Source organism: Leiobunum rupestre, chromosome 4 (genome assembly GCF_980474605.1).
Source record: "Leiobunum rupestre chromosome 4, qqLeiRupe1.1.hap1, whole genome shotgun sequence".
In the NCBI taxonomy this organism is placed as follows: Eukaryota; Metazoa; Arthropoda; class Arachnida; order Opiliones; family Sclerosomatidae; genus Leiobunum; species Leiobunum rupestre.
In genome coordinates this window covers 33,238,064-33,373,387 of record NC_143387.1, presented here as the reverse complement: position 1 = coordinate 33,373,387, position 135,324 = coordinate 33,238,064, and the positions used below count along the sequence as shown (strand labels likewise).

The window sequence follows — 135,324 nt, the reverse complement described above, 5'->3', positions numbered from 1 at the left end:
TTATAATCATATTGTGAGTATAAAAAATATATAACAAAATAACAATGTTCTAAATTATTATTTGAAATAATGGTCAAATCTTTTTTCATGGAAATTTAAATGACTGATTAAAAGAGATTACTGTTATTAAAAAACAATGAAACTGGAGAAGATCACACGGTGTAAATTTATTATTCGGAGACGTTTCGAGCCGTGGCCCTTTATCAATCCATTTTTTTAATCCTATTAATATAAAGTTAAAAAAAACGAGATTTTAAAGCATGTCGCGTGAGGCGCATGCGAGGGGCTAACCACTCTCAGAAAGTCTGTACACCGGATTATGCTTAGATTAGCACTGCCAAAGGCAGGGAATTCAAAGATTACGCGTAATCCCATTAGTACAGTCAAAGATACGGCTCTGTATACCGATTACGCGGAGTGATCAGCCCCTCGGGCGCATGTATGACAAAAAAAAGAAAGAACGTGAAACAAAACAGATACCAAATGGAATAAATGCTACAATAAAAATATAATTTTAAACATTAAGTAGACCCCAGTTAGTTATTTCTGAACAGCCTCTATCTAAATTTAAAGTACCCTTTTTTCGAATAAATATGCTTCGCAATACCATTTGTCAAATCACAGTTCTTTATACAAATTTTATGTTCTTTAATTCTATCGGTAATTGAACGTTTGGTTTCTCCAATGTATACATTAGAACACGAGCAGGGAATTTCATAAATTACACCTCGTAAATTTTCTTCGGAAATTTTTGGTTTTAATTTTGAAAGTTGTTTTCCTAATGTGATAGTGGTTTTCGAAACTAGGTTTATACCAAATGGTTTTAAAATACGTTTTAATTTTTCCGTCGTGTTCTTCATGTATGGGAGAACCAATGTTTTTAATTTTTCAGAATCAACTGGTTTTAAATTTTGAACTATATTTTGGTTCAGAATAGAAGTCACCAAATTTTTAGGATAGTCCGAGCTTGTTCATTGATTAGTTATAATTTGTTTATCTAAAATGGGATTATCAGATATTTTCTCAATGTGGCTTTTTAGACCCTTTATCACTGATGTTTTCACCTGGTGAGGATGATTGGAATTGAAATTTAGAAACGTTTTTGAATGAGTTGGTTTTTGGTACATCGTGAAACATAAGCCATTTTGTTTTTTCTCAATATTAATATCTAAAAACGATAATCAACCAGAGTTTTCTAATTCTAAAGTAAATTTAATTTTCGAATTAATATTATTAATAGATTGGTGAAAAGTGTCTAAATTTTGTCAATTGCCTGACCACACAAAGATAATATCGTCCATAAAACGTCTTCCGAATTCTCAACAAATAAATTGGCAATGATCGGGGATGATTATCGGGGTGATTATCAGATTGAGATATGAAATAAGTTGATATGGGACACAGGGCCGTGCAGACGGGGGGAAAGTGGGAGGGGGGGGGGAAATCCGCATTGTCCCGTTGAAAAGGGCCCATGAGGGGGCCCGCAAGCTGAAGGTGCCAACGGGAAAAGTTCAAGGGGGGGAGTGCAAATCGAAGCCCCACGAAAGCTCGGCACGGCCCTGATGTGACAAGATTTAATCTTAAATTACAAATAATAATTAATGATAATTTTCAAGTATAGGTAATTTATCAATTGAACTCGGGTGATGTTATTTCACCAGTACATATTTAAATAAGTTTTCCTATGTTTTACATGCGAAACTTTTACTGAGAGCTAGATACGAGAGACTTTATAATCGACTTCGGTGACGTTTTGCGTCTGCTCGTTATCGTGTCTAGCGGGGCGATTTTCGTGCCATGATGACGTCACTCTGTGATTAGCTCTTACGAGACGTTAGTAAAATATTTTCCAAAGCGATATACTTATTGAAAAATATTATAGACGTATGATATTTATAATACCTGAGTTTCAAATATATAACTAGATATAGCCATAGGTGCCATAACTACAATAAGTAGGACACTTTCTATTGCTTTAATTCTAATTTCCTTACAGAACCTTTTTGCGACAAAGATACTCTCTTGAAGTTACCGTCCTTGGTGAATAATTTTCTTTAAGAATATAATCCTAATATCGGTGAGCCCGTTCTGGAGTCGTGAGGAACTTTGCTTTTGTTTTGAAACCCGCGTGCGAATCACGCGTGCGAAAAAACATATTTGGGCTCGTGCCGCCGAATTTTATTTTTTATTTTATCAATTAAGTGTAATATTCCGCCGATCTATCGGAAACCAGATATTTTGGCTTAGGCGGAAGTCTCGCGTGTTTTAGACACTAGGGGGCTCTGTTCTGATAAAACATCTGGATTACGCAATAGCTATGAAAATCAGTTCCGTTGTAAATCTCGTTAATTGTCACACTTACTGTTATTATGTTACTTATGATATGGCCTATTGAATCTTTCCTTATTTCCGTTAATTATAGTCCTTTTTTCATCATTTATTTGAAATCAACACGCTTTCTCCTATTCACTTCCGCAAGAGAGCTTTACAATGAAAACAAACTTCACCATTGAGTTGAGAATAATAATTAGCATTTCCGTACCCAAAAAACTACTATTCGAAGTTATGGGAATTCGAAGTTATGGGAATCCGAAGTTATGGGAATCCGAAGTTATGGGAATTTTGTATTCGGGGTTTTGGTTCGAAGATATGAGAATTCTACGTAATGGGAATTCTGAGTTATGGGAATTCGGAGAAATGGGAATTCGGTGATATGGGAATTTATGGGAATTTTGTATTCGGAGTTGTGAATTGCGAAATTATGAGTCGTTCCCGTTTTAAAAGTGGGCCCTGGTAGTCCGTTTTTAATATTTTTACTTTAAGTGTAACGGCCGATGTAAATGCGACGTAAAGCTGTCCGTGTGCAAAAACTGGTTCTAGCAAAAGAAACGACGACTCTGTTAAGGGTTTGACCCTGTGCCCAGGGCCAGCGTTAGGGGGGGGGGGGTAAGCGGGGCAAAAGTACCCCGGGCCTAACTAAAACTATCTGACTATTTCCAAAAAAAAAACAAATTTTGGAGTAAAAATTACCTGGGGCCCGAAAATCCTAGCGGCAGCCCTGCCTGTGCCTTATTTATTGCAATGGTAAATGCAAGTCTAGCCGGAAACTGCCGACGTTTCAAAATAAATGGCATATTTGAATCTCGCCCTTGTCTTACATTTTTGTAACGGTGTTTCTACACAATTAAGCTATGCAGGCTTCACGAACAGTTTTGTATCTACTAAATAAATACAAAATTGGACTACTTCTGAAAGGATACGTTTATACGATTTCGGGTAGCACTGTAGAAGTGAAATGGGTTATCTTGATATTTGAAAATGGATCGACCTCATAAAGCTGGACCACGTGGCGACTAATTTCAAATAGGGCAATTAGCCTTTTCAGTTTACATATGGCGTTTTCCATTGGAGTCCTCTGAGCGCTCCTGGAGCGCTCCTAAATATAAAACGTGTTCCATTGGGACAAAAAGGGCAACTCCAAAAAGGAGGCACGTCTTCCATTGGCACTGTTGCTCCCTCGCAGATTGATTTAATCCTATTAATATAAAGTTAAAAAAAACGAGATTTTAAAGCATGTCGCGTGAGGCGCATGCGAGGGGCTAACCACTCTCAGAAAGTCTGTACACCGGATTATGCTTAGATTAGCACTGCCAAAGGCAGGGAATTCAAAGATTACGCGTAATCCCATTAGTACAGTCAAAGATACGGCTCTGTATACCGATTACGCGGAGTGATCAGCCCCTCGGGCGCATGTATGACAAAAAAAAGAAAGAACGTGAAACAAAACAGATACCAAATGGAATAAATGCTACAATAAAAATATAATTTTAAACATTAAGTAGACCCCAGTTAGTTATTTCTGAACAGCCTCTATCTAAATTTAAAGTACCCTTTTTTCGAATAAATATGCTTCGCAATACCATTTGTCAAATCACAGTTCTTTATACAAATTTTATGTTCTTTAATTCTATCGGTAATTGAACGTTTGGTTTCTCCAATGTATACATTAGAACACGAGCAGGGAATTTCATAAATTACACCTCGTAAATTTTCTTCGGAAATTTTTGGTTTTAATTTTGAAAGTTGTTTTCCTAATGTGATAGTGGTTTTCGAAACTAGGTTTATACCAAATGGTTTTAAAATACGTTTTAATTTTTCCGTCGTGTTCTTCATGTATGGGAGAACCAATGTTTTTAATTTTTCAGAATCAACTGGTTTTAAATTTTGAACTATATTTTGGTTCAGAATAGAAGTCACCAAATTTTTAGGATAGTCCGAGCTTGTTCATTGATTAGTTATAATTTGTTTATCTAAAATGGGATTATCAGATATTTTCTCAATGTGGCTTTTTAGACCCTTTATCACTGATGTTTTCACCTGGTGAGGATGATTGGAATTGAAATTTAGAAACGTTTTTGAATGAGTTGGTTTTTGGTACATCGTGAAACATAAGCCATTTTGTTTTTTCTCAATATTAATATCTAAAAACGATAATCAACCAGAGTTTTCTAATTCTAAAGTAAATTTAATTTTCGAATTAATATTATTAATAGATTGGTGAAAAGCGTCTAAATTTTGTCAATTGCCTGACCACACAAAGATAATATCGTCCATAAAACGTCTTCCGAATTCTCAACAAATAAATTGGCAATGATCGGGGATGATTATCGGGGTGATTATCAGATTGAGATATGAAATAAGTTGATATGGGACACAGGGCCGTGCAGACGGGGGGAAAGTGGGAGGGGGGGGGGGAAATCCGCATTGTCCCGTTGAAAAGGGCCCATGAGGGACTGTTAGTGGGCCCGCAAGCTGAAGGTGCCAACGGGAAAAGTTCAAGGGGGGGAGTGCAAATCGAAGCCCCACGAAAGCTCGGCACGGCCCTGATGTGACAAGATTTAATCTTAAATTACAAATAATAATTAATGATAATTTTCAAGTATAGGTAATTTATCAATTGAACTCGGGTGATGTTATTTCACCAGTACATATTTAAATAAGTTTTCCTATGTTTTACATGCGAAACTTTTACTGAGAGCTAGATACGAGAGACTTTATAATCGACTTCGGTGACGTTTTGCGTCTGCTCGTTATCGTGTCTAGCGGGGCGATTTTCGTGCCATGATGACGTCACTCTGTGATTAGCTCTTACGAGACGTTAGTAAAATATTTTCCAAAGCGATATACTTATTGAAAAATATTATAGACGTATGATATTTATAATACCTGAGTTTCAAATATATAACTAGATATAGCCATAGGTGCCATAACTACAATAAGTAGGACACTTTCTATTGCTTTAATTCTAATTTCCTTACAGAACCTTTTTGCGACAAAGATACTCTCTTGAAGTTACCGTCCTTGGTGAATAATTTTCTTTAAGAATATAATCCTAATATCGGAGAGCCCGTTCTGGAGTCGTGAGGAACTTTGCTTTTGTTTTGAAACCCGCGTGCGAATCACGCGTGCGAAAAAACATATTTGGGCTCGTGCCGCCGAATTTTATTTTTTATTTTATCAATTAAGTGTAATATTCCGCCGATCTATCGGAAACCAGATATTTTGGCTTAGGCGGAAGTCTCGCGTGTTTTAGACACTAGGGGGCTCTGTTCTGATAAAACATCTGGATTACGCAATAGCTATGAAAATCAGTTCCGTTGTAAATCTCGTTAATTGTCACACTTACTGTTATTATGTTACTTATGATATGGCCTATTGAATCTTTCCTTATTTCCGTTAATTATAGTCCTTTTTTCATCATTTATTTGAAATCAACACGCTTTCTCCTATTCACTTCCGCAAGAGAGCTTTACAATGAAAACAAACTTCACCATTGAGTTGAGAATAATAATTAGCATTTCCGTACCCAAAAAACTACTATTCGAAGTTATGGGAATTCGAAGTTATGGGAATCCGAAGTTATGGGAATCCGAAGTTATGGGAATTTTGTATTCGGGGTTTTGGTTCGAAGATATGAGAATTCTACGTAATGGGAATTCTGAGTTATGGGAATTCGGAGAAATGGGAATTCGGTGATATGGGAATTTATGGGAATTTTGTATTCGGAGTTGTGAATTGCGAAATTATGAGTCGTTCCCGTTTTAAAAGTGGGCCCTGGTAGTCCGTTTTTAATATTTTTACTTTAAGTGTAACGGCCGATGTAAATGCGACGTAAAGCTGTCCGTGTGCAAAAACTGGTTCTAGCAAAAGAAACGACGACTCTGTTAAGGGTTTGACCCTGTGCCCAGGGCCAGCGTTAGGGGGGGGGGTAAGCGGGGCAAAAGTACCCCGGGCCTAACTAAAACTATCTGACTATTTCCAAAAAAAAAACAAATTTTGGAGTAAAAATTACCTGGGGCCCGAAAATCCTAGCGGCAGCCCTGCCTGTGCCTTATTTATTGCAATGGTAAATGCAAGTCTAGCCGGAAACTGCCGACGTTTCAAAATAAATGGCATATTTGAATCTCGCCCTTGTCTTACATTTTTGTAACGGTGTTTCTACACAATTAAGCTATGCAGGCTTCACGAACAGTTTTGTATCTACTAAATAAATACAAAATTGGACTACTTCTGAAAGGATACGTTTATACGATTTCGGGTAGCACTGTAGAAGTGAAATGGGTTATCTTGATATTTGAAAATGGATCGACCTCATAAAGCTGGACCACGTGGCGACTAATTTCAAATAGGGCAATTAGCCTTTTCAGTTTACATATGGCGTTTTCCATTGGAGTCCTCTGAGCGCTCCTAAATATAAAACGTGTTCCATTGGGACAAAAAGGGCAACTCCAAAAAGGAGGCACGTCTTCCATTGGCACTGTTGCTCCCTCGCAGATTGATCGAAGCTGCCCCAACTCGAGGGACGGGGCAACCAAAAAAAGAGCAATTTTTAAGCAAAGTGACTCCGAGAAAAATTCGTATTCCATTGGGAGGGCTGGAAGTCTAGTCCTCCGAGCACCTAGCGGAGTTCTCCGTGGTAGAGCGATGACGTAGAAGGCCAATCCGGATAACGCTCGGAGCAGTCCCAATGGAAAACGCCAATAGAGCCACGTAGTGGCCAATGCAAGAAGCTCATAAACTGCTGGATTTTCGTCTGCTAAGCAGACGCTTTATTGAAAAATCGGCTGCTTAGCAGACGAAAATATAGCAGTTCACGAGCTTCTCGCATTTGCCACTACGTGGCTCTATGTAAACTGAAAAGGCTAATTGTGACTCCAAAGTTTGCTTTTTCTAGGCAGATGACGTTATTGGTGTTCCTCATCAGCCCAAATCGATGCTCCTTATGAAGATAGCTTTACAAAAGTCTCTAGAAATTTTAAAAGGAAGTTCGAATATGACCTTACCAGCCAGATCGCTAAAATCCCAAAGTGTTTTAAGGATGTTTTATCTGATAAAATTTCAAACCAAAAGTCCAAATTACTAAAATTGTGTAGCACATTTTCCATGTATTTTATTATTTGGATTTTGGAAGTTCTATTATTTCAACAATATCTAAAATATTGTTCAGTTATTACGACAATTAGTATTAGCCCTAGGAGGTCATTCATATTCCTAGATTAGCCTAGCTGATTATTATTATTTTTATCAGTTTATTTTCAAAATATAATAAAAACTGCTATTTTAATTTTGTATGGTAATTTTTAAGAGTATTGGTTTAGATTAATTAGACAGTCATGGACCAGATGTATGAGAAGCCATAAACTCCTTTTCTTACATAATGTAGGAATATCGTTGGAAGGTTTTTGCGTGGATTCCGAAGTATATAAATAACTTTTAGCAAGAAGTATTAATTTTCCTATAGTGCTAATATTATTCGCTTGAATAACTGTATGAGTTGAGCGCCCCTTGCGGAGTAATATTTTTAGAATAGTTTTTGCATTGAAGCCGCCAATATGAAAAACTGTATGAGTTCAGCGCCATGCTTGCTATAGGTGGTTCACAGAAAGTAACAGAATTTCGGCGAATGGGTTGGCCGCTATAGCACGAGATCAAAGCTGGCCGTGCTTTGAGAAAGCTAATTTCCTTTATTAGTAAAAAGGCGAATACTAGCCTCTTGTCCTACCCGCCGAGCAGCTTACGGCCAATTTTGAGCTGAAATAGTTGCTTCGATTCAATCGATTGAGGTTCGGAACTACACCTTTACTAACCTTCAGTCACAACAAAAGTGTAGCTCGGAAAATGATTTTATAAACAGCTACGAGGCAGGGCAAAAGTATTCGCCTAATGAAAAACGTTGGTAGTGGTGTGATTGCGCATAGTTCACCTGGTTCAGTCCAAAAAGGACCTATATCTTTTCTTTTTTACGCAACCTATAGTTGAGCACCATTTTTGCACTCGCACTGTCCCACTCTGGAATCAGCTCCCACAGTCAACAGTGTCTCTCAAATCTAAACCACTCTTCCTTAACAACCTTCGCACCCTCTGGCGGCTTTGGTGTATATAATATAGAAGAAGAAGAAGGATCTGGTGTTCAGCACACGTGGCAGTTCCAAGAAACGAGACGGCCGATCATCTCGCCTCGGTCACTGGGCTCCAGTGCCCTTCTAGAGTGGATTTCCTCCTCCCGTCTACTCTTGTAGAAATAAAGAGTGCGTGCTGGGCTCTCTCAGCTGAATGCAGTACGGAATGGCAGACCAGTAGGCTAGTGCGGCCTCTTCGTGAGGCAAAACCTTTTCCCGGCTCTAGTGCTATACTTCATTTGAAACTCTCGTGCAAGGACGATACTCTTCTCTCGCGACTAGGTTGTGGTCGGCTTCCCACAAATGCGACCCTACACCGGTGCAACCTCAGTGCGACGGCCGCTTGCACTCACTGTGGAGCTATGGACGATGCGTACCACGTCTTATTCACCTGCCTCTATCACACTGGGCGTCGACCAGCGCTGGTTTCAGCGCTCCAGGAGCGCAATCGTCCGAACACACTCTCGTGGGGGTTCTTAAAGCGGTACATGAAGGTCATATGGATATCATTATCACCACTGTTGCTATTCTACGACGTGCGGTGCATTGACATTCGGATCGGTTTATTTATTTTGTTATACTTTGTGTTTGGTGTAATTCTACCATTTGTACAGTATTCTTCGTTTTTTTTTTATTTTGTCATATGTTCATTTTCAAATGGCGCGCCTGGACTGGTGTGAAGGCCGCCGCTATATACACCATTGAGTTTGGAATAAATAGAGGTACAATTGAAATCTGGTAGTCGCGCGACAAAAATTTTGCTTCAAATCTGAAACGTTATCACTCGACGATGTTGCCATCTATCTCTAGCTGTGGGAATCATTAAAACCTGAAAGGAAAATCCACGTATATCATTCTGATTTCTGTATTTAGTTACGTTTTAGGCGACGTTGTTTCGCGCGAAATTGACGAAAAATTTTAAACGGAGAATTAGGCTTAGCAAACTAAACGAGTCTCTTAGTTACAGTCTTAGTGCCTGCACGATTTTACGAACCTTGAGTTACAGTGATTTATTAGACCAAAGTAAATTAACGTAAAAAGATTGTTTTTAATAGGTTATTGTAATTGTTTAATAAGCTATTGTAATTGTTTAATAAGCACCATAATGGGTCGAAACGTTTTAGTTAAAAGTTTGAGTTAATACCGGTAGAAACCAAAATGTTTAATGTATAAGTAAGTGTATTATAAGAATTAAAGAATAGAAGGGATTTATCTGAGCAATGATTTAATATTTAGATTCCCAATTAAAAGACCGACTTTAGTAAAGAAAGGGCTTGAGGCTATAAGGCAACTTAACAGAAAGACGCGATTTACGGGGTTCATTTTGATCAGTCTGCTTATCGTGACAACGCGAAAATAAGAGTACTCTCAGGTAAAACGCAGTGCCAACTTTGAAATTTTATTTATTTAATGTTAAGACGTTCCCGGCTTGTGTACAAACATACTAAAAAATATAACATAATAATACATTCATAAATGAGATCAAACTGAAAGAAAAATAAAGTTGTATGAAAATTGCTACAAAAAGTGCAATGTAGATTTTGAAAAATAGTAAAGCACGGGGCAAAGTAATCCACAAATACCATAGATATAGGAAATGTATATAAAGGTCTAGATAAAATATTTCAAAGGGAGTTAATACGGGGGTAACAGCTAGCAGAAACGCGTAATTTCTGCAGGCTATCCTTATAAGGCGCTATCTATCGGTAAGAAAGCTCGTGCTATCGTCGCGAGAGCCATTGTCTCCGGCTTAAAAACTATACTAAAAGTCACCAACAGATGGTGTCTAAAGACTACGGCCTGCGGTACTAAAATGCTAAGAGAGCTCGCGCTCTTGGTCACGTGCCTTCCTCTGTGTCTGCTAGGTGTCAATTCCGTATTTTATGTTAGGTTTAGACGCCCCGAAATTTATCTAGACCTTTATATACATTTGTTATATCTATGACAAATACAATTGAAATATAAAACAAATTACAAAACCTGGGAAAAATTAAAATAAAATCAAATGGAAAATTTCTAAATTAAACTTAAATTTAAGGATATACTTTGGTTATTGGTAATGTTGCTTGAGCTGGTGTAGGAAGAAGGGATAAATATCAACCACATGGTTATTGCTTAACATCGTAACGCTTAATAATCCTACGGAATCATGAAGGGTTAATTTATCCATCTGCATGAGAGTGTTGTTAAAATTCTTCAAATAAAGGAAAAATGCATAAGAAGCATTAATCTGGAAAATCAAGGGGCCTCAAATAAACGCCTTACCTTAAAAATTGAGTTGCTGGTTCGAAGGTGCTTTAACCATGATCATATTTGACCGTGATGAAACACTTCTCTCAGATTCGAATGTTCACATGGTTGACCAAGAGGTGGGTTTGAACTATATCATTTAAATTTCCCCGTCCCTAAAGTAATTAACTTTTAAACCGACTTAAGACTCAGTAAAATAGCGAAGAATATTAATGAGAAGGTGCATTAGGAAAATACTAAATTGATATTGTTCAAAGGCCAAAAGTTATGTTTGGAGTTATGTTAGAATAATACAATATTTACTTTTTATTATAATCAGAATATTAAAAGTTATTTTGAGTTTTTTCCCAGTAATTTAAATATCTAAATTCAAATTACCACTAACATACACGTGAGCACGTGCAAAAAAGTATATAAGCAGACGATATTTGCAAAAATATAGTTTTTTGGAAAAGATAGAAGGCGCCCCCGCCGAATGATAAAGTTTACGGGCTGTGAAGAATTTGTCCTGCGAAACCCCGATTTCTGAAGCCGTAATTGTGTCTCTAGTTATATATTCCCAACTCAATGATATACACCAAAAACTTGAAGTTGTAAACCTTTATTTCGACCCCCACCAAAAACTTGTAATTTGTAAATTGTAAACCTTTATTTCGACCCCACATGATACCCTTTGAGGATACTCTCCAGTTTCAGTTAAAGGCTTAGTAATCAATGACATCATAGATGCCATTTAGATGGTGTAATCACTCAATTATATTAGAATAGTCGCTCGCGCTTGATATTCAAATTAAATAATAATTACTGATATTTGTAAAAATATATATTTTTTCGTATATTCAGATAATTTATTAACAAAATGGAAGCAGTGAATCAGAATGGAGAGATAACGAAGGATAGCAGCAATGACTCTCCAAATATAATTAATGAAACTGATGAAAAGTTGCCAACACTCTCTGCGGAAACCTTAGTGAATGGATGTAAAACAGAGTCAGAAAAAGAATCTAAACTAGTGGTCGATTCATGTAGCATGAAATTTAATGCAACAGAAAGAATTGTAAACAATGATTTAGATTTAAGAAAAGGTGGGTGCCAACATAATTAATTTTCCTTATTTCAGTTGTTATGTCTAGACATTTCGGATGCCATGTCTTATAAAACTCTCCATATGTCAGATGGGTGGGTAAAGTAGGATTCAGCTGCTTTATGATAGAGCATGCTCTGCAGTTTTAATAAATGAGCTTTACTCTTAGATCTAGCATTTCTGCTCTAACACTGGCGAAAAAAGTTATTAGACTTTTCATTCATAATAAACACATGATCAACCCTAAGCATGAATTTGCTTTGGTTATTTTCCTTGACAATGCTACCATGGTATTTTTGAAACTTACATTTTATTGTGAACTGTGTAATGATTAACCTTTTGTTTTTTAGGTGTCAGATTTTAGTTCTGATCCATCAGTGATTGAAAAGGAATTGAAAGAAATAACTGAAACCATTCCATGTACTTCTTTTGATATAAACAGTCTCTTTAAGCTCATGTATGTTAAAAATAATGAAACTAAAATATTTTAACGTTATTTAAACAAAAAAATTTTCTTTTTAGAAATGATAAGGGAATACCAAATAATAACCCAAATCCACCATATATAATTCGTACTATTTTCATATATGGGCGTTCTAATATTGTTCCCAACTTTAATGAAAATGATACATTACAATTGGAATTAAAACAATCTAAATATTTCTTTTTTGATGTGCTGTTCATTCACGATAATGCATCGGAGGAAAATAAGTGTGAAGTAAACAAAATTCCAAAGTTTATTAATATATGTATTATTAATAATATATTTTATCTCAGGAAATCTTTCAGCATTTTTTGGATTTTGATACGCGTTGCATGAATTACGTATTAGATGTTGTTTCGAATGTAACTAGAATGCATAGTTGCATGGCTAAGCTATTGGGACACCCTTTACAACGTGTCCCGCAACAAGAATCTGATTTTAAATTGCATAGTGATTTAGATTAATAAATTTTGTACATTTCTTAAAGTTTTTAATAATGCAATTTATTAATGAACATTAAAACAATGGGTTTTAATGAGGACAGCCATATTCATATTTTTTCTTCCCCAATACTTATGGGGCAGCCAGAGATCTAACTAGTTACAACATTATTAGAAAGTTAGATTCAAATTCTATTTACAGCGTATTTACAAAAAATGTACATATTCCAGGACACAATTAGTAAAAATCCTCCTTATTTAGAAAAATGCAGGAGATTCAACACATACACTTACTTCGTAATTCAACAACTACAATCGTGTAAAAAGAAAACGATATGAAATTTGTCTAATATTTAAATGCGAATAATTATTGGATAATATCAAGTTTAAGAATATTACCTCTATGTGTTTGACAAAAACTACAGTGTAAAAATTAATAAGACTGAGATGCTTATTAATAAAAGTTTATACAGTGATCATATTTTACCAAAAAAAACTAAAGAGCTTGTATACCTTATCGCTCAGCAAACTAAAAAAAAAGTAGTTGTAAGAGAAATTACTAGGAAATCATAACCATAAATGGTAAAAATGATTCAAATACTAGCATTTTTAAGTTAAAACTGTAATGTTCACAGTTAAAAAGACTATCTTCGTATTAAAGCTTTCTCACGATCACCACATGCTGTAGTCCATATCATCATTGTCAAAAGCAATGAAAAAACCAAGTATCGTCAGAAAAACTACTACATTTCCTGATAAAACTAGGGAACAAGCGCCCCAAAGTATCTGAAATATTACATAAAGCAAAGTAGTTAAGTGGGTATAACTGTTATGATATAAATAAGAGTATATTCTTACTGTTTGAACTCTGGCCAAAACAATAGGAAGCCCAAATGCGGACACAACTATACCAGTTGTTATAAATATAGCCAGTTCATGGCTCGCACTGCTTGTACCCATATCATCTCTAAATCGACGAGATACCAAAATGGGAAGGGGCACTAATGCGTAGAATATTAAAACAAAAAAAGGCCACCAATTGCTGTATCACACAAACCATTATTAGAAAGTACGCAAAAATGGTATAAGAAATAAACTGCAACTTACTATAGAGGTAATGCGCAACCCAACACTAATAACGTCATTCCTATCGAGCCAGAAAATGCTAAACCAATTAACCTAAAATTTCAATTGATTAAAAAGTGAGCAGAATATTAATATAATTTCTCATTTTAGATTAACTCACGCTAAAGTTTCCGTGAAGAAAGCATAAGAAAGGTTCACATTATTTCAGTACATGATAATAAACTTAATATTACTTTTAAGCCTTTGCTAATGTCAAGTTAAATTAACCCTTTTTCTTTATAGATTTCCCTCGGTTCCCTTATTATTACAAAATTACATACCTTTAATTCCTGCCATATTTAATGTGTTCTAATATTATCAGTGGAAACTTTCATAAAATTACAGAAAACGTAAAAAAAAATTAAGACGAAAAATTATAGTGAAATCCTAGTTAAAAAAAAAGCAGTGTTACCAGAAATTTACAACAAAAAATTACCGAAACTTCCGAAGCTATTATTTTTAGACTAGTTCCAATTATAATTAAATAAAATTGTACTAAATATAGTTATTTATGGTTATTTAATCATTACTAATAAAGATCAGAAGGTTAAGATGGTATTAGTGATATTGTGGTTAGAACATTTTCATGATTCATCTCTCCTTTCTACTTCTAGCTCCTTCGAAATATTTCAATGATGGAAACATTTATTTAGTTAGTTAATCCATGATGGAAACAATATTTAACAATTCACATTGCTTTAAAGAAATATTTTTGGCAAAAATTCTAGATGGCAGATTAAGTAAATATTTGAACACATTTGGATTCTAAAGAGTAATAGGATTTTAACAATACCAAAATGTATTGAGGATTACAGGGGCGCCGATCCTGTGGGGGCCACCCCCCCCCCCCCCTGGGAACCATCCTGGAGGGACAGAGCCCCCCTGGGAAATGGGATAATTTATTTTTTTCAGGGAAGATACAACTTTTAATGTATGAACCTTTTATAAACTCCGGTGACGGACAGTCGAAGCCAGTCTATCGCATATTTAGTCGACGCTTGTTAAAAGCTTTTATTTAGAAATATAACCCCAAACCTCCGACTTCTATGCTGAATTCAGGGATATTCGGGCACATCCTAGGTAGCATAAAAATGGATAACAAACTAGAACGATTTTTGAAATTTGGTCGCGGGTTCCGATTAGAACTTTTAAAAAACCCTGCCTTTGGCCCATGCTTTTCTTTTGGCTGGCAACGAAAGTTACGCCATCGGTGCCAAACTGGTGAACTAACACTCTATTTCGCCTTAAATTAAATGGCCGACTTTAGCTCGACGCTAACGCGGTTTTTTTTAAATCTTTAAAGTAACTTATGTTTAATTAAAGTTGAAGAATGGCTCAAAACTGCGTAATCAAATCGTGCAAGAGTACATACTCAAAAGAAAACATATCTTTTCACAGGTTAGTGTTAGAAATAGTTTTCTTTTTACCATAATTTCCAATCGCTAAGAACGTACTAGAAAACGCGTTTCTTTCAAATCATAGAAAGCTAGTTTTTTTTTAATAAAAAATGAAGAATGGTTCAAAATTCCACAATTAAATATTTTAGGAGTAATTACTCAAACAAAAACATATCTTTTCAGAGGTTACTGTTAGAAATAGTTGTTTTACGAGCAATGGTTATGGGGGAAACCGGTGCACAGTAATGGTTTATCGCGAATATCTACGTTAGTATTGTATGTACGGCTATAAACCCGATTATGAACATTAGGGTCCGGCTATTTCCCACAAAAAATGTGCTATGAACATTTCGCATGCGAGCAATCGTTGTGTCGTATTCGCGGTTTTAACGTTGTACCCGAAACGCGTCTTACAATTTTGCGCCTTCGTTGACTTAAAACGCATCCGCGTTTAAAATTTACCACCCAGCTAACTCTTGTTATTTTTGCAATAAATCGCTTGAAAATGAAGCTATTGTGAAGGTTGTGTGAGACAAAATGATAGGAAAGTCGGAATAATGGGTCACTTCAATTTAAGTTCATATTGATTGCCGTAAAGAATAAATCCAAAAGACCAGTATCAATGCTTTGAAAAGAAAACACGACACCGATGAGACTGTTCGACCTTGGATTAATAATAGAACGCGAGCGAATCAACCTACCAAATGATATAAGAAATATTCAACATAATAATTTTCCCGTTTATATGAACTTAAATGTAATATAAAATCGTCTTGAAAAATCGTTTATTGCTTTATAACATTCAAAAATAATATTTTTAATGCGCCATGTAGATAATCAAACATCTGCTCGTCTAGGTAAAGTTTGCGTTGTCAACGCGCGTATTAGAAAGCAAAATGAGATTTTAGAAAGTAGGTTGTAATTCGGAACGATATTAATACTTTTCGCGAATTAGGTCATCAGTGAATTATAAATATAACTTTAAATAAGTTTCAAGGTTTATTTAAAAGCAGTTTCATAACTTTTCATCCATTGGTTCGTTCAGAATTATTCTTTAAAGTAGACGAAAATTTTAAGGCGGTGAATCTTTCCCAGTCTTAAGCCTCGGTTTAATCTACTGCGTATTTTGAAACGGAAAAACCTGATTACTATCGTTAAATCTTGGATTAATAATATGATATTTTTAATACGAAACAAATAACGAAATACGTGGAATTTTTGGCATTAAATAAGCTTAAGAACGTATTTCGTTATTTGTTTCTTATTACAGGGAGCGTTCGCCATCATTTAACCATAGACGAAGAACTCGTCTATGATTTAACCAAGATTTAACGATAGTAATCGGGTTTTTCCGTTTCAAAATACGGGATGCAAACTATGTATTACATAGTTTGCATCCCTACGTCATCAATGACGCAGTTCCAAGTATAGATATAAGAACCAAGAATAAATATTTAATTTGAGCAAGAATGAACGATTCTATGCCGCCATTTTGCGGGTGTAGATTTCTTAGTAAAACGGGAGGGTTAACAGTTTCAATCGTCTGTTTGCGGATTTTAATTATTTTCAAATGATTAAGAAATTAGTTTCACGTTAAAAATGGTTATCTGCCTGGTTAAAAATTGTTCGAGTAGTTCAATTACCAAGGGAGAGCGAAAATTGTTTATTTTATTCGATAGCGAAGGTAATTGTAAAAAGGATGACCGCAAAGGCCTAACTTTGATAAGCTTTGTCAACTTCTTTTCGTAGATATTTCTGTCGTAATTTGATATTTTATTTAAATAACCCGGCCTTAGAATCTTATCTGACTTTGTTTAGGGCCCATTTAAAATTTTTAAGCATAAATCTAATTAGTTTTGTAGCTTTGACGAGATTACCAACAAAATGGCTACCTATTTAGTAGCTACGCGCGAAATGGTTTGAATTTTTGATCGCCCTCCCAGTTTCCTTGGAGACCATAGGCCCCTCCCTTCGGTGCAAACTATGTATAGAGTCTGTACCTTTATCAGTGTTGAGTACGCGTCATCAGTGTACAGGCCATCTGACCGTGGTTAGCCCGCAGGGTTGGCAAAATCCTTGTTTTTTTCAAAAAGAACAAAAACAATGTTTTTCATTGTTTTAAACAAGATTCATTGTTTTTAACTGTTTTTAAATCAAACAATAAAAAACACATAATAAACATTAAAAATCTATGTTTAAAACACGTTTTAAACTATTCATTATACTTATGAATCAGACTCACGAGTAAACTCATGTAAAGAAATATTACGTATCATTAAACGTATTATCATAAGTGGCATAATTACCCTAAGTGTGTCAATAAGATGCATTTTTCAATGATACCTTGTTTAACGAAAGTGACGTAAATGACGTCATTTTTTCCAGTGACGAAATTTACGTAATGTGTTTGCGAAGCGGCGTCTGCGGCGCGAGCGTTAAAAATACCATATAGGGTACTTGAACGGAATTCGCGAGTCCTACGTTTCTTTGGTCTGTTTAGAACAAGCTCTAATTGAAGATTTTCTGTGGGAAAGGCTCCTATTGGCACACTTAGGGTAATTAATAATTATAAATAAACTCACAGGGAGAAGAACCAAAGAGTACACGCTTATTTAAACGAGCCAAGAATTTCGCTAAGCGTTGTTGACCAACCATTGACGGCCTTAGGGTTTTCGATGCCCCATGCAAATACTACCTAACCTGTAGTAGGGTTTTTAATATAGCTATCATCCTGGAATTTTCGGTCGCATAGTACTAAGAAAAGGGAAAATAGCTAGTTATCCACACATTGTTTTTAGTTTTGGTTTATTGAAATGTGCACGTCTGCAAACATAAATCATCACAAATAAACAATGTTATAAAAAATAAGAAATTAATTAGATACCTCTATAATCTTAAGACTTCCATCACATCATAAAATTTCAAAAAAATCGACCGAAATCCCTTAATTTTTATCTAGGAGTGCCGCCTAGTCGGTTTTAACCCGATCTGTCCAGACCGACTAAACAGCAACCCTACTTTTATCTCGCGCATAGGTAGGGTCCCAAATAGATGTATATTGGCAGCTATATACATTCTATTTAAACAAAAAGACAAAATTCAATGCGTTCGTAGGATTTTTGCACTGGTATTAAATTTACAAATCATATCGAGCCCTTTCAGTCGTTCTTTTCAGAGAATCTTAAAATCCAACTACCCGTTATCAATACAATTTACCTTTCTTAGAGCCTTGGAATGGTTTTTTCTACCTTTTCCCTCATATTGAATAACCAAAATCTTACAAAAAAAAACAATGAAAATTTACCGTATAAAAAACATGTTTAAAACAGATTGTTTAAAACGTTTAAAACAAATTGGTGTTTGCTTAAAATATTTGTTTTAAACGTGTTTTAAATACTTGTTTTAAACATTTTGTTTAAAACTTGCCAACCCTGGTTAGCCCCTCGGTTTCGTTAGCGACATAGCGTTAGTGAGTTGTGGGTGCTAGAAATCGAAAGTTAATTTTTGTCTAATAAAATTAAAATATACTCTTGTGGGTGTTAATATTTATTTTGAAAGATTTAATTAATCTAATTGTGATTAGATTCTCTGAAAACGCTGATTCCAGAGCTGACAAAACTATTAAACATTTTATTAACTATACTATGCGAGGGCTATAAGTCGCTATCGACTTGGCCCTCAACCACAAAATGTATATATCAAAAAAAAAACAAAAAAAAACAATAAACAAATTGAATTGAATTGAAAAAATTGAATTGAATTGAATTGCTCTGCCACGGCGGAAAGATCATTCAGTGCCTTAAAAAGGATAAAAACGGTTTTAAGAAATACTATTGGCCAAGAAAGACTGAACGATTTAGCTATCCTACACATATATACAGAAAACATTGATTTGGATAGCGCTGTTAATTCATTTATTGATAAATGTGATACCAGAAAAATATTTTCTACTATAAATAGAATGTTCAAAAACATTTTTCTATTAAAGCTGTCTTAGTTAATATCAATATTGTAATTTCAATGTTTTCATATTAATTTCATATTTGTGGTATCAGGGCCCCCCTGGGAAAAATTTTGATCGGCGCCCCTGGAGGATTAAACTCTAATCATGTGCTAACATTTCATTAAAAATTTCATTTACAAAATAATCGGGATGCAAAACGATGCAATACCATTTCGCCAAAATAAAAAATAGTTCAAAACATTATCAGGACTGACTTGGCCAATGGAACTATTGGACAAATCCTAGCACTTTCGATAATTCAATTCAGTAATTTACTCGCCATTCAGAATTTTGCATAAAACATCGGGGTGTATTATACAGGGTGTCCACTAAAAAACGATCCAGGGCGAATATCTCAGAAACTGTTTTCTCTAGGAATTTAATTTTTTTTGTTAATTAGCACGTGCAGGGGACCAAAGAAGAATGATAACCGCGATGACCTTGAACCCTGTCTTCAAGGTCATTCAAAAACTATCTCGAGAAGCGTAAGTGTTAGAAGGTTGGTTCCAATTAGAAAAGTGTTCCCCGTCACGTTTTATGCCTACATAGCGTGAACATGATCGAATTCGACCAATAGTAAGTCGAGAAAATGTTTACCAAAATCACAAAGGTCGTAAAAAGGAAAATTGCAAGACAGTGCTAATAACTCCAAAACAGTGCTACAATATCGAAATTTGCTAAACAATCGCATCATGGTAGGATATTTTAATATTTGGAAAATTGTATGACCTTGAACCATGTCTTCAAGGTCATACTAAAATTATCTCGAGAACCATTAGGTTTAAATCAAAAATTCCAATTAGAAATTATAATTTAAAGTTATTAATACATAAAATGTGACGAAGAACAACTTTCTAATTGGAAATTTTGATCTAAACCTAATGGTTCTCGAGATAATTTTTTTTTTGACCTTGAAGACATGGTTCAAGGTCATACAATTTTCCAAATATTAAAATATCCTACCATGATGCGATTGTCTAGCAAATTTCGATAATGTAGCACGACTTGTTTTGGAGTTATTAGCGCTGTCTTGCAATTTTCCCTTTTACGACCTTTGTGATTTTGGTAAAAATATTTTACGACCTTTGTGATTTTGGTAAAAATATTTTACGACCTTTGTGATTTTGGTAAAAATTTTCTAGACTTACTATAGGTCGAATTCGATCATGTTCACGCTATGTAGGCAAAAAACTTGACGGGGAACACTTTTCTAATTGGAACCAACTTTCTAACACTTACGGTTCTCGAGATAGTTTTTGAATGACCTTGAAGACATGGTTCAAGGTCATCGAGGTTATCATTCTTCTTTGGCCCCCTGCACGTGCTACGTAACATAAAAAATTTAAATTCCTAGAGAAAACGGTTTCTGAGATATTCGCCCTGGATCGTTTTTTAGTGGACACCCTGTATTGTCACCCGATTAAAGTATTTTTCTTGGAACTGTCTGGGTGACCCAATCACTGGTAGTGGAAGAATAGGAGATCAGAATCTGATGTGTTCAGGATTTTTTACATAATTAGTAAACCAATTATTGGCGACGATTGACTAAAATAAGTGAATAAAGACTAGCTATGATTTGGTCCTGGCAAGAAATCTTAAAGCTAAAATAACTTTTGATATACGAGCCTGGTTCCCCGAGTACAATCGAACAACATAGAGGACTATGGTACGTCGGTCGTCGTCGTACATCCGAGCTTTCTGGAATGTTTGCTTAGCCTGTCATGAAGCCAAAGGCGGGGCGACGAAGAGAAAGACAGCGCGGGACGGCGAGAGAAGCTGCAGCCTTTCGCTTCGTTAGTGGCGCAACTATAGCCTTTTTTGTGTTTTTTCTTAGTCAGTAAGGGTACCAAAGGCGGGGCGGCGACCCGGGCGAAGAGCCGAAGACACAGGCGGCACGGGACAGAGAGAAACCGGGACTGCATTTTGCTTTGTTAGTGGTGGTGATTCGACTAGCCTATTAGGCAGAGATAGCGAGGCGCCAGCGACGTCCCCCCCCCCCCCCCAAATGCTTCAGCGGAATAGAAGGAAACCGTGCAAGGTTTGTAGAGACCGTGATTGTCTTTCGCTTCGTTAGTTTTGTGGTTCGACTCAGTGGTGTAGTCGGGCCAGGGCGGGCCAGGGCGCCGCCCCGCCTTGGTTTTTCCATTTTGCCAGGGCGCGCCCTGCCTCTTTTTTTCAACTTGCCAGGGCGCGCCTTGCTTCTATTTCATTAAATGAAAAGAGACTTAAAACGGTTTTAAAATTAACAATTTATTTATTTAAAAAATCCAACGTTTCGGAGGAACTCTTCCTCCTTCTTCAGGGATTTTTACAAGTCTGACAGTATAATGGTAAAACTTTGGGACGAAAAACTATTTATGCGCTTTATACATATAGCGGCTACTGTTCTATAGCCGCGAGCGTTTTTTCTCGAAGGCGAGTCGACCGTCGAAGGGTTATATGAGCAACGGGCTCGATATCCTCATTCGCGCGCGAGGCTACTATTGTCAATCTCTTCACCAAACCCCCACAAATGCTACCATAGATTGTCTTAAGTTCAAATTAATTACTTCCAAATTATATTCCGATTGTGAAATTTCGGATTATATTAGTTTAATACGTTTATGTGTAAATAACACTTGTTTCTCATTTCAAAATGAGTATTATAAACAAATCGATGGCATGGCCATGGGTTCACCTTTAAGCCCATTATTATGTAATTCCTTTATGGAAAATTTTTAATTACTTGCCCTCAGTTCTGTCCCCAAAAAACCTAAATGTTTTTTCCGATTTTATGACGATACCTTTTTCGTTTGGCCCCATAGCTTAGCTTGTCTTTCTGAATTCCACAATCATTTAAACTTAATCAATCCAGCCATTCAATTTACCATAGAAACTGAACAAGACAGCGAACTGCCCTTCCTTGACATTCTTATACATAACAACCAGACCACCCTCCAATTTGAAACATCAGTTTATCGTAAGCCTTGCAATGCCTTATCTTATTTACACGCGAAATCATGCCACCATCCTTCCCAAAAAATAAGTGCTCTATCAACATTAATTCACCGCGCTTTCACCATTTCCTCAAATTCTTCCTTCCTCTCCTCCGAATTAAAATTAGTTAAATCCACAGCTTTATATCATTCTTTTTCGGAATCCCAAATAGATCACATAATAATGAAAATATCAAAAAAATTCTCTAATACCGTCTGTTTCCAAACAACTCTAGCTCCTGTAGTTTCAGAACGTAAAAAATCTTTCATCCCAGCATGTAACCCCTTTTATCCTGGCTTCTCTCAAAAACTAGCCAAAAATCTTAAATCAGTAGGTCTCGATCGTATTTATCTCCCACCACCCAAATTGTCAGCTTTATTATGTAATAACAAAGAACCAACTGCCCCCTCGACAAGGCCATTATTTATAAAATCTCCTGTGAATGTGGTGATTATTACATTGGGCAATGCCGTCGCCCATTTCATCAAAGGCTTAAAGAACACAAAAATATACACAACCCGTACAATAATTCTCCCCTTAGCGAACACCTTCGTGTTTTTGGCCATAATGCTAGGTGGGACTCAATAGACATACTAGCTCAACCAAAATTTCATAAAACCCATTTTAATGTACGCGAATCCAGCGAAATTTAAAAAAATAAATCTGCGCAATGTTTAAACCGTGACGATGGTCCCTTTAACTTATCCACGTTATCTCCACGTTTTAAATGTTTTTAAGGTCCTCACCCTCTGCCACACAACAAACCAATTCCTCCTCTCGCAGAATCCCCCATTCCGACAATAGTAGCCTCGCGCGCGAACGAAGATATCGAGCCCGTTGCTCCTATAACCCTTCGACGGTCGACTCGCCTTCGAGAAAAAACGTTCGCGGCTATAGAACAGTAGCCACTATATGTATAAAGCGCATAAATATTTTTTCGTCCCAAAGTCTTACCATTATACTGTCAGACTTGTAAAAATCCCTGAATAAGGAGAAACAGTTCCTCCGAAACGTTGGATTTTTTAAATAAATAAATTGTGAATTTTAAAACCGTTTTAAGTCTCTTTTCATTTAGTTTTTCACAATGTGCTTCTCTTCACTTCTATCTATTTCATTAATCATTTTTCTCGAATAAAAGGGTGTGTGGATTTATTATATATTTTGCCCGCAGGAAAATACCATAACAATTTCAAATAGTTACCTACGTACGGTCAGCTTCGATCACGCTAAAAATCGAAGTTGGACGTACATTTATAGCGACCGGTACAGCCAACTTCGATTACGCGCGAAATCGAAATTGGCCGTACCCAGGTATCGCCCCGGTTCTTTTTGTTTTAGGACTACACCACTGGTTCGACTATAAACAGCGCGGGGCAGAGGGGAATCGGGGCTCAGGGACGAGCGTTTTTGTTTCTGTTCGTCATGAGGGGAGAGCGAATCTGCCATTGGAACTTAAATAGAATTTTAATTTTACAAAAAAGGGTAATTAGAAATATTTTTAATGTTAATTGGATACATCCGTCTGCTGAGCTCTTTAAAAAATGCTCAATTATGAAAATAACAGAAATTATAGACTTCTGTAATATAAAATTTATTTATAGTAACTTACAAAAAGAAAAAAATCCATTGTTTGAAAAAAATCAAATTAAAAAAATTACTTGTTCTGAGCATTTCCTTAAAACACCTTTCTGTTTAAATACTAAAAAGATTAACTCTATATTTTACAAAGGTGTAAAAAAATTTAATATTATATATGAACACCTAAAAGAGTGCCAGACATATCATTCCATAAAAAGAAAGATAAAGAATTGTATAAAGCTAAACCTTGTTTAATTTTTTTTTAAATGATTTATGTATTTTTTTATATTGTTATTTATAATTATTGTTAAAATAATTAATTAATTAAAATGTTTAAAACTAGATGTAACAATTATCTGAGGGCTATAAGTCGCTATCGACTTGGCCCTCAACCACCAAATGTAAACAAAAATAAATAAACCAAAATTGAATTGAATTGAATTGGAGAAAAGGGGGAGGCTGCCTTACTGGGGGGAGGGGGGTTTGGGACGAGAGAGAAAGGCGAGTTCTTTAAGTTATTTTTGCGAGGGAAAAAGGGGGTGGTTCGACTATGGGGGAAAGGGTACCACAGAAATTATCGCATGGGAAAAAGGGGGGAGGTGTCGCACGGGCGGGGGGGGGGGAGGTTTGGACGAGAGAGAAAGACGAGTTTTTATGTTATTTTTGCGGGGTGAAAAGGGTACCCCGGTAATTCTGGCATGGGGAAAAGGGGCAGGGGGGCCTTACAGGGGTGGAGTGCCTCGAAACACACAACTAGCTGAGGGCCCGAAGGAAGTGAATGCTAAGAGGGGGGTCCAGAAGGGGTGGAAATTTTTAGCTTTTAATACATTTTAGTTTTGTATCAAATGTAACACTAATTAAGTTCTACACTATTTTGTATGAATTACAACTATACAGGGTTTTTTTGGGCAAGTAATTTTTAGGACATTGATTGGTGATATTTCATCATTTTCTTTAAATATTTTGACACTTATAGAAAAATTATTTTTTCACCACTAGGTGCTAGATCAATTTTGTCATTTGCGAACTTGTAGAGCATCATCTAAAACCTACGAATACCTTGGGTTCGATGGAAAAAGACTTATTTTTCACTGGAAAACGTGACTTGAAAACTTGACAAGTTGGGCAAGCCAAAATAAACTTTGATCCGGGAAAAAGATGGCAAAGATTTGCACTCATTCACGTATCATGGGAATCGAGGGAAACCTCCAATTAAGGAATACCTGTACTAGTTTTAATAAAACGTAAAAATCACACACGCAGAATAGTTTGCACGTTCAGAAAAATTATTCAAGTTTTATTAAATACAATAATTGTTTACAAACACGCTAAATAATTGTTTACAAAGGGGTTCAATTATACCCCCCATCGGCTGCAACCCAAGCTTGAGCTCGGACAATTATATCATCACATGCACGATCTATCATTCCTGGTGTTGCTTCTTGACAAAGCAATTTCAATTCTCCGGCGAAGTTCAGCTCTCGTTTCAAGCGGAGTTGCGTAAACCCTTTCTTTGATAAATCCCCACAGAAAAAAAGCGGTGTCAGATCGGGAGACCTTGCAGACCAAAGAACTGGACCATTTCTTCCGATGTATCTGTGCGGAATTTCGTGGTCCGGGAATTGAGCTACCTCTTTGTGATAATATGGTCATCGGTTGCATCTGCAAATAGTTCTGGCCGTTGAGATTTTGAGGCAAGAACACTGGACCAATCAAACGATTTCCTAACATTTAAGCCCTGGACGGGAACTTGGTGATGAAGTTCGAATCCCCAGTGAGGGTTTTCGTCCTGCTATAGGTGATAATATTGATGATTGATAGGACCATCTGTAGAAAAAGAACATTCGTCGGTATAGAGAACATGGCGCCCAAATTGGGGTCCGTCGTTCACCGCAATGAGCAGCCAGTGGCGGAAGTCGTAACGTCTTTGAAAATCCTCATCAATCAGTCCTTCCCGAAGAATAGCTCTGTATGGATGGTACATAAATTTGCGTAAAATTTCCAAACACGGTTTTACTGCAACCTAAATCGGCACTCGCGGACACGCAATTTCTTCGAGGGTATGCGGCCAATAACTTGCAGAGTTTAACGGTAATAGCGAGAGACATAACGCAAAATAAGCCTTAATAAGCCTAAGTCCTAATTAAACCGTTTATTTTAAAAATATAAATATTATATTTCTATAAATTCTGCTGTTTCTCAATTCTATTAAATATTGTACCATACAATTTCTTTCAGTCATTTCCAATTCGTGGAAACCCATTAACCTACCTGGACACTGGTGCCCGAGTGACAGTTGATGGGTCTTCCCCCTTGTTTAATCCCCATAATTCGAAAGATTGACGAACCATAATTCGAAAGATTGACGAACCCTAATTCGAATGACAAAATTGATCTAGCACTTACAATTGTTAGTGGTGAAAAAATAATTTTTCTGAAAGTGTGAAAACATTTTCAGAAAATATGAAATTTCACCAATCAATGTCCCTGGGTTTATTTATTTACAAATAAAAATTTCAAATGTCTACCTTAATTAGTTTTCGTCAGTGTTGGGCCTTTTCGTCAAAGAGCCACTCAGTTCACTCACCGCTCGCACTCGCTAGCTTAATATCCGCTCACGTTCACGCATTTTTGAGCGGTAAAATTTGGAAATATATATATCACGGGTTTGCCCCCCCCCCCTCCAAAATATGAACCTTCCTCCGCCACTGATTTTCAACCCGATTGCTCCTCAGGCCCTGCGGGACCGTTATTGCAACAATTATATAGTTCCCCCTTCCGTTGATGCCGAAAGCCAGACCTGACATCAACGCATCGCTTTAGGAGTGTGAGGATGATAACCAGTTTGACACAGTGGACGTTATACGACAGGAAACCATTATTGTAAGTTTGAAACATAAGAATTAATATGAAATATGAGCTCCTCATGAACAGTTGTTAGAGAAAGACTTATTTTATTTTACGAGTGATATGAAGTATCAAAGGTTAAATAGTTAAGCTACCTTCGATGTCTTACGACGTGCAATAATAATCAAACATAATTAATTTACAATGTCGAAAAATATTCCTATTATAACATATCGAAAGAAATTATCTAATTCAAACATACCGCCAATTATAATCCTCTTCTAGCATATCGAAAGAAATTGTCTAATTCAAACTTCCCGCCACCCGCCAATTATAATCCTTTTCTAGCATATCGAAAGAAATTGTCTAATTCAAACTTCCAGCCACCCGCCAATTATAATCCTATTCTAGCAAAATCCAAAGAAATTGTCTAATTCAAACTTCCCGCCAAACTAATCCTATTACATTTTTCTTTTAATTATTTTTTATTAATTTCAAACTTCCCACCAAACTAATCCTATTACATTTTTCTTTTAATTATTTTTTATTAATTTCAAACTTCCCACCAGAAAGACTATATAACGATTCGTAAAGCGTATTAATTCTTTATCTTTTAATTATTTTTATTAATTTTAAACTTCCCACCAGAAAGACTATATAACGATTCGTAAAGAGTTATTTCAAACTTCCCGCCAAAGCTCGGCGTGTATCTTGCTTTCCACGCCAAACAAACAACACTTAACGACATTCCGTCCATAGCAATAGTGTCACTTCGAATATATATATATTCGATGTGAAACTAAAAAGGAAATAGATGTTTAGCTAGAGTAGCGGAACAAATTTTTGGAGGCAACAAAGGCAGTCATGTACGTAGCGAGTGGAAAAATCATCCGTGGTAGGATTGTAGACTAGGAGATTATCGGGATTTGAGCTGTTGATTTCTCTCAAGGCCCTTAGACATTTATAGCGTTTTCCATTTGACTGCTCTCGAGCGCTCTGATCAACATTTTTGTTCCATTTGCGTGCTCGGATCTGCTCCGATCAAGTTTCGCGTGTTCTATTTCCTGCTCACGGGTGCTCGGAGATCGGCCAAAAACCGATCTGCCGATTTCGACAGACCAACGGATGGAGATCGAGATCGGAGCAAATTTTTACGTGTTCCTTTAGGATTTTTTGGCAAATTTTCAATCCAAGACGCGGTGAAAATTCAAATTACTAGCAAAAGAAACATCAAACGCGAATATGTTCGTGGAATGTTCCATTTGCGGTTTTACTCTAGACCTCTAGGCGATCGGGGCGAGCTCAGAGACGGATTGGGAGATAATCTCAAGCAATCAAATGGAAAACGCTATTCAATACACCTTTTTTAAAAATTAAAATAAATCTTTAACATTTTGTAAACCTCTACAAATATTAAAACGAATATTTTTAGCAGCTTGTTTAATTTTTGGAATGAGATGTAAATGCACTGTTTAAATTTACAACAGCATAAAAAAATACAAATAATTATGTTATTGTTTACTGTACAACATAGTTTTTTGACAGTCTTTTTTGTTGTTGTTGAGATACACCAATAATACACCGAAGTACACTTAACTTTGGTCCATTATTTACCTTTTTGTGGGGGTAAAAGTGCCGATAATAAATTAGGCACAACGGTTAAAAAGTTTTAAGATTTGTTTTTCTTTTTAATGAATCATTCTTTCTTCCGCACTTTCGCAAGACCAAAATTCCGTTCAGAAGACTTTTTATTTTACTTATCACGGACGAATGTTAATTAATAATAGCAGACCGTTGCAGTCTTGAGGGAGATATAATATATTGGCTGTAGGAACTTTTTTATTTTGATGAAAAAAGGTTACATTTTCACCCGCAATATATCTCTCTGATTCTGATTTAAGAATTTTGGAATTTCAAACAAATGAGAAACTAAGAGTCTTTAAGTAAACTATGCCTTGTTGTTAAAGGTTTAGAAAAGTAGGCGTTTTATATACGGGAGTGTTATAAAAACCATTTGGAACAAAATAAAATTTTAAATTTGACGAATTAAAAAATAAATAACGCTATGTCCAGTTTACATTGAAAATATCGGATCTATACAGTTTTTTACACATCCTAGCTGAACACGAAGAAATGTCTTAAAATCGTATAAGTTGCCAAAACATAAATCGAAAAATGGACTTGGGCATTTCACTTAAGCGATATAGAGTTCTCTTTAAAATAGAGAGTAACGCTTTCAAAATTTTTGACCGAAGAATTTTATCAAAACATCTTAAAATCTTCAATGGAAGACATGATGATATGCCACACGTTTAAGAAAGTATTAAGGTTCAGCGTTTACTTAACAGAAATGAAATAATTTAGAAATATTATATTCCTCGCTAATAACAATTTTGAGAAGTTTTAATAATTTAGCTTCCTTGGAAAGAAAATTAAAAATTTCGGAATTTCCCACGATATTGTACCATCTTACGGTACCAACGTTTCAGATTCTACATGAACAAACGTCGCGCAAATCAAAATTACAGTAATTACGCTCGTACAAACTCAAGAACAAAAATACCCTAAGCTCATTCTGTCTAGTCTTATAAAACATTAATTCCTTAAAAAGTTTTTGAGCTTTTTAAATTCCTTTCTTACTACGAGTTTTTCCGTAGCAAATGTGTTTTGTGTTTGCAGGCACACGACTTAAATTCGCGTTTGCTTTTAACATAACTCGCAACGAGTCGTCCTCAATTAGCACACGCGCGCGCTGGACCGATAATTAGAGACATCTAAGCTCAAAAGGTTTTTCGTTGATTTCTTAAAATTCATTTAGCGGAAAACACATTATGCGGGAAATTACCATAAAAATGACCAGTTTAAACGATATAAGGCAAGATCAATAAAACTTTCTTTTCTCGTGCGCTTAAATTTCTTCAATAATACTTTAAAAAAGAGAGTCTTTCGTGAAACGAGGCGCGAATATTGTGTTAGAACTTGGAATGTCTTTGGGCGTCAAAGTATGACTCCAGAAGCGCCCGTTTCGTTTTTGAGGAACTTAAAATAAAAATCCAGCTAACGACTGCCCGTTTTTGGAAGTTAGATGTCCCGTACAGTACCTATTATTATAGGGACTCATGGCGGAGAGACGTTTGCTGGCGGAACGCCCGTTCGACTTACCGGTAACTTTGGGAGTGCATAGCTTCAATGCGCATAATGATCAAAGGATCCGAGATACTCTAACGCTGCATTGTAGCAAAACTGATACTGGTCCTATTTATAATAAGATTTCGAAGAAAACATTTCAGAGGATGTTTTTCGTTTCAAATTTCCGACGAGTCTTACCTCCGTTTGAACCATTCCGGGCCTTTGCGTACGTAACGTTCTGACCGTTTGGAACATGTCTACTACACCCTCGTATTGCATGCGTTCCAGCACTATGCTCAAGGTTATGAAAACGCCCGTTCGACCAACACCAGCGCTAAACATACAAATGATTTACGGGTAAGTCGTTATTCGCCGCCTTTAAGTTGTACGGCTAGATCATTCCTACCTGCAATGAACCGATATGGGACCCTCTTGACCGAACTGTTCCTTCGTCTTATGGACTTGACCTATAAAGTCGATAAAACCGTCTCCTGGTTTAGGAACACCCTGCTCAGGCCAGTCAACGTAATGAAACTGTCGTATCGTCCTCGATTGACCATCCTGGGACCGCGAGGAAATTCCATTTAGATTTAGTAATTGTTAAGCTACGCCATAAACGTTTAAGACGTACCCGCGCATCCGTCACTTTGAACTCCCGTAAAATATATTGAGGCATATTGTACTCCGTTATTGGGTCCACAACGAAATATAAATATCTTTGAGATCTTTCATTTGGCCAATATTGATGACATTTTTCCTATAATGAATGAATAGCGTTTTGATCAATGACTAGAATGTTTCGCCGGGCTATGGAACGTCGAAACATACCCTGCCCATTTCCTTGAGGTTAGTTAGCATTACAACAATGTTACAGTTATGTTCCCATAACATCCTCCAAAAGTCCTCCGTAGTATCGCCAATAGGACCTTGAGTCGCTATGTACGCGCTTCGATACCTGTAGCCCTGTTTGGATTTAAAAGGTTTCATCTCAGTTTAACGTGGACGTTTGCCTATTGCCTAAACGTTGTTAGCGACAAAACCGATTCAACACTTACATCTATATAACTCGCATTTATGTAGTCCGAGCCTTCGACTCCTCGTATGGGTTGCAAGCACACCCGAGTTGCTTCATCTTTGACGAAAAGATTCAATTATAAGACGCCATTCATTAGAGAAAATTCTAATTTTAGGTTTAAAACTTACAAGGCAAAATGTTCATGAGTCTGTTTTTCAATTTGTTTACTGGCAAATTCGCAGTGATAAATTTGTTGGGTGTTGTTTTCATGGACGATAATTTCTGTTTCAATACGGAGGCGTAAATATCGAATAGCGGATTAAAATTCGTTTTAATGAGTAATTACTTTAAATTCTAACTCTATTCCAGTGCAATTTTCGTCTGGAACAACTTGCATGAGAGCTTGAATGTGAGCGTATAGATTACAGGCGGCGATTTCCGTGTTTCCGGCAATGACCGCTTCCAGAACAGCGTCGTGAATAAAAATATACTGGTCTTCCGTTTGGACCATGTAATTTCGTTGCGCCCTAAGGCAAGTCACGTGACCATAAATGTCTATCGTGTCTTTATGTTTTATCCTTTCCAGCATGGAGTCGATGACCACGAAGCATCCTGTCCGACCAACTCCGGCGCTAAGTGGTAACGAAGGTTTCTTATTGAGAAAATGAAGACTTAAAACGAATCGAGGTTTCACAGAGAACCTACCTGCAGTGAACTATCATGGGCCCCGCATCCGGAGGATTCATATTCCTAACTCTTCTAAGGAAAACTAAAAACGGAGTTGGGTGATCTGGAACGCCGTGATCGGGCCACGCCGTAAACTGGAATTGTTTTATATCTCGTTGCTCAATTCCGGCACTCTGTTCGATAATGACAAATAGGAGAATAAGCATATTTCTTTTAAAAATTCTATTCAAAAAACGATCGTACCCTCTTAATTTGAAAAGTCCTAATACAATAAGTGGCTAATTCTTGTACGTCCACTAACGAAACGTGAATGCTCCCAAAAACTTCGGTACCCCTATTGGGCCAATACTGATCGCACTGTAACGGCACGAAAAATAGGGTTATATACGCTGAACTACATTAGAAGGTAAAATTCTTTAAGAGCCTACTTTTGTCCTGGCCCGCTCCTCGAGCTTCGTCATCATAAGAATCGTGGCACTGCGTTGCTCCCAAACCATCCTCCAAAAATCACCAAACGTTTCCGGAAGCGGACCTTGGGTGGCGATATAAGCGTTCTGTTTACGATATCCATCGCAATAGTTCGCGTTGACGTAATCGGACCCCGAAACACCCTCCAGCGTTTGCAGCACCACGCGACTGTGATCGTAAGCGATCACGTTAGCGTAGCGATTTTTGGGTTTATTGGCCTCCAAATTGGAGTTTTCCCACGTAAATTGTTGACCAGGCTCTATGGACTGGATAACCGGAAGTTAGACGGTGCAATTTGATGGAATAACTAACGTTCTTACCTCATACTCCTGGGAAAATAACAAATTGTCGTTCGATTTCAACCGTTCGATGTGATTCGCTAGTTCCGTAACGGGAATCGGTGGATGGCTGATCATGGCCGGTGTTTGGTAATTGAGGCGCCTCGATTCGACAGGATCAGACGGATGAATGGTTATTTCGCGCTCGTTCGAGTTGATATTTAGCAATTTCATCGTCGTGTCGCCAGCGGGGGATTTATAAGTATCTCTTCTCCTACTAACAATATTAAAGCTTGTTACGTCGCCAATCAATGCGTTGTCGTAATACGAGCGTCTTACTTTTTAACGAACCACAATCCAATCAAACAGACAACCATCACGAGAATGATGATGACGGGACCAATGATCCACAATAAGTCGGCTTTATTGACGCTATTTTCAATTCGGTCCATGTCTGGATTGTCCACTTTATCCTTGCCGTCGGAAATGTTCGGTATATCGACGGCGGAAGGCAAGGCCGACGCCATATCCAAACTCAAAACTTCCGAGAAAGGACTGCTCGTATACAAACTCTAAATGCGCAAGATCAAATTTACAGTCTAGCCTACGCGTCATTAAATCTCGATGTTTCCTACGAATTACCTTGTGCGACGTGTCTACGACCGCCCTGACAAATATCCTGTACTTTTCGCTCCTCAATAGTCGTCGATTTAAGAAATCCGAGTAATATTTGTTGTCTCCCAATTCGAATTTCGAAGGGTGGGATCTGCGGTGAAACTTCGCCGCGATGTAAGGCCCTCGTTCGTTATCGGGTGTTGACATTAACTATAGGATACGTTAGATTATACGTTTAAGAGGATTTATGTACGTTGATAAGAAATCTCTAGACGCACCTCATCTATGGTATAGGAATCGGTTTCTTTGTTAGCGAACTCTTCAGGGACGACAACTAGATAGTAGTGACTAATTGGCCCATATTCTTCCGAAGCTTGAGGTAAAATGACGGTTATATGATTTTCGTTGACACTTATAAAATCGGGCTTAACCATGGGTGTTGGGGCTAGAAATATAAACATCATATTTTAAGACCAAATACTACGATGTAAGTAACGACTGTCTCGGCTTACCAGCCATCGCTGTAGTCACTGTAATTTTCGCTGCGGGACGGAAATTTTCGTCCGGCGGAACTGCCGTTATATTCACTTGGTAACTTGTGAAGGGCATCAAATGCCCGATTGTGTAACTAGTGTTTTCGGCGGACAAAAACACTTTTTGGAATGGAATGTTCAGTACGTGAACTTTGCCTTGACTATCGTAGAATTCTTTGTGCGCCCCGTAAGATATCTAACGATTGATCAATTGGTAATTTATGCAGAAACAACGCTTTATATAGCGATAAGAGAAAAAAACCTACCATGTATTTAATGGGGTCTAAATGCACCGGAGGTTTCCAAGACAAATCCATGCTGTGCGTTGTAACGCCATGCGCTCGTAAGCCGATGGGCACGTCTTCAAACGAAATCTAGTTAGTCACGGTTGAGGTAGAAAAGTAAAATAAAACAGGTCGTACCTATTGGCTTAACTTTAATAGTTACGAGCTCGGAAAGTCTACCAAGACCAATTTTCGTTAAAGCCGCGACTCTGACGGCGTACATCGTGTTGGACTCCAGTCCATTTACTTCGGCGGACCAGGTTAAAGGAACGTTTTTACTTTTCCATTGATCTAAGTCTTCCTCCGGTGTTTGAATGTACAAAATCTTCAAAGGAAAAATGTTTTAGCCGATTAGCGTTTACTACCGAAGTACGTGATATGTCGAATAGATACTTGATAGCCTAGAATATCTTTGAAGTACGGAACTTCGTCCCACCACACTTCGACGGACTGTTCCGAAGTAGCCATGGCTTGGACGCTTGAGGGAGCCGGTGGCACGTCACCCGGTGTCTGTATCGCGACCTTATCGCTAAATGGTCCTCCACCCATGCTAGTGTACGCTCGTACTTGGAAGAAGTACTCAGTGTTCTCATCCAATAAGCTGGAACAAACAACGCCTCAGTTAACGTTTGATGTAAAACCCTAGCTTTTGGCGATATTGTCCGCGATCATACCTAATGACTATCCTATTGGACGTGGTGTTTTTATCTGAGGGATAGACGTCCGAAGTCTTTTGGAAAAGGTATCCGTAAAGAATAACGTGTCCGTTGGTTTTTTGCGGCGGAGGTGGTTCCCAACTGACGACCAAAGTGGTTGGACTTTGCAGGCGATGTTTCACATTCAACGGAGCAGCCTTAGGAACTTTCGGGAAATAAAAAGAAATTAATACGATGCTACGCTAAAAAGTGGGGGACAAAAATTTATTCGCTACCCACTTCCTTCCGGTGTATCTATGTATTCAATGGCGTCTTGACCCCATCCCACGTTATTTTTACCGGCTAAATGAACTTCGTATCTAGCTCCACGGTCTATTAGTGTAAACATAGAGGAGCGTAGATTAAGTTTCACAACCATTTAATGCCGTTTAATAAAAAGTCAATTGAGATGAAGTTTCTAACCTAAATCATCTAATGTAATGTGATTTTCCATGGGCGCAATTTCTACTTCTTGGAATTCGATGGAATCGTTGCGTTTGTATTTCAAGCGATATCCCTGCAAAGCGCCATACGTGTGCGACGGTTTATGCCAGCGAACTTCAACGGTTAAATGCGGCTCTTCGTCGATTATATGCACCGTCATGTCTGGTCTGGTCGGTACTGAAACCCCAGGGAAAATTAACATCATCGACATATATTACAGAAAAAAGGCTCGTCTATTACCTCCGCCGAGAGTTCGAACGCTTTTCGGGTAACTTCGGGTTCCGTCGCCTTTCCGCGTGAAAGCGGCTACTTGAACCGAATACTCCGTGTCCGGTTGGAGGCCGGTGACGTTGAAATCGTCGGCTTCTTCGTCGGAGACGTCGAAGCGTAGAGGCTCGTTGACCATGTCGCCTCCTTTCAGCAACTCGTGGACGTGGATTTGATAGCCACGAATGAGCCCGTTGCGGTCTCGGTTGCTCGGCGGTTTCCATCGGACATTGATGGCGGTACTGTTCAAAGCTACGACTTTGATTGAACGAGGTTCCCCAGGGACTAATTACGGAACAAAGACAATTTTAAGCCCTCGAGACAGAACGCGTCGTAAGATTGACGGGTTGAAGCGTAAATGATCAATAAAACCCTTTTAATTGTAGGATACGGTTGCCAGCTTCCTCTGGTGAACATGCAACACTAAACATGCTTTACAATTAGATATTTCTAACGAGAGGAAGGGTTATAGGATTCTGGTTGTGTAGAATATTAAGAAACAAATGAATGCGTACCATCTTCGTCAGTTTTCAATACTATGCCACGAGAGAGGGGTCCATCTCCGACGGAGGTGCCCGCCAGAACCCAAACTCGGTACTCGGTCCACTTCTCCAGGCCCGTCATGACGTACGACTTCTCGTTGGCTTTGACTTCGATTTGCGTGGCTTTGCCGGGATCCGTGCCGAGTTCCGCTTTCTGGTATTTGATTTTATAGTAGGTGATGATGCCATTTTGTTTCTCTCGGGGTGGAGGCTCCCAGGATATTTTCAAGGATCGGGAGTCTACACTGGTGCCGTCTACGTTTTGGGGTGGGGCGCTCGGTACTGTGAGTGTGCAGGTCAAGGTGGTGGCAAAGGGTGACCACAGAGAGAGTAAAAAGCACCAAAAAATGGGAAAGAGATAACAAAAGGTGAGGCAAAAATCCAAATAAAAATTTCGGGCTCTTAACAGGTTTTTGTAAAATGTATAAAAAACTACGTGCTTTTTGTCATTCAATAAACTGTAAAAAATTGCAAAACAAAAAAGCTTTGTGAAAAATGCATTTGATGTTAAAAATGAATACGCTTATTTGCGCCCCCAACCCCCTCGGTTGAGACTGAGCAAACTGAACGTATCAAAATGGATATGAAACAAAGATTTATGAGAACCCTTCAGCCGCTCAATCTCCCCGACCTTGGCTAGTCTGTAACAGAGATCATTTAACACTCGATTTGGCCTGAAGACGTTTTCGAAAATAATCAACTGTAGCGTTTACGGCTTAGAACCTCAACGATCTAAACGTATTCGTTTATGTTTAGGGTCGGCAGAAATACACACATTTATGTATTTTAAAAAGGTCGCGCGTGTTAAGGGAACACGGTCATATTATTTGGAGGCACTCGGAAATACACTGATAAAAGAGACGAAAAGGGCCGAGTGAGAGTAGCATATCGTGCACATTGAACTAGAATCGAATGTGCTCAAAAGTGACGTGACCATAATACGGAAAAAGTCAAATCTAAGAGAGAATGAGAGAGAAATTTCAAAGTGATTTGTTTTCATGCCAGAAAAGATCAAGAGACGGATGGGACCAATCGGTATATAGTCGAGAAAAATTTTAATAGAGAGAGAGAAGAGTCGATCCAAAAGCAAAAACTTTTAAAAAGGGAAAAATTTATAGATCGGACTTGAATGTGTATAAAAGCGAATAACGGGGTGACGTGGGAGTGAACAGGGAGAGAGAGAGAGAGAGAGATACTATAGCCGAATGAATAGCTGGCAACCTTCGGACCATTTATTTTGGATCATGTCATGCACCACTTAACCTTTCGACATAAGGTTTCTTCTTCCAGGTAGTCCTCAAACCCAAACCACATACTACCATATCTCGATCGGGTGTTAATTGTATTATCTTTTTGCGTATTGTTGGTAAAAGAAAACGCGACTAAATTCAAACGTGTACCGTCCGTTTTTCTCCAATAATCAACTTGAGAAAATGACTATAGCTATAGGAGTAAGATAGCGTCTGGGCAAATGCAATCACTGCAGACTCACCGTACTGTTCCGTCCTGGCCGCGATGGGAGTAGTAGCGGCTCCTTCTCCTTGGATCGATTTGGCGGAGACCCAAATGTAATAGACGGTATCCGGATACAGGTCGGTCAGCGTGTAGGACTCGACGTCGGGAATGGGTTTGTGATAAGAACTTTGGGTGAAAGTGTCGTTCCAGTAGATTTCGTAGCCGATTATGTTATCGGTGCTAGCGTCCGACGGCTTCGACCACGAGACTTGGATGGTGGACGAAGATGTCGGAACTACCCGGATATTGTTCGGTTGACTAGGAACTGCGTTAAAATAGTTCGTAAGTTCGTTAGCTCTTCACGGCTTAAAATTGGTTCACGTACCTCCTTGTTGAGTTTTGACTTGAACTGGCGCCGATAACGGCCCAAAACCGCGACTGGTAAAAGCGCGAACTCTGATGGTGTAGATGGCGTGCGTGGTTAATCCGCTTATGGTCATGAGATTTCCATTGCCTAACGTTTCTACCGTCCACGCGTCGATGGGGAGCGTCGGTTGCGTCGTGTAATACAATTTATAACCCTAAAAGAAACGGCCGAGTTGATACGAGTATAAGTCAGAATGGTACGTTCAATAAAATTGGAACGCGTCGCGTTAATGGGCCTCTTGATTTAATAGAAAAGGAAACGTACCGTAACTTGTCCATTTGGTTCCTTCGGCGGGTCCCACTTGACGACAATCGTACTAGAACTAATTGGACGAGCGGCGACGTTACGCGGAGCGCTACCAGGTCCTGCGAAACAAAACAAGTACCGATAAGACTTCGGCACGATGTTAGAAGACGGGTTATTCCATCATTCGTGAGTCTCACTGCGGAGAAATTCCTTAGATCGAAACATAGCACATTCTCAAGAAAAGTTACACACAGCAAGCGTCTTTCGAGAAGTTTGGTTGGGAAGTGAAAGTTGTAAATAGAGGAAAGAGTGTCACCCGGTTGCTCTCTACCATACCAACAGTGATTCTACTTAGGAATCCTACCATTCCACTAACACGAAATTTAGGATTTCTACTTCTATAAACTACCGGTTTAGTTTAAGATTACGGGTTTGCGCGAGTTTATTAGGAATCGTTTTAAGAAAAACGTTTTACGTCTTTGACAACTTCGCCTCTACCTAAAAAACTAAGAGCTTATAGAAGTGAAAACATCATCAAAAGCGTTAAACGTTTATAATGGCGATTTTACAAAAGTCAATTAGATTCTTGGTTGTTCTATTTGATAGACGTTTTTATTTTCAGAGAAACGGGAGATTCAAAGATTTCAGAGAGAGATAGACTATTTAAAATGAAATGCTTTAAGGCGAAGAAGTGTTTCATATATTTAGAGACAAGCAAGTTACATGCCATTCGAAGAGTTAATGGCCGAAGTGTAAAAAATAGTGGAGGAAAAAAAGTGATTTTCATGCAGAGAAAAAAATTGAGACCGCGGTCAAAATATATTTGCAAAAAGGAATTATAAAAAAGGTCAAAATGTGTAAAGAATTGTCCCTTGCGAAAGTGATTCTAATTGGTGCTAATATAAACTATAGGTCAGCGGTGCGGATGAGAACTTACGGATAAATCCTGATGGGTCCACTTAAATTTTAGTCGTGAAAGCAAAACAGTGAACAGTGATATATTAATCCAATTATTTTCAAAAAAACAACCTTTATCCGTTTATATTCGTATTATTATAATTAAATATCAATTAATACAAGTGCTTGATATCAAAACGTGTGATACGCACTGTGCCGTTATTAACGAATAATGATAATAATAAGGACTTACGCGTTTCTCCCGTGGTTACTACTCCAGGATTACTGGGAGAACCTCGACCAAGAGCGTTGACCGCTATGACGTAAAATTCGTATTCCGTGTACGGGCTCAAATCTCGAATGGTGGTGAAAGTGTCCTTGATGCCGCTGATTTCGCTGTGATCTTGCATCCCGTGTTTAGGCTTGAACTGAATGACGTAATACTGAATGTCGTCCGAAGCCGGCTCGTAAGACCACGATATCCGGATGGAAGTCGGGGTCACGTCCGATATCTGGACATCTTTCGGTGGTCGAGGTAGAGCTGATCAATATTACGTTAAATTATTTAATTATTAGTCTCCGTCAAAACAACATATTCAAGATATTCTAAATTCTGCTAAATATATTATATTTTTCTCGAGTTTATGAATTTGCTCATTAGAGTTAATACTTCTTCAAAACGTCAAAATTTAACCAACCGATACAATAATAAAGCGCGCGTTTGTAGTAATTTAAGCAATTACTCGAGTAATTGATAAGAGTGGGGAGGTTTAATTAGGTTTTAATTTAATTAGTTTTAAAATGGCAAACCGTCTGTTTAACCGTCAGACGAAAATCCAGCAGCTAAGGACTAAGTAAGCTGATTAGGCGAACTATATTTTAAAATGCAACGAGCCATGTATTTTAAAACTGCTTAAAACCAACGGTAGTTTTAATCCTCTTTTTAGAATATAATGTATTTTTTTACGCAGGAAGGTACACTAAAGAATGTAAAAGTCGAAACTAGCTTAAAAATTTAAAAAAAGGAATATACTAAACCCTTTACACATCAAATTAAGTTATTTATTTAGAGTAGTGTCAAACGTTTAAACGAAGTTTCAATGTCACACGTCACGACATCACTATATTAAAATAAAGGGGTCGTGACGGAAGAATAGATATGTCCCTAAAAGTTGGTCGTTAACTCAACAAACTTTGCATTTCATTCTCAAACTAGAAAATTCCCCAGAGGAAAATTCCTTCACTCGTGTGTTTATTGAGAAAAAATAAACACCACTCTGTAGTTTTTTTAGCCTTAATATATTTGAATTCCAAAACAATTGAGGAACACACGCCTCGTGTGCCGCGTAAATATTTCAACCCCACCAAAAACACAGAAAAGGAGGTGTTGAAACAGAAACAAAGAAAAATGGTCACGTTTGTAGCCCCCGAAAACCGAAATGACCATTAGCACCAGCGCGATAAAAAATAATTAAAAAGAGGTAAAAACGTTATTAACGAAATTGCGTGAATATGCGCGGTTATAAATCAAACTTCTCAAGGCTATTTAAACAGATGCGCTCACATTCCGCCACGACCTCAAAGAAATTAGGAGATTAACGGTGTATCAAATAACAAAGACCACTAATAACACCTAAGGGCCGCTTCCACACACCCTAACACACTTCGTAGTATAAATTTAGTTTTTCAATTGACCCAGTTCTGGAAAAGTTAAATTAGCAGTAATAGATGGGCAATTTCTACAATTTCAAATGAAAGCGACTTCCATTTTTGGAGCAGTTTTGGAAGAAAAACTTTCGATTGAAAATAGGCCAGCAAGTTTTACATGATCCCATTTTACTTTAAACGAGGAATAAGAAATATACTTATATATTTTTTTATCGACAATACATAAAAGTTTCTATGCCAATTTCACAGACTGAATGCAAGTTTCCGACTGATCGACCAATCCCGCAACGGAATTGAATAAAAAATATAATTTTGTCCGTACATTGGTTTGTCAAATAGGTCAGGGAAAATGAAGGAGTGAATTTAACGAAATATATCTCACCTTGCACAATAACTTGGGCCGTAGCCTCGGTTCGTCCAACATTGGACGAGGCGACGCAAGTGTAGTTTCCACTGTCTCGGATATTTTCGAGCTTCAAAATACTCTTGCCAACCGGAGGTGGGTCTTCGGGGGTAAAATCTTGGGAGCCCTTGTGCCACTTGATGAAAGGTAACGGCGAACCGGCAGCCACGCAGGTGATATTCAAGTTGCTCCCTGGAACCACTTCGTAGAGTGGTTCTGGTTCGATGGAAAAGTACGGTGGCACACGACGAACTGTTTCGAAATAATTTCAAGTATCAACTACCACGAACAATTAAGAAAGGGTGCGTCAATTCTTGGTCTGTAGTTTAGGCCCACCTCTAACGTAAACGTTGGAGTTGGCAGAAACAGCGGTTCCCACGGTATTTTCGGCCAAACATTCGTACTGCCCTTGGTCTTCGAGTTGAGCATCTGTTATCTGAAGAGTTGCTGTAAGAATATAAATATCAATATTATAATTATGAAAAAAGTTTATTAGTAAAATTTAAAAAGAAACAATCAACGCACCACTAAACACAATTTTCCATTGAATAAATGGTAAACCTCTATTTGATTTAAGCTATTTTAAAAATTAATCTTTTATCATATTGCTTTGATTCAATATTGAAAAAAATTTGCATTTTGTGATCAGATGGCAATATAACCTTACATATTAACCATAAAAATACTTATATTTGCAAGTTTATAAAGACTTTCATTGAAGCTGATGTTCCCAAGCAAATTTTAAATGTCCATTTAATAAACATTTTATACGTCATTTTCATTACATGTAACTAAGCCAAAGTATTACAACTTGATTTTGTATCTCGATTAAAATTTCTAGTTTCGATTAATGATCATTATAAACCAACCGAAAGCTCCAAAAAAGTAAACTTTCCCGTTTGCATTTTCCGACATCAAATAATTTTGCATTTTTCTAATTACATTAAAATTCTGGTAGAAGCAACGGTTATTCGTTGGTTGGTAAGCTATACCAATATTTAAAATAGCCACGGAGTCGTTGGAATTTCAAAAACCGGGACTGAACACGTGAGAATTTGATTGGTTGTATCTGCTATCACGAGGTACGGAAGGGACTGAAATTTTCAAATTATTCATGTGGGCCCTTTAAGCGAGGCATTAACGAATTATATTGTTGTTGATTAGCCTGTTGACAAAATAGTTTTTATTTGCGGGGAGAATACATGTATTAATATATTGGAGATTGAAAACCAAAACCCCTCAGTATAAGCCTATTTTCGTCGTTTAACACCATGGCAAGGTAGTGGATGCCGATTTGGCAGCATCGGTTTTATTACTGGGAACGTCGCGAAAGCTTTCAAGCAGTAGAGCTACAAGTATTTTGGGAGAAAACGGCTTTTCAAATGCAAATTGGACGAGAGAGCGATAAAGAAAATAGGATACAAAAGAAATTGTAAGCCATTTTTCATTTGCCTTAAAAGACGTTTGCGGATGCCTAAAAAAATCTAATGGCTGGAATCTCGTCTCTTTCTTCGTATCAATGGGAGGGCAGGGCTCAGGAAAAAGAAAAAAAAAAGTCTTAAAACGCTTAGTAAGGCACGCTGGGAGTATAGCGGGAAAACGCTCTGAATGGTAAGAGTTCCATTACAATATTACCAAAGCGGCGAAACAATAAATAGTGATGTATCTTCATCAACGAAGACATCAATGGTAGTTTGTCCCCAAAAAATCTCTTTAATGAAAGACGAAACGTCTTAAAGGGGATCACTGGCTTTTAGATTAACCGTAAAGAGGAGAATCGTCTCGTTATATTACACAGACTTAACTTGGTTTACAATGACATTTCTAGTCTTGACTAAATATTTAAAATTTATTCATGACTTTTTTTCAAAAGAAATTTATAAATTCCAAATTGACTTGATTCAACGCAAAGATCAAACAATTTGGGGAAAATATAAACTTTTGTTTTTAGACCTTCTCATTTCGCATTTGATCAAAGAATTCATAATAGCTACTAGGAGCATTTATTTACTACGCTTCCCTTCCCTATCTGGCGAAACGTTGTGGGTCGTCGTTGTGGGTGGGATTCAAAAGTGAAACGGGTTTGGGATAAAAATACTTTAAAATAGGGACCAAATTTTTCAAAATAGGAACGAAATAGGGATCAATGTAAATCAAGATATTGTTCTCCATGGTTTAATTTGTATAAGGCGGTTAAGGTATTTTTTAAAATAGAGTAATTACACAAACTAAAAATATAGTTTTAATTCATGTTTAAAAACAGGAGCTTTCGAGCTCGTGCCTCGCAAAACTATATTTTTACTTCGAAAATACTCAATATGCGTTATTTTTCTTTAAAAATACCTTAACCGTCTTATAAAACGTTCTTTATTTCAACTGAATTCCAAAACTCTGTCCTAGATTTAATAATGTTTCCAAATTTGTGGTGAAACCTTGTGTACTATGTTCCAACTATTATATTGTTAATCCCCAGCTTTGATTATTTGAGCAGACCAATAAACATATTCTGATATTCCCTGGAGTTCATGAAAATAGGGTACTTTAGGGACCAAATCTCGATTATACGATAGATAATAATAATAATCAGATAAGCTAATACCCAAGGCAACACCTTATAATGCCTCTAAACAGGTGACCAAGTTACAAGATTAGGGACCTTGAAGAAAAATAGGTACTTTTAGGTATTTTAGGAAATGGGCTTAGGAATGTGTACATATTTCTCCTCTTCATTTAGTCAAAAAACGGCGATAGAGATGTCTCGACACTGACGTATAATTAAGGCGGGGCTTAGCAGTATTAAGTCCGACAACAAACACCGACTTTTCAAATATCGTTAAGATTCTATTTCACCATTCACGATAGCTACAAAATGAAATTGAAATCGAAACAATAACTTACAGCCTTGTAAAAATGAAAACCTAGGGTTGAGCGTATCTACAGGCACTGCGTCTTTGAGCCATACAATGGTGGGTTCGGGATCACCTTCGGCCTTGCACGTCAGGTTGGCGCTGGTCGCTTTCTCAACGCTCAAGGCGTTGGACTGAGGAGGAAATATACGAGGAAAGCCTCCCGGCGCGGGATCTGAAAAACAAAACCACATCGTTGAGCTTATTAAGAATAATGCTGAGCCGTATATTCAAGTTAATTTCTATTATTTTTCTCCAAATGCCTGAAGTTACCGTTCTAAGCAATATTTCACGGTAATTTTGCGTAATTAAATGCATAGGCAACGTATAGACCTCTTCAGGGTGTGGTAAACGAAACCCCAGTTCTTTATATCGCATTTGCCTATTTTGGACAGTATAATTATACATTAAGCTCTACCTAATTAGGTTAAAAGTCTCTCCAACTTTTAACGGAAAATTTACGCTCGTTTCGGAGCTCAACGATTCACTAGCACTCTTCTCCAAACGCCCCAGCTATAAGTGTGTTACGAATTAAACTTTTCAGTGTTAAAAAGCCATTGATTTACCGAAGACGCGAGCCCGGTATGTACTTCGGACTCAACTGGTTCAACTAATACACTTATTTCCAGACAATTAGATTATGGCAGTTCTAAGTAACGCGTTGAAGCACTCCTGGTTGAAGTTATTTAACGAATGAATGTTAAAGGGGCGCTGTCAATCTGTTCAAAAGAGGAACTGCCGAATTAGTTCCGCATTCTGCCGCTGAACTTTGACAACGGCGGCGCTGCAAAAACGCTACGAGAAAGCCAACTTGTAATCTAGATTCATCGTAACGCTACTTTAACTTTACACTTCCGCCGCCGTTATCTTCAGTGTCAGGTGAGATCTTGCTTTATTTACCGGAGTTTCGGCGAAGATTCTTTCAAAGACGCGAGATCGTTATACTTCCCGCGTTAACATAACGGAAAATTTAAATAGCCTTCAACTAATAACAAAAGGTGTTAAGGTTCGGGCAAACGAGCGAAAGACGTCAGCTGCAGCCAGAGGGAAAGTTTAAAGAAGCCGAAAAGTCAGCGTACACGAAGCGAAGCGAAAAGATCGGTGATCCTTAACTTCTAGAAACCGTCTGCCTAAATAGAAAATGTCGTGAAATGATAAATGGCCTATTATAGACGTGGCGCCATCTATCCATATTAACTAACACTTTCGGAAAATTACCGAATGCCTTTTATAGTAATTAGCCTTTGCTTCGTTTAATCATACGAGCGCGGCCCCAGCCAACGCCATTAAGGGAGTCACAAATTATACTCAAAATCCGCTTTGCCCGTCGCCCCCTTCCCGCCCCCGCTTACCAGCGATATATATGTACCCCTTTATGTCTATCCCCAACTTGTAATGTCCATGTGTTAACGATCTTCGGTAGACGACTATTTCCTCCCAATTTACGCAAAAATTCCGAACTGATTTTACGTTACGCTCTTCAGCGCCATTTGTTAAACATCGCGATAAATATGTCGTAATATGTATATCATTAAATCTTGCAAAGAAGGGGAAAAAATTGTGTTTTGAGAAGCTCAATTTATATGCCTAAATATATATTACTATCTCTTAAAATAGGAAGCAGTTGTCCCCGTTTCAAGGGTCCATTTTGTTCGACAAACAAAATCCATTTTTAGTTAGGTACGTATAACCTTTATAAGTTTAATTCAAGGAAATGACTAGCTCAAAAAATATGCCTGGAGTTTCAAAGCTCTCTCTCCTCACTGGTTAAAGGGGTTTTCCACTGAGTATTTCGGTTTCCCATAAAAACCTTGAAGGGGTTGATACCACCCTCCTACGCAATGCAACCTCGCCGCCCGAATTAAAGGTATTAAAAGTCGCTAGCTGATTTGGGTGTTAGCATAGCTGACTATTTTTATTGTTATTATGAAGCTTCACAGCGGCGAAGTTAGCCTTCCTTATGGAACACATGGATTTCGTTTACGCTATTTGTTAGGTCTTAGCGATTTAGAACGTGGAAAAAATAGGGCATAGCAAGTTACTTCATTCCATTTTGAGCATGTTGAAATATTTATACCAGAATGCGCAAGTGAATATTCAGAATGATTTGAATGTTTATTTAAAAAGTTTCCAATAAATCCAGACTTTTGCAGAAATTATAATATTTGAAGTTGGAAATAAAACATTAAATTTTCAATTCAAAATTTCCATGCAACAATTGTTAATTTAATTAAACTTTCGGTCTAGTTAATACAAAAAGCTAAAATCTCCCCTTTTTAAAGAATTATTTACTTTAATATAAATTTACAAATTAGCTCTACTGAAATGATTGAGCAACGGTAACATTGTCAGGTAACTATTTATAGCCAAGTATGGTAATACTAAATTGTAGTAATTTATGGACTTTATTTCTACAGAATACGCTTTGTTGTTGATATAGACAAACGCTGTATAAATACTATAGAATATCTACAGAATTCCTTTAGAATATCTTTAGAGCAATTAATAGAACGCCTATATAAATATATATGCATAATTACAATAAAACCTAAAGATTCTCATTTTACAAATTTTCTTTATCCTATCAATATAGATTTTTTAAGGTTTGTTTAGAATTTCTAGAGAAATAAATATAACTAAATAATTACATTTATTTGTAAGTGGTTTGACGTATTTTATCATGGCGAATTTCCCCCGATACTAACGTCGCTAAGGATTTTCACCTTCATAATATTTGATTTACGTAACTTCTAGTACTTTCCTTGAACGAAATACGTATAAATCATTACAATATGACCATTATTTAATGGGCTCTTTGAAACACCATGAAATTGAGTCTTTGCCCTACAAAACCGAGACGTTCCGGAATATATTTTTATATATTTTTCCTTAGCTTTAACAAATAGCTAATACTATTACTTGTAGGGTGCAATAGAGGATTCAATAAAGCCAAAAATAATATAGAACTCAGTTCCCTAGATTCAAATTCAGAGATCTTTCCGATTGACGGTTTTGTAACGAAGCGATTACTCACTTCCGGCACGTGACCTCCGAAAAATCGGCCTCCATCGGTTGCTGTAGGGCGCCGTCTATAGTTGGTTACCATTATTATGGACATTATTTTTTCGGAGTTCCGGCAGGAAGTGGGTAAACGCTATTGACTATGCGCGAGGCACTGATTTCGAATCTAGGGTAGGAGGTCTATATCAGCTTTATTTAAGAACACACTTTTTTCGCGTCGACGTAAATATTTCCGTTAAGCCTAACAATAGTTTTGTCCTATCTAAACTATGCCTTGATTTTTTGCGTTTAAGTGAACTGAGCACTGAGCTCCTTTTAATGCGTTCGTAGTCCATTATCGGATTAGTAGTCCCCGAATTACTCATTTTTACCATAAAGTAACACAATCTATATTCATATACAGGATGTTTCAAAGGGTTATGCAAACAATTTAAGCAGTTGTAAGGGTGAGTTGAGAAGTATGCCTGTTTTTCCCTCATTTTCCTACGATGAGTTAAAAGAGCACCAGAGAGCTTCAAAGTGTGGCCTACTAGCCCCAGGAAGTAAGTTGCAACGAGCACAAATCCAAGCAATTTTCTTCGCAAAGTTTTTTTTATTCGCAAAGTTAATTTTCTTCGCAAAGTTTTTTTTTTTGGTTTTCTTAATTTTTACTTGGATGACGTGCTATATAATCGCTTCGTTACAAAACCCTCAATCGGGAAAGCTCTCCGAATTCGAACCTAGGGTACGAAGATTTATATTATCTTTGGCGGATAATTTTACCTTAACGCGAAAAAATTGTGGTAGGCTTAACCATCGCGCCATTTTAGAATTATAATAATCAGCTAGCCTAGCGACGTTTAATGCCTTTAAACAGGTGGCCAGGTTACAATGCGTAGGAGGGTTGTGGCAAGCCCTTCATGCCACGCGAGCCAACAGCTCGTTACACCTACTATTACCGTTAACCTCTACAAGTTTTTATGGGAAGGGGAAACCGAAGAACTAGCGGGAAAACTCCTTTAACCAGTGGGGAGATAACTTTCCAAACTCAACGCGGAAGGAGTAGTTTCGAGTTTTCACCCAGTGCCACAAGTTGGGATCGAACCCGGCTCCTCTTGCTGCGAGGCGAAAGGAAAAAATTGTGTTTATAAAATGAATATCGAACCTAGTTGACTCGGTTTGCGCCTCTAGTATGGATTGTAATTTTCATTTTTGACTAGCCAGGTAAATTTGGTAACCGGCCAACCGAATATATTTCATTCCACTTTGCGCCAAGTATGGGGTAAATAAAAAGAGAAGGCTTTTATCGAAGCGCCTATTATTTAAAATTTTTAGGCCCACCGACCAAGAATTAGATTGGGCGTAGGCGAATCTAAAAAAAACCAAAGCACAATGGCCAGAAGAAATACCTTCGGGGGCCTATCAATTCCATCAAGATTGTAAATAACGGAATAGAAGAACACGGCGACGCCAGATAAAGGGCTGCGGACGCGAAATCGTAACGCCACCGTATCGTTAACGTTTCGCTGTTCTTCGAGTATGGGGAACTCAGCGGACGGCGACGTAAATAAGAATAAACAGCATATTGAAAGGTCAAAGACCAAATACAACCGAAAAGGGATCCCATCAATATCAACAAACAGCCGATTTTTGTCAACTTTCCGCGCAGCGAGAAAAACGAGCTCTCGTGACGCGATGAAATGAAATCCTTTATTTACACGAATCGATCGTAGAAACTGCCATTCTGAGACTCAATATTACTTTACCGAGGAGACAAAATACGTTGTTTTCCCCGAACAATTTCCAACTTCATAAATTTTTTAAAATTTACGAAAGCATAAACAGAAATTTCCTTCATTAAAACATAACATGACCTTAATCCATATCTTCAAGGTCATTAAAAATATATCTCGACATTCATTAGAGATACAAATTTGGTTTCAATTAGAAACGTGTTCCCCGTCCCATTTTAGGACTAAATAGCTTTGGGCCCACTTAATTTTAACAATAACAAGTCGAGGGAGTTTAGACAAAACCGGTAGGTCGTGATGATTTTAATCCGATGCAAAACACCATGATGAAAACCTTTCAAATTGGAACCATTTTTCTAAATCCATTGGTTTTCGGGATAAACTTTGAATGACCTTGAACCACGAGTTAAAGGTCATCCGAGTTTTTAAATTATAAAGACCCCTACCAGATGAGTATGTATAGCAAATTTTGATACTCTAGCATGAGTACTTATCGAGTGATTAGCCCTTCAACCTGGTCTCTGGTACATTAATTTCATCACGACCTACTGCTGGTTTTCGTCTAAACTCCCTCGACTTAATTGTTACGACTTGTTATTAGTCAAATTAGGTGGGCCTGAAGCTATTCAGTTCTAAAATGTGACATGGATTTCTAAATTAAACCAAATTTGTATCTCTAATGGTTCTCGGGATAATTTTGAATGACCTTGGAGACATGGTTCAAGGTCATTGAAATTACCGTTGTCAAGTGACTCCCTGCACGTTCTATGTGTCACGAAAATTTCAAATTCCTAGCTAAAACAAATTTGGAGTTATTGGCCCTGTATACGCGTGTTTCAGTAGATTTTAGAATATTTTGTCCTTCTTTTTGGGCTCCTAGGAACTTTTCGCATTGAAGTAATTTCAATTTGGGAAATAGAGTAGGTTATAAATTTGTGAATAGCCAGCTTCGAACCGAGCATTACTTCGAACTTCAATTACGCGTATACAAACTGAAGCTGATTAAATTATGCTTATTGTAAAACCCAAGAGGAAAACCTGTAATAAGAAAGTACCCTCGTACTGTTTGTCGAAGATCAAAAGGTTGGGAGAGTTGGAGAAGACTACTCACCGTCGAGAACAGTCAGGTCGGCCACGGCGACGACGGGATCGCCGACTCCGTTTTCGGCGACGCACTCGTACGAAGCGTCGTCCCTCGTCGATTTGGCCAACTCGATCCGGAGTACCGAGCCGTTCTGCATCTCCTTAATGGTGTACCTCGTTGTCGAGACCCGCTTGCCGTTCTTCCTCCACTCGATGGTTGGCTTGGGGTTGCCTACCGCCATGCAGATGAAAACAGCCACGCTGTTAGCCAGGACAACTTGGTTGCGAGGTGCAGACACGATTTTCGCCGGATCTGAAGGAACAAACAAAAACCTTCGTCATTAATCCGATTCTAAGCCACGCCTGTTCCGGAAATCGTTAAAAACAATCTTAAAGGGAGTATTTACGCTGGATCCCCTAGCAGAGTTCGTACGAAAATTTCTGATCTAAAATCCCTGACTTTTCCAGGTTATCCCTGGCCAATTTTTGCCAATATTCCTGACCTTTTTGGTTATATTTTTGGACATTTGTTTTATTATTTTAGGTAAAAATTCTTTGTTAATGTGTGTTTTGGTTGACTAACTAAAATCCCGGACTTATCCCCGGCTTTCTACGAAATTATTTAAATCCCTAACTTATCCCTGACATTTTCCCTCCATTTTACAGATCCCTGACTTATCCAGGTTTTCCAGGATATACAGGTTCTGTACGAACCCTGCCTAGTATCTCGTTTCTTCCACCATGGTTAATTGGCGCTAGTTACGTTATAAACAAGTTGCAACGCGTGTTAGCAGACGATATTTCTATTTGAAATATATTCCCTTTAAAATGTTCTTTGGCGGTTTCGTTGGAAACAATTTCCGCGGTTTCGCAACACCCACGGAAAAAATATTTAATATTATAATGCCATTATATTATTCGTTAGCTTGTATATTAAGCATACTTCGAATAATTTTAGAGGTTCGATATAAAAATGGCGTACGTACATGGTAATAACATGTTAATTAATCAAATGTAATTTCGAAGTCATTATTAAAATATTAATGGTATCGCAAATATGGGGGTTGCGGGAATGCTGGGAATAATTTTGTATATTTTTCATCCGGATTGATAAATGTACAAGTAAGTGAGTAAACTTACTTAATAATATAAGCCTAGAACAATAAACGCGTAAGGAAAACGCGGAAATCGGATAAATTAATCACCAATGATTTGTTTTAGAACTATTCCATCGCTTATAAGGGGAGCGCTAAGCTTTTACCAGTTAAGTAGGCGACGAAAATCTTATCTTTATGGCGAAAACTGCTTTAATAAATAGTAAGCGGCTGTTTTGTAATTAATTAAAGTTTGGATTTCTTCACCTCACAGCGACAGCAGCGCCCTCTTCTGAAACTTTGAAGAACATTAAATCACGTGATAGTTCGTGAAATCAGCACGCGCGTCAGTATTAACCCGCGTGTAAGATTGTTTTTGCGTCTTCCGACGAGTGGCTCTGCTAGTAGGGTTCCGAGGGTATACGTTTAACACGGCCAACTTTGACACTCGCGCAATAGCGGCCAAACCATTCGTTGAAGTTTCTATGTTAACCTACGAACAAAAATATATCTCGGCGTTGAGCGCCCCCAGCGGAAAATGATTTTTAGAATAGTTTTTGCATTGAAGACAATATAAAAACGAGCGTGGCGCTGAACGCCGATAGTTTATAGCATGGAATTTCGGCGAATGGGTTGGCCGCTATTGCGCGAGTGTCAAAGTTGGCCGTGCGTTTTATTTTGCCGTCTGAAAGAGACCCTTTTGTAACAAAATGGCGCTGATTTTATAGCGAAACGGAGACAACTATTTCGGAACAATTTTATGTACTTGGTAGTTTAATGCAAGTGTTTTCATCTTACTTAAGATCAACATTTAAAATGGAAAATAAGCCGATATTTGGAAAAGCTTAGCGTTTCCCTTTCAGGCCATATATATATATAATATAATTCATACGTGTCCCTGATATTTCCAGGTTTATCTATTGATTTTTCGCTAATATTTCCATCTACTCTATTGTATCCCACTGGGGACTCAAATTTCCTCTAATCTAACCATTAGTTTATGTAATTAGTTCCCTTGATTATAAAAATATTTTTTTATCGATTATTTGAATGAAATTTCTAAATTGAAAAGCCGATAAATTAAGCTTTTAACGTATCTAAATTACTAAATTTCCGGCGCTACTTTAACTAGAGCAAAAATATGTTCGTAATATCCGATTTCAATAAAATAAAAACTAAAATTATAACGTATACAAAGCTACATTATAAATGTAAAAGATTTGTTCCCTAGGTCCTTTTCCAGGATACATAATAGCTAATAAAGGGAAAAGCTCCGATTTCAACGCCGTTTTGAATAAAAGTTGAAATATATATATTTTTGGGAAAACTCCGCGGCGAGTCAACCGGGATTAAAGTCAAGAAATAGAACTCGTTGCGAAACTCATTCCGACACTTTTCTCTTAGCTTATTTGACGAGCGACCAGATCCCGAGAGCCAAGGCCGCCCAGGAACGCCGGCTCGGCCGCCTTCCGACAGCGTCTCTCGAAGGACGCGTTGCGACGTTGCGAAAGGAGGCGGGCGACTATAGCTCCGGTATCTCCGTATACTTACTGGTTAGGTATTTGACGTACTCTCGGTGGGCAAAGGCGCCTACGTAAATTCCACGTCAAATTTCGAGATTGCCAAAAAATAGGGAGGCATAAATTATTCCACGGGGATATTGAGGGAATGAACAAAAAATGAAAAAAGATCACGGCCCGATTTTAAGTGTACTTAAGCAGAAATAAAAAAAAAAGGTGAATGCTTTCAAATGGTTTTTTACGGGAAAGGATCTACTGGGAATAAAAGGTGTGACTGTTCGGATTAAATATCCATTCTCCAAATCCGGGTAACAAAGACCTATTGACTTTCGATATCGTTTAAAAGTAGAACGCGTAAACTTTGGAGAAATTGAAGCAGGATAAAGCGCAATCAAAGTCGCTTTGTTTCAGCAAAGGCTCGTTTCAAGTTAATTTCAAACGACCCTCAAAGGACAAGTTCAAAGACAAATTTAGCAAGAGGTAAACAAACCTGGTGAACTAACTACGCGGCACCAGACTTTGTCAATACAAGTTTCCTGGGATTTCGAAATAATGTCTTTCCATAAATATTTCAATTATCATTTTCTTTTTGGGCGATATAGGATGCTTGTTCATTTTTAGTACTAGCAGGGTTGGCACTTTTTTTATTTGTTTCTAATCAATCGATTTTTTGAAATTAAATCGAATTTTTTTGATTTTATTGATTTTTATACAATCAATGGTTATTTTCCTGTATAATTAACGGTTATTTTACTTTTATCAATCGGCTAATCTTGAATTAAATGAAATCTGAATTCAATTTAATTATTATTTAATATTTTAGTTTGCTAAGATATTCTATATATTTTAATTTTTTAAGAAATTATTTTATTCCTCCATTGAAATGCATTGCGTGATTCAAATCAATGATTTTTTCAAAAAAGATAACTTGATTTAAATTATGATTTAAATCAGCCGTCCCTGTTTAGTAGTCGTACGTTAACTTTTAATTTATGAATTTAAAAAAGGTAATGACAATGTTTTAAAATTAACTTCCATTTCTTGCGGCGGCTACAGTTAATTGAATAAAGTCGACTTCAAGATCGATAGCCTTTTTGAGGTGGACGATGCCATGATACCAACAACAGAAAATTGTCTACACGTAAATAAAGTAGTTGCCTAAGGCTATATTTCTACGAAGTACTTGTGGAAAAAATTCTGCGAACAATTGCTCTGCGAGGTACCACGGAAAACACATCTGGAAAGTAGAAGGGAACAAATGTTTTTATTACTTTCTAAAAATATCCATAATATTGGAATTGCATCGAGTTTTTACTTCTAGCGTTATTTTACGGAAAGAGAAAAAAACCACGAGGCATTTCTAGCGGCGTGATGAGATGACATAATCTTTCCTTTAAAGTATATGATCGACGGACTGAAGGACTGCGTCGGATTAAGCAGTATCTCATGGCTGCCCCCATAAAGATTTTTATTTATAATTTGGCTATAACCCCATTTGGCTGCTTCCAGGCAAAGACTATACCGTGTTAGTAGCAGAATTGGCAGCTATATAGAATTCATATTGGAAGTCCGTTCACACACGAATTCAGAGTTCCTAAAGTAAAGTATCTATAAATTTGCATACCTTAACGATTGTTACGGTATGTAAAAAAAAGGCGCGAATGAATTCGTTTGAATTGCCCCTTTGGATTCAATAAAAATGCGCAAGTGAATTTAGGCTAGTGTTTGAGTTTTTCCAATTTTGTTTTTATAAATTGGGATAGTTTTCTCTTGTTCTTGAACAAGTTGAACTGAAAATATACAACAAAGAACAAGGACGTTGCCTACATTTTCTACTCCTCATCAAAAACAGCATTTATTTCTTTTAAATTATAGGAACTTAACACAGAAAATATAGGAATTTAGAGGTAAAAATCTCTTGAAAAAATAGGATTATATAGGAACATCTTCCCCATAAAAACCTTTATAAAAAAGTGAAATATTTTAAAACTTATTTTTTTTTCTATCCCATTTAATATTGTTTCAATATTTACTTAAAATGTATTTTAAAATTAAATTAAGAAAAAAAGTTTTGGTTTTTTTGAGAAATAAGATTCCATAAGAATGCATAACACGCTGCATTTAATCAGCCCAAGGAATAAGTGCTAATCCCTGTCTTATCAAGCAAGAGCCCCGCTAAATGATTTTTTAAGATTAGTTATAAATTAAGGTGTTTAGTACATTAACCATGAGCGTTTCTAAAAAATTTAAAATTATACGGATTAATTTATAGGTACTATTTTTGAAAAATAGAAACAATTAGGAATTAAAGGTAGTCTGGGCCCCGGGAATGGAGTCATCGAATTAGGTCGTCTGTAAAGTCGTCTGCTTGAAAGTAGAGTTTATAGTGCTGCTCTATTGGTGCGGTAGGCTATACTTTAATTTAAAGTAAACGGTGTACAATTTTAGATATTAGTATCCACTTGTTATTTTTTCGGAAATTTACTAACAAGCAAAGAAAATATAGAAGAGGAATAGAAACTGTATCTCCTAAGAGGCGTTAAGACTGACGCTTTAGGTGACGCGTGATAAATTTCCGGATACTATAATACTTCAAAAGACCAGTGTTACATCGCAACACTGGGGCAGGGCTCCCAGCGATTTTTAAAAAAAAATATTATAGGAATTATAGGAAATTTCATAGAAAATATAGGAATTTATAGGAACATTTTAGCTAAAAATAGGAATTTATGGGAATATTTTAGCTAAATATAGGAATTTATAGGAACATTTTAGCTAAAAACAGGAATTTATGGGAATATTTTAGCTAAAAATAGGAATTTATAGGAAAAGTTTTGAAAAAATAGGAAATTATAGGAGTATATTGAAATTATAGGAATTTATAGGAACTCTGGGAGCCCAACCGTTGAGGTTTTCGGGAACACCGGACCTAAGCTCTATTTAGAAGGCAACTTTTTAGTTTTTCCCAAACGTTAAGGCTGTTTTATAATACATTATTTTTAAAATTATAGGAATTTCTGGATATAGCTATAGAAAAACTAGAAAATTTCAAAAAATAGGAATTTATAGGAACAATTTTGAGAAAATAGGAAATTATAGGAGCATATTGAAATTGTAGGAACTCTGGGGGAAAATGAGAAGCCGTAACATATCTAGAGATTAAATTTATATTCCTCTATTTTCTTTGTAACAACAAACAATGACGTTAACTAGCAAAGTGAATCGCCAACTAGACGTAGTTTAATGCTCTTTAAAGACCAGATATAAAACCCTATTTGAAGTTGACTGTTCAATAAAAGCTTCGACAAGGCAAGACGGTGTCATAAGAAATTAATGTCCAACAGCTAAGTGGACGACATGATGGAAATTTGATAAGTAATTTAACAAATTCCGATATCGTATAAATACGTGATAGTACGACTTACGTTCTCCAAAACAGCACGGGCCCGAAGGAAGACAAAGCTAATATACGACAAAAACAAGCTTAGGACTATAATAGTCGTCGTATCGCGAGACCAGGATGAATAATTTAGGCGGAGGAGGAGCTCCGTCCCATTCTGGAAGCCCATTATTGATAAGGAACGGAATAAGTGATTTTTATTGTAGAGCGGAAGGCAATGCGACCGGGCCCCGTTTGAGAAATAAAAACGGAGGCGTCAAAGAGCCCTTTTCCCGCTGCCAGCGTCATTCGTCCGTTGAGAGTATTCGTCGTTATCGGCGCGCGACAGACGCTAGGATGCCGCCTGAAATATGGAACGCCAAACGACACATTGGCAACTCTCTAAACATACGAAGCGCCGAAAAATGTTCTTTTCTGGCTGTCTCTCTTTCCGCAATCTGAAGGCTGGTGTCCCGAAGATCGGCGGAACCCTCTTCGGCAACGACGCCTTTCAACGGCCAACTCGATACGGCTCTTGATTTAAATTTTAAAAGGCGCGTCTGGTCGTCGAAGGTTGTCCCGACGCGGCTACTTTTCACCAATGAATTAGGAAAAGGGGCTGGTTGGCTTTCCGAGGCGTCAAAGACTTACATATTCATGTCCGGGCGCGCGAGCCAGCGCCGACACCCGCGCCTTCGAAGAGAGATAGCGCCGGGAAAGTTCTCAAATTGTTAGGCGAACGTTTCCTCCTCCGACCAACATATTTTGAGGAGACAAATTCTTTACAAAGTTTAGAGTTGCCGTTTTATTTTCCGGAAAATTTGTCGTTTCCAAGTTGAATTTTGATAGGCGCGTTGCATTGTTTACGGCGCGCTTCGAATAAGGCGAGTCAGCTTCTTCCAGACTAAGGAGGTGTAAATTGATTTAACGCGAAGACTTTCGTACAGAGTAAGCTTACATTTTGAGACACGGGTTACGCTCGACTAAAGCCAATGAAATAAATATGAAACGTTGGTATGAGGGAATAATTTAACTGAAAATTGCTCGAATTCGCCGACGAGTTGGCGATACATATTTTCAAGGTTTCGCGAGAGACTCGGCTTTACACCGATACATTCCAGAAAATGTAAGAGTACGTTTTGCCAAATAGTAAAATATCTATTTAACTCTAAATATTGGATAAAACCTTATTTGATTTTTTCTGAAATACCGCGTGATCAGGGTTGCCACAAAATTTTGTGATTCAAATTCCCTGGCTATTCCCTGTTTTCCAGGACCCTTTTAAGAGATTTTCCCTAACTTTTTAAGTTCAATTAAAGTTAAATAAATTTTAATGGGCTTATATTTCAGTAAAAAGGTTATTGCAATGTTGAAAAAATTAGCTAAACTTTCAAGGAAATAAATGATAACCATAGAAATTGTCATTTTCCTCATAGCTTTCTTGATTAAAAACCGCGGTTCAGCACTGGCATAGGTAGATAGAGAAAATTAATACCAATCGAATGACGCCTCAATTACATTTATATCGAGTGCCGTTGAAGATAATTCGTCGATTCCCGGGGACCTATAGCTCCCACTGCATTATTCACTTTCACCACCACCACCGCATGCACTAAAAACGAAAAATTATAAATAACTGAAAAACGCATTTTTAAATGAAAAATTTCTATGGAACATTCCTCGTGCCAGGGGACATTTACTAGTGTAAAATTGAATGAACTGGAACCATGGCTTCAAGGTCATTCAAAAACTATCTCGAGAACCGTTGGGTTTACGGATTGGGTTCCAATTAGAAAGTTGTTGCTCGCCATATTATTAGTTCAAATAACTTTGACCAAATTTGACCAATCAGAAGCCGAGGAATGCCTCATAAAAATTTTAAATAAAAACAAAACGTTTTCAGTTATTTATAATTTTTCGTTTTTAGTGGACGCCCTGTATACTAGAGAAAGAGGCTAAAAAGTGTCAAGATAAAATTGAATTTCCTGAATTTTCACAAATTCTTAAAATTTCATGACCTATCCCTGACTTTGTAGGCCCATTTTTAAATTTCCCGTCTTTTCCCTGACGTATGGCAACCCTGGTGATATTTTATTTAGATTTCGGGGTAGGTTTTAGCAAAGGTTTTAGCGTATCTTTACCCGGTCTAAACAAGTCGAAAATCTTTAAATAGTAGAAATCGCCGGACCACGTTCGCGCCAAATTTGGCTCGATTTCAAACCTTATAATGACCAGCACTTCGTATAACCCCGACCCCTAACCTTTAAGCGCCTACTCTGGGCACGCTAAAAGTATAAGAGGTCAAAAAAGGGAAGATTGATAATTAAGTTCTCGTACTTCGACTGACGTTGTCCCGCTAGTTAGCGGTCAACCATTAATAAAAGCCGGGTACAAGGTCCGTAGCACGCGGGCTCAGGGACGTTGCCATTAGGAAACGTAAGCGCTCTTCGCGTGACAGACGACGAAACTAAAACTCATAAACACGCCCGCATAAATCAAGCCGGTAAGAGGAGAGAAAATCGTAAAAGCGCGAGTGCATTCTCTCAGCGTCCAAATAGCGGCGAGCTTTAAAATGTAATTAAACAGAGAAGTTAGTCCCTAAAAAGCGGAGATTAACGAAACGGTAGACGCGCTATATTTTCGCGTTAATTTCTTACTACGAGACAAACCTATATTTATAAAGCCCCCCCCCCCCCCTCATTGAGGTCTTCGGCGTAGAAGAGCTTCCACCTGAATGTACCGACAGCCAGTAGCCTTTCCGTTGCAAAATGGAACCCTGTCGTTGGCCGCGCGCTGGGAGAGGTTGAAATAAGGTCAAAAGGCCTTTTCACGTACTAATACAAATTTATAAACGCGGCGAGCGAAAAATAAAAGTCGGAGCGCGTGCCCGGCGTGTTAAGCACCCTGAGGGCGACGGGCTTCTATTAGGGCACTCCGGGTAAGGGGCCCACGACCCCCAACCAACTTCCCCTTATTGGTTCTCCAATTTTTTGCGGGGGTGCAGCGCTGGGAAGGAAGCCAGCTTTGTTACGGCGCTAACCTTCGGTTTCCGAATGAATTAGTCTCTTAATTAGTCAATTTGTTCGAGAAATACAATAAAGGGCGGTTCCGTGATTGCGAGCTCGCTTTTTCACTTTCAGCGTACACCGAGAAGTTAAAAGAGCGGAAAACTGGTCAACGCTGAGCAAATCCCTTGTCATTTTACAGCCCTGGCGGAAAAAAATACTTGGACCTCCGAAATTTCAAATTGACCTTACGAAAATGGAAATTGGCGGAAAGACCGAACGGTGTTGGTCTTCTATATTAGGAATTTTCGAAAAAGGGTAGAATTTATTTTCGGGTGTGATTGGAATGAATAAAATGAGAGTTGGGATATTTTTTCTTCAACGATCGAAAAACTAAAAATTGATTCCTGGACTATGCTATAGCGACTTTCGTTGCTTTACTATGACAATAAATAATCGAATTCGTTTTACTGTGTCTTGCATTTGACTAGCCAAAATTTCTATACGCTATGCTTTGCTATAGCATTTGATGTTTAAAGACGCCATTTGCTATACGCTATTCTATATCATTTAATCCCTGATTGATTGGCTATACTCAGCAATCCATACCTCTACTTGGAATGCTTGGCAGATTTTCGTGTCTATGTGACTGGGCGTCACAATGATAACTTAACAAACAACAACGTGAGAGGGGATTTTTTATCTCGTAGTTGGGGCCAAAGCCGTCATAGTGATCTTACCATACGCGATACAGCAGGATAAGCATTCCAAGTAGAGGTATGGATTCCTGCTATGCTACCACAAATTTTGTTCTAAAACCACTCTTCGCTATGCAATGATACGGTATTTTAAATTCCAAAACCAAATATGCTTTTTTATGCTATGCTGCAGCGTATATGTTCAATCCCGGTTTCTTATATTCAAGTATTCAACATACTACACTAGAGAAATGAGCCAAAAAATCTTAACGTAACGAGCTCATTAGTCGTTTTTTATAACATTGACTACAAACGTGTCTAGTAATACTGACTTTAAAACGGACCACGAAGTTGTTAAACTCGTGAACACACACATCCCTGCAGCGTCAATTACTTAGGTTGAAGCCAAGTTTGGGACACTTTGTGGATTAAATGTCCCAAGGTAAACGTCGTATCACAAAATAGTAGAACTGAATCTAACGGTAAGTTTTAAACGTTTTTAAAGCAGCTCATTCAAATGATACACCCAGTTGTTGAATAGAAAGCCCTTTTATAGAATAGAAAGCACTTTTATAGAATAGAAAGCCCTTTTATAGAATAGAAAGCACTTTTATAGAATAGAAAGCCCTTTTATAGAATAGAAAGCACTTTTATAGAATAGAAAGAACTTTTATAGAATAGAAAACACTTTTATAAAATAGAAAGCACTTTTATAGAATAGAAAACACTTTTATAGAACAGAACGCACTTTTATAGAAAAGAAAGAACTTTTATAGAACAGAAAGCATTTTTATAGAACAAAAAGCACTTTTATATAATAGAAAGCACTTTTATAGAATAGAAAGCACTTTTATAGAACAGAAAGCACTTTTATGTAACAGAAAGCACTTTTATAGAATAGAAAGCACTTTTATAGAACAGAAAGCACTTTTATGTAACAGAAAGCACTTTTATGTCACAGAAAGTACTTTTATCGAATATAAACGAAAGTTTTTACAATAGAAAAGAAACCTTTAATAGAGTAGGAAAAAACATTTATTAACAAGAAAACAAACAATCCCTCTTGAAACAAACTACTGCTCCCTTAAAAAGAAAATAAACAATCCCTCTTGAAACAAACTACTGCTCCCTTAACAAGAAAATAAGCAATCCCTCTTGAAACAAACTATTGCTCCCTTTAAAAAGAAAATGTAAAATCCCACTTGAAACCAACTACTGCTCCGTTAAAAAGAAAACAAACAATACCTCTTGAAACAAACTACAACTCCCTTAAAAAGAAAATAAACAATCCCACTTGAAACCAACTACAACTCCCTTAAAAAGAAAATAAACAATCCCACTTGAAACCAACTACTGCTCCGTTAAAAAGAAAACAAACAATACCTCTTGAAACAAACTACAACTCCCTTAAAAAGAAAATAAACAATCCCTCTTGAAACAAACTACTGCTCCCTTAAAGGGAATATAACCTGCAAAGCAATCTTTCTGGAAGACCCCTTAAATTTTTCAATTTAGCCTGTACAGTGGCGCCAAAGATTTGTAAAGCCAAAGGCAAGAGCGGCCCGAGTTGCAAACGTTGGTGTTCCACACCAAATATCTGAGGTTATATTCCCTTTAAAAAGAAAATAAACAATCCCTCTTGAAACAAACTATTGCTCCCTTTGTAAAGAAAATGTACAATCCCACTTGAAACCAACTACTGCTCCCTTTAAAAAGAAAATTAACTTTCCCTCTTGAAACCAACTACTGATCCCTTATGAAGAAGACAAGTAAAATGTTATGCTTTTCAAACAAACGAAAAAGTTTTGAAAATTATAAAAAAAATACGCAGTTCCTTATAGAAAAAACAATTAAATTAAAAAATTATACTTCAACTTAGTTACGCTACAATGACCGACAACCTCGGCCCTCCTCCAAACAACACGGCATTGAAAAACAGACAAGAGAAAGTAGACGGGAATTAAAACTAAATTTACCGTTGTTTTTATCGCGTGCAAGTTGCCAAAAAGTAAATTATAGGAATTAGGGAAAGAGATGAAGAATTTGCAACTTTGGCGAAACGTTGTTTCGGGGCTGGTTCCGCACTCTTAATCCACTTTTCACTTCAGCACTTACATTTGCTGGCTGCAAGTGGGGCCCATTTTTAATTAGCCTTTCCGCTTTCATAATCCTAATCGCTACGGAATTCGAGGGAAAACTGAGACACGTGAGCGGCGAACCGAAAGCCCCCTCGCCGCTCTCCAATGTGATATAAATTCTTATTCCTTTTACCACTTCGCGCGTATCTCGCTTAACGCCCTTCAAACTGTAACGCGCATTTACACCTGAACTTAATAGGAAAACATTACGGCTCTCGAAATCAAGAGAGAAAGAGAGCTTTGCTTCGAGAGAGACATTGTTACACTTAAATATTTTAAACATAATAATATTAAAAATTCAGACTGCTGATAGGAAAACGGAGGGATAATTCATTAAATACATCTGCTCCCAATTCCTTAAAAATACCACGGGAAATCCAGTCACTAATATCAAGAAAATATGGTGTACTAAATTTCAGGGTTGATTTCTTTTTAACTATAAAAAAAAATTAATTAAATATTTTTTTACTTAATCAAATCGGATTTTAATTTTTTTCTCGAAATTATTGATTTTTATACAATTTATGGTTGTTTTCCAGTGTAATTGATGTATACTTGGACAAACTGAAATTTCATATTGTTAACCAGTGTTCCAAAAATATCACTTTTTCGAATATTGTGCATACCACTGGTAAATAATGATAAATATTAGTTAATATCTAATAATATGGTAAATCAAGAAAATAATAAAAAATAGGAATATATCAACTTTATAAGATCTTAGACGTAATTTTAATTACAATCACCGTGTCTGTCGGTGGGTGTCTGTATGTGGGTGGGTGTGTATGTGTGTGTGTATGTCTGGGCTGCGAACGCGTTCGCATTTTCGGAGCAAAGTGTAATCATAGCGTACGCAGTTTCTTGGAATTAGGGAAAAGGTTTTCTCCAAAAGAACCCTCTTTTTGTCATTGCGTGTAGTATACCTTTTTTCAATTTACTTAGTATTGGTCGGGATTTGAACCCGAGCTCTCCTACATGCCGGGCGAGCGTTCTACCACAGAACCACGGATACATGTTACGCTTGCCAACTGGTTTTTTAATTATTAACCCCTTTTTATTAAGTAAATAAAGTTGAGTTCTAAATCTTAAAGGTTTTATCTCCTTAAATGTAGATTTAAGTTTTAAATAGTATATAAATAATTCATAGAAATATATTATTTACCATTTACAATTATCTATCATTATTTTCCACTTTTTTATTTTATACCACAACGTTATTTGCCATTATTTAGCATCTGTTAAATACCACTTCGGAACCCTGTATTTAACAATTTGGTTTGTTCAGGTTAGCACTGAATTGGAATTGCTGCAAAACCTATTTTTGCACTGACGTTTCCCTGATCTTTCGCAAAGACTTAAGAATCCCTGACATTTTAAATCAATGTTCAAAATTTCTGACTTTTCCATTCCGGCAAGTCTACGATTGTTTTCTCAATAATTGAAGATTTTGAAAGCGGATATCGCGAGTACCATGTAGTTCGAGATCGTACAGAAATTTCCCGAGTGAGGAGCCCAGTTGGTCCCATTCGTATCAAGACGGAGAAGGCACAAACCGTGTGTCCGATATTTGGCTACCGTATGTTTCGCGGTTGTGTATAATAAGTGTTCGCTGCTTGTATTTGATCAGAACACGCGCGTGTTCCTTTAGTTTAGTGGACGCTATACTGCAATTGTTGATACAGAAAGCTCGCGAAGGTGTTTCCACACGCGACACACGCACGCACGCTCGAGGAATAGTAACTAAGAATCTCGTTAATTTAAAGCAAATATTTGAACGCTTGATATTGGTTTACGCGAATTGTGACGCCTTGTTGGAAAGCGAGAATCATGTTGGAGCAATCCCCAAAAACGGTTTCATTTCGTAATAATATTTATTTAAAATACGACTATAGTGAAAATATTTACTTGACGTTTTCAAATAAAGGGACCGCCATTAAGGCGTATCGCGCCGTAGAACCGCGATTTTAAGTACGGTATTCCCAAACTGTTTGTGTTATATCCCTTACGAAAATGGAGGATTAAATTAGATTCCAAAATTTGTTCAGATCCATATTCGGCTTTGATTGAAAATTGCTCACCAAAATGTGTTACATTTCATCCAAATACACTGTATGAAATTAAAGTTCATTCCGATTTAAACATAATTATTTGTTCCCAAACAGAATGGGATTTCATTTGTATCAAATTTTGACATTGGACCAAGTCATTTTCGTAAGGGATTTGGGAATTATTTCCTTTTTATCGAAGCGTAAGACTAACTTATGGATGAAATTCAGGGTTGGCTGGCTTAAATCACACTGGTTTAAATCATGGGGTAAACCAAGTGATTTAAAAAAAAACTAATGTTTATTTTTATAATTTGGTTTTTTTAATTAACTAAAAATTATTCCAAGATGTTTGTACATTTTCTTACCGAAATGATTGAATTTCTAAAACATTTACAAGGTGACCACATTTCCTATATTTTCAATATCTTCCTATAAATTTCTTAGGTTTTCTCACGTAGTATAATCCGAAAACATTCCGTCGACGTGTACCCTTCTTCATCCTATATTTCACTTTATTTTATCTGTTTCTCGATAAGAATCCTTATTTTTGCTTATGATTTTTCCTATATTTTCCTTTAATTCACTTGAAAATTTCCTATTTTTGCTATAAAATTTTGTAGGCATTTTCCTGGTCACTCTGCATTTATACAAAATCAAAACTTCGTTCTGGTCACGTGAGAATTGTAATAATACTTATATTAATTTTTAGTTGATTGGTAATATATGCACGGTTAAACAAAAGCGAAAAATAGATTAAAAGTAAAATAAAGCAGTGTTTAAAAAACTCTGATTTAAACCAAAAAAAACCTGGTTTCTATGAAAATAACCGGTTTTTTTTTCAACCCTGATAAAATTTAATAAAATACAGCGTAACTCAACTGTCAATTCTCACAAAATATGTTGATAACTTTGACGGCATGTCCTCTAAGAAGAGCCGCTAGGCGGACCTTTCAAGCTAAATTTTATACGTTCCAATTAATCCCGAAACAGATAAGTAGGCCAGTTTCCCAGGACCAAAAAGTACGAAAACAACGAAACATCATTTCATTGTAATTACAGCACCGTCCAATTAGTGTTCTCAAAAAAACGTAACCCCTTTAACGCTAAGCCTATATCCGTAACAACAGCGAAATGAAGTTCCGATATGAAAAGAAACGCTTCTGGGAACGAACCAATATAACTTTCTTAAGGAAGCGTATACCTAATTCATAATCAATGGAAGGGTCCGTAGTGTATTAGCACTCAGCCGCTCGTTTCATTTTATAAGCGAGACATATATACATCCGCTTATATTAATTAAAACGGTGTCGCTTCGAGAGGACCGAGACTATAAGGAACCACGCGAAACCCCTTGTTATGAATAATTGAGCTTAATTACCCACAATAACTCAAAAGCCTTCGACAAAGCTCCGGACGCCACGAAACATTCTTTTTGTTTTCTATATCCCGAATTACCGCTACTAAATTTAGCAGTCACGCGGACAGTAAAAAATTATGAAATTAAAATAAACTGGCATCTTGGAGTCGGGACTAATTAGCGACGTATACATCGTAGACCACGCGTTATGACTAATAAATCACCGTTGACCCTAAATAATTGATAGTAATTTGGCCAGATCGGCAAAATATAGCGCGGCCCGGCGATGATTAAGTGAATTTCGGATCAATTTCCATAATCAGGCGGCGATTATCTTACGCCGATGCAAGCGCGATAGTCCGGATCACAGCGAGGAATCAAAGGAGAAAGAAACAAAATAGAATCAAGTGGCCAGCGAGGAATTATTTTTTTAATTATAACAAATTTCGGCTCATTAAGACCGTGCCACTTTTGACCGCTGGCGCGGTATTTCATGTGGTAACGCCCAAAGAATCGTTAATTAATTATTTTATAAAGGCATCATTGGTCAAAGATTCGATTGGCTAATAAGGCGGAATTTCCTTTGTACCCTGAGAGTTCGAGCGTCCTGGGGATTTGTACGAATAACGAGTGGCGTTTCTAGTAATATCATAAGTCTATAATATTAATCCATAAGTTGGTCACTTTGGGGAATATTTTACTGAGAGCTAGTAACGGAGTGACGTCTTCGCAACAAGAAAATATCCCCCTAGTGATGCGTGGAAAGGCTACGTGTGACGCGTTAGCAAGCGGACGCAAAACAGCGACGAAGTCCGTAATGCAGTTGGTCTTGTGTTAAAGGGGAACGGCCAAGCTTTTCCAAATATGGCCTTATTTCCGTATCAAAAGATTAACAAGACGTTCAATATACTAACACGTACATTTTTTTGTCTTGAAAAATAGCTTTTGGCCCAAAAAGTTGAAACGAAAAATAACGCCTGGTGTTTTAGTTTTAATTTTCGCCGCCATCTTAGGGGCTGCCGCCAGCGCCCCTAACCACGTATGAGCGATTTGCGAACTATCCTAACTTTTAAAATCGCGCAATTTAGGCTTAGGTCTCTTATAACTGGAACGAGCCGCGCGTGCAAATTAAAAAAAAAACTAAAATCTTTCGCATCTACAGCAGCGCGAGTTTTTTTTTATCAATTATAATCGAGCCAGGAGTGTCTCACCGGTTTCTCACCAGGTGTCGCGGCGGACGCGCGCTTTTCGATTTCCCGAAATTTCTTTATTTTATTTATGGTTTTCACCATAAATTTTAGTTTTTAATGGGCTATAGGGCTATCTAACTGGTTAAAGCTCGACCGTTCCCCTTTAAGCTCTCAGTAAAACCTTTGCATGTGAAACCTAGGAAGTGTCACACTTATGTAACAATATTATACACTTATGGTAATATGTTTGGCAGATATACCATACTATTGCAAAGATTGATTTATTGCATTACAAACATTAAATTAAATGGGGTAAATGTTCAACATTTAGAACACGTCATTGGAGGATTCGTCGATAAGAATTATACAGGATATAAACACTTCGAGTGAGGAGGTTGTTTCTGAGACGTGCGGAACAAATTAACCGTGGTGTTCTTTGGATCTAAATGAGTTGTACTTGTACATTTCTACTGTACATGGGACCTTAAGTGTCCCATTTTAGAGGAATGGATCCAGAGAAATTATTTTAAAAATTCCAAATAGCCATAAATGTGAAGCTAGGTAAATTTCGTTGTTTCGGCGACCCGTAGCCGACCACTTACGAAGGTTCGCCATGAAAGCCCAATAACTCGGCTCAAATAGTTCCTACGCGGTACTGACGAGCCACAAAAGGGTGAAACCAGACTACTGTTGGAATATCTGTCTATAAATCCGTTGTTTGGCTTAATTTGAGAATACTTGACGGAAGTGACAGGATTTTGCCTCGTGCCAGAGTTTAAACAAAGGTTCGCGAAATGTCGCCTGATTGAATTTGTCCGATGAGTTGGGATAAAGTCAGTTCTGGTTTTTGGAAATTACTTCGAGCCTTTTCACCCAAGGCGTTTTAGCGCGTCAGTGACGTCGCACCGTCATTCCGACATTATTCTATAATTATTGATGATGTCACGAGACGAAACGTTGAACGGGCTCTATTCTGGACTACAATTGCAAAACCGTCAGACCAAAATAACAGCGCCGTAAGAGCGCGGAGATATACATCCCAATAGAAGCTTTCTCCTTTAGAAACCAAATGAACGGTCGAACTTGCACTATAGAATAATTAGAATGTAGAGACGAGTAATTCTGAGAATACAATATCGAACTTGCCCGAGTGTTAACAAGTCAAAGATGCAAATTACAAAGCGGAGACTTCAAATTTTGAGAGATTCATGAATAACCACACACTTTCCGAGATCTTCAGACAGAATGGCCAGAGCATATATACAGGGTGTTTTAAGGATTTGAAGGGGAAGAGTTGAGAAGTATGCCTGTTTTTCCCCATTTTCCTACGATGAGTTAAAAGAGCGCCAGAGAGCTTCAAAGTGTGGCCTACTAGCCCCTGGAAGTACGCTGCAACAAGCGCCAAACCAAGCAGCAGGGACTTTAAATACGGTTTAAGTCTACTTTTTTTACGCTGGTTACCTCGATGTGTTTACAAAGTCCTTTTTTACCTATCACACGAACCCAAACCTTAATGTTCGCATTTTCCTACTGCTTGGTTTTGCGCTTGTTGCAGCATACTTCCAGGGCTAGTAGGCCAAACTTTGAAGCTCTCTGGCGCTCTTTTAACTCATCGTAGGAAAATGGGGAAAAACAGGCATACTTCTCAACTCACCCCCTACATCTCCTTAAAATTTTTGCATAATCTTTTGAAACACCCTGTATATAAGCATTACCTTCACCATGATATTAATATTTTACATATTTGGGATCAATTAACAAAGAATATTACGTAAAAGCAATGTAATACGATAGTCCAAGTACAGGAGCGCAATCTGGATAAAAAGGAAGATAAAGAAATGCGTGTTGAGAGCGAATTATAGTAAAATTATCTCGTCCCAAATAAAAGCGATAGTGCAAGTTCGGCAACGTATTGGACGCGTACTCGACGAAATGAAAAACAATAAGGAACTAACAGGGTAATGGGAGATAATCGAGTTTCTTTTCCAGATAAACCTAACGTATACTAGAAACTTAGGATGTCCCTGGTAATTTATCTTCCAACGTATCTGTCGGAGGCTTCCAGCACGCTTTGCCTACGCACAGAGGCGAAGCCTGGTGGAATGCGGGATGGGTATACGTTATAGGCAATTTCAGTGGGCGGGTAAAAATTCGATAATTGACAAAACACACACGGCCCTCATTTTGGCGACTAAAAAGTGGGCTAATAGAGGACGACGGAGAAGGAGTTGTTGATAAAAAGATATAAGAAATAAAATGTGTTTCTTACCATTGCTTCTGCTGTGACGAATGGATAGTAAGGCGATGAGAGCTACTAAAATTGACTTCATAATTTAGGAATACACTAAAATCCACTGGCAGAAACTGCGGCTGGGGAGATGCGAAGGCTGCTGGTAAACCTATTTCAAAGGAAAACACAAACCTGCTATAGTTCCGAACGGGTCACGATATTCCATACGCAGCTAAGTAGGATCATCCTATCGAGTTGTTTCCTCGAACTTCATTTTTCATTCGTGTATTTTTAACAAGCGGTTACGCGAATCAACAATTATTTTGATACAATTAAAGGCTCTCAAATAATATTTGAACCAAGTTAAATAAAGTCTTTGAGCGATTTAGCCAAGTCCGGTTTTAACAGCGCGCTACCGCGAAGTTACGCGTGGTAGAAATACGAAGGGAGAGTCGTCGCGTACAGCCATAACAGGGTCAGTGTAAAACATTCAAAAGGTCAGAAAATGTCCGAACCACCGGTCAGATAGTAAACATTTTACGACTTTCGTTCGCGGGAGGCACTTTTCCATAAAGATCGAGAGAGAAACGGTTAAGGGGGGGGGGGTCAGCTACGGCCGGCGGGGGAATGGAAACTTCCAAGTTGGGTTGACCGCGGACCGAAGGTAATAGCCGAGACGGGACAGTCCCGGTAGACAGTGATACCGCGTTCGCGATACAAGTCCGGCACTCGGTCCACGTTCGTCCAGACAAATTTTACAACTCTTGGAGCGAGTTTTTAGTTTACCCCGAGAAACGCACTCGCAAAAATTCGAATTACTATTAATTTCTGTTCTTTTCGAAGTTGTCACGGCGCACTGATAAGAAGAACGGCGACTCTACCGCTCGGAAGATAAATTTGAAGCTGCAAGCCAAGCTGGCGAAGTATTACGCTGCCGCGTACTACTAGTAGTCGAAGCGTTCAAGGTGGAGAGAGCCGAAGACGTCGGGCGGGGAGGCGGGGGTGGCCACTTGGCAGCGTGAGAGGCGGTTGCTACAAGAGGGAGCGAAACGTTCTCCGTCCGTGCACCTTCGACAAACTAGAGTCTTTCTGGAGGGAAGAACTGGCTCCACGCGAGCGAGGGGTCCTGGCCCGAACTCGGGCCCGCCAGAGAAAACGGCTAGCACGCGACTCGGTCGTCATGGCAACTCCCGCGCTTTCACTCCGCACAGTCCGATAACAAGATGTTGTGTACGGCTTTAAATATACTCGCCCCCTCCTTTATTGCCTGGATTACGCGCTTTCGTTTACCTGACACTCGAACGCGGTTTCACCGGCGCGATGAGAGCTACATATTTTGGGCACCCGACCTCTCACCCTTATTTGAATATCATCCATATTGATTTAGAAAATAATTTTAGATCTAAGGAAATAGAAATGACCGTTAAAGGGAGTAAGGATTTCCATATTTAAAGTGGATCAACGAATTTCACATATCTTCCACTAACAATTGTAAGTTTAAGAAAAGCTATGGATGATTGGCGATTCAAATTCCCTGACTTTTCCAGGATTCCCCTGACCATTTCCGGAGATTTTACCCCACTATAATTTGAAGAATTTGGCAATTATTAACCTATATTTTAGTAAAGGTTTCTTTTTCGCATCCTGAAATTCCCATGACATTTAGAGCAACATTCAAATTCCTTGACGTTCCCACGTACTAGGGCAACCCTAGTTAAAAACCAGACTATTGTTCGATTAGTTTTCACTCCCTTTAAATATTTATATTGCACGGTTTTTCTCTGAGATTTGCTATATGATCGATTATTTCTGGACTGCTAATATAATTTTCAATAGAATGTAGCCGCCTTTTAAAACAAAATCAGAGGCTCTTTTTGAAATCCCAAGTGGTCTGTATAGCCTATGCCAGTATCCCCTCTGCGCCACTATATTGACGCAGGGCTACCAAGAACCGCGAACCCTTCCCCCGACCTACTTCCGTTCTTTTTCTTTGGTTCAGCCCACTCATTAATTTAGATAAATACTCGATAAATAATCATCATCCCGTGCAAAGCTACGAACTGATAATGCCGATACATATACGCTGCCTATTCAAGAGACTGAGAAAAACCTTGGGTTTTTATAGGAGCTATTGAAATTTTGATAATTATTACCGGGTTGCCACAAAATTTTGAGATTCAAATTCCCTGTTTTTCCTTATAGTGAGAGCGCGTGGTGATAAATTGTTCGAAATTGGTATACATCTCTGAAAATTAATATACACGTGCCTTGAACTATACTCTCGACTACCTAAATTTTATTTAAAAAAAAACGACTGGAATAACTTTTATAAACAAAACACGCCCTTGTTGCCGAGGACGCGCGCATCTTAGTTTAATGTGTTTTTAAAATTATTTGTTCTAAGTTGCATCGCATCTCCGCAACTTTAGAAATAAAAAATGGTAAATCGCGTGTAGCTCACGTGGTAAAGGTGGTAAAGTTATAATTTTTTTTATGGTAATACGTGTCACAGTGCTACGTAAAACCTGATATGGAACCACATCGGGGTATTTTTTTACTTGACGTTTTTTACCATTTTTCATTTTTCTCCATAGGGAAAAATGGTAAATCGCGTGTATCTCGGGTGGTAAAGGTGGAAAAGTTATGAAATTTTTTATGGTGATACGTGTCATAGTACTACTTAAAACCTGATCTGCCATTTTTCCCTATGGAGAAAAACGAACAATCGTTAAAAACGTCAAGTGTGTCAGAATTTATAGCCCGGTGTACCTAGTAACAGAGACCATACCACCAGAGGCCTATCATCATAGTGCCCTACGCCAGCGTCCCCCTAGCCCGGACAGGTGACAAATCCAGCATGGGTAGCAGAACCCTACTACTGATGGTCTCACCTTTGACGCAAGCCACTCAACCCAGCAGAAGGTGCAGCAATGGGTGGACCAATCCCCACTTCGCACACAGCAGTGGGATTTAGAATGGATGCTATAGCAACTCCAGCCGACACCCTACCTATGAAGGTAAGGAGCCAAACCCATTGGAGAGAGCTCCTAAAGGGGAACGACGAGCACACAGCAGCCCAAGTAACCCGGCACAGCTGGCACCGGAGATCCCGGTGGGAGTCCAAAAGGCCGGGAGATGGGTCCGTCGTGCCCTCATACGGAGGCTCGCCGCCCCACAGCTGGCTACCCAATCCGCCGAGGCGACCAGTTTGCCTGGACCCTCTCCGTTAGCCTGAACCGAAGTTCAGTATCCAGCCCAAACCTGACCGAAGTCGGAGGTGGAGATAAGACCATTTGATCAGAGCTAACATCTCCCAGTGCGCCACCGCCCTTATGGGTTACAAGAGCCGGACCCCGACTCCCCGGTAAAGCCACCAGTTATTGCACACTCTAACCCATCAGAGGCCGAGGCAACGGTTAAATGGTCAAATGGATAAATAAAGCTTCCAAATAAAAGTTTTAATATCAAATATTGTAGATGTTTCGTCCCTCCAAGCAGCCGCGCCCCCTAAAACCAAAGTTACAAAACTAAAACTAAAACTTTCGAGTATTGACTCCTCCTCCGCGCAAGACAGGGGAAAAAGCGTTCAAGGTGCCGGTAGCCGGACGATCGTCTCCACATATTCATTCTCCTTAGATATAAATTTTACGGTAGAAAATGGGCCAAAATTTCAGTTATCCATGTTTTTAATAAGAGCGAAAAAATCCTCGGTTCCTCAGCTATTTTTAGACGACCCTCGGACCGAGGCCGAGGGTTTTCCAAATGGCCGAGGCTCGATTCGATCCTTGAAAAAACGTCAAGTAAAAAAAATACCTCGATGTGGTTTCATATCAGGTTTTACGTAGCACTGTGACACGTATTACCATACAAAAATTCATAACTTTACCACGCGAGCTACACGCGATTTACCATTTTTTATTCCTAAAGTTCCGGAGATGCGGTACAACTTAGAACACAGGATTTTAAAAACACTAAGATGCGCGCGACCTCGGCGTTTTTTGCTTATAAAAGTTTTTCCAGTCGGTTTTTTTGAAAAATAAAATTTAGGTAGTCGAGAGTATAGTTCAAGGCACGTGTATATCAATTTTCAGAGCTGTATACCAATTTCGAACAATTCGGGTATATTTTGTAACCATGCGCTCTCACTATTACCATTTTAAGAGATTTTCCCTGACTGTTAAAGGAAAAAAAATTATTTAATATTTTACTTCTATCAGACGTTAATAAATTTCAATGGACTTATATTTCAGTAAAAAGGTTATCGCAATGTGGAAAAAATTAGCCAAACTTTGAAGGAAATAAATGATAATCATAATTTGTCATAGATCTAGAGTAAAATTACCTTCAATGAGTATCAAGATAAAATTGAATTCCCGGACTTTTTCCTTAAATTTTACAAATTCTTAAAATTCCCTGATTTCCCTGACTTGTGGCAACCCTGTATTTAAATACGCGAGAAATACAGGAAGGCTAATCTGTGAAAATCAAAAATGACAAAAAAATCTCGATCCGTCGGAAATGGCAATGAACATGTGGAGAAGGGGCGGATATCGAAATATCAAACTATCGATTGTGTAAGTTCAGTTTTAAGTAGTGGCAGTATATTACGCTATATCCGGTATTTGAGTCAAATCATAAACTAAATGCTTAAGCGGACGTAAAATATCTGTTTATTTTTGGTGCCCAAGACTGAAAATTGGCACCATTTCATTAAAATCCCTTACGTCGCCATTACAGACCGCCACATTTTTGAATTTGACCAATACTATCGATAGTTTGATATTTCGATAGCAGCCTCTTCCGCAGACGCGCACTGTCATTTTTAACGGATCATTATTTTTTTAATTTTTATTTTTACAGGCGTATTTTTGACCAGGACATTTGAAAGAAACGTAAATGATATTTCAACAAATTAACTTTTTCTAGAAATATTATAAAGTTTCAATATATGTGTGATTTTCAAATAATTTCCTTCGAGTTATTTCAGCGAATAGTAGCGAGACGAAGTTTTAAATATAACTCTCAAAAGTCCTCAGTTGAGGGTGACTCTATAAGCCGCTGAAGAGTTCCTGTAACTTCGTATGTTTTGCTACGAGAGAGCGGGCCAGACACTGAACCACGGCCCAATAAATGATTTCATAGAGGATAGGCGCGTATTCACGCTTTCGTTTATACGTGTCCCTATGTCCGAAGGGGTTGAAATAGGGGGATGAACCGGAATTTATATCAAGCTTCCGGAGCTCTTTCCCGGTGGAGTATAGGGACATCTATCGGTAGCCTTTAGCGTGGTCCAATAAAAATTTCTAATATAGTCACGCTACTTTATATAAATCGTGACGGGTATTCGCCATATACAAGGTGTTATATTTGTTCGGAGAAGTAATTTTCGCGAAAGTCATTTTTTTACGAAAATTACTTTACATTGATTGGTGATATTTCATCGTTTTCTGAACATATTTCCACACTTTTAGATTTTTTTTTACCACTAGGTGCTAGATCAATTTTGTCAATAGCCCTTCCTATAAATTCTTAGATAAACCGGCCAAACACTTTCACAAAGACAACTTGGCGCTACTTCAGTAGGACTTGTAAACTTATTTACTCTTTGGTTTAAAAAATTCTGCTTATGCTCATTCCTATTTGATTGGTACTTTCTGAAGCGTTACCCTTAAACTCGATTTTCAAAATATAGCTAAGGCAGCCTACGTGAAGATAGTATATTTCAAAATATAGTAAGTATTTACAAAATCATTAACTATTTATAATAGTTTGTAGAAAACTATAACCGTTAAATGAGTAGGATTTTGATCAAAAGTCCACTATTTATCCAGACAACTAGGTTGGCAGGTTTGCCAGATAATCCTTTTATGAGCCTCCCTGGTTCGTAAAAAATCGGGCCAAACCATCTGCCTCTCTATACACAAAAGTAAATAAGCACATAAGTAATATTTTATAGAATGGTATATTGAGAATTTGTAGAGCATCAGCTTAAACCTGAAATACGCGACTTGAAAGATTTACAAGTTGGGAAAGCCAATATAAACTTGTTTGATCCGGGAAAGTGATCGTCGCGCACTTTATTACGAAAGCATAGCTTACTCATCTAAAATTTCAATCATTATTTTTGTTGCGAACGTTTTTTAGCCTTTAAAAAACTGGAAAGGAGATTTTGAAACATTTAATTGTACATGAATGGTTTAGAGTTAACGTACATTTTTGGTATTTAAATGGAAGTCACATTTTGTTTAACATCATCGAGATCCTCTATCTTTCAAATTTTGGTTTTTTAAAAGCGGAGCGTGCCGAAAATGTTGCCCTGTTCTTTGGAGAAGATAGCCGAAATCAAAGAGGAGTGTGTGAGAGTTTTCAAGTGCGACATCCAAACCGAATGCCGTCCCTAAATGCAGTAAAGCGAGCTGTCAGCGACTTTCAATAGTTTGGTACTGTAGAATTAACCTAGGTTTCGTGGATTGGGCAGTCTAATTTTGACTTTAAGAACAGTGTTCTTGCATATTTGGCCGCATACCCTCGAAGAAGTTGCACGACTGCGAGTGCCGATTTAGGTTGCAGTAAAACCGTGTTTGGAAATATGGGTACCATCCATACAGAGTAACGCTTCAGCAAGGACTGATTGATGAGGATTCTCAAAGACGTGACGACTTCCGCCACTGGCTGCGGTGAACGACGATCCCCAATTTGGGCCCCATGTTCTCTACACCGACGAATGTTCTTTTTCTACAGATGGTCCTTTCCACCATCAATATAATCACCTATGGCAGGACGAAAACCCTCACTGGGGATTCGAACTTTATCACCAAGTTCCCGTCCAGGGCTTAAATGTTTCGGTTGGACTTTTAAGAAATCGTTTAATTGGTCCAGTGTTCTTGCCTTAAAATGTTAACGGCCAGAACTATTGGCTTTTTTAACAGAACGAGCCTGAAGATGCTGAAAGACGCCCAATTTGGTTTTAGCAAGATGGCGCCCCACCACATAATCACAGAGAGGTTACTAAATTCCCGAACCACGAATGTCCGCACAGATACATCGGAAGAAATGGTCCAGTTCCCGATCTGACACCGCTTTTTTTCTGTGGGGATTTATCAAAGAAAGGGTTTACGCCACTCCGCTTGAAACGAGAGCCGAACTTCGCCGGAGAATTGAAATTGCTTGTCAAGAAGTAACACCAAAAATGATAGAGCGTGCATTTGATGATATGATTATCCGAGCTCAAGCTTGCGTTGCAGCCGAAGGGTGTATAATTGAAACAATTATTTAACGTGTTTGAAAACTTAAATTGTAGTTAATAAAACCAGAATACTGTTTTTGAACGTGCAAATTATTCTGCGAGTGTGGAATTTACATTTTATTAAAACTAGTACATGTATTCCTTTATTGGAGGTTTCCAGACAAGTTTATTTTGGCTGGCCCAACTTGTCAATTTTTCAAGTCGCGTTTTCCAGTGTAAAAAAAAAAGTCTTTTGACTTTTTCCCTTCGAACAAAAGGTGTCCGTAGGATTCAAATGATGCTCTACAAATTCTCGATTGACAAAATTGATTTAGCACCTAGTAGTGAAAAGATAATGTTACTTAAGTGTGAAAATATTTTTAGAAAACGATGAAATTTCAAAAATGAATGTCCTTCCATCAATTTACTTAAGGTAGAAATTTGAAATTTTTAGTTAATAGTTTTTGCAAAAAAAGCACCCTGTATCTAAATGGTCGTTTGTCTTGTTGGACGTTATTTTATGTTCTAGATGAAATCTTTGATCAATTGACCCTTGAAACAATACCGTTTATAAATTAGTTTCGCAAATTAAGCTTTTTAAAATGGCGTAGATTAGTTTACTCTTTCTCGACAGCTAATGAAAACACTGATTGATATTCATTTTTACCTAAAACTCTAGGTGTTCAAAATACCATCGCAAAATAAAATAATAACAATATACCAAGTATCCAAACCGATTAGAGTTATTATAAACAAACAACGTATGGCTATAAAACATCGATATAAATTATTCGCGTAAAATATACAAAAAACTTCTTTTCAAATTTGAGAAAGTACGAGGCGAAAAAAAGGTAATTCCGGCGTAGCTGGGAGTTTTAAAAATGTAAAAGTGGCGCGCTAGATACGAGAAAGAGGCTGGACTGACGAGCGCCGCAAAATTCTGATTTATGTAGTCTGTCCGGAAAGAATTTCGCGTTTTAACATAAAAGTCGACTTAAAAGTGCTATGAAATTTTAAAGACTTGATTATAAGGTATTAGGCTTTAGTCGGACGGGACACTCCGGCGTTATGGATGGATACAGCAACAACATAACCGCCGCAACGACGTTGGCGACTCTTTCAAGTTTTAAGCTGCCTTTGTAGAACTTTTACTTGTTTTGGGGAGAGCATTAAAGCGTTAGAATTCCGGTGAGCGAGTCTACCCGGCAGTTCCTCGGGGGAATATTACGCGTATACCAAATAGCCAGATTTTTCAAGACGCGCCCTACCACGAGCCAGCCTGCCCGAATTGATAAACTACTTAAAACTCCATTGTTTCACTTCTTTATACTACGAGAGAGAAAGTTTATATTTTTGGTGTACCGTAAATGTTACAACATCCCAAGTTAGGTCACTTATCGGAAATAATTGATCCCGATATGTAATTCACTAATGATGCATTTTCTTAAAATATAGGCCAAAAGAAGCTTCAAAAACCTCTTTCATTAAAGATCATTACTAAAGTTGTAAAGAAGTTACACATTACGAAGTTTAAAGAGTTTTAAATGATTGCTCAAATTGATCGAATACGAATGATAGAGAAGTTATACGATAATTTTAGATACTCATCATTAAATTTTTGTTGCAATCATTTCTATTACTAACCGCGTTAAGCTTTACATAAAACATAGCCAAGTAAATATTGTTGCTAACGTCCGACTTCCCAGAATGCGATAACAATTATGGTTTAGCTTTAGCCACCAACAATTGATCGGCCATTATTAATCACGGATATACAACGCGGAAATAAAATATTAAATACCACAAACAAACCTATATTATAATTTCATTTTATTATTAGCATATTCGCGAAATACGTAAAACTTCGCGAAACACTTATTTAACACTGAACTTCTTCGCTGCATGGCCCTTTCAACGTTTTACGGCATATTGATTTTAAAGGGGAATTATCACCAAAACCAAAATTTACGATGTTTTTTTTACAGAATAATAGAAAATATATTATTGATTATGTCCCTGAAATTTTATAGTTATTGGAAAAGACGAAAAGTATTTAAAAAGTTACGCTACTTTTTCCGCAACCTACATCAAACGGCTCCAAAAATTTCAGAAATCACGGTTGAACCTCCGTGCATCGCCAAAAGAATGAAGCGGCAAACATTTGAGAAAATGCGGCGCGTAAGACATTTTAAAAACACGATAAACTACAATCTACGAGTATAGACTCTTAAACGCGCCTCCCTAATCGACCGCCATTACCTTACAGTCTACGGGGAGGGTGATGAAAAAACAGGTTTTGGGGGATGAAATTTCTGCGGTAGAGCGCTTGCTCGTCGGTTGCCTGTACTATAATGGCGGCGCCCAGTAAATGTTTCTAAAAAGTGTGTATAACTCGGTTGAAAAGCCAAGGAGAATGTCGTAGCAGACGACAGTTCCGACCGAAAAACTATAAAACTGGTTAAAATAATATTTCGTTCACGAGATGGCGCTGCAGGTAGGTTCAACCTAGCGGTTCTGAGATTCTCGAGTCGGGGGTGGAAAACACGAAATTTGGTTGCTAATAATAAATCAAATACTGGAAATATTTACACGAAATTTTTGTATAACCATTTTCGGACGTCCTCTATGGTTTTTAACCAATTTTAGGGTGGTGACAATTCCCCTTTAAGTAAAACTTTGTAAAAAAAAACGAGTTTTAGTCCGCAGTTCATTATGTATCAATTAGGTAAAAAGCGTAAAATATTCACAAACTTGGGAATATTTTAAAATAACAAGCATTAGGCAAAAAAAATCGTTAAGACGTGGCTTTTCCGAAAACAAGGAGTACACACCCTCTTATTTTAAAAATGCAAATTTATCCTAATAGAAACGGAGATTTTGAGCGAAGAATAGCAGCTAGTAATTTGCCACCTAACATAACAAGTTCTTATTAACTCCATAAGGTAAATTAATGAACCTTTTAAGAAAGTAGCGTTAAAAAAAGACAAACTCCCTAATTTGAAAATATAGCCGTTAAAGTTAAGGAAAAATCGGGATTCATCTTAAGAGACGCTCGCTCTATTAATCTTAATAAAAAATATTCTCCGTTCAGAGTCTTATCTGTTGCGCTGGGCGCGAGGGATCAAACCCCGCTATTCCGGGTTGAAGAGAAGCCCGAGAAAGAAAAGACACGGCCCGCCGAACACGAGTAACTAATTGTCTGGACCGTTCCAAGATTAAAGGAGTTTGGTAGAAATGAATAAAACAATACACAATAGAATCTCCCCGTGGAATGCTTATACAATGTCTGAGATTGTCTGCATTTATAGCCGTGCCAAGGCGTTCATTGATTTAAATTTAGATGTAAGTACATTTAAGATGGGTTCAATAAGTTTAAAAGAAATTTTTTATGTATTCTATTTTGCCCACAAAACTGATAAAATCTTATTTAAAATACGCAATTTAATTAAGAAAGTTTCAGGTTTTAAACACGCTTTTTTTCAAACGCAGTTGTGTTACCCAGGGGCCTGGTGCTTTTCAAATAGGTAGTGGGGCCCGACCCGAGACTAGGCAAATATCAAAAGGGCCCTTAGTAACGTTAAAGCCAATAGGGTCACGTTTTTGAGTGAAGGTTTGTAAAATAAAATATTAACGCAAATCTAAATTAAAAATGGAAACAAAATCAATAAAAACATCTTAACGTAGAAGAAAACTTTTGATGTATTTATTTTAAGTGGCGAGTAGATACTTCTAAATATAGCAAAAAGTTAGTTTGTGCTATGAAAATACTACTAGTTAAAAAAATAAAAATAAAGTCGCTCTAACTTTTGGAGGCCAAATGAGATTAGCTCATTTAAAGATCAAAACGGGACGCCACCATCCAAAGAGGTCACCAAACAATCTGAAATTTGTCGCTATTTACCTAGGGAGATCGTCCTAAACAGTGAGCCCTTTGAAGACAAGCTTCAAAAGGTTTTCAATTTACAATTTGTAAAACATTCTATAGTCCGCGAAATCACGAAGCCCACACTCGAGTCCAGAAACTAAAAATTGAACAATTTACCAGACTCCGGAATTAACTTTAAAATCCGCTACGAGGCGCCCAATTTTAATATTTCACGAGCCCGCTTTATTTGGCCGGACTTTCGTTTAAATGACGAAATTTAACAAAAATTACCAGAAACTAACACTATTTTAAAATGGAATTTGCCCGGAATTTAATTAAAACGATTTTGAATAAATAATGCAATTAATTAATTTTTCCGATTAAAGTTTCCTTTGAAAGGTTCGTAATTGAGACTACACACGCCGAGAATCCCAGAATTAATTTATTAATTAACACTATACATCCTGAATTCAAAGAAACATTTTCGAATCAAAGCTAGGCGAACCTCGAGGAATTTTCTCCTGGGGCTGATCACTCTAGCTACCAATCGGTGTATAAGCCTGCAGCGTTAAACTAAACTAAAGTGATTTAGTAGCTAAGGATGATAAAATTAGCGAATAAGTATATTAGTCCATTATGAAAAGGGATAATAAAGGTAAACCCTAAACAAATTTGAAGAAATTTAAACACAAATAGCTCGTACCAAAAGGTCTTCGAGCAAACAAAGACGCGAAACTCGGACCAAATAGATCTTAGAATGAAAAACCCAAATTAAATAAAATAGACAGAAATAATAATAATTATCTACTTATTCGCTAATTTTATCATCCTTTGCAATGCAGTCCATAGGTGGTTCCTTTTAACTTAACATTTCGTATATACTATTCTCCACCTGCACTCTCCCCCTATTCGGCTTTCCGTTGCTACGCAACTCGTTTTGAAATTTTTAATGTTTAGGCCTAGTTTCTCTTTTCGGTGTAACAGTCGCGAACCAGATTTCCCGCGCGGTACTGATGAGTCCCAAATAGGACGAAACCGGTCTACCGTTGGAAATTCTGGCTATTTTATTTTATTTCATTTCACTCGAAGATCTATTTGGTCCGAGTTTCGCGTCTTTTTGTTTGCTCGAAGGCCTATCCGTACGAGCTATTTGTAAGTTTTTAAGTTTCTTCAAATTTGTTTAGGGTTTAGCTTTTTTTATCCCTTTTCCTAATGGACTAATCTACTTAATCACTAATTTTATCATCCTTTGCAATGCAGTCCATAGCCGTGGTTCCTTTTAACTTTTATTAAGTAGCTGATTACCGATTTAGTATTAAAAAACGTTATGTACTCTGTTTTATACATGTAATCCCTGTAATCTGAGTATAGATTTTTTTAGAAGTGCTTAGACTATCGACCGAAATTTAGCCGTCGGAAAAGATGTTAGAATAACCAAACTTCGGTATAACCAGAAGTATATAATATATATCTTAAGTATCAATCTCACTATCATTTTATTCGTTTGAAACTGTACCTTCACAGCAGTGGCGCAATCATAGGGATTACATTTCTAATGAAATTTATTTTTACACGCAATCCGTCAGGGATTTGTGTGTAGCCGATGTCTTGGGGTCGGCGTTCGTATAGGAAATGTTTCGTTCATTTCTTTTATATCCATATCCAAAAACTATCCGAATTTAACTTATTTGTTGCATATAAAATCGTATAATAGTCGTGAATAGTATCCTTAAATAAACAGTTAATCAGATTTATGATTAATCAGATTTGCCACAATTTTTTTCACAATCAAATTCCCTGACTTTTCCAGGACCATCTCCGGAGATATTCCCTGACTTATTTTTTTTAACCTATAACTTAGTAAAAATTTCCTATTTGCAACCATATTCAAATTCCCTGACTTTTCCCTGATTTTATACCCATATTCAAATTCCCTGACTTTTATACCCATATTCAAATTCTCTGACTTTTATACCCATATTCAAACTCCCCGACTTTTATACCCATATTCAAATTCCCTGACTTTTCTTTGATTTTTATACCCATATTCAAATTCCCTGACTTTTCTTTGATTTTTATACCCATATTCAAATTCCCTGACTTTTCTTTGATTTTTATACCCATATTCAAATTCCCTGACTTTCATACCCATATTGAAATTCCCTGACTTTTCTTTGATTTTTATACCCATATTCAAATTCCCTGACTTTCATACCCATATTGAAATTCCCTGACTTTTATACCCATATTCAAATTCTCTGACTTTAATACCCATATTCAAACTCCCCGACTTTTATACCCATATTCAAATTCCCTGACTTTTCTTTGATTTTTATACCCATATTCAAATTCCCTGACTTTTCTTTGATTTTTATACCCATATTCAAATTCCCTGACTTTTCTTTGATTTTTATACCCATATTCAAATTCCCTGACTTTTCTTTGATTTTTATACCCATATTGAAATTCCCTGACTTTTATACCCATATTCAAATTCCATAACTTTTCTTTAATTTTGGACCCATATTCAAATTCCATGACTTTTCTTTGATTTTTGTACCCATATTCAAATTCCCTAATTTTTATACCCATATTCAAATTCCCCGAATTTTATACTAATATTCAAAATCCCCGACTTTTATACCCATACTAAAATTCCCCGACTTTTATACCCATATTCAAATTCCCCGACTTTTATACCCATATTCAAATTTCCTGACTTTTCTTTGATTTTTATACCCATATTCAAATTCCCTGACTTTTATACCCATATTCAAATTCCCTGACTTTTATACTCATATTCAAATTCCCCGACTTTTATACCCATATTCAAATTCCCCGACTTTTATACCCATATTCAAATTCCCTGACTTTTATACCCATATTCAAATTCCCTGACGTTTATACCGATATTCAAGTTCCCTGACTTTTATACACATTCAAATTCCTTGACTTTTCTTTGATTTTTGTACCCATATTCAAATTCTCTGATTTTTATACCATATTCAAATTCCCTGACTTTTCCAGGAATTCTCAGTTTTTCAGACCCCCCGAAAACGTTAATATCTTACAAACCAATATCTGCAGGTAATTTTTTAAGCGAGAATACGATTCCTTGTCCAAAATACACCTAGAAAACAAATTTGCGATAGTTTAAAGGTATGTCGCTGGAAGATATGGCCAAAAATGTTGATTTTTGGGTCAACGGAGCCTTTGTTGTGGGAAAATTTCAATTGTTCATAAAATGGCCAATTTTATCGATAGAGGGCCAAAATTTTGGAAATGGTCATTATTTCAAGGCTACTTACGCACCAAAATTTGATGTACAAATCGGTGAGGTAGTGCCTCCCAACCTCTCGATTTGACATGGACTGACCCTACTATAATACTATAGTGAGATTTCTGACCAATTAGCAGGACCCCACCACTCGCGTATGCACTGTTGTCATATTCGAATTTCGTACGAATTGTTACAGGCGCCATCTAACTCGTTCGCGTTTCGCTACCTTATTTCCAAAACCAGGTAACTCGAAAAATTAGGTTTGTCTAAAAATTAATTTAAATTAACGATTTCGTGTTTCGCTACCTTATTTCCAAAACCAGGTAACTCGAAAAATTCATTTTCGATAAAATTTATCTTGGATTTATTAAGTTAATGTACACGATGATTGAAAAACTGCTCAAATTTAAAATTAATATTTAAACTATAGCTATAACATCGGGGGGATTGGGTGTAGTTAAATGTCCTTGACATCTTGTTTTCTATCATAAATTCACCAGCCTCTACCCCCCCCCCCTTTAATTCATTTCTAGGTGCGACACTGCTTCTGATATTTAAAAAAAATAGTCCGGGACGAAATATATTCTAATGTGGTTTATAAGTATATACGAAATGTAATATCATACATTTTATATCGTTCAGGCAAATTAAATACTAAGAAATTGGCGCTCACTGAAATCCGCGTAGAGCCAAGTGTTTCTAGACGTACGATAATTATCATACACTTCGATTATTCTGGGACGTACGATATTTTCAATGGCGTACTATAGTACGCATTTTACGATAATTAAACTCAAGCGTACGATAACGTACGAAAAGTTTTTTAAATGGCTGAAAACCAGTTAAAACTGCGACTTTGGAACATAAGTTTTCAATCGGCCGAACGTTAAGTGACATTAAAAATTTTGATTTCACAAGTTAAACGTCAGTATTTAACACAAAATTCAAATCTACAGCCAGTTTTCAGACATACGATATTTTTTCCTGAGATCTATAAATATTTGGCTCTGGAACTAGCAACGCTGGTAGAGCCGCTGAGTAAGGGTAAATTTTATGCCTTAGGTGGTTACTTCTCTCTTAAAGAAAATATTATCAACTTCTGGTCTAAATCAACCATAACGTACGATTTCCATAAAAAAATCCATTGATTCGAGTGATAATAGAAATCGTTACGAGTCCGAATGTTTGGAATCGGATAACAATGAAATACATTGCCTATATATCGGTACAAATAATTGAAAAAAAAGGGTAAGGCTAACGCTAAATATATATAAGCAATAAGATTAACCGTACAAAAAACCAGTATCAATAAGGCATCGATCAATATTCGCGGTGACAAGTTGGAAGTTCGATTAGGCGTGTATCGGGAAACGTTACATTATTTCCGATAAAAAGTTATAATAAACTAAAAAAGGCATTAAGCGCGCGTTGAAAAAGAGGAGAAAATGAAGAAACGAAAAGGTCGCGTCTGTCCAAGAAAACAGAAAGTAAAAGGATTAGTCCGATTAATCAATTCAACGTTTAATAGGAGCGGCTCCCCGCTTTTAATGTCTGGCAGCTGGCAATCGCACAATGGAATTGTATAGTCCATACCCCCTTCCCCATTTTGTAGCCTATTAATCGTTCATTCAAAGCATGATGGTGCTGCCACACCCCAAATGAATATTCGAGCCACGTGACTGTTGGGCGAAATGTGCCGGCGTCGTGGACTACTCCTTTACCCCGGATGCAGCGTTGCCAGTTCCTGAAACTCTAATTATCGTGCCAGAGCCAAAAATTTTCGATTTCAGAAAAAAAACCTTATCGTACGCCTGAAAACTGACGATAAATTTGATTTTTGTGTGAAATATTGACGTTAAACTTGTGAAATCAAAATATTTAATAATACTTAAAGTTCGACCGATTGAAAACTCATGTTTAAAAGTAACAGTTTTAACTGGTTTTCAGCCAATTTAAAAAATGATGGTACATTATCGTAGGCGCAAGCTGAATTATCGAAAAATGTGAATTGTATAGTACGCCATTAAAATATCGTACGTCCTAAAAATAAGCTCGAGATTATTGACGTGTACGATAATTATCATACGTCTGGCAACGCTGCCCGGATGTCACGTCGCTCAGGACTAAATCTACACGCTGTATACGCGCGGTCATCCAAATTAGCCGCACCAAAAAACCTACAAAATGGATTTCGTAACCTCTACTATCACAGAGAACCGCACGATTTGGTTGCACGTCATTTATCGAGTCGGGTTTTTCCACTTCTCGCACCCTTTCTCTCTCTCTAGATGGCGCTAATCGACCTCAATTATCCGATATCACGTTGTCAATCAATTTAATTAAAACGTAAAGAAAATTTAATAATTGATTCGTGTACCGAGTATAGGATTCGACCGCAACCGGTAACTTTTTTAAGTTCATTATTTTCTCGATAGATGGCGTGAACGCGCGATTAACCGAATCGATTTTTTTATTTTTCCTTTCAAGTTTATTAGATACGATTAAATCTCGTTCGTGGCTATTTTGGGAAATTGATTGAATCTAGTCTACAATATCGACAATATTATTATTCGCAAAAAGTATATACGCTTATATTTATATGTATTATCAACAATTTTTTTTTAATTTACGTTATTCTCACCAAACAGTCAGCGTTTCGATAATGGGGCGAGATAAACAAAACACGATTTAAATTGATTAAATCTAGAAATAACGAACGAGCCCGCGTCAAATTGATTTGTTGAATTTTCCGTACATAGATGGCGCCACTCAAAGCTTATCGATTAGCCTCAAGATGAAAGTACCGACAAGGCGCACTCTGGCGACATATTAGGATTTTGTTTTACGAGGAAACAACTTCGAACGAACGCATTTAGTCGTTTTAACAGGCACAAATTTAATAATTCAAAAGCATCCTTACCTTTCAAATCATTAAGTTGGTCGAAAGTCCAAGGTTGTCGAACATTTCCGCCTTATAATTACATCGTATCTGCAAAGACCAAAAAAAATAGAGAATTGTTAAAAAAATCTATATCATTTTCTTAGATAATTACAAGCTAAATTAGTAATTACGTGAGAGTAATAATAAAATTGAACGACAGACGGCGCAGCTGGGCAAAGACTTTAAAGCTAAGCACGTATCCACCAGCGGCGTCGAATCGATATTAGAATCTATTGAACCGAAATACAGATGGCAGGGATGACTCACTGCGGGTCGGGGGGGGAAACACGAATGACAAAAATAATTTGGAAGCCTTTGCCAACGCTGAACGGGGGGGTCCACCGACGTTATCGCGTTTAACAAAGAAGGGGGGGGGGTATGCACCCAAAGATGTCTGACTCGCAAAAAATGATGCGGGGGTTTTAATTCCATATGATAAAGCCGAATTCGCGTGTTATGTATAGCACGGAAAATTGCGGTCTTCTTTTCGTCGATTTTTTGCGAAACTTTTCTTAATATTTCCCCAGCGTACCTTAACCCGTAATTTTTTTTCTTATTTTGAACAGCCTACATCTACATGTAGTTTGAGAATTTTTATAAGCTTAACCAGCTGGATCAACATATAAATTTTATAGCCACAACAGCCCCGAACCATATGGTGTGTCACCGAAAATCGATATTTTTAAAAGGCGTAGTTTTAGGGCTCCCATATACGTTTGAATTTGATATCCCGCTATAGGTTTAATACTTTAATACGATGAAAGGTGGCGAATGTACGAAATGTTTTAGTACCGATCTATTAGGGAGGCTTCATTTAAAATGGTTTTGGATAAATTAAAAATATATTGTGTTTATATTGGGAGAAAAATCTTTTGGCCTTACGAAATATTCTGAATATGTTTTATTTTTATTTGGTCGCGTTGTATAATGTTACTGTAATACTTTCTGCCCATAAAATATAATAAATTAAATTCAAATAAACAACGCAGTAACTTGGTTTTTCTTTAAATATCTGGTAAATGTTAAAAATAATTCAATTTTAATTACTGGCCAATTATTTCTTGAATAATTTTTTGGAATAATTTTTATTTCCGTAAACAGGGTGACTACATAATATTTTTAATTCCTTTAAAGGAATTATAGGAAATTTATCAGTGAAATATAGGAAAATATATAGGAAGAAAATTGGGGGGGGGGGGAGAAATAGGAGAAAATTAATGATACAATAAGAGAAAACAGTTGTCAAAATTATTTAAAGGGGGAATAACATTCAAAATAAAGTTGATAACCGATAGAAATGGTCGAAAACTATCGGCAAACGGTGTTGGAAATAAGCATCTTTAAAACCTAGGACAATATGAAGACTTCTAAGGTAAAATATCAACTATTTTAATTTCTTCAGACGTTTGAGTTAAAGTATAGGGTATTATAGGAAATTTAATGAAATTATAGGAGAAAAAGGAAAGACGTTAAATTATAGTAAAAAAAGGGAAAACGTTAAATTATAGGAAAAAATAGGAAATATAGGAACTGTGGTCACCCTGCGTAAAGATATTCTTATAAATTTAAGACACAATTTTTATCTTATTTTCAAAATGAAAAATGTCAAGACCCTGAATATCTTTTGAAATTTTATTGACTCTTTTGTGAACGATTCTTAATAGCTTAATAAAAATTATAGATTTGTAAGTCCAATTTTTTTTTATTCTAATATTATTTTTTTTTAATAATAATAATCAGCTACGCCTTAGGCCCAAGTCATCGAGCGACTTTTAATGCATTTAAACTGGTGGCCGGGTTACAATGCGTAGGAGGGTGGTGGCAAGCCCTTCAAGGCACGCGAACCCACAGCTCCCTACACTAACTATTACTGTTAACCTCTACAAGTTTTTATGGAAAGAGGAAACCGAAGAACTAGTGGGAAAACCACTTTAACCAGTTGGGAGATAACTTCTGCAAACTCAACGCGGAAGGAGTGGCTCCGAGTAATAACCCAGTGCCACAAGCTGGGATTGAACCCGGCTCTTCTTGCTGCGAGGCGAAAGTGCTAACCACTAATATTGTTCGCAAATTGAAATTTCGAGGATTTTTCGGCTAATTTTTTCATATCCAAAAGTAAAACTAAACCTCTAGAAGTCTAGAGTAATCTAGAATAAAAAAATCTGTTTAAAATGTTCCGCAATTCGGAAAAGTTTCTGAAAAATATTCCGGAAAATTAACAACTCACGAAACTTTTATACGAAACCTATCGAAATTTCTTAATTATTTATACATAAAAATTATACTATACCAAAAATATACTATAAAATGATCGTAGATACAAGTGGTTAGAATCTGGTGATATTCCGAACACGTCTTATTAAAGGTGAAGCCTATGTACCCAACCAGGATGTAGGTTAGAGGACAAAACATTTAAGTAACTTCACACGTAAGAGGCTACAACCTGTAATTGGGCAGGCGTGAGAAATGGGCGCATCTCCTGAGATTCTCTTTAATCTGAACAGATCGTTCTAATAAAGGCGATTGTTTCGGGAAGGAAAGCGCGAGTGCATTCCGCGCCTCGAACCGATGTCCCATTTTCGGTTCGCCTAATTAAGCTTCGCTACAAAAATGCTCCTTCCCCCAAATACGAAAAATAAGAGAAAGGGCCGAGTTCAGTTTTCTTTTGAAAAAATCGAAAAACACCTAGTTTAGCCGCCACCCACAACGAAGGCGGCTTCTGCGAAACATTTATTTTTTCTCAAAAGATGGCACACACCCCCCCCCCTCCCCTCCAATTCTTTTCGCAACGGACTCGAAGCGGGTTAGAGTGGGAAATTTTAATGCAAGGTGTTTTATAATCCGATTATAGCTACAAGGGCGTGAGAGCCAATCAATTGAATTTGCATTCCTAAAAGGAAACTTTACGAAATATTACTTCGAGAGCTGGTGACCCACTGAGAATTCCGATTCGGGCGTGATTTCGGGTCCCAATTAGCGAACGCGCTGCAGTTGGGCTGAGCGCAAACCGTGGGATTGAAGATGTTATGATGACGTCAGAGCAACGTCACTGTTTAAACAAAAGACACTTCAATTCAAAAGCGTAGCCAGGGGGCACAGGGGCACAGGTCCCCGAAATGTATGTTGTATGTAATTTTTTTCAATTGCGTCCCGCCCCGAAACAAAATCCTGGCTACGCAACTGCTACAATCTCGTAATAAACGAGTTTCAATAATCACAACGCCATCTATCGGCTTGAAAATAACTATTAGGATGGTACTTTTTATAATAAAGTGAAGACTAAACTGACGTCGTAGTTCACCGAGGTCACGCTTGGGTATGACGTCAAAATACCAACTTTATCTGCTTTTTGACATAATAGACGGTAAAATAAATTCCAACGGCTTCCCAGCCTCTGAAGGGTTTTTGAATTTGGGGGTACGAAAAAAGGGGAAACGTTTCGTGACAGCATGGCTGCCAGCCTCTCCGCTTCGCGACTTTAATTGTCACTGAAATCATTTCAATCGTTTTTCACGTCATTACGATTGATCTCAGTTAATAATTTGTATTTTAATTTAAAGAATTCAAGTTATAGGTAAATTTACAGTTAAACAACCATTTTGTCTAGCTTTTATTCCCGAAATATAAAGGTCAGTTTACTTAGATGGCGCCACGTGCTCTACGAAGAATCACGATTTAGATATTTGTTACTCGGCGAAAGTTAAAAATTGGCCTCTGCGCATGCTCCAATACCAACCAATCCGGTGTTCCCTCCCTGGCTAGTGTCCAGTTTTTAAGTGGCAATGACGGTTTAAAATTCCACCCCCATTTATTTTACCGTCTATTAACAAGGAGACTACCCGAGGTGTTACACACCGATTTTGTTCAAACTCGGGGGATTGGTAGATCTTCATGTAACTTGAAAAATCCTAAAGGGATTTTATTCAATGGGCAACGGGTTTTCCATGGCAACGAAAAATGTTTTTGACAACATAGAATAACATTGGATTTTGACCGATTTCCCTGTGAAAAAAAATTTAAAAAATTGATAAAAATGTGACCAATTTACATTTTTTTCGTCAATTTTTATCAATTTTTTTATAATTTTGGTATTTTATTTTTATTTCAATTTTGTAAAATGTTTCACAGGGGGGGACCCTTGGAATCGGTTAAAATCCCATGTTATTTTCAATGGGAAAATTTAGATTATCTGTTGTCAAAAATAAATTTCGTTGCCATGGCAAAACCGTTGCCCATTGAATAAAATCCCTTTAGGATTTTTCAAGTTACATGAAGGTCTACCAAACCCCCGAGTTTGAACAAAATCGGTGGGTTACACTTCGGGTAGTCTCCTTGTGAGCGTGTGTCGGATATTATAGAAATTATCTTATTCATTTAGTAATTTTGAAGCCAATAAATGTATTTGCCACTATTGAAACTACAAAATAACCATACAGATTAATAAAACCATGGACAAAGAATCTAAGGGGACTCATTGTTCTGGCTTTAAAAAGCACGCGTAAAAAATCACGGAAACTTTTAGTTCAATATGGACAAACTTGGCGTCGCTGAAGTCGATTTCCGGAGTAGTTTCGTGGAGCGTTCACGTACAATTTTGTTGTCGGTTAAATGATTAGGCTTACTACCATGGAGACATCCCGAAGTGTAACCCACCGATTTGGTTCAAACTCGGGGGATTGGTAGACCTTCATGTATCATGGGAAAATTTCCATTTGCTGTTGTCAAAAACATTTTTCGTTGCCATGGCAAAACGGTTGCCTATTGAATAAATTCCCTTTAGGATTTTTCAAGTGTACCAATCCCCTGAGTTTGAGCAAAATCGCTGGGTTACACTTCGGGATGTCTCCTTTTATTTTTGAAATTGGTACTTTAAAAATTAAGTAATGGTTATTAACCATTGTGTTAAGTAAAAATAACCAGTAAGCCGCATATGGCTGTGGTTTTAATTTAAATCAAATTCACTGGAATCTACTTCTTTTATAAACTTAAAAAAATAATGAACTACGCCTAACCGAACTTTTTCGCACGTACGGTCGCCTAAGCCCCCCTGACTGAGACTCTCGTAGTGATAGTTGAGCAGAATTCTTGAGGCGCTTCAAAGCGGTTGGCGTACCCAAATAACTTGGTTTTCCTAAAAAGCCACCTTTTAGGAGAAAAGTTCAAGCCAGTGGCAAATAGTGGCAAGTAGTGGAAAATTGACAAAAAGTGGCAAGCAGTGGAAAATTGACAAAAAATGGCAAATAGTGGAAAATTGACAAAAAGTGGGAAGTAGTGGAAAATTGACAAAAAATGGCAAATAGTGGAAAATTGACAAAAAGTGGCAAGTAGTGGAAAATTGACAAAAAATGGCAAATAGTGGAAAATTGACAAATAGTGGCAAGTAGTGGAAAATTGACAAAAAGTGGCAAATAGTGGCTGATAAAGGAAAATTGCATTTAAAAAGCTAAAAAAGTAATTGGAATTAAATTTTTAAGAAGTTTATTGCAATAATGTCTTAGTTTACACTGAACTTAGAATCTGACCTTTCCTATGCATATACATGTATATCTCCCTTAAGTTGCCCAAATCTGAAATTTCTGGGTTGAAATATTTATTTATTAATATTTTATAATTTTCTGTGGTATAAATATTTATTGCCCACTAAATTGACCACCTGTGTTTTTCCACCTCGGAACCCTGTCAGTAACCCTTCCAATTTAGGCCACGCCTACCGTGTCAAAATATCGGGAACAGTGAGTCCCCTTAGATTCTTGGTCCATGATAAAACTGACATTTTTCTAAGACCAATTGTGAACCGAATCAGTACTGAAGGTCAATAACCTTTCAGCATGGTCGAGTAACTATTGTAACTTTTTTAATTTTAATGTATTTAACAAGTAACAAAGATAAAATTATAATTTCATTTAACAATACTGTTAATTTGTAAAAAAAAATATTTTTGTTTTAAGCCGTATAATCGCGTGAAAACGGAAAACGGTGAGAAAGTTCTCCAATTTTGGCTTATCTTTGAAGTTGTCTCTGAACTTCAAACTGTTTTTCTCTCGAGATTAAAGTACAAATTTACATACGAAGTATATTATACCGTCTGGGTCTATTAAACGCGAAAATTCGACTAATATAAGATAAATAACTCGAGACGGTCGAGAATTTGTAGCTATACAATTCCGGCTCGGGCTTTACTCGAAATAAAGAATATTTAGCGGTATTTTATTAAACATTTTAGCTTGTCAAGTTACAAAAGGAGTTGTTTTTTTTCAGAAAATATATGGCGTAAAGGAACGCCATTATAACGCCAACATTATACAAATTTTAAAGAATGCTTACGCGTGGTAACAGTACTTTTAAAAAGAAGGTATAGATAGCGCACCCCCTTCCACAGCGCCAAGCTGATAGAAAATCCCCGAATTAGGCGGGATTTTTTTCTCTTAATTTTTCGAAAGGGCCCCATAGAAAACCGGCTAACCTGAGGGTGTAGTCCGCAACATTTCTCTCCCATATATATATTTCATTTAAGACACCCCAACGGGGAGGGGGCCAGGCTCAGGGGAAACGGTAAATATTGTTCGTAGATTTAAATGTTTTCGCGGCTGGCTCGACAATAAACCGATAATAGAGCGAACATAATGAGAGTATTGAACTCTGGCAGTTTGAAGTAGACGATAAATTTAATAAAAACTTGTTAAAGCCGCAGCGGCCTATACAGATCGAGATGGACTTGAAATACAACAGCGCTCATTTTTGATGTAGGATCTTAATACGACGGCTTCTTGTTATCTAAATAGTCTTACTCGATAGAGATTTATTACATTGCTGTCGTCCTGTATCGAATGCATTTAATTTGTATAGCTCAACGGCTTATCATTAAAAAATACGAGATATGGAAAAAGCGTTGTTGTTTAGAAATTTCTTAATTTGATTTAAATCTGATTATTTTCATTTCAACGGATTTTTTTATTTTTATACATTTTAACTATTTAATTAGTACTTGTAATAATTTTTCTCTGCATTGAAATTAGTACTTGTAATAATTTTTCTCTGCATTGAAATTAGTACTTGTAATAATTTTTCTCTGCATTGAAATTAGTACTTGTAATAATTTTTCTCTGCATTGAAATTAGTACTTGCAATAATTTTTCTCTGCATTGAAATTAGTACTTGTAATAATTTTTCTCTGCATTGAAATTAGTACTTGTAATAATTTTTCTCCGCATTGAAATTAGTAGTTCTAATTCAGTTTGCTTTAACTATTTTTGTACATTTTCATAATTAAATAAAATTAGGCCAGAATTTGCTACATTAAGATATTTTGATAACGGCACCTCAATATGTTACAGGATGTCCTAATAAAAAGTTAATCATGATTTAATCATTTTTAATCTTTGTAAAGCGAAAGCCACAGATTACAGGTTTCATACAGCTATTGGCAACCCGATTTCCCTGATATTTCCAGGTTTTCACACGAATATTTCCCTGATTTTTCCACGTGCAAGATAAAATAAAACTAAGATTTCATAGAAACTTATTTGATGATTGTCATTTAAGTTCAATGGGTTCAATGTTATAATATAAAAGAAGAAATAAAGTCAAATCTTTAATAAGAAAGAAGTGAAGAGAAGCACATTGTGAAAAAACTAAATTAAAAGAGACTTAAAACGGTTTTAAAATTCACAATTTATTTATTTAAATAAGAAAAACTTATTGATGCAAATTTGTATTCATTAGGGAAAACTTTCTGAACCCTCATAAATTTCCCTGATTCCCTGATTTTTACTTAAAAATTGGAATTACCCTGATATTTCCCTGACTTTTCTGTCGATATTCCAATTCCCTGATATTTCCAGGTTTTGAAGGTTTTCCAGGTCTGTATGAACCCTGTGATCGGGTGTTCTAATAATCAAGGAACAGCCATATTATCAAAATGATTCATACCTATGACTTCAACGGCGAATCCCAGGTAAATAAATATAGTTCGAAAGTTGCTGGGGTTGCGTTCAGCATTTAACTGTCAACTTAATCTAAATTATACTGAAATTTATCACCTACGATAACGATTCCCAGAAAAATATTCAATTTTTTCACAATGCAAACAATATTTTATCTACAGATATACAGGTATAACAATGAAGTGAAAAAAAACGTGCATCGAGAGCCTTAATTACGTCGTGATTGAGTGTTAAAAAAGGCAAATCATTCACGTATAGTGCAAATTAATAAAGTGGGGTAGACGTTGCGTCTTCCCGTTTAATTGTACGGGCTTCAACTCTTTAATAAATGTTCTGTACGTTAACATAATATAGCCCGGCTAAAATAACGACCTCTTTTACAATAAAGACGCGTTAAAAATAAACCGAAATATTGTATAAAACGAGGTATGGCAAATATTATTAAAAAAAAAGAAATTAATTCCATCGGACAGATGTTTTTCGTCGTAAACGACCTCGTTACGAAGAGGGCGAATATTCTTCGAGAAACCGCCAAAATTTCGTAGAAGGCAAGAAAGGGTTGTAAAATGTGCCATTCTCAAATGCATTTATAATGATATCATTAACGTTTGACGGTTTGCGTATCAGGACGATAAGGCTTACCGTTTATAAATAGCCCGGATACATTACCCAGTAAAAGGGAGAAAATATACAAACTGGTTCCCTAAGATGACGAAATGGGACGGAAAACAATACGGTATAGAAAAGCCGATACACGCGTAAATATTTCCGCCATTTAAGCAAGCCCTTATCCGCGCGCCCCCTATCCCCGAAGGAACGTTGCCCGAATCAGATAACAGGAAATATGGGTAAACAATAAACATGATTTGCACCCCCTCGCTTTACTCCTAATGCGAAAGGGTGTTCCCCCGGAATTTGTTTTTTGGCTGGCGCCAGAGTAAAATGGATAGCGTATATAACGTTGAAATCAACGATACAGTTATTAGTTTTTGGGTCAAGAAACCCCTATGCTCTTTGCGCTAAAATATTTATTTACAAAGGTAGCGATCTACTACGACCCAAATCGCCTATAAAATATCAGTCCAAAGCGATAAAATGAATTATTTATAATAGTGGTCGATTGGTTTATTTGTTGCTCTATAACAAAGTCCGTAAACAGCTCGTTAAGACATTACGTAGAAGAGTCAACCGATGTAAATAGTAAAGAAAAATATTTGATTGGTCTTAATTGTAGTATGCTATAGAAATCCGTCTGCAGTGCCCAATTGCATTAGCTTATGCAAAAAAAACTTTTGTCGATTTTCAGGGTTGGCACTTTTCTGATTTTTTTAATAAAAATTAAATCAATCGATTTTTTTACTTTAAATCGAATTTTTTTTATTTTATTGAATTTACTGATTTTTATATAATTAACAAATATCTTACTTTTATCAGTTTGCTAATCTTTAATTAAATTTCATTACTAATTATTTTAGTTTGCTCAGATTTTCTATGTATTTTTTGCCATTTTTTATTCCTCTATTGAAATACATTGTGTGATTTAAATCAATAATTTTTAAAACAATCACTCGATTTAAATCAAATTAATTAAAATCAGCCAACCCTGCCGTTTTACGAATTATTCGTCGGATCATTTAGATTACACTCTGACATCATTATAAAAAATATCTTTACTGTCTTTGCCCAACACGATGCCCAGGAGAAACGAATAATTTCCGCCTAATTATTGGTAATTAACTTGAATAAATTTAATATTTATAAGAAGAGTGTTGTTATGGTGATGTAGTCGGGGATAGCCGGTCCAGGTGTGTGCGAGTTGGTTTCTGTTAGGAACCCCGAGTCCCTTATCACGTGATTAATCCCAATCCCATTTCTATCAATCTTAATCTTGTCACCCAAAATAATTTATCAATTCTCCCAATGACCTTTTCATCCTATTCCCTTTTATCCAAAAAAAAAACAAAAAAAGACCTCCCAAAAATAGACCAAACAAACTGATCTTTTAAACGAATTTTAATATTTTCGAAGGGAGGGGATATTTTTGAAAGTATAAAAGGAAGGGTATGAGATAAATATTTATCGTTAGGTTAGGTAAGGTTGTGTTGGGTAAGGTTAGGTCGGGTTAGGTAAGGTTAGGTCAGGCTAGGTACGGTTAGGTCGGGTTAGGTAAGGGTAGGTCGGGTTAGGTAAGGGTAGGTCGGGTTAGGTAAGGGTAGGTCGGGTTAGGTAAGGTTAGGTAGGGTTAGGTCTGGTTAGGTAATGTTAGGTCGGGCTAGGTCGGGTTGGATTTTAATTACTTTATCTAATTGTTATTCGAATCATTATTTTAGATACACCAAGAATATCGAAAAAATAGTTTACGTTATCGCCGCACTCAAATCCATAAAAATCCGATTTAAATCAAATAAATCGATTTTTTTTATTTAAAATAAATCTTAAATAATTAACAGCCCTGGAAATTTAATACGCCGGGAATTTAAATCCAGACAAGCACGCCGAAGTCAATTAAGCTAAGGTGTAAGAAACGTTCGTCCGCACGCGTAACAAACGCATCCAGTTTACACGAATCATCAAACTCTTAATAATTACGAGATTTAGGTCCGATCGCAAATTGCTCGACTGGAAGTGGAAATTAGCCGAGAACAGCGCTCTAAATAACTAAATCCGAATGTTTCGTCTCAAAGGGGACATTTAGATTGATTCCAACTTCAAAAAGCCTGATTGAGCGCTTACAAGTGCTCCGTACGACGCCAACGCCGAGCTACTAGATAACGATCCGGCCGCTTCACGAGGTTAATTACTAGAGCCTTATCTCTCCAAATTGTCAACCCGAAACTGACAGAGTTGGGGGAAGCTGTAATTACCTTTCTAACGCTGCACTAATATCCTGTTTCTCGGATAGATCGAACAAGCGCTACATCACCGTTTCCTATTAGCGTGGTTTTAGGCTCGGCGATACGCTAATTCACGCTACACATTTCACCAATTTAATCCCCGACTGACGACTAACTTATTTAACGAACAACGGTAAAAAATTGCCGGGATCAGCGAAAGCTTGGCCCGCGTATAGTACCAAGAATGACCGATTTTAAAGGGCGAACTTCTAATCTCACTTTGGAGTGGGTGGTCCTTCGCCTCATTCTCTAATACCAGAAGTATATGTTATATTTCTTACGAGAGAAGTATCCATTTGGCAGTCTCGATCGGTTTTCAATGGGCACTATTTTTCAGCCAAGCCGCGGAAGCATACAAGTCCGAATCACGGCTCAAAACACAGCTGAAATTTCTACGCGTAATGATGTAAAATGTTCACTTATTTATGTTTTCCGTTGCCAAGTTGCGAAAATCAAATTATAATATAATATAATATAATATAATATAATATAATATAATATAATATAATATAATATAATTATAATATAATATATAATATATAATATATAATATTATAATATAATAATTTTACCCGTATATTAATTTTGTTGGAAGTTATATTCATTGGAAATCATAAAAATATCACAATAAATTTAAGGAAGTTGGGCCTAGTGACGTCGACAAGAGGTAGGCTGCATGGCCCCCGACATTTTGGAACATGGTGTCCCATGATTTTCAAAAATATGATATATTTAAATATAAAAATATGCGTGAAGGTTTTCTTGATTTGAATTTTTTTTTCAAATTTCAATAAAAAATATGCTTCATTTAAAAACCATTTCGAAAATATTTGGTTACAATAAAAAAACCTAGAATTTCTTATATATTACCATTGATATTTTTGAAATATCAACTACTGACTAAACCCAAAAATATGATAAGTTAAAATTTTAAGTGGTTTTCCCCTAAAATGGAAAATTATAGTACGTTCTAGCAGAACTAAGCAAAATAACGTGCTACATGTATATCTTATACTTCCCAAAATTTTGTGTCTGATAATTATCCTATATCTGGCAACGGCGTGCCTTACTATGGAGCAAAATGATTTACGCAATCAATAAAATATCGTTATTGCACTGCAACGCGATGGTTTATTTAAAAATCTTTTGTTGGGCTTTCTTATGGAGGTAGTTATTTTCACGTATTCGTTCATTTCGGGTGATTTTTGCGGAAGGGGGCTCAAGAGATTTTATACATGGCAACAAAAGTGGCGAGGGGAAAATGGCGTGGGAGAATGTGCTGAAACTGCACCGTGACAATGAAGTATAAGAGACAAGACGTACGACGGTCAGAATACACACAATCCTTCTAATGTGTTAAGTTTGTTTGAGCTATTCACAGCAACCTGCAACGCTGGTATCGCAACCAAAATATATATATATACATTATAACAAAAACAGTTCTTCGAACTGAAAAAAACAGTTTAGAGCTCGTTAAATGTGCAGCCTTAAAGGGACATATATTATTTTTATTGTTGATTAATATGTCAAATTCATTTAAAGTATTAAAAAATATTCCTGTGAACAACAGAATGACGTCATTCCGCCTTTCAAATCACAGTCCACTGCTTCTCCAATTTTTAACACAAAATCTTTGATCCAATTTTGCCCACAAAGGTATCCATATTTATATTTATTTTCTTCCCTACACATTTAACATAAAAATTTTAAAATTTATTCTTATTATTATTTTATTTTTGTTGCAGATTATTGCAATAAATAAATAATAAAGAATAAATAATAAATAATAATAAATTTTAAAATTTTTATGTTAAATGTGTAGGGAAGAAAATAAATATAAATATGGATACCTTTGTGGTCAAAATTGGATCAAAGATTTTGTGTTCAAAATTGGAGGAGCAGTGGACTGTGATTTGAAAGGCGGAATGACGTCATTCTGTTGTTCACAGGAATATTTTTTAATACTTTAAATGAATTTTACATATTAATCAACAATAAAAATAATATATGTCCCTTTAAGGCTGCACATTTAACGAGCTCTAAACTGTTTTTTTTTTCAGTTCGAAGAACTGTTTTTGTTATAATATATGCCCATTTATGAGACGTAGTGCTTTACAAGAATTACATCCCAATTTTATAATTTGTTAAAATATTAGTGCTTTCTAAAATTAAAAATTAAATGTTTGTAATGTCTCTAATAAAAGTGCCCAACTAAGGCCTGCATAGAAAAATAATTTAAAACTCAAAAAATATTGTTATATTAGTTCAACCACATAAAACTTATTACCTTTGCTGCGCAAATACTCAGCCCGTTGTTTTGCCTCCTTGGCATTTCAAATTTTAAAGCTCGAAAATTATTAGTTGTCAAACTTAACAGCCGTCAAAAAATTAAACATTCAAAAATACTGATAGTTTAGTTCAACCAAAGATAATACGTATCCTGTATTCGATATCACGGTGCTTTTACATTGACTATACGCCATGAAGCTGTTACCGAATTCCAAGCGAAATTCCGAAAAGTCGGGCTTCTAAATTATGCCAGTGATAATACCCAAGGCCCAAAATTTTAACCTAACTTTTATTTAAATCGATTTAGAATTACCAAATACCGTAAAGTGACAAAACTTAGGTTGAAATGAAAGCCAACTATATTATTTACCTTTTATCATCGAAGATTTGTTCGTTTTAAATCATAATATATGTTTAAACATGTTAGAATATGAAAATTAACATTTCACACGGGCACGCGGCATTAAAGCCGCCATCAAAACGAAGCCGTTGCGGCAAGTTGGCAACTTTTTTCAGACTTCCACCCGTTCCCGTTGCGCATGCGCGCCAATCTGAAACTTAAGAGGGAAAATGGATGCCTCGAAACCGTAATTTCCTGGCTTCGAAAACTTATATTTTCTCGGCGTTATTGATTAAATTATAAATCGTGAAAAGACGGGCCTATGAAGTGAAACACGCTGATTTTAAATCCGTTTACAGAATTAAAATACGACGAGTGGTTGAGGTTAGAGCGCGACCCAAAAAAGGCCTAAAAGTATCTCAAGCTGAGTTGACGTCTTCCACGACCAAACCAGTAAATTGCCAATATACGCGCAGCAGATGTGGAAATGGGGGGAAAAGATGAGCTCTAAATATACTCCGCGGCCGCGGAGTATAATATTTACACTTATTTGTTACTTCTAGTCATACTTTGAAAGCATCGAAGATTCCTTCGATCAGTGTCACTTTTATTTTTTACTTCTGATCACACTTATTTGTTACTAGTAGTCAGCCGTTGAGTGTCACACTTATTTCTTCTAGTAACTTATTAGTTACTTCTGATCCCACTTATTTGTTACTGCTGATCACACTTATTTGTTACTTCTAATCACACTTATTTGTTACTTCTGATCACACTTATTTGTTACTTCTGGTCATACGCCGAAGACTAGGCCGATCAGTGTCATACTTAATTGTTACTTCTGCTCATATGTTGAAAGCGCCTTGAAAAACGCCAGAGGGAAACGGGCGCGTAGACCTCTATAAACACGCGGATTTTCAATGTTGGAAATTGCGGGGGTCCGTATACGCTGCCCAAAAAACCTTACTTAGAATTAAATTTAAGGAACGTATTTGCAATTCTAGGTTAAGTGTAAACCCCAGCTATTCAAAAATATAACTCTCATGAAAATTGGACTTAAATATGTAGATTTTTAGGCGAAAATATTAAACCACCAAAATTGGGGTCCCGTAAATTACCCTGAAAACTATACTTAAATTTAATATTTACTGATATAACCGAAGTTGTAGGTCCGCTGAATCCTAACCTATCCAATAATATTTTTTTTAACGTTATTGGACTTAATTTTAAACAAAATATCTACCATATAAAGAAAATCACCGAAAATAGTAAATTGGGCAAATTGCCAACTTCTTGGGCTCCGATTTGAAAACTTTATGAAAGGCTATCAATGGCGATGTCTGTATATTCGAACGAGATATCATTGACACGTCTAGTCCTAACCGTTGAAGAGGTATGCGTGACACGGCGCCATCGGCGGCATCGGCGGCAACGGCTACACTGTACGTGAGACTAATACACACAAATCCTTAGGATTGTGTGTAAAAACGGGATTTATATAGTTCAAGGGGAATCCACATGTGGCGCTGACTTTATGCGTCACAGATATAAGCTTTCGTTTGAGCCGATTCTGCCATTTATAACTACGTCCAGTTTGTTGACTTTTAAATTTTTCAATAAACCGTTGTATAGAAATATTTTTATGATTGTGCAAATATTCCAATTATATTATATTATATTATATTATATAAATTGCTTTATATTGCAAATATTCCAATTATATTATATTATAATTATTTTTATATTATATTATATAAAATTGCTTTATATTGTAAATATTCCAATTATATTATATTATATTATATTATAATTATTATTATATTATATAAATTGATTTATATTGTAAATATTCCAATTATATTATATTTATTCTAATTATATTATTTTATAATTATTCCAAATATATTATATTATAATTATTCCAATTATATTATATTACAATTATTCCAATTATATTATATTATAATTATTCCAATTATATTATATTATAATTATTCCAATTATATTATATTATAATTATTCCAATTATATTATATTATAATTATTCCAATTATATTATATTATAATTATTCCAATTATATTATATTATAATTATTCCAATTATATTATATTATAATTATTCCAATTATATTATATTATAATTATTCCAATTATATTATATTATAATTATTCCAATTATATTATATTTATTCCAATTACGATTTGGTAGCATTTGTCCGAATCGAGGCGCATTTGTCCGAATATTCATTTGTCCGAACTGTAAAAATATGGATCAGATAGCCGAATTACGGTTTTATTTGTCCGAAAATTATTTTACATAATTTGTTGGAAATTTAACCGTTCTATCCGTTTGTTAAATGTCCGACCTATAATTATTATAAAACGAAAAATTCGGACATAATGCATATACGAAACACTATTTTTTTACGATGGAAATTCGAACAAATGCTACTACTCGTTCGGACAAATGACACTCAAGGTCATTAAATTCGTACAAACGGAACAATTTCAGTTTTCGAGTTCGGACAAATGAGTATTCGGACAAACGCGACACTATTCGGACGAATGAAATTTGGACAAATGCTACTCTACCCCTTGCTTTATATTGTAAATATTCCAATTATCAGAAATTGCTTTATATTCGTAATGTATAATCTTTACGAAGGTTACCTAAGATATCTACTAGAAATCGACCTACTTGTTAGCATCCCCAAAAAATGCCAAAGCCGGAAATTAAAGAAACAAGATGGCACAGGCCATAATAGTAGCCTCATCTCTGTACCTTATCCCCTTGAATGCGCCCAGCCTGACGTAGACACCCACCGCTAAATTTGATGAGCCCCGTTTGCCCTGTCAATTTGTAGTACTCCAGAAACATTTTTCTATCAAGTATCAAATTTCGATTTCTTAAAGACAACGAAAGACAAAATAAAAAGGGTTTCAGGGAAAACCGATATCGAAATTTAAGTTCTTCCGATTGCTGAATTTGATATTTTTTATCAATTGATATAGAATTAGCATTTATTACCCTAGTGTTTTCAGATATATATAATGCCCAATTATATGGGGCGCCGATTGCTAAAGAATTAGCTTTGGCCCCATTCGATCGAATGCGTTTTTTGGTGTCCCATTCGACCGAAAGTAGCCCAAAAGTGCGATTTTTAACTAAATATATTTTTGGTCCCATTCGACCGAAATTAAATTCCATTTTACTACCGTCTACGGAGGCCCTACACCTAACCTGATCTAGCCTAACCTGACTCAATCTGACCCAAAATTAAATTATTCGGTTGAAATGGGAATGCGGTCGAAATGAGAATGTGGTCGAAATGGGAGTTCGGTCGAAATGAGAATTCTGACGAAATAGGAATTTGGTCGAAATGGGAATTCGGTCAAAATGGGAATTCGGTCGGAATGGACAATATCTAGAATTCAATTGTCGCCTTGGGGTGGTTAGATAGAGCGAACCATAACCGATTTAATTTTTTCCGAGTGCTGTTGTCAAGAAATGGACGTTTCCGTAATACGTCGCATTTACAGAAACTCCCCTTGTGATTTATAACAACAGCGCGGCACTGGCACGGTTCGATAGAGGACACTAATACCGATGGAGCGACGTCTCAATTAGATATTTATCGAGTGACGTTGAGGAGACATCGAAATTTCGCGGCGTATTCACCACCGCCAACGACAGCATCGACAATAACATCATCTTTCCCCATAATATCTAGTAGGGGTGAGGTCAAAAAAGGTTTAAAGGTTTTATTGTTGCCGTCAATAGGCAAACTTTTGAAACAGGGCGGCTTTACATAAGTGAGCTGATCATTGTGATCATTTATAGTTCAAATTAGTGTTGTAAGTCGGAAAATTTTCCGGAAAATGACCGAGTCCTTTTTCCGTATTTTTCCGAATTTATGATTAGTCTAATATTATTGTTTGCAAATTTAAATAAAGCGGCATTTTCGCCTAATTTTTTCAAATCTAAAAGTAAAACTAAACCTCTAGACTAGTTTAAACTGATTAGCAATGTAACACTATAATGTTTTGTAGTATGTTTACTGATATTAGACATTTTATATCGGTAAAGAGTTAAAAACATTAAAAACCTTTAAAAAGTAATTTATGTTTCAATTTTTTATTTTTCCGCAATTCGGAAAATTTTCCGCATTTTATTTTTCCGGAAAATTAACAACACAAGTTCAAATCTAAAATAACAGTTAAAATAGTAGTCAAATAAAAAAAAATTCTTATATTTAGGATGAAATAGTTTTACAAAATCACTATAACGAAGGAGATACTCGCTAAGAGGTATCTTATACACTTCTGCTAATACTGATTTCGTTTGGCTTCATTTTCATTTAGGCTTGTTATCTTAAAGTTTTGGCGCGGTTTAACTAGTAAAAACGGTCTAAATTCGTTTGGTCGTCAGAGGCTCAATCGGGACGCGGAGATTTAATGAGAAAAATGAAATAGGGCAACAGAGAACTTTCTTTCACGGTTTTTGGGGCTATTTTCATTAGCTCCTACGCGAAATCGAGCATTTTTCATGTTAAATGAAAGTTGATATTATGTCAGCGGATGTTACATAAAGGGCCTCTTCGAAGACGTTTCCCTTCAAATAAATACTTGCATTATTTTCACCAGATTATTGACCTTTAATATGATATTTGCTAATGACAGAGTTGTGAGCTTTTCAGAGGACTTCAAATTTCAAAACGAGTCGATGTGTTTCCTTCCACTTCCTTAATTTTGTGAAAAAAACTTGCGCGTGACTTTTACAATTATTTTATATTTTGTTTATGTATCCTCACGTTCAGTGGAAAGACAACCTAGCATTTCTGTCAAATTTTATAGGTGTTAGCTATCTGTTGTCGAATTTAGAGCATAGTTTGGAAATCCTGAAAACGTAGGATCAGGGTTGTCTGATTTATCACCAAGTAAACACTTCAATGTATTTATGAATATATATATACTAACGTTGGTTCTCTATAAAAATGTCAATTTAAAGCCAACTCAATTCAATTTATTTATTTTGATAATTAAATTTAATGAAGATTTATTTAATTTACATTACCGCTGCACTTAAATTATATATTAATATATTTGTCCAGAAATTAATCGATTTTTTAAATAAAAAAACAACTCTGATATAAATGAAAATTAATGTTTTTAATTACGATCATGAGTCTCTTAAATTATGGAGTAATTGTTAAATAAAAATAATATGGTCTGCTTATCCCCTAAATATTTTAAAATAATAAAAATAAACTTTGTCTACTAATGTGCTGGTCAGGCTATAGGTTATTCAAACACGTGTCAATCTTAAAAAAAAATATTTCCATCGACACAATGTCATTACGGCTATACTTAAAACAACAAAAATTTTATTCCCTTAAATCGGAAATAACGGCCGAAATCTATTTTCGTCGGCGGTGAAACGAGAAGAACGGAAATGACGTCAGTTGCTATGGAAACCGATATATCACCTCGATATATTTGAACGAATCGAGACGCGCTTATTACGGCGGCGAAACCCATTCGAGTATAAAAAGTAAAAGCGCGTTCGATGTCAGAGGGCGCTAAAAAACCCCCTAGTGGCAAACAAGGAAAATAATATTCTGGCACGGTGGTTAGGCTCCCTCCCTCCCGATTCCTATTAGCCTAGTCACGGTTCGACGAACCATTTATTTCTTAATTCTCGAACACGAACGGTTCCAGGCTACCGAGGTAACCAAAAAATCATTGAAGTTTAAGAGATGAGGGACAATATTTTAATATATCGCGAATAAATTGCGCTTTTTTGTCATGGCTAATAAAACCAAAAAAAAAACGGTGGAATTTTTCTTAATGACTCGCAAATAAAAAGACAGAGAAAGTGAATGAGTAACTAGGCGCTGAACGTTCTTCTTCCCAATCTTCGAAGGCCGCCTCGGAGAATAAAAAACATTTAAAAAAGACTAAGATGAATTAAAAAAAACCCCCCTTCGGACAGGAAAATCAACAGTCAATTGAATTGGAACGGAAATTGCTCTTTCGTAGATCATTTTTCAACGGCGCTCACACGCAACCGCTAATTATAGAGTCGAACGAAAGAATCAGAATGGGTTAGCCAGACTCATAATGGGATAATCAATTTGTCGCAAAAAAAAAACGTTATTTTTTCAACAATGAAATGTAATGTATTTTGAGGAAAACGCCTTGCTCGCGAATAATTGCGTCAAAACGAGGGGGAAAAGGTCAGAAGTGGTGCGGTAAAACTATTTTGACGCGTCACTGCGTTGCCAGCCGGATAATTGAGATTGACAACAATGTATTCAAATGGACGGCAACCGCGTCATCACGAGTCAAAAATATATTTCTCTATCATCCCGGTTGTTATCACGATAAGCGGTAAAAATTGTTTCACAAAACGACTCCTTATATTTTCTCCATGATCAATTGTAATGGACCTAAGATTATTTTGATGACCAGAGTGCGGTGTTTCATCCCAGTGGCGTAGTCAGAAATCCTTCAAGGGAGGGGTTCAAATTATGTAAAGTAACTGGGAGGGGTTCAAATTATGTAAAATAACTGGGAGGGGTTCAAATTATGTATAATAACTGGGAGGGGTTCATATTATGTAAAATAACTGGGAGGGGTTAAAATTATGTAAAACAACTGGGAGGGGTTCAAATTATGTAAAATAAGTGGGAGGGGTTCAAATTATGTAAAATACCTGGGAGGAGTTCAAATTATGTAAAATAACTGGGAGGGGTGAAATATGAGTATAGCCAAACCTTCCCCTTGTCTACGCCACTGTTTTATCCTACGTTGAATTAAACAGATGATTTTTTTATTGACCTCAACAATAATAAGTTCAATTGAAATAGACTGTCGTCAATGGTTGGCTTATTTAAATCCATTTGATTTAAATCAAATAATTTAAAAAACCTCGTTGATTTTATTTCAATAAACAAGATGTCACCGACATTTAAGAAGACACAATCCCCTCGATGTATTAACTATACTTTAAATTTTAAATATTAAATTTAAATTTGAACAAATTTCCAATCATCTTGTACATTAACTTAATAAACCCAAGAAAATTTCGAAAATGAATTTTTCGAGTTACCTGGTTTTGGAAATAAAGTAGCGAAACGCGAACACCTTAATTTATATTAATTTTTAGACAACACGAATTTTTTTAAGTTACCTGGTTTTGGAAGTAAGGTAGCGAAAGAGTTAAGAGTTGGTCAGGAATCTCATATAAAATTAAAATTTCTTAATGCAACCGAAAACGTAATTCAGAAATGATCAGTACTAACTAAAAATATAATATTCAATAAAGTCGGTTTTAATTTTAAAAAAATGTACATTTAAATTCGAAAATCGCCCAAAATCACTAAAATGGGCAAATTCCCACTTCCGGGGCCCCGTTTTTAAAAAAAAAATGTTAACAATGCCGGCTAGGGCATGATATTTCCAATCGATTGACGTATCATGTGTCTTTGTACCTCTAACGTACCGCGAGAAATCATGCGAAACATACGTAAAACTAAAAAATCCCCTATCGATTGATTTGATTTTTATATAAAAAAATAAGATAAGAAATGCCAACCCTGCTGTCGTCCAAAATGAGTCTAGCTGAATAACTATGACAACAGTTTTGGAAAATAACGAAAATGTTCCTTTAACAATAGAATTTTATTTACTTCCTTGTTACGCGACCCCAACCATTTAGTTCCTTTTTGAAGTAATTTTCCGAAACAATTTATGGAAATTGCGTATCTACCCATAAAGTTCAACTCACTTTCAGACCTACAAATAAGAAGTCACGAGTTTGCCTGAACGCTTATCCGTTTCACGATTGACCCTTCTAAGGACTTCAACGCGTAGTTTCGGTGGCGGGCCAAGTGCGCCAAAGTCTTTTTTGTTTCGTCGGGCGACGAGCGTGTATACGACACACCGGAAGCGGGTCATCCCCCGGTGCATTGTATAATGGTATATGGAATTTGCGAGAGCTGGATATCTCAATATCCGGATCGGCCTTGATTGAAATGTAGACAAGGTGGAGGAAGCGGCGGAGCGAGCGTTGAATGCCCGTATTTAATCATCGGCCAGAATCAGAAGATCCATTGTGAGCGTGCTCGAGGGGGTCTATCCATGGGCGACATTGAAATGGGACTGTCTTCTCAATGGAATCGTTTGCCCGTGCCACGGACGCTAAAGAGGCTATTCTTCTAAAATACATGGCCGTTTATAGATCACTTTCCTCAATGACATTACATAGTTCGAGCGTAATGGACCAAGAGATTTGTAACGCGTTAATAGCGTCTTTGGTAGTGTCTGTAACATTATATGTTATATTAAATGCGCCTAACAACGCATACTGAACAGGGTTCGTACAAAATTTCATGAATTTCATTGACCAATATGCTAAATTTTCCCTGACCATCTTGAAAAATATGTAAATATTTAATATGTATTTTTAATACATCTTTAAAAATTATGTGCCTGATTTTTTGGGGTCATTTTCAAATTCCTCGATTTTTGGGGTCATTTTCAAATTCCCCGATTTCTGGGGTCATTTTCAAATTCCCCGATTTCTGGGGTCATTTTCAAATTTTAATTATTAACTAAATTTATTTAAGATCATTTGAAATTTTAATTAGTATATAAATTTATTTAAGATAAATTTTAATTTTAATTAGTATATAAATTTATTTAAGATAAATTTTAATTTTAATTAGTATCTAAATTTATTTAAGATAAATTTTAATTTTAATTAGTATCTAAATTTATTTAAGATTAATTTTAATTAGTATCTTAATTTATTTAACATAAATTTTAATTAGTAATAAAAAATTCAGTTCTATTAACATTTTAATTAGTAATAAAAAATTCAGTTCTATTAACATTTTAATTAGTAATAAAATTTATTTAAGATCTATTTAAGTTTTAGTTTACATAACCGCTGCACTCAAATTATAGAGTGAGACAAAATGTAAAAAACAATAAAATAAAAAATTCCGATTTAAATAAATGAAATTTATTTTAAAGAAATAAAAAATTAACAACAATGCGTTCTCAGTCATTTAAATACGTTCTTGGTTTCACCGGGAATAAATATCTCGTCCGTGATCTGTTTTGAAAGAAACATCTGCCTGCTTTTAAAGGCCGACTACATAGGTATTCGGTTTACTGTCTTTCACTGGTAGTTGGCTGCTAGCATCGCACGTATGTCGTGCAGCGAGCCAACTTCCAGTGAAAGTCAGACAAACTGAATAACTATGTAGTCGGCCTGTAAGAAAATCGTAACATTGTTTCGCTATGTGGTTAGTTTACGGGTTCAATGCGAATTAAAATAAGAAACGAACGGTAGGGAGCTGCCCGGAGTTTAAACAAAAAACTTTAAACCAGATATTAAATTCGAAAACAAATATAAAAATAACAAAACTAAGTCGATAACGGATACGCGCGAAGAGTTACGTTTCAAATACACAATTTTAAGTGCGTAATACTAAAAGCCAGAAAAAAAACTTCTTGAGAAGTGAAACTTAATGCTCCCTCGAACTAAACAAAAAAACGCGTAAGGTTAAAAAGAGAAAATTAATCTGGTATCTAACAAGCACTTCAAAAACGCGTGCGCTGCTAGCGGCAGCCCAAAACCCGCCAAAAGTAAAAACGAAAAAAAATCTCGAGAAAATTGATACACGTACGAGGGTAGGGACGCTAGTCACGGTCACTTTGCAGCCCTCAAAAGGGCGAAACGACTAAAGGAAACGAGTAGAAATCATTGGCAAGTCGGGACGGGCCGACTTAGCGACTTCCGTTGGTTCGGGGGGAAGCCAGGGCGAGGGAAGGTTCCCGGCTTTTACCAGCTACTTATTTCCGTATTCTCAAATTCCAAGCATTTTTTATTTTTTCGTCCGATGTTTCATCATATTCCGATATTAACTAACGTCGTCAGGGGCCAGTTAAGGTGCTATTGGAGAGGATAGGTACGGACCCTATTTCCATTTTACTTTTTTTTTAAAGCGAAGAGCAGTTTTCACGCTGCAGAGTTCCTTCAAAAAGACTAGCTAGCCTCGAGCGAATTCTCCCGTTTTGGCTTCAATTAATAAACAGTGTTTTCGTTGCGTTTTTTCTTCCTTTGGAAAACGTAATTTTGGCAGCGAAATTGGCTAAAGTAGGAAAATTGGGTAAATTTATTTTTCCTTTTCCCGGAATGCAAAATCAAAATATACGAGTATTGTTTTTAATAGATGACCGTATTATATTTCAAATATGCAAATAGGAGTTCCACATATCCCGTTCTCTTTCGTCGAATTTCACTTTCGCATTTTTACGAAACCCGGCGGGACCGGCTGAGGATGTGGTCATTAAGTAATTCACCCAAATTTTTATAATTCAGCCCAGCAGCTATCGGCATCGATACAAACTAGTTTTTTAATTGATAATTACTAATTACGGAAATACCGCGTTAAATATAGGTGTTGAGAAGTAAGTCAATTCTTACCGTCTGTCGTTTAAAATTCGATGTCGAAAATATTTAACCGAATTTATTATGTATTTTTAAAAAACCGCAAAACACCTTTTAAGGCGACGCAATTTATGATGGTCGAACAGAAATTACTTCGAAATTTGGGCGGTGGAAAAATAGTAATTTTAAATTTAGGAAGGTTGTGTAAAATCGGTTGAAATTAAAAATAATAATATTTTTTCGTGATAACTAGACTGCGAGCGCTTTTGTTAATATGAGCGAAATTGAGCGGAAAATGTTTTTTAAAAGAGCGCGAAACGAAAATGAGAAGAGCGCCAATTTCAGCGCTCAAAAATGAGCGAAAAGAGAGCAGCGCTAATTTTACCGCTCAAAAAAGAGCAAAAAGGGAGCAGCCCTTATTTTACCGCTCAAAAGAGAGCGAAAAGGGAGCAGCCCTTATTTTACCGCTCAAAAGAGAGCAAAAAGGGAGCAGCCCTTATTTTACCGCTCAGAAGAGAGCGATAATGGAGCAGCCCTTTTTTTACCGTTCAAAAAAGCGAAAAGAGAGCAGCGCCAATTTCAGCGCTCAAAATGAGCGAAAAGAGAGGAGCGCCGATTTTACCACTCAAAAATACGTAAGCACGAGCGGGTATTAGGCTAGCGAGTGCGAGCGGTGAGTGAGCTGAGCGGGTTTTTGACGAAAATGCCCGACATTGAGAGCTACACCACTTAATTAAGCCTTCAAAGAAAAGTATCTATAGCTTTTACGAAATCACAGATTTATACCAAATTAATTTCTTTTATTGTTAGATCTAAACGCATGAAATAGTTTCTGTAGCAATTCCAATTTAGAGCTAACTAAATAGTAATTAAATTTAATTAAGATTACGTACGTTAATGATGTATATAAATGGTTAATCAAATTACAAGGAGAAAGAGGCACAGAATGTATAAACATAAATAAAATCAGTCAAAATAAAAAATCAAATTGAAAACCAATAAATTTATTTATGAATTTTTTTTTAGCTTGATCCGAATTTAGTAAATTTCTTTTAGCCCTATTTTAAACGGCGTAATCTCTAATTGGTGTATTAACAAAGATTACGTATTACGTCTTAAGGGTACTTTATTCCAACCTCGAATAATGGACGGCATTTTTCGTAAAGCTAATAGCGTAAGTGTCGATATATAGAGGCTTAAGTATGAGGATAAAGCCAGTTAAGAGAACTGTTTACTTTGAGCCGACCGCGATTATAGAAGACGAGAATAAAAACGCTGAAGAGTGTAGAATCCTTTAACAAACAAATTCTATTCATTGGCAACACGCGAAACGAACCCCTTCAACGAGCAGGGTTTACGAGAGAGAGACGCGAAAAAATGAAACGCTCCTTTTGGTAGCCAATCAAGTGAATACTGGAAGAGATTTGTTGAGCAAATAAAAAAGGTGGAACTCGTTTCATTCGGCATTGTGAAGGTTGCATTCCGAGAATATTTATACCGAATAATGTTTCGGTAAATATTAGTCTAGGGATCTAAGATTTAACCTCTCCTAAGGTTATAAACGATCGTCTGGATAGATACAGAAGTATTGTACGAGTGTTGAGGGTAAAGAACTCCGTATCGCGTTATTGGGGAATTAATGAAGAAATATCTAAAACCAGTCAAAGAAAAACGAAATTAAATTCAAATTAGATAGCGTCTTTAAAGGTTTTGCCATAATGTCACGGTAATAGTTAGTGTAGGGAGCTATTGGCTCGCGTGGCATGAAGGGCTTGCCACCACCCTCCTACGCATTGTTACCTGGCCACTTGAATTAATGGCTTTAAAAGTCGCTTGATGACTTAGGCCTAAGGTAGTGCCAAGGGTATTAGTCTAGCTGATTATTATTTAAGTATTTTAAGTCGCTCTACGTAGAGCCGTAAACTGCTATTGTTAGTATGGACCTGACGGCTAGCATTTGAAAGAAGATGAATTATTTTTACATATTTTTCGTGTTTTAAAATTGTACGTAAATATAAATCTCCCATTAGAAGCGAAGGCTATACCTTCTTACAAGCGGAATTTTCTATTTGATACGTACGTCGCGAGGAAAAGGTGAAAGGCCTACGAAACAGTCACCCTCAAGAATAAAAAATTTTCATCGACCCGGGAATCAATTTCACTTTCAAATAACGAAAACGGGCCAGAAATTAACATTAATACGCCCGTAAAAAGCGGGGATTGCTCAGTTTAATTCAGCGGGCGCGCGCTAGGTGGCATTCCGAGCGGTCTAATCTAACGACAGCGCCAGATGCCAGGCTAAGCTTTCCCGAAATAAGTAATACCATTCAAAAAATAAACCCGGCGCTCCCGTAATAACATCCTGAAAGCGGTCGGAGCTAAAGGCCAACTTCGTTGTAGACCAGAGAAAAGCTTTCTAAAAAGAGACGCTGAATAGTCGTACAGCCCCGCTGAGCGATGGATGTTCGTTTATTCGCCAATCCAAATGTAAATAGCACCCCCGCCCGGAATGCCGCGTTGCAGTTTTAATTAAACGAAATACAACGAAACGAAGGTTCACCAGGGAAAATAAATTACGCGTCTTTCAAAAAATATAAATATCAAAATAATTTCCCTCAGCCATCCTATAACAAATACAAGTTATTCTGTGGAGCAATACTTCGATTTTTTTCTTCGAAATCTGAACTTTTTCTGGCAAGAATGTTTGAAATTTTTTACAATTCTTTCGCTAATTTGTTTGTATTTCTGCTCTGAACAATTTAATTCAGGGTTTAAAAAAACCGACTTTTTTAAATAAAAAATCCAGTATGGTTAAAACTGGTATAAAACCACAAATAAAAAATGCTCCAATTGCTTATATCTAGCCCTTATTACTATAAATGGTAAAATTTACCGATTTAAAAATACGTTTTTGCGAGTGACAGTACCTTTACATTGTGAGGTATAGCAGGCTTATGAACTACTTTTATACCCTAACATGGCGGCGTATTTTCACGTGCAAAATGAATAAATAGTGTTTACAATTTTCAATATTTCTAATTAAGCTCAAGTCATCAAGCGACTTTTAATGCCTTGGCAACATTGAATATTTTAACGTTTCTTTTGATTTTACTAATTTCAGCTTTTAACAATTAGATTTTTGCGACTATTGTTGATAACATTGAATATTTTAACATTTCTTTTGGTTTTACATTTTTATTTTTAATTTCAATTTTTGAGGGCCATAATATCCGTAACATGAAAAAAATCTTTATTATAACCAAAAGAAAATAAAAATTTCCAACTTCCAGCCTACGAAGAAAAAGTTTCAGACGTATATTCTAAATATAATCTTTCATCTTCCAACGAATACATTAGCTAAGAAATCGTCTTCCCCCCAATAAACACGTACCTGTTAATTAACGGCAAGGTACGGGAAAGGAAATACAAGCTCGTCAATAAAAAATCCATCCAAAGAAATCGATTAAAATCTATATCCAGATACGCTTATGGAGAGAGGACGGCGGTGGGGGATCCGATCTAATTAATTATAAGGGGAAATTCCCGGCTATAAAGTAAGGAACAGAAAGGGGGCCGGCTATATGGGTATAGCCTCGGCGAGCGAGGCCAGAAATCGCCCAAATTACACCGTACAAGACATTCTAATTTAAATTGGTGGCTTAATTACGGGCAGGCCAGAAGCGAGGCCCATCTCTGACCCATCAGACTTATAAACTTTGGGACGCGGGACACCAACGTCGATTTAATATTAGAAGACTCGCCAGCTTCTCTTCGGTTCGCGCTCGTCAGCTTCTATTCGGTCCGCGTTCACCCAGCTTCTCCTCGGTTCGCGCTCGTCAGCGTCTCTTCGGTCCGCGTTGACGAAACTAAGTCGGTCGGCGACGCGACCTCCCCAACATTTCACCATCACTTCGGCCTTGGTCAAAATTAATAGGTCACTCTGATGACGCGAATTATAAACGCGGAAAGCCTCTCTCTCTCTCTCCCTCCGTGGGCCGAGTATAGCTGACATAATTAAAATTCTTGGTCCGCTTTTGGGTCCGAGCGGTCGGTCGGTCACCGGACGAAATATTTTTGATTTATCGCGCTTGCAAATCCTTTAATGAGTGCTAAGTTAGGTGTTGAATTAAATTCTCCGTCGGTGTGTATTCGTCGCGATTTATTATCGAATCTATATCCGCGAGAGAACTTATTGCCCGAAGGCCCGATTTTAATTCCAATACCAAATCTTGCCTGCTCATGCTATATAAGGGGTTACGAAAGAGAGAGAAAAAAATACAGTCGGGGAATTTAATTTAGCCTACTCATGACAATTAAATAATCAAAGAACCTTATCAAATTAGACAAATTGGTGAACGTCAAAATGCAATGCTATAATAATTGGTTGATTTTGGTTGGCCTTTACACGTGACATTTGCCCCTCAATGACAATAACGTACAGGTGAAGGTCAGGGTGGTCAGGTTAGGTGGACAATTTCACGAAGTTATACATGGACAGGGTGACCACTGAAAAACCCCAAAAAATTTATAGGAATATAGGAAATTCAACAGACGATTTATAAGAGAATATAGGAGTATTTCCTTTGATAATATAGGAACATATAGGAAAATTTGCATAAATACAATTTAAATTTGATTTAATATAAAATAAACTTTTTTTTAAGCAGACGACGATATTCCGTTCAGTGCAGTTCTTTGGAGAAGCAATTTACATTTTATCAAAGGAATTTATTACATTGAGCGCCATCTGTATTACGAAAAGCGAACTAGGTACGTGGGAAATTCGAAAATACAAAATAATATCTAATTATAGGAAAAAATAGGAAAAATTATAAAATAAAGGACGAATGGAGTAAATGATAAACAAACTCGAAGAATTTGGCCATGGTGCGTAGAAGAGTACCTCATAGTATTAGTTAATACACTAAGGAAGGCCAAAGTAAGTACGTTATAAACAGGGTCGCGCCCTTTCAGAAAATGTAACCGATAGGGGACATTTTCAACTTATAACGTCATAAACGTTCAATGTCAAACGCATTAACCGTAAGCGATCAAAGCGAGCGTCTAAATAAGTTAGAATGGTTGAATTTGGCTGGGAACCCGCCATGTGTAGATTGGAAATGGGCTCGTTATTTTGTCATTAAACAAGAATGGGGTTCCGACTGGCGTAAAAATGGGGTTAACATTACGTCATTCATCGGGAAACGACACGGCGAATAGGGCGCTGTATTTTGCAGATTAATCAACGTTTCACAGTTCAACGATCTAAAACCTCCCCGCGCTGCGCAAAAATATAGCGAAGATAGCCCAGCAGCTTTTAAATTCTTATCGCGGTCAAATCTGCGGAGAAAAAGAATTTCCAAGACACAACGTCGCGGCTAGAGAATCGGCGTTTGACAGGCCTCATAGAGCGCCTGATAGCCCCAGATCACGAAAACACGTGGGGGCCAATAGTAGCTCTCCCATCGCGGTATGCGAAGTTCAACCTCCATTTGACCTCGAGTGTCTGAAACTCAGAATCTCGACGCCTGTTTGGGTAGCATCCCTCACCTTCTAATTTATTGGCTTTCACGATTTATTTATTGTTAAAACATTTTTCTTTTTCGAAAAAGGTAAAAGAAACCCACGTTCACCTATCGAATTTCACGACAATCCATCGATGCTTTCTCGCTTTTAAAAAAAAAATTGCCCAGATATTTCTGTTATTTCGTACCCACTTATTAACGCTGTACAAGATGTTTTCCCGAGCGTGACTAGCGTGAGGCCAAGTGTCAAAACGGGTCGAGCGAAACGCTCCACGAGCTCGAGATATTTTATGATTTCACAACAAAAATAGACAACCGCTGACTATTAGCGAAAAGGGTTTATTTTCAGGATTAGAAGTGTGAAAAATTCATAAAATGTTGCGTACGTCATATTTGAAAATTACGCTGCGCCATTGCAAAATGGTAATTTACCGATTAAAATTAGTTTTAACAAAACGTCATCGCCAATTTTAAGGGTAAATTACGAACATTTGTATTTATCAGTTAAATGTTCAAATAATCGTAGATTAAAATTATATTATTTAATATTGAAAAAGTGGCAATTTTATAGCACCCCAAAAAATTTATTTTGGTTATAATTTTTTTAATTGAAAAAAATAAAATATTTAAAAACAATTTCCGTACTTTCAGTGAAATGTTTAAACTTAACAATGCATTAGTACTAAAAAAGTGTAAAAGGATAAGAGGAAAAATAGTCGAAAATCTAAATCGAGGGAGGAAAAATCTATATTTCCGAAAAACGTACTAAGCATTACCGTCATGGCAAAAAAAATTAAATTGTTTGTAAAGTATTGGTTGTATCATCCACTCTCGAGAAAGTGTATGTCCTTGAGCCAGAACCGTTCAAGGTAAGAGTACCTATAATTTAAAAGAACCCGCCTACGTAAAACCAAAACCGAAGTTTTCAAATAATTTTATCTCGCCATATATCGCTAAAAGCGATAATAAATTATTCGAAATCGAATTAGGCTGTTTAAATAAACAAAAAGACGCGAGTCACGTGTTGGTCATTTAAAAATTCGGCTCCAATTAAACACGTGGAGCTGAGAAGGACAAACATGTTTGGAGCAACGTTGACGGCGGCCAAAACAAAGATGGATAGTTCATCACGTGGTGGGATCGTCTAATACGTCTTCCGTAACGTACAAGTTATCTTAAGAAAGTTTCCGGAAAAGTGAGATAAGAGTTTTCTTACCTATCGTAAGGCGGGTCGTAGCCTACGTTACATAGTAGGTTAGACGGAAGAAATCAAAAACTTTGGCCCCAAGTTTTCCGAGGCATTGGCTGGGTTGTCCCGGGGAACGAATGATGGCTGTCGACAACGGCCAAAGTAGGCTTAGCGCGCCCCGACAGTCGGGATGATGAACTGCGTCCGTTCGTAGCTTTGTCCGCTCGCGTAAAAAAACAGTTTACCCACTAAAAGGACACGCGCGAGGATGAATGATGCACCAAGTATTTTTAATTAAGATCGCCTTACCGAGTATACGCGTAGCAAAAACATTAATTCTTAGTCCGAGGCACTTATATTTAAGAAAGTGGGAGGTGAAAGTACGGGCGCAAACGTGAAAAAAAAACCGAAAAAGTTGGGTAAAGAGAACCGTCCCTCCTTTCCGCTGTCTATACAATACACTCGGCTTCTATTCAGCCTTCGGAGAGATATTTTGTCTGGCCCGAAGCTTCAACAGGCGAGGACGCTTTTCTAAAAATCGGCGCACTACCGCCATCTTACATCGAGAATGAGAAGCGTACTAACAAGATTGTCTCATTATAATTATTTCGTTTTATACTTTTAACGCACTCAACTGGAAATTATCAATTATTAATTTCGAAATGTAAAGATAATTTCCAAGGGGGCAACTCGATTTCGAAATGTAAAGACGATTTCCAGGAGAAAAAAGATTTCCAAAGGCAAAAACGTTTATCAGGGGCCAATACGATTTCCAGGGTTCAAGCTGATTTAGAAGTGTAAAGATGATTTCCTGGGGAAAACGTTTATCAGGGGCCAATACGATTTCCAGGGTTCAAGCTGATTTAGAAGTGTAAAGATGATTTCCTGGGGAAAACAATTACCAGGATAAAAAACCATTTCCGTGGAAAAATTAAACAATTTCCAGGGGAATACCAATTACAAGGGGGGAAAACAATTTCCAGGGGTAATTCAATCTCCGGAGGAAATACAATTTCCGGGAGAAAAAACCATTTCCAGGAGGAAAAGATTTCCAAAGGCAAGAAAGATTTCCAGGGGAAAATATATTTTCAAGATAAATAAAATTTCCAGGAAAAAAGATTTCCAAAGGCAAAGACGTTTAACAGGGGTAAACACTATTTCCAGGGGAAAATAAAACAATTTCGAGGGGGAAAAAACAATTTCCAGGATAAAAAAAAGATTTCCAAAGGCAACATCGTTTTCCAGGGGCAAACACTATTTCCAGGGGAAAATAAAACAATTTCTAAAGTAAAATAAAACATTTTCCAGGATAAAAAAGATTTCCAAAGCCAAAAACATTTTCCAGGGGCAAACACGATTTCCAGGAGTAAAGAATTTCCCTAAGCAAGAATGTTTTCCAGGGGCAAGCACGATTTCTAAGAGTAAAGAATTTCCAAAGGCAAGAATGTTTTCCATGGGCAAACGTGATTTCCAGGAGTAAAACATATTTCCAAAGGTCGAACGTTGTCCAGGGGCAAACACGATTTCCAGGAGTAAAACATATTTCTAAGGGCCAAACGTTTTCCAGGGGCCAACACGATTTCCAGGAGTAAAACATATTTCCCAAGGCCGAAAGTTGTCCAGGGGCCAACACGATTTCCAGGAGTAAAACATATTTCCAAAGGCCAAACGTTTTCCAGGGGCCAACACTATTTCCAGGAGTAAAACATATTTCCAAAGCAAAACCTTTTCATGGGCCAAACACGATTTCCAGGAGAATAACAATTTCCAAAGGCAATAACGTTTTCCAAGAGCCAACACGATTTCATGGGGAAAAACGATTTCCAAAAGCCACAATGTTTTACAAGGCCCCCAGAGGCTAAGCGGAGATGAAGGATCATTCTGGACCCATTCCCCATCGCTCAGAAAAATATAAATTTTATACATTTTCGAAAAACGTTATTGAAGTTCGTAAAACCCATCACAAGCATAAAGTAGAGTTGATAAATATTAAAGAGAGTATAACTTTCGCAGGGAAGGTCCAGCATAATCTGAACTATTCCTCATTGTTTGCAATTTCCTAAGATGCGAAAAAGTATTCCTTTTGAGATAAATAGAAACGTTTTTTAATTCGTTGAGTGTCCTCGAATTTAATTTTTTCATAGGGGCATTTCCCCTGCCCCTCCCTGTAATCAGTTACGTAATAACTTCTGTACCGTCAAAACTACAATCTTGTACACGGATTAAGAGGAGTGATCGGACCCTTGCAGGGGCACAGGGATTTAGAGAGAGCACAAACTGAAGAATCAAACACGTCTCCTACACACTTAATGGCGCTATAAACCTCGTTGACAAATAAAAATTAATCGACCCGATTAGGAAGTTCGCATACACGCCACAAGCTAACTTGGTGTTGTGTGTTACTTCTAGCTAACGATGGTGACCAAACTCCTTCACCAGCTAATTTTAGTTTGAGGCCAAGGTCTATTTGAAAGTTTAGAAAAAGAACACGTAGTCGCACGAAATTTTTCTCTTGTGGTTTTTGAAATCTGTTTTATTTATCCATTCTTAAAAGTTAGACTGAGCTTAAAATATTAAATTTTTTATGTTTAGTACCAGTTTAGGCCCTTTTATTTTGATTTTATTGATCTCTATTTCGCTGAGTGGTCTGGTTTTTGGAAATGCAGCCTCGCAACTTTGTTTCTGGCTTAGTGGCGCCAAATTCCAGTACTAGGTGTCCTTCTCCTTAACGATTTTTTGGGTTGTACTTACAGGAGACCATTTTTGTTCAAACTCGGGGGTTTGGTAACTTGAAAAACCCTAAAGGGAAATGTCTCCATGGCAACCAAAAATATTTTTTGACAACACAGAATTCAAACTTTCCCATCGAATATAACATGGGATTTTCACCAATTTTAAGGGTACCCCCTTAAAAAGTTTAATCAATTTCGAAATTTTTCATTATATTTTTATTTATATTTTCTATTTTCAGCATTTTAAAAAATTTAAATTTTTTACAATACAATTTTTAAAATTGGTCAGATTCCCATATTATTTTCAATGGGAAAATTTTCATTTTGTGTTGTCAAACGGTTGACTATGGAGACATTACCCTTTAGGGTTTTTCAAGTTACATGAAGGTCTACCAAACCCCCGAGTTTGAAAAAAAATCGGTGCGTTACACCTCGGATCGTCTCCTTGTTAGTTTTTTCCATTCTCTATGCCTCAATTTTATTCGTCGATGAATCAAGTAACTTCTGCTCTGTCTTAAATTGTTTGGATGCTACACGTTACTATACTTTGTCTATGGACTGCTCTCTGGCTCGACCGGTTGATCAACCAGATCTCCGCTGCCGATGATCCGTACACTCTACAGTGCTCTTTAATGTGGATTTGATAGCTGTGCGGTTTATCAACATATCTCGCTGCGGTGATGTTGAAACCAACCCAGGGCCTACTTCGAATGTTAAATGGCCTTGCGGATATTGTCAGAAGCCAGTGTCAAAAATCAGATGCGTTTGTGCCGCGAGGGAACTCTCTGCCAAAAGGGGTTTCATATGAAATGTATCAATATGCGACGTGAACAATACCATCGTATAAGTACCACAAATGAACCATTCACTTACCCAACGTGTGCTTTACCCTCTTTCAGCTATTCATTTTTCACTGTTGCTGACTCTCCGCTCGTAAATATGACAATCGTGGATACTACGCATTGTAACCCGGCCACCTGGATTAATGGCTTTAAAAGTCGCTTGATGACTTAGGCCTAAGGTGGTGCCTTGGGTATTATCCTACATGATTATTACAGGCTCAACTCAACGAAGATAGCCGTGTTCCCGAAATGTCTCATTTGTTCTCCCTTACGTTCGAAGCTTGAGAAACAATATCAAGGATTTATGTCTATTTAGCTCGGAGCACTATGATGTTTATAGTCTCACTGAAACTTGGCTGTACCCCTCTGTACAAGACTTAAAAAAATTTCCTCGGGATTACGTTATCTTTCTTAAAGACCGACCTACATGTGGAGGTGGTGTCCTACTGCCTTTTCACGACTCCCTTCATAATCTTTCGGTTGACGTGCCAGACGAGTTACTCGTTACTGATGACAGTGTTGCCATACAAGCTATTTTTTCAACATTTACATGTGGTTGGTTGCGTTTATTGGCCACCTCGCTGTACTGTTCATTACATGGTCAAACTAAGTGACCTTCTGGGCTTTTTACACGAGACTCTTCCGCTTCATGGTGTTTTCTTCTTAATGGAAGATTTCAACTCGCATATTATCTGGCCGAATCCGATCTGCTACAGACCAGAAAACCTTACAAGATAACGCCCGTCGTGTATTTCAATGGAGCCTTGATAATAACATTTCCTTGAACATCGAGAAATGCAACTTCATGGTATCTAAAAGCAACAAACGCAGCACCCCACAAAAGGAGAACGCAACCCGTCAAAAGACGTGCATTTTCTTATGTACAGTTTTCATTGGTTAAACAATTTAGCGCCTGCGGCCGTCGCAAGGGGAAAATTCTTCCCCCTTTTCGTAAAACGTTCAGTGTAAAGGCTCGTCCAATGAAATTTGTACACATCACTGCGTTAGCGTGTTTAAAGGCTAGCTGCGTTATCCTTGTGTTTGTTGCTCCTAGATGGTACTTACTAGAAGGTGGCCCAGTGATGACGCCACTTATGCGATAAACGAAGTTCAGCTGACCCGAGTTTTCAACCGGTAGAATCTCAGTGTTGTGATCTCGAGAGATCTCAATTGGGCGTCCCATGAAATCGAGCCCTATGCCTCGTGGTCTGATTCGAAGAACTACTGGTTTCACACGTGCTTCTGCCACTCTCTTTCGCTCGATGTGTTTACCGCTTGTAGACTCAAGAAAGGCATTACAACGTTGGAACGGACACAGCGCCATTTTACTCGCTTTTACACGAAGTCTCCGCGCCCACATTTCCCGGCTCACATTCCCTGTAGCAAGCGTCTTGAGACTCTCCATCACTGGCCGTTATCCGTTCGACGTGACGTTTCTGACTTACTTACGCTCGTGAGATTCATCAAGGCTGAGGCTTTCAATCTCAGTGACTATATGACCATGAATCTCCGTCAGACTTGTCCGACGTACTATGAAAAATTAGGCAGGTGTTCGGCATTGAAGAAGTCTTTTTGCTACCGGAGCGCTCGGACTTGGAACAAGTTGCCCTCTGACCACCGCGAGAAGGCCACCGAATATTCCATTCCTCAGTTGCGTTTATTATTTTCGGAATTTCTTTTTACTGATTCGATTAAACAAAATTCTTAATTCCCATTCATGTTTAATCATTTTAAATTTATTTTTAATCATATTATGTTTGTTTCATACTATTTCGGATTCTATTTAATTACTGTACTTTGTGTTTGTGTAGTCTCGGTAACCACCTTGAATAGGCTTTGCCTCTGTGGTTGCCAGTAAAGCATAATATTATTGGCAAAATAAATAAATAAATATTATTATTATTATTAAAATGTTTCTATAAGGAAAAATGAAGCTTAGTTAGGCGAAATAATAACACATTTATCAATCGGAGTATATAAACGACTATTTCCGAAAGTACTTTTTTTGAAATAAATTTGTGAAAAAAAAACGAGTTTTACTAAATTTTCCGCAAACAACTTAAAATGGTATTTAGTCTATCAACAAAAGGTGAGGAACTACCAAGGATCTATTTATTTACACTTTGGAAGAAAGACTATTTTCAGACGAATAGTAAACTTGCTCCCATTCCGACCAAAATTCGACCCTGATGCCCACTGATCGTCTAAATGCAATAGACGTTAGCATAAATTACAAGGTATACGGGGTAAAATTTCTTTCGGGAAACATTTGAGCGCCATCAAATGGTAGAAACCTTTAAAAATAGTCACGTGGTTATACAATTGCTTTAAAGTTTCCCGTTAACAGCGAATTCTAGCTTCATTGAACAAATCTTTAAAAGTTTAACTTTTAACGAAAGTCATACCTAAAATTTGGTGGCAAGTCATGTTTTTAAATATTTTAACTTTTTTAATAGAAAAAAGATAAATTTATTAAACTTAATATAACGACGACTCGGACATTAGTATTATTATTGCGATAGTGATTAGAAAATTGTAAAACTATTGAAGACTTAAACGTATTGTTTAAAATAAAGTTTTATCTTCTAATACCATGCCGTTTTCTCTGAATTAAACATAATTTCTATTGAAGACTTGATTAGAATACGTTTTTTAAGCACCCCTTATGTTTTGACCACGGCCAACCCCGATCGCGGAAGTGCGTTATAGAAGTTGGCAGTGCTATGACGAATTTCCGGTAACATTTTAACAAATTAGCTAAGACCAAAACAATTTATACCATCGCCTACAGAGATGGGCAAAAACCGAATTTTCTGAGCTCACGCTCTTTAATATTGAGTTAGATGGCGGCGCTCACGCTCACACTCGTACTCTTTTGTGTTTGAGACAGGAGCTCCCGCTCTTCTCTTTTTTTGCCCGAGACTGGAGCACGTGCTCGCGCTCTTCTCTTTTTTTTTGTCCGAGAGTGCGGCTCGCTCTCTAAAATAGCTCTCGCACTCTTTGGAGCTCAGAGCCCGGCCACCTCTGATCGCCTATTCATTCTCCCTAAATATAAATAAATATATACTCTAGCTACTAGCTTATCCTGAATAGCTAAAATATAAGGTTACTTTTTAAATTAAACTCCTGTAAAAATAGTTGAATTACGTAACTGCGTTGAAATCTGGGTGGTGCTAGTAAAAATTACCACAGCAATCGCGAAATTTGAAAAATGGAAAAAGCAGGCGACACAATAACGGCTTGATAGGTGGAGAGATCGGTTACTAGTCAAGTGAAACTCGCGACATTCGGGTGAAGGTAGACTGGAGCCCCTTTTGAAAACCTTTTCCAGTAATCACCAGCCAAATTCGACCATTAGCGATATTAATAGGGTAGAACGGGGCAATTACCATTGGATCTAGCACACTCATTCTAATTAGCATGAATAATGAATGGAGGAACACAAAATAGGGGGCAGCACCGCCGAATACACAACGTCACGCTTTTCAAGCCTACAACTTATCGATTACGTAAAATACTGTCGGCTCTTTTGAACGCGTACCATAATTATACCCTGGCGGTTGAAATATAACTTAAATTTTATAGTTCTCTACGGGGATTTTTATAAAAATATATACGATATTTTTTTTTAAACTCTATATCCGGTGATTTTAAAATACGGGAACCGGAAAGGGACGAATAAAAAACTCCAGAGTAAACGTGATAATCTGGCGATCGTAAGCGAAATAGCGTAGTTAGAATCGCGATGGTCGGAAAAGAGAAGTGTTGAATAACTTTGGCCAAGTGAAAAGCTTTCGAATCGCCGGGGAATTCTTTCATAAGTCTATTTTGAAATGTAGTAGTGCCTAGATGGATTCGAGTAATTGAGGAGAAACGTTGCGCGGACTTATTCGAACGAATCGATAATGCTAGAGTTGATAAATCCATTAAAAGCTTTGGGGGGGTGTTGCGAATTAGCGTACGGGGAGTAATACCAAGTCGAGAAAGGTTGCAAAATTTTAAAAGTCTATCTTGGCGCGAGTATAGTGGGTGGGAACGATATATAAGGCGTTTGTCTAGTTAGACAGTCGGAGTGTCGACGCACGTTCTCGTTTTCTTGGGTGACCAATCTATAGAATCTCGAGGCGCAGTTTCTTGGGTGGGTAGGCGTCGGAAAAGAGAGAGAACGAAATCTCCAATTACTTTTTCTGGGAGGCCAAAAGCGTCGAATGATCGGGGGCAATCTCAACTTTCGCTCCTACGCGTGCAAAGAGTGACCAATTTATATCGTTTTGGTTGGGCTAAGACGGGGAAGTCGATCTGTTAAGGGACTCCACCGCGGCAATGGCCGAGCTGTAATAAGGAGCCGCTATTTTATACGCGCGCGACTCGTATATAAACACACACACGCGCGGCTAGTGGCAGTCTCACACCACACGGCACGCACGCGAGAGATCGGCCGGCTCAACTGTTGATTGCTTACTGGGCAATGGAGCGAAACCAGAAAGTTCCGCTCGCGCTACCATTCCATTACCTTCTATCTGAAAAAGCGCTCACGCCCAACCAGACGTTACCGGCACTTTTAATCACGACGTCCAGACGATTGTTGTTTGGTAACAGTTAATGGGAGTCTCGTCGATCTATAACCGAATGAAAATATCTCAATACGGCCGAAATCGTACAAATATATACCGAAGATTTTCATTTCCCCGTTGCATTTTGTATTATAAATATTTTTTAGTTAAAGGGAATATAACCTCAGGTATTTGGTGTGGAACACCAACGTTTGCAGCTCTGGCCGCTCTTGCCTTTGGCTTTAGAAATGTTTGGCGTCACTGGACAGGGAAATTTGAAAAATTGAAGGGGTCTTCTATAAAGATTGCTTTGCAGGTTATATTCCCTTTAAGAACAATTTACAGAAAGTCGTTTAGGAAACGTAACAAAACCTTCATTCTAAAGTATTTTTCAATCTTTTCTAATTATATATATTAGGGCATTTTTATCAAGAGCTATTTAATCTGGAATTCTGAAGTTTCTCTGTCTATTTATTGACAAGGGAATTTTTAAAAAGATATCGTAGTTCTTTAAAAATAATTTTTTCCCCGATAGGCGTCAAACAAAATGTTTCAATGATAAAGTTGTAGAGCATACTCTCGAACCTACAAATAATTTTTTTTCCATCGAAAAAGGACAACTTTCGTTTAGATATTACGTTATTAACAAAAACAAGTTGGTACTACCTAAATAGCTTTTGCGGGGCCATTTCTAAATTAAGCTACAAGCATAACACTATTCATGTACCAAATACTAAGATTTTTATTCAGTCAAACAATCAAACATTAAAGACCTACTAGATGCATCAGGACATGTTATTGGTCCATAAAAAAGGCTAGTGATATTGTTCTTTATTGACAAAAGATATTAAAGAAAAAAGGTCAAAAGAGTTAAAAGGTAAAAATATTTAATTATAGGTATGGTTCAATAATTCCTCCTTCTGCTGCGATTCAGATCTTGGCCCGAGTAACCATATTGCGAAATGACCTCTGAATTACATCAGGAGACACGAGACGGCAAGCGTCGGTGATCCTCTGGCGGAATTCCTCAACAGTGGTGACAGGCGTTCAATATTCGTGATCCAAGATGAAACCCCACAGGAAGAAGTCGAGCGGGCATAAATCTGTCGATCTTGCAGGTCATCTTTTGAGAAAGAGCATTCATCAGATACTACTAGTAGTATTCGTGGGCCATGTTCAGAAGCCAGTTGCAAAAGTCATATCCCCATCATGCAGTGCCTGATGGAGGATTGCTCGGAAAGGATGGAAGTGGCGGTGGTTAAGACATAAGCCCTTGACAATCCCAAGTCGTTGCTAGCGGTCCTAACGCTTGCTCGAGGGTAAGCAGCAAATTAGGCGAGATCGATATCTTCCCTGTTGATGGGATGATAACCCGGTCCTCAGAATTTTGGATTGACATTACCGTAAATTTCAAAGTTACGAACAACTCGGAGTACAGTGTGGTAGTTAGGTTTCCATCACCAATAAATCGTTCTATCATAAACGCGCGCTGTTCCAAAGAATAACGAGGCATACTTAACTTAAATAAAAAACGTGTCAGAATTATTTTGAAAAAGAATAGTAAATAAAAAATATCTTTTGACCAAACATTAAAATTCGCCAAAAATATCTAAGTGAAAATTTCGATGGAACAAATTTTATTTCATTGAAACGTTTGGTCTGACGCCTAAAAATAATTTTTACTACGAAATCTTTCCCTTTTTTGCTGAAATTTACAAATTGAAAAGTTCCCTTTCCATCAAATATACTCATATTTTTGAGGACCATTGCCTGGCCGATCGCCCTGAGATACTCTGTATTCATATTTAGGGATAATGACTTTGTTCAGACGATTTTTAGCGTTTCTCCAAATCCAACTTTCTTACCTCTAATAAATTTCTCGAAACTTTAGCTTTAAGATTTGTTTTCAAAATTAGTATTGAAAGTGTCAACTGCTGCTTAGGTCGTAAAATCTGGCTTCAGATGGGCATAAAAGCGATGTAGCACCATGTTGCCAACATAAGGGTCTCGTGTGTTTTTAAATGCCCTACCATTACTATAGCCTAGTCATGGAAACTACTTTTAAGACCTGTACTACTAAAATAATTTATATCTTGGTTTTAATAAATTGTTGTTCGAATTTGAAAGTGATACGATACGGAAAGTTCCGTACAAGCTCATGTTTAAGGTTGTAACTCAGGAGTCAGGACCATAAAAAAATTTATCCACGTAACGTATAACTAGAATACATTTACGTAGACACTCCACCGTAAAAAAATACGACCAGACATATTTTAGTCATAAATCGTAGCTTATCATCTTATACTAATTAGATGCATTCCATTACCGCGCCGAATAAATTCCAAAATAATTCTATATACCAGTGTATAATCTTTTAAATAGTATAAAACCCATAAAGATGGTCATGATTTAAAATCAAACCTACAAGATCGCATTTGCCAGCGCGCATTTCGAAATATGACACTAGATAGGAAGAGGGAAAAAAAAGATAATAATAATAAAGAAGTAAAAAAGGCCATAATGTAACTCGACACGAAAACGGGGTAAGAAATTTCATTCATGCAGTAGTCTTTTATCGCATTTTTATAGCCAAGTCCCAAGAAAAAGAACATTACCGCTAAGCCTTCGCCTTCTCTTCCATGTTCCGTTTCCCTTTCACCCCCACCCTTCCCCCGCGTAAAAAGGCACACAAGCTCTTTATTAAAAAATGAAGGCACCAGCTTGCTACAAGAACCGTCGGCTCTCCCTGATTAATTACGAGAAATTACAGTGCGGGCATAATGGGCCATTGCCACTAACGGTTCCGCGTTTTAGTACGAGCCAACTTTCAGCCAGCTCCGGTATTAAAAAAAGTTTGGCGAAAAAAATAAAGAGTGTCCCCGGAGTAAAACTTTTAAAGTCATAATTTCCTTCAGCCATGGAACCCGAGGTTTGCCTAGATGAGCCCAGAAGGAGGAAAAATCGTATACGCGTAAGACGTAGACGGTTTAAGAACCATCGAATGACACTCGGGGACGCGAAAAAAAGCGTCAAAACGCGTTAACAGGCCTTGATCATTAGCGATAAACGGAAAAAAATAGCCCGGATGACATCGTCACGCGCTTTGTCTCGCCTCGCCGTCTTTCGTTTTTGGAGAACGCGTTTCGTATTACCGACCATGTTAATATTGTAAGTTTATCGCGAATTCCTAAAACGACTTAGACGTTAGTACCTTTACAATGTTAATTAAGTAAAGGATTTGATTCCCATCTCCAAACACCATGTTCTTGGTTTAATAGTATTTCACTTTGCACTATTAAAAATAAAATTTAAAAGGCCTACATTAGGTTAGTAATTTCTTTTGGTGAATGTCTCCGGATAAAATACTTATCTTTATGATAAGCTAAAAAAAATCTACGTCTATAAGCGAGGCTCAAGAGGAAAATATTTCTCTTTATGATAACCTCAAGGTAAAAATCAAACTGGATAGAAAAGTCCCCCCCTTTAGGCAAGATGGTCGAATAAAATCCCTCCTTTAGGCGGATGTTAGAGATGAGTCGGGCCGGCTCGTTTTAAAGCCCGGCCCGACCCGACCCAACCCCATTTAAAAATACCAAATTGAAAACCGACCCGACCCGGCCCTCCAAAATTATTTATTTCGAAAACCCGACCCGGCCTGGCCGCCAAAGTTGAAACCTAACCCGGCCCAGCCCGAGGAAATTTTTAAAATTTTAAACCAGACCAGAACAGACCCCATAAAATTGAAACCCGGCCCGACTCGAGAAACTTGCACTTTCTACTAAATGCCAGATTCAAATTTTGTCAGTAGATGGCGTTTGGAGCTCTTTGATAAACAGTTAAAAATTAGTGAACGTGAAAAGAGTATGATTAACATGTGATAATGATTCGCTTTCTGTATTTAGTGATTGCAGCTGTTGTGAATAAAATATAAACTTGAAGGCCCGATCACTAATATATAAAAAGCCCGACCTAACCCGACCCGACCCACCAAAAACTTGAAATTGAAAACACGACCCACTTCGAGGCGGGCTCGGACCGGGTAAGACTGCCTTTAGCGGGCCCAAGACTCATTTCTAGCTGATGTGCAACTTCAATCCCCCCTTTACCTAAAGTGCCCGACTAAAATCCCCCTCTTTAGACGAACGTGCATCTTAAATCACCCCCTTAAAGTGAGGTGCCGGACCAAAATCCCCCTTTACGCGGACCTACAACTCAAATCACGTCCTTTAGGTGAGGTGCCCCTCTAAAATCCCCCTTTGGGCGAGCGCTCAACTTAAATCAACCCCTTTAAGTGAGGTGCTCGAATAAAATCCCCCTTTACACGGACGTGCAATTCAAATAACCTCCTTTAGGCGAGGTACCCAACTACAATCCCCTTATGGTGAGGTTCCCGACTAATATCCCCCATTACGCGTTCGTGCAACTCAAATCACCCCCTTAGGCGACATACGCGACTAAAATCCCCCTTTAGGCAAGCGCTCAACTCAAATCACCCGCATTAGGAGAGGTTCCGGACTAAAATCTTTATTTACGCGAGCGTGCAACTTAAATCACCCCCTTAGGTGAGGTACCCGATTAAAATCCCCCTTTAGGCGAGCACTCAACTCAAATCACCTCCTTTAGGCGAGGTTCCCGACTAAAATCCCCCTCATTAGGTGAAGCACTTGACTGAAATCTCCCTCATAAGGTGAGACGCTCGACTAAAATATCCCTCATAAGGTGAAGCATCCGACTGAAATCTCCCTCATTAGGTGAGACGCTCGACTGAAATATCCCTCATTAGGTGAAGAACCCGACTGAAATCTCCCTCATTGGGTGAGACGCTCGACTAAAATATTAGGTGAAGCACCAAACTAAAATTAAAATATCCCTCATTAGGTGAAGCACCAAACTAAAATATCCCTCATTAGGTGAAGCACCAAACTAAAATATCGCTCATTAGGTAAAGCGCTAAACTAAACACTCCACTTTAGGCAAGTTAATCTCGATTCTGATTTAGAGATTTTCAAGTTGATTTCCACTTTTCAATTCTGATTTCCACTTTTCAATACTGATTTCCACTTTTCAATTCTGATTTCGAGATTTTCAAGTTGATTTCCACTTTTCAATTCTGATTTCGAGATTTTCAAGTTGATTTCCACTTTTCAATTCTGATTTCCACTTTTCAATTCTGATTTCGAGATTTTCAAGTTGATTTCTACTGTTCAATTCTAAATTCAGGATGTTTAAGTTAATTTCGATATTTCTTAAATAATTTTTCAGTAGATCGTACGAAACTTCGGCGAATGTATTGAGTAGTCACTTTAAAATTTCCCGGTTTTGCTACTAACAAGGAGACGACCCGAGGTGTTCAAATTCGGGGATTTGGTAGACCTTCATGTTACTTGAAAAACACTAAAGGGAAATGTCTCCATAGGCAACCATTTTGCCATGGCAACCAAAAATGTTTTTGATTACACAAAATGGAAATTTTCCCATTGAAAATAACATGAGAATCTGACCGTACCCCTGTCAAAATTTTAATCAATTTCGAACTTTTTCATTAATTTTTTATTTATATTTTCTATTTTTAGCATTTTCAAAAATTTAATTTTTTTAAAAGGGGGGTACCCTTAAAATTGGTCAGATTCTCATGTTATTTTCAATGGGAAAATTTCCATTTTGTGTTGTCAATACCATTTTTGGTTGCCATGGCAAAACGATTGCCTATGGAGAAATTTCCCTTTAGTTTGAACAAAATTGGTGGGTTACACCTCGGGTCGTCTCCTTGTAAGTTGTGAACAAATTCCAATGAATATAAAACTCCTCATAGAGATATTACGCTAAAATAGGATAATCTACGACTGGAAAGAATCACTAACGACGAGCAAATATTGAAGAATGAGGAAAGAAATAAAGAAAGGGCATTTACTTTCTAGAAAATGTATTAATTTGATCTTCAACACCGCGTTGTTAATAGTACTTCGACAATTATGAGCATCCTGTTCAATATAAAAATAAACAAATAGGGATCTATAACTCAATCGAACGAAACAATAAAAGGAAGGCAACGAATAAAAGTTTAATTAATGGAACGGACTTCATCGAGAACGGCCACAAAGAAGGCCAGCATCAAATTAATCAGATTGGTTTTGTGCCGAGGCTAAAAATTCGCCAAAGTGAACGGCGGCTCGCTTCTGACAAGGTGATTCATTTTTGGCGGCCAACGTGGCCCCCGAAAAGAGAACCTTAATTATTCTCGCCAAGAAAGAGCTATTAACTCGAAAAGCGCGTATTTAATAAAGTGTGTTAGCGTTCGGTACAAGGAGAATAGTAATTTCTAGTTAATTATAACTCTTTCTCTGCCCCATCCCTCCCACTCTCACACACACACTAAATAAATGAAGGTTTCGCCAGGCGAAGCGATATAGTGGCGGATGGCAAGATGGCGGAGGAGGGAACTCGCCTTTTCCCAAAACGATTAATTTTAGTTCACACCTTTTGAAATTAATGATTCAGTCGCCCAGGTAAATTTGCTTCCCAATTTTAATTTTAATTTTGTCGAGAAATATTATTCTATTACGAAGGGCGTCTCCCGTTCCCTCCCCCCTCCCCCTATTTTACAAAAGTTTATTTTTGTTGTTCCCCAAGGCGCAATGGTGAAATCGAAAACGACAAAACAAAGTGATTCGTGACTGAAAATATTGAAATTTTGACAGGGATATTTAAAATGTTGTATAGACTACGATTAACACTCTTTTTCTAAGTTAAGAGTCATATTTATTTGAATTTAATTAGTTTCCCGCGCTGACTCCGGTAATAGTGGATGGAAAACTCCCAGAATATGATTGGCTGGATCTTCTATCACGAGGTACGGAAGAGGATATTTCAAACGCCGCGAAATAATTCTGCCCGTATATAATATTGTATATTTTTTGTTAGTTGCAATAAATTGTGAATTGAGCTCGAGCTGTTTGTGGCTAGGCTAATACCCGAGGCCCCACCTTAGGGGCCTTAGGCACAATAATCGAGTGACTTTTAAATTTGTTAATTCGGGTGATTGGGTTATACCGCGTAGGAGGGTAGTGGCAACTAGGAATAACAAACACAGCACCCCACACAAGGAGAACGCAACCCGTCAAAAGTCGTGCATTTTCTTGCGTACAGTTTTCATTGGTTAGACGCTTTAACGCCTGCTGCCGGCGGAAGGGGAAAATTCAGAAATTGTCTCCCCCCCTCGCCCGTAAAACAATGGAACTTGTACACAACACTGCGTTAGCGTGATTAAAGGCAAGCTGCGTTCTCCTTTTGTTTGTTGAGAGCACTCCTAGGTGGAAAGCCCTTCATGCCACGCTAGCCAACAATTACTATTACCATTACCCTCAACAAGTTTTTATGCAAAAAGGAACCTCGGAACAAAATCCCTTTAACCAGTGGGAAGAAGTTGTTCCGGGATTTTCACCCAATGCGATAGATTAGGATCGAACCCGGCTCCTGTCACTGCGAGGCAAAAGTGCTAACCACTTCGCCAACCTATCTCTTGGAATACTTACCGCTAAAATAAACGTAAAAGGTACAATTCCTGATGTGTTTTAGACATAATTTTTTCTGCTCTTTCGACTCTTGACGTTCCACTTCTAATTGAGATCCTTGAAGGCTCAAAAAACGCTCCGAGCGCTTTAAGAGGAAAAGGGTGACATCCGGAGCCGTTTCGAAAAAGGGCATTAGTAACGCGACACCCGGAGCCGTTTCAAAGTCACAATGTAAAACTTCGTCTCAGTAGGTTTTTTAGTTATTTTTTGTGTAAATTTTAAAACGTCGGATAATCTACCCGCCAAACACACAAACCTCCCCCCCCCTCCCTTTAGAACGCTCTTTTTTGGAAACAAGGCTTAAAGACGTTTAAAACTTCAATTCCCCGAAGAGTTTTTATCCCGAGTTTGGCACGCGGCTATAGCGGAGGTTAACGTGAGAAAAAGCCCGATTTTAAAGAGGTCTTTCACCGAAGCGAGGAACACATTTCCATGACATTATACGAGCAAGATCAAAATTGGGCGCCATAAAAAAGGCCCCCCCTTTTCCCGCTTTAACGTGTTTGCCAGAGGCTTACAAAGAGAGCGACACCGCAACACTAAAAAGTTGATTAAAAAGCGAGTAATTCCACGAAATAGCCTCACTTTCCAATCTTCTTGTTTTCCTTTTCAAATAGATCTATCAAAAAAACGAAAACACCATTACGGGAACAGGCGCTTCAATAAATGCCACCCTCTCCCTGCCCCCACCCTTCTACACGCATGCGCTTGAGTCACTGAATAAAATAGTCACATGTTTATGTTACTTTCATTTGTAAGACTAAAGTTGATAGCGAGCGCCCACATTTTTTTCTTTTAGGAGGCGCGTGTGAAATTCTAAGTTGAAATATTAAGCAACGCGCGCTTTAAAATATAACGCTTTTACAAGTGTGTCCTGGCTCTCTGTATTACTACTTCTAGGCTAATCGCTGAACAGGTTTTATTTAAGCGTATACCGGGTCGAATTTGCAAGTTGAAATACAGTGGCGGTTCTACGGGGGTAGACATGCTGAGCTACGAAATTAAAAAGTCTCCCCCAAATCCTACTACTAAGACGACCCTAACAATTCAACTGGAGACTGGAGAACCAGAAACTGGAGGCCCAACCTTCCGGTGGAGACTGGAGGACCGGAGACTGGAAGCCCAGCCTTCCAGTGGAGGCTGGAGGACCGGAGATTGGAGGCCCAGCTTTCCAGTGGAGACTGGAGACTGGAGGCCCATCCTTCCAGTGGAGACTGGAGGACCGGAGACTGGAGGCCCAGCCTTCCAGTGGAGACTGGAGGACCGGAGACTGGAGGCCCAGCCTTCCAGTGGAGACTGGAGGACCGGAGACTGGAGGCCCAGCCTTCCAGTGGAGACTGGAGGACCGGAGACTGGAGGCCCAGCCTTCCAGTGGAGACTGGAGGACCGGAGACTGGAGGCCCAGCCTTCCAGTGGAGACTGGAGGACCGGAGACTGGAGGCCCAGCCTTCCAGTGGAGACTGGAGGACCGGAGACTGGAGGCCCAGCCTTCCAGTGGAGACTGGAGGACCGGAGACTGGAGGCCCAGCCTTCCAGTGGAGACTGGAGGACCGGAGACTGGAGGCCCAGCCTTCCAGTGGAGACTGGAGGACCGGAGACTGGAGGCCCAGCCTTCCAGTGGAGACTGGAGGACCGGAGACTGGAGGCCCAGCCTTCCAGTGGAGACTGGAGGACCGGAGACTGGAGGCCCAGCCTTCCAGTGGAGACTGGAGGACCGGAGACTGGAGGCCCAGCCTTCCAGTGGAGACTGGAGGACCGGAGACTGGAGGCCCAGCCTTCCAGTGGAGACTGGAGGACCGGAGACTGGAGGCCCAGCCTTCCAGTGGAGACTGGAGGACCGGAGACTGGAGGCCCAGCCTTCCAGTGGAGACTGGAGGACCGGAGACTGGAGGACCAGAGACTGGAGGACCAGCCTTCCAGTGGAGACTTCAATAATACTTAGCATACCTAACCCAAATATCCTAGCGCCGCCATTGTAAAAATAATTTTAAGTGATAATTTACTCTTCCTGATAAATATGAATACTGTTTTTAATTTTTAAGATTTTTGCGTATACATTTTCTTAATTTTGGATGATTATTATTATTTTAAAAGTTGATCAAGAAGCTAATTAATAAATACTTGCAATGCTACCAAATCTGTATTTCCTTTTCGGTGTTAATTTGAATCGCTTTAAAATTAGCCTAATCTTACTTTAATACGAATACCCTAAGAACCCTACCCACTAGGCGGAAGGCGCAAAAACCAACTTGCATACGGGTTAATACTGTTGCGCGCGCTACTGGCACAAGGGTGCTACTTCACATGGAGGTCCTGCATGGTGGTAGAATATAAACTAGAGATCTAAAATCAGGCTTTGGATATTCTCGCAACACAATTTTTTTCTGAATAACGAACTTTATCAAATCGTGCTGGCTCCATCTTCCGAATTTCATAAATATTTATTAGGTATTGTATTAAAGCCGTCTTTTTGTTTACATTTCATAATCTACCGATTTCAAAATGATGATTTACCGCGTGACTGTACCTTTACATTGTGAGGCTTATTTACGGGCTATTATACCCTAACATGGCGGCGTATTATCACGCGCAAATTGTATTTTAATATGCACTAATGGGCGTTATTCCTATTTCCCTCAAGCGGCGGTTTTCGGAAGCTTTATTTCACATCGAAAATGCATGGCAACCCTGTTAATAAGTCGCTGGAAAACAGGGTTACCATTCATTTTCGATGTGAAATAAATAATTTAGATTGGATATTGCACGGCATCCCTGTTTAAATAGCGTCTGCTTCACCATGTTCCACACGCAAGCTTCCGAAAACCGCCGCTTGAGGGAAATAGGGATAAAGCCCATTGGGTTAAGTTAGGCTAAGGCTTAACGTATCTACAAATTGATCAGAGCAATTGTCTGTCAAATTAAAAAAAAATTCTGATTAAATATATTATCAAAACTTACAACTTTAAATTTTTTTTTCCAATTTAGTTGAGTAATTATTATTTGCTCCAGCAAATGGGAATTTTACAAACTGGGCTTTAAAGGAGTCGTCTACAACTTTACCTTCGTTTACTCCGATAGGTCTGATTCTAAAAATATCTGTTACCTGGGACTAAATGTAATAAAATATACGGCTCATCTAGCCTTTAATAGTCGTACTAGGTTTTATTATATTTGGAGTTTATAGATAGATGGCGACAACGTTTAATGATAAAGTTGTCTTTCCGTTGATTTTGTTTTGTCCCGCGAGATGCAGATTTGAATTATCGATCTCTAGTTTATAATCTACTTCATTGAGCGAAAAGACTCTTAGTATTTTACAATACAGTTTGGCCTTCTAAAGTAAAGATCCTATACCGTTACTTAGAGAAAAGTACAGATCGATTTATTCGAGAACGCTAGACTCGTTATAGCGATAGGGTTTATGATATAAAAACTAAATAAGCGCTTAAATATCTTTTGGTAAGCTCGCTTTTTTTTCACCATAATAGCCAATAAAATTCCATCTTGGTTTCGGCGAAAAAAGATAAAATCGTTTAGATGGTTACGTTCCCCATCGGATGCGAGACGAAAATAGCATT

At 37.3% G+C, this 135,324-nt stretch overlaps 3 protein-coding genes across 7 annotated transcripts; 1 reads left to right on the top strand and 2 right to left on the bottom strand.

Annotated features, from left to right (window-relative positions):
- The first annotated feature begins 11,341 nt into the window (after positions 1-11,341).
- Positions 11,342-12,774, top strand: LOC149947482 (BRISC and BRCA1-A complex member 1-like). Of its 2 annotated transcripts, none has more exons than XM_090172340.1 (6): positions 11,342-11,766; positions 11,830-11,888; positions 11,963-12,083; positions 12,144-12,250; positions 12,316-12,511; positions 12,571-12,774. In XM_090172340.1, exons 1-6 carry the CDS (start codon positions 11,569-11,571, stop codon positions 12,739-12,741), a joined length of 852 nt encoding a protein of 283 aa, XP_090028466.1. In that variant the 5' UTR covers positions 11,342-11,568; the 3' UTR covers positions 12,742-12,774. The 2 variants fall into 2 exon arrangements, with proteins under 2 accessions (XP_090028466.1, XP_090028465.1); XM_090172339.1 differs by having other exon boundaries at positions 11,830-11,897.
- LOC149947481 (leptin receptor gene-related protein) lies at positions 12,553-14,057 on the bottom strand. The gene is made up of 4 exons (XM_090172341.1): positions 13,964-14,057; positions 13,825-13,896; positions 13,576-13,759; positions 12,553-13,503 (listed from the first exon to the last, which is right to left on the bottom strand). The coding sequence occupies exons 2-4, from the start codon at positions 13,860-13,862 to the stop codon at positions 13,390-13,392; spliced, it is 336 nt and encodes a 111-aa protein (XP_090028467.1). The 5' UTR covers positions 13,863-13,896; positions 13,964-14,057; the 3' UTR covers positions 12,553-13,389.
- Positions 14,058-28,082: 14,025 nt separating this feature from the next.
- Positions 28,083-116,502, bottom strand: LOC149947480 (tyrosine-protein phosphatase Lar-like). Of its 4 annotated transcripts, none has more exons than XM_090172923.1 (35): positions 116,076-116,502; positions 85,386-85,454; positions 68,135-68,264; positions 49,465-49,749; positions 43,595-43,777; positions 41,033-41,143; positions 40,676-40,948; positions 38,879-39,166; positions 37,747-37,847; positions 37,441-37,636; positions 37,093-37,380; positions 35,574-35,882; positions 35,032-35,343; positions 34,771-34,968; positions 34,588-34,680; positions 34,327-34,513; positions 34,046-34,253; positions 33,791-33,977; positions 33,635-33,729; positions 33,348-33,564; positions 33,114-33,280; positions 32,863-33,045; positions 32,560-32,792; positions 32,263-32,497; positions 31,903-32,208; positions 31,718-31,831; positions 31,493-31,647; positions 31,134-31,419; positions 30,976-31,069; positions 30,828-30,904; positions 30,601-30,735; positions 30,404-30,529; positions 30,179-30,333; positions 29,971-30,106; positions 28,083-29,898 (listed from the first exon to the last, which is right to left on the bottom strand). In XM_090172923.1, exons 3-35 carry the CDS (start codon positions 68,193-68,195, stop codon positions 29,830-29,832), a joined length of 6,063 nt encoding a protein of 2,020 aa, XP_090029049.1. In that variant the 5' UTR covers positions 68,196-68,264; positions 85,386-85,454; positions 116,076-116,502; the 3' UTR covers positions 28,083-29,829. The 4 variants fall into 4 exon arrangements, with proteins under 4 accessions (XP_090029049.1, XP_090029051.1, XP_090029050.1 ...); XM_090172925.1 differs by having other exon boundaries at positions 32,263-32,494; XM_090172924.1 differs by lacking the exons at positions 85,386-85,454; positions 116,076-116,502 and having other exon boundaries at positions 68,135-68,606.
- Positions 116,503-135,324: the final 18,822 nt, after the last annotated feature.

Bases quoted from the DNA above. Each gene is read 5' to 3' on its own strand.
- LOC149947482 (XM_090172339.1), top strand. From the start codon at position 11,569: ATGGAAGCAGTGAATCAGAATGGAGAGATAACGAAGGATAGCAGCAAT. The intron at 12,251-12,315 runs GTATGTTAAAAA...TTTTCTTTTTAG, and splicing joins AACAGTCTCTTTAAGCTCAT to AAATGATAAGGGAATACCAA. The intron at 12,512-12,570 runs GTAAACAAAATT...ATTTTATCTCAG, and splicing joins CGGAGGAAAATAAGTGTGAA to GAAATCTTTCAGCATTTTTT.
- LOC149947480 (XM_090172923.1), bottom strand. From the start codon at position 68,195: ATGAAGTCAATTTTAGTAGCTCTCATCGCCTTACTATCCATTCGTCAC. The intron at 31,648-31,717 runs GTACGATCGTTT...ATTATCGAACAG, and splicing joins GGACTTTTCAAATTAAGAGG to AGTGCCGGAATTGAGCAACG. The intron at 30,334-30,403 runs GTACGTCTTAAA...TCGCGGTCCCAG, and splicing joins TCAAAGTGACGGATGCGCGG to GATGGTCAATCGAGGACGAT.
- LOC149947481 (XM_090172341.1), bottom strand. From the start codon at position 13,862: ATGACGTTATTAGTGTTGGGTTGCGCATTACCTCTATA. The intron at 13,760-13,824 runs GTAAGTTGCAGT...TGTGTGATACAG, and splicing joins GGTTGCGCATTACCTCTATA to CAATTGGTGGCCTTTTTTTG. The intron at 13,504-13,575 runs GTAAGAATATAC...GTAATATTTCAG, and splicing joins TTTTGGCCAGAGTTCAAACA to ATACTTTGGGGCGCTTGTTC.